The sequence below is a fragment of the Aptenodytes patagonicus genome, chromosome 2, assembly GCF_965638725.1.
Source record: "Aptenodytes patagonicus chromosome 2, bAptPat1.pri.cur, whole genome shotgun sequence".
In the NCBI taxonomy this organism is placed as follows: Eukaryota; Metazoa; Chordata; class Aves; order Sphenisciformes; family Spheniscidae; genus Aptenodytes; species Aptenodytes patagonicus.
The window spans coordinates 93,027,167-93,149,062 of NC_134950.1; the positions used below are offsets into that span (position 1 = coordinate 93,027,167).

Sequence of the window (121,896 nt, forward strand, 5' to 3'; positions counted from 1 at the left end):
GTGTATGTGCTGCCAAGAAGTAAGTACTGTGAATAAAATCCTGGTCTGGAAAAAATTACACATTGACTCAATAACCAGCTCAATTCTAGCAAGAGGTCATTGCTCCTGCAATCAGACGCCCAGCAGTAATGGTGTACTGATAACTTTCCAGGATGTTATCACAAGTATTCTGTCCTAATATTGAGGAAAAACGGTACTGAGGGGCACGTTTGGCCATACCATTATATGAAGCGCACCAAGTCTCTGACGCTGACCAGCGATGCTGATGAGAGCCATTTCTGCCTCCTTGGACTGTTAGGCTAAAAATGTTCAATCAGCCTGAGGAGTCCAAAGACGAACATGCAATAGAGGAAACTGGGAGAACATCATACTGCTTCCCAACACATCAAAGTATCCATTTATCATAGCTGTAATCCATCATTTGTTTTGGGCACTTTGCCAGCATACAAACTTCCAACGACTTCCCTCCAGAGATTTGACTGCCCTTTTTCTTTTGTAATGCTGAAATGACTACGTTATGATCAATATGAAAAATGCGGGGCCAGAAAACTAGCCAGTCTGACCTTAGTTCTGCAAATAATCATTAGTGCAAATCTGGAGAGAAAAAAAAAAGCCAAATCTTGACTGTATAATCCGAATCTTCATCTCCAGATCTAATTGTTGAGGGACTGGCAGCGTCCCAAGGAATTGATAATGAGATATAGAGTCTCCTACTGCCAGTCACCGGCTTGGCCACTGACTGCCGGGGCACAGCTCTGCTCTGAGCTTGGTGGAGTTGCTTGAGATTTACTAATTTAACCGAGGCGGGGAATGGGCTCTGCGCTGGCAGCGAAAAGAAGTTATTACTACAGGGAGCTATTACAGAGGCAATAGCCTTCTCATACCCAAGCGGACGAGCTTCCCTATCTCTTTCACACGTACATGTCATCAAAGTTGGTACAAGTCTGCTACCTTCCCACACTGCGCAGGAAGATGAAGGCTAGCACAGGGATAGTGTAAGAAATACCTGTCCTCCTAGTTACCTCAGGTCGAGGTTGAGGCAAATTGGTAGGCAGAGAGGATGCCTTGTCCTGCCGCTGCCTTCGCTGCTGTCATTCTGTGGGTAGGGAGTATTTCAGCAAGTCTGGCAGCTTTTATGAACGCTAAAACGATCTTTAAAAGTGGATGCAAACCCCCTTTATTATTTGGCTGTTTTTCCAAAGTCTTACACAAACCCTCCAGGAAACTGTACTGTTTACCCTCATAAAAGTAGCTCCGACATTACTCTCAGGATGTTTATTAACTGAAATTGAGCCTTCTAAAGAAATTCAGCTTTCATCCCCGCACCCTTTTTGTTAAATAAAGCAGCGCTTCGTCGCCCCAGCGTTACTTTGGCTCTACCTCAGCAGCCCGTTTTCTCACAGCCCGTGTGGTGCGTTTGGGAATCCTCCCGAAATGCAAAAAAGCCCTGCAGAGGGGAGACGCGGGGCTGCTCTTCCCACAGCCGGGGAGCTGCGTGGGGCCGGGGGGGGGTTCCCCGGGAAGGGGGGCGGGGGAGGGGGCGGCGGAGGAGGGAGCAGCCCCCCGCCACCAACCGCCTCCCGCAGGTCCCCGCGGTAGCGTTAGACCCGCCGCGATATTCACGGGCAGTGGAGCCCGGGGCAGCGGCGGCCACTTCCAGCGGGGGCAGCTCCGGGGAGCGGGGCGGCGGCGGGGCTCCCTCCTCCTCCTCCTCCTCCTCCTCCTCCGCCCGCCGCGCCGCGCCGCGCCCGCGCCCAGCCCGCCGTCGCGCAGCCCCGGCGGCGCTGCCCCCCGCCCGCCTCCCTCCCTCCGCAGCCAGAGCCAGGAGCGAGCGGCAGCGCGGCGCGAAGGCGCCCGGCGCGGCCCCTGCGGAAGGAGCGGCGGGGGGGGCGCGGCGATGTGAGGGGCGCACCCGGCGGAGGAGGGAAGTCCCATCGCCAGGAAGGCAGCCGGGAGCTCCTCCACACAGCAAGGTAACCCGTCCTATCCTTCGGGGACTTTTTCTTCTGCTTTTTTCTTTTTTTCCCCTCCTTTTGCCCCCTTTTTCTTTTCTCTTTTTTCTTTATTTTTGTTTCTTTTGTTTCTTTTTTCTTCCCCCCTTTTCTTTTTTCTTCATTTTTCTTTTTTTCTTTCTTCTTGTCTTTTTCTTCTTTTCTTTCCCCCTTTTTTCTTTTTTTTTATTTGTTCCTTTTTTTTTTTTTTCCCCTTCTTCTTTCCCCGGCCCCCTAGCTGCCCAGCCGCAATCAGAGGGTGAGGAGGAGGCGGTGGGGGACGGAGCAAGCCTACACCGGGTCGCTCAGGAGTTTCCCTGGGACAATCTCCCCCCCCCGCAGGTGCACTGCCGCGGCGGGCAGGGCCGGGCCGGGCCGGGCCGGACCGGGCAGGGCAGGGCGGGGGGTGTCCCGGCGGCGCGGTTCGCCGTCCGGGTCCCGGGAGCAGGTCGGAGAGACGGAGCGGGGGCAGAAGGAGCCGCCCGGGGCACGGAGCGGCTCCCTCCAACTGTCCCGGGGCGGAGGCGGCGGGGAGCCTCCGCGGGGGCTTTCTGCAGAAAGCGGAAAACCTGTAGAAAAAGGTGTGTGTGTGGGAGGGGGGGTGCTGCACAGCAGGAGCTGGAAACTACCCTCGCCCTCTCGCCCCCTCGCCTCTGGCCTCGCCGGGGCTCCCGAGGAAGGAGCGCCCCCACACACACACACACACACGCCGGGGGTCCGGGGGCTCCGGGGCTCGGCGGGGGCTGCGGGAGCGGCGCGGAGGGGGTGCGGGGGGGGGACACAAATGGTAAAAGATACGGAAGGAAGAGACCCAGTGGCTGGGACATAAATCAGGCAGAATATATGGGGAGTTGATGAGAATAGGTCTTTTCACCCTTAAAAAAAAAAATAGCCACTTTGGAAGAGAAAAAGGAGGCTGATTATTGGCATCCAGCTCTGAAACCCAGGCAGCTGATGCTGAGGGGAGCCAAAGGGAGCAGTTCTTCTTGGTTTAAAAACAGCAAGACAGTCTCTGCCAAAGATTGCTGTAAACACTGAATAAAGATTTCATTGTGGCTTGGTGTGACTGGAATAATTAGGCAGTTAATTGTTCATTCTGATCTTAAAGTGCAGTAATCAGTAGTGCACAGGAGGAAAAATACGGGGGAAAGGGATGAAAAATAGCAATAGGAAAATGGTAGGAAAATCTGTCACTTTTTCCTCTTCCACAGGTTTTCCTTTTTTTTTTCCTTTTTTTTTTTTTTTTGGTGAGACTGGGAGCACGTGGGTCCTGGTCCATTTAGATAGAGAACACCTTTGTAAAGCTGGGGTGTAATTGTGCTTTTGCTGCCACTGTGTCAACATCATTTTGGGCTGGACAAAATCAAATTATGAGACTTAAAGAAATCCTATTTTATGGAAATGAAATCTGAAGATGCCTGGAGAATGAACATCTTAACTAGATTGACTAATACCAATTAATGCATTTTACTTATGTGTGCACTTTATTGCCAACTCAGCAGGGATGAAAGCTAATGGTGCCAGCTTTTGTGCTGCTCTAAGACATTTTTCAAGCAGGCACACAAGGTTTTAATGGTAAACTGGTTTGAGTTTTTAACACTGTGATTGTGTCCCCGTTCAACTCGAGCTCCTTGCAGCGGTGACTCTTTCATGGTAATCTAATGAAATGACCTCTTGTTACACTGCGTTAGCTATTCCCTGTGACACAGCAGGAAAATACAACCTGTGTGTATTTGTACTGGAGGTGGCTATAAGTTGTGGAGCAAGATGCACTTACAAGCAATAGAATATGACTTACTGATATTAACTGGAAGATGGCACCATAGGCAAAAAACGTTTTTCTTTCCTATATAGCATGTTTTTCCACATACATACATACATTTGTGATAAAGAAGCATAATAGTGGATTAATTATCGGAAAGGATGGAAGAACATTATGTTTAAAACAAAGAAAACTTACAAAGAAGTCCGTAGTCATTCGAGCAAAGTAAAAGAATTACTCAAAGTCTAATTGTAAAGGAAACAGACTCATCCTTCATATAACTTCCTTGACTTTAGAGTAGTTATATGAAAGATTCATTTGGCTTGGAGACATCCATGTAGCCTGCCCATCCATCATAAATAAATAAATAAATGTGTTGGAATCGGGCAAGGTTTAAAAAGAAATTCAGTTAAGTATAATTTTCTGTCTCTGCACATGCAGAAAGCTAGGAGCTACCCATTACAGAAAAAAAAAAAAAAACAAAAAGGGAGCTTTGATTCAACGCTGAAAAGTAAAGCAATTTGTTATATTTTGTTGAGGTTGAGTTTGTTGAAGGTTTTGACCTGCACTTTGTGAGATTTTTGTGGAAAGACAAGTGGAGAAAACATGAGGCATGTTGTCTGTCTAACAGTATAAAACTAATATAAAACACTGCAGTCTTCGCTCAGGTCACAAAATTTAGAAGAGCGAGGACAGAACGGTGACTCCAGAGTTTTGTCCAAAGTGATGGTAAAAAAAACTCATAGCAACTGAGTATGTAAGGGCCAACGTTAAGATCTACTTTACAAGTATTTTTATTAAGCTGTTGAATGTGCTTTGTCCTACCAGTGATACTCAGTATTGTGTCTATGAAGAGTGTTCCTTATTTAATGGCAAGCTGTATTGAAAGGATGTCTTCAAGGCATTTTACTTACTAGTACAGTCTAGAGAGGGGTGTTGCTAACTTTAATTGCACCTGTCCAGTCCAAGAAACCGAAGGATGTTCTACTCTTCTTACAGAAATCCAAAAAGTGTAGTGATCAAGTGATCGCATAGGAGACGCTGCTCAAGTTTCTGCTTGCAATGTTCTGACAGAGAGTGTTTCTGAAAATCTGCATAGTGTACCCCTTACACAAATACCACGTTAAACTCTAGAATAATTTCAAGACCAGTAACAAGATTTTGAGAGAAGTCTGAAGTGTTTTTTCCACCATTTTCAAATACAAAATTTACCAAGTGGCTCCTAATTTCTATAATAAAATGCATCGAAAACACGCTTTGGCCATCCCAGTAAGTTTGGGAAGAGGTCTTTCTTGCATTGTTACAACACATTTAGCAAAATACGCAGAGGATTGTACACTTTTATTCGAGGAAAACGTTTGCCATCAAATTGTAGTTAAATCCTGAATACTGTCTTATACCTAAAAGTTGTTTGAAATGCACAGTACATCTTCATAATAAAATTGCATTGTCACAGACATAATTGTTATTCATAACAAGTAGTCTCACAAACAGATTCCAGCCCTGTAAGTATTGAGTCTCAGTCAGGCCAATTATGACTAAATTACTGCATGTTCGCTGCTGTATCAACTAATTAAAGGGTAATTAATAAAATGATAATTTCATTCCATGGCAATGTCTACATCTGGTTGTCAAAGCAGAGATTGTTTGACATATGGTTAAATGGTCAGATACTACGTTGTATGAATGTAACATTTGCACAGAACACCTGGCAAGCCAGAGGAATTTTAACCCTTAAGACATGAATTTCAAGAGTCTGTGTCAATGTGCTATTAGACCGGCTTGCTCATTCTCTCCACCTAGTCTTCTTACGCGTTTAAGAAAATTTAGTTCTCCAAGTTAATTTAAGTAACTCTCTTGGGGTGGGGAAAGAGTGGGAAGAGGACTTGGGATACTAGATTGGAAATGAAAGATAAAATAGTACTGACTTGTCATTGTGGGAAATAAAATAGGTGGGTCTAAATTAATTTCTGAGGGGAGACTCTCCATTGGTTCTCGTATTACTGGGAGCTTCCCCTTTAAGGAAAATCAGGCTGGAATTAGCATGAAGACAAAATTATCTTTTTTTCCTAGATATAGTTGTATGCTGGGATTAAGACTGAGGTTGTGGTCACAACAGCATGGAAAAATCTGCATTGCAGCCTTCCCACACTGTACCTGTCATATGTAGATAAAACAAAACTTTGCTCCTCAAGGACAGTAACCATAAAAATCACACATGCTAAAGAAATGAAACAATCTTTTATCGAGTCAACAGATAACACAAATAAACAATTCTACTGTAGATACCTGATGTACAAGATAATGTACGCACATACTCTGAAATATCAGTGGTTGAAATTTTCAGGGCAGCCCATACATACTATTTTATACATAGCTTAAGGGAATATATCTTAAGCCCCAAAATTGCCTTGAAAAATTTCAACCCCTGCTGTTTCAAAGTATGTGAAAGGGCGTATTTATGTCCTTTAAAAGCATAAACTGTAAGTAGTGGTACTTTAACATGGGTTAAATGACAATTTCTTATCTGTACTGGGTCAAGCTGAATCCCTCATAAAACTAAGAACGAGAAATTAAGTAACGGGCATAATGTTTTCCTTCTCTTTAGGGGGAAAAAAAAAGCATAAAAAGGGGAAGATAGCTAGTGCTTTTTCACAAATAGAGCAAAGTAAAAAGGATGCAGTAAACTGCAGGAAGACATGAAAGTCTGTCTTTTCCCATGCAAACGACCCTCAATGAACAGTTCCCCCAGTGAATAGTCAGGGTCGCTCATCACCTCGGCGGTCAGGTGCAGAGCGTGGCCAGTGATGCTTATAAAGCGCTGTTTGTCTGTCTCTCTGAGAGCCTGAGTCCTGCTCCTTGAGAATTTCCAAGCACACGGATCCATCTCATTTTCATTCTACTCATGTAACTCATTAACACCTGGAAAATCTTTTATAGCATTTAACTGCATCAGATGCACTGTCCGGCACATGTTTTCTTAATAGGGCTTTCACTGTGGTATTGTCAAAGAGCCCTTATGTCACAGCTGGGAACATGAATCTGTCATGTCAGTACTGTACCTTGTTTTAGACAGTAATAGTGTATGAGTGTGTTTTATGGAGGAGCCGAACATGCCCATATACTGCATTAGCAGGGAAGAATGTGAAGCTTGTTCTCCTAAATAAAGATTCAGGCTGGTGGTAGTAGAGTACTTTGTACCATTTAAACACTGCTGCCTCTAAGGCATTGCACTTAAGGAAAGGGAAGTTTGAGGCAAGCAAGGCACTTCTTAGTATTTTAGTGGTGTAATGCTGCTAGTTAAGATATGTCATCATTTACATTTCATTGGGAAAAAATTGCCAGAGGTTTCTAATTCAGCAGAAACAACTTAACTAGAAGTTGATATGAAAGGCCTTACCCTGGGAATATTTGTTTTTAAAACAAGTTTGATTTAAATATATTTGGCAATATAAGAAGAAGGGGAAGAGAAGTAAATGTTTCCTAATTCCATATGCTTTTTGTGCCCATTAAATCACTGTAAAACCCAGTTTTAAATAGATTACTTTGTAGCTCTGTAATCAGAATGCCTTGGGTAATTAAAAAAGAATAGAACTGTGAAAACCGACTGCAACACATGTATAAGACCTACTTTTTCACAGGAATTTTTAACATAGTTACATACATTTCATCTGAAAGTTAAACACTTAAAATTCACCAGCTACAACACTAGCAAGCATGTTGTGATGGTATTCCGAAAGATAAAGCCCACCTTTGAAAAGTGTTTGCAGGCTTGAGAAACCGTAACTGTTGTGAAGGAGTTGACTCGGGTCCTCATTTAAAGAATGAATGGATGAAAGGAGCATTTCATGCAGTCACAGGAGGTTCCAATTTTTAAACTACTTGGTTTACTTTGAAAAGCATAAGTATAGTTCATATGCTAAGAAATAAATTAAAGGGATTTCAGATACTCAAGGTGAAGGTACGCTGTCAAATGCATTCTGTATGTTTAAAATGTTTGTTGTTTTTGTAATAGCTCTTCAAAAGCCTGAGCATGCAGGGGTTGATACCCCAAACCGTAACCAGTCCGAGCTTAAGTTGGAATCAGTGAAACACCAAGGTGTTCAGGTTACAGGACAGCCTTCTGAATTTCTCTCTTGATTTTCTCCTTTTTGCTGTTTGTGTTGTCTCCTGGTTTTTCTAACAGTGACAGCATTGACGTGCTCTTGTGGGCCTATGCCGTTAGTTCATGTCCATGTCCTCACCACGGAGGGAAGGAATAGGGTTGGTTCGGGCTGCCATGGGGCCCCTGAGGAGAACATGTGGATTTGTTTCCCAGTAGGGCCTTTCTGTAAATCATTTCACTTTTTTCAGAAGGACTGAAGCCCTTCATGCTTCTGTGTAGATACTCAATGGAGCAAGCACTCACCAAACTGTGTAGGGTTTGCCCTGCTGAACTATGCAGCACCCGACAACGTAGCCCAAGAGGTGCTAACAGTTTTCAAGCTGAGAGCATGCCGGGGCCGAATTCTTCTACATGATTCCTTTTAGCCTACTACAGAAGCAAATCAAAGGTAAAAAATGAGTCTGTTTTTAGTGGCGGGTTGACCCTGGCTGGACACCAGGTGCCCACCAAAGCTGTTCTATCACTCCCCCTCCTCAGCTGGACAGGGGAGAGAAAATATAACGAAAGGCTCGTGGGTCGAGATAAGGACAGGGAGAGATCACTCACCAATTGCCATCACGGGCAAAACAGACTCAACTTGGGGAAAATGTATTTGATTTATTACCAATCAAATCAGAGTAGGATAATGAGAAAATAAAACCAAAATCTTAAAAACACCTTCCCCCCACCCCTCCCTTCTTCCTGGGCTTAACTTGACTCCTGATTTCTCTACCTTCTCCCCGCCAAGTGGCACAGGGGGACAGGGAATGGGGGTTGCGGTCAGTTCATCACATGTTGTCTCTGTCGCTCCTTCCTCCTCAGGGGGAGGACTCCTCACACTCTTCCCCTGCTCCACCGTGGGGTCCCTCCCATGGGAGACAGTCCTCCATGAACTTCTCCAACGTGTGTCCTTCCCATGGGCCGCAGTTCTTCACGAACTGCTCCAGCGTGGGTCCCTTCCACAGGGTGCAGTCCTTCACGAACAGACTGCTCCAGCGTGGGTCCCTCGTGGGGTCACAGGTCCTGCCAGCAAACCTGCTCCAGCGTGGGCTCCTCTCCCCACGGGTCCACAGGTCCTGCCAGGAGCCTGCTCCAGCGCAGGCTTCCCGCAGGGTCACAGCCTCCTTCGGGCATCCACCTGCTCCAGGTGGATATCTGCTCCACCGTGGACCTCCATGGGCTGCAGGGTGACAGCCTGCCTCACCATGGTCTTCACCACGGGCTGCAGGGGAATCTCTGCTGTGGTGCCTGGAGCACCTCCTCCCCCTCCTTCTTCACTGACCTTGGTGTCTGCAGAGTTGTTTCTCTCACATATTCTTACTCCTCTCTCCTGGCTGCTGTTGCGCCATTTTTTTCTCCCTTCTTAAATACGTTATCCCAGAGGCGCTACCACCATCGCTGATGGGCTCGGCCTTGGCCAGCAGCGGGTCCGTCTTGGAGCCATCTGGCACTGGCTCTATCGGCCATAGGGGAAGCTTCTAGCAGCTTCTCACAGAAGCCACCCCTGTAGCCCCCCCGCTACCAAAACCTTGCCACACAAACCCAATACAGTAATTAACCTTTCTACATGCCTAGGTATTGTGAGACACAGTTAAGAGCCCTTGCAATATGTAACTTAGTTACAGCAAAGCAAGTTAAGGATTGAGTGAAAGGCTTAACTATAAATTTCCTTGCTGGTATGAGTTTAATTTAGAATTGCAATCATGATGTAACATAAATTAAAATAGCAGTAGTAGATCACTAGTTGGCAAATGTCTTCAGAATAATATAGGTGCCTTACTAGATTATTATATATGGAGTGCCTTCTGTGTGCTTAGCCCATTGCTGAAATTAGTCTATTTTTTAATTTTAAGATACTTTTGAAAAGGAGAGAAGTGCTTTAACAGGTGAAGTTCTGCTGACTCTCAGTGAGAATTAGGAGACTGACTTCTGGAAAGGGGAGCTTCCTAAATGAAAAGAAGCATTTCCCTGCAAAAAAAATTTGAAGTTTTGCCCCAAGCGTCCTCCAATCCACGCGTAATCTGGAGGGAATTAACCATTCAAGTACATATTATGTATTGCTTGACCTGCAGGTATAATATGTTAAGGCTTCGCAGCAAAAATATGTTTTTAAGGAACAGAGTGAAGAAATAAGAAGGAAATCAGCATGCCTCATGAAGGACGTGTGAAGGGCAGATGAATGCCTCCCCCGAAAGGGAAGTTTGGGAAGAGTGTGTATCAGTGGTGCATGTCCGTTTTAGTTGGACACAGTTCCTTTCAGTGTCAGAGGAGGGCTGCATGCATTAACCAACGACCGTATCTCCTGAGAGGAACCACTGCACTTGCCTGTTTGGTTCGTGCTTCCCATATGGATTTGCTGTAGTCTTGTGTCTCCTTCAGAAGGTGATATGGAGATGGGCAGGCACCATGCAAACAATTAGGGGTGCCTGCTCCTCATGAACATTTCTCTCTAAGGCAAGGGGGAGTGAGCACAGGCTGGTAAATTTATTCTGATAGCAAGTCTAAACATCCTCTTTTCTGGGCACCCCATGGACACCCAAGGGAGATCCTGTCAAATGACGAGTGCACGTCCTTGATAATGACAAGGGGAAGAGCTACCAGGCCTATTGGAAAGGCAGCAGTCAACTATTGACATTGTCAGACTAGTGTCTGTGGCCCACAGCCCTGCACACCTTACATCCCTGTGACCCTCCTCAGGAAGAAGGGCCACGAGGAGCAGACACATTGCCCTGGTAGAACAAGCTCAACGCTAAGCATTTCTAGCGGAGGAGGCGCATAGGCACAGTGCTGTAAGGAAGAGCTGAAATCAGCCTTCAAACAGATGACAAGAGAGGATCTGTCAAACCAGCCTTCAAGAGGACGGAGAGCATGTTGAGAGAAAACGATGATAATAGCAACAAAACCTTGCGGAGACTGAACAGAGGAAGAAGCTGCAGGAGGGCAAGAAAACAGCAGATTTGTACAGTGAGGCAGAGAGAAAGAAATTATAAATGTCTTCATAAAATAACAGAGACAAAAAAGGACAGATCTGCTCAGTGGCAGGTACAGAATTTGGCTCTGGCTTGGAGAGGGACTAATACAAAAAGAAGACAAATACTGTTTCACAGGCTTGTGAATGAGCATGGCAGAAAGCGGAGCAGTTTGTGGTAACAGATAGAGATTGGAATAACAGCATCTGGATCCCACAAGAAGTCTCCGGGGTGAGTACAGGATATTGGAGGGGTTTTGTAAAAAAATCAGATTCCTAGATTTGCATGTGGAGTTTCAGGTTATAGCTCATCAATATCCCAAGAGAAAGGCATCTGTCAGCAATGTGTCGTAGATATTAGGGTTTTATACATAATGGAACCATTATATAGAAATGCTGGACTGAATCATGACTAAACCTTTCTTGTGTAGTATAGACTTTGGAAAGGTTAATCCTCACTAGGGTGAGTTCAGGGGCATTGCTAAGGGCGCTGTGTTAAATAGGCTGTGGTTGAGGATCCACTGTTTTAGGGCTAGTTGTGCTGACTCATGCTCATGGTACATCTCAACATTAAGTCGAGGACTAAGGAACTGGATGTTAGATTCAAATGAGTAGAAGAGAGAACGGGGAAAAAAAGGGGGGGAAAGAAAAAAAGAGCAGCTCGACACTGAGTTGTCAGTCTCTGCCTGTCTGTTTTCCTTGCTTGTTTGACCCATGTAGCTCTTCAAGTGCCCTCTTGCTTGTTGTCATGCTGCTCTGGGGCAATGGAAGGAGCTCCCGTTAAGACTCATTTGTGTTATGATGACTGCTAAATACGCGACTATTAGTGAGGCGATGAATGAACCATGGCTAACAGTAGTGATACCCAGTATAGCTATTAACTGTTCCGTACTAACTATTTGCTATCTCCATCCCATTCATTTGTTTCTCACCTTTGGGAGAAGGTGCTCCATTGCATTACCTCTGTAATCCCTTACTGGGTTGTACAGGTGTTTATGCAGAATAAACATATATAATGATGTGTGGCAGGTAGGTAATTTTACTACAAATTCCTAGCTTCAAAAAGTGCATTTTGATTAAAATCTGTTGCTACTTTAATCCTGTTGCAAATCAACCCTTTGACTACAAGGTCCTTGTTTTGTTGAAACGTCAATAATTATAGTATCAAAAATAACTTGTAGGGTGTTCTATTTGTTTTCTTCTTCATGTGTCAATTTAGTAAAACATCAGTAAAATGCTCATAGGTAACCATTTGAAATAGTTTTTTATGCAATTTGTTCTCTTTCTTTTCTAAGGTATGAGTGCTTCAGTGTTAATACCTTTGCACTGGGCAAAAAGTGATTGTCCCAGCAGAGCATGGCTAAGATTTTTGAAGCTACTGTAGGATCTGGACACTTAAGTTCCCATTATTTTTAATGATCGCTGAGCATCCAAATTCCCCATGGAGTTACAGTTACCTACCAAATTGTCCTCAAAGAGTCGGTGGACCAAAACTGTTTTTATTCTGAGATAAATTACCTTCTTTTCTCCAGGAACTTATCACGTTATTTATTGAAGAAGCAATTACCAAATGTCATAATGTATTTGACTCACTAGCTGTAAATATCCAATCTATCAACCATTACGTACATTTAAAAGTGGTTTTAAATCCATTGGTCTTTCTTCAGCCTCTTTAGGAACTATCAAGAGGGGACTGCGCCACTTAACTTCTGATTTAAAATATCATCCTATGCAGGATGGTTGTTTTATTGGAAGACCCCCTGCATTGCAGGGCTCCAGGAGAGTTAGAAGAAAGTCTGTTTTCTGTGTTAATGATTGGGTCATCTCTGGCTAAAGAGGTATCTTCGATTCTGTATGCTCACGGCCTATTCAGACATGTCTGAAATCATTGCTTTGATGAACTTCTTTCTATGATAATTTACTCATCAGGGTACCATTTCACAATGTCAATCTGTTACTTGAAGAACATTTACATGATGTAGTGAAGTAGAATACAAATTAGAGCAATATTTTATACAGAGATTTTTCTTTTCTGATTTGCTTTACTGCGCAGGTAGAGACCACTCAAAAAGCATCCCCCTGCTGCATAACTCTACTGCCAATAGTAACTTTAGTAACAATCATACAGTTCTCCTTTAATGCTAGCAATCTCCGTAAGGATAAGAAACACAGGCTAATGTAATGCTGCATAATCTGAATGTTCAGCATTAGAAAAATCTCTTATCAATGAAAAAAAGGTAGAAAGTGGGGGGTTTTTTGAAAGCTCAATACTAGATGGAAGTATTTGGAACGGAGAGAATATCAGCGAACTGCAAAGGAGGATATGTTTGAAAGTTCTGGCCATATTGACCAATAAACAATTTATGGAGAGAACACAAACAAACCGTTAGAATATTTTAAGACCGTAGCTTCTGACAAGTATACTTTATTTATGACTTTGCAGCACAATCTTCAGTAATGTTTACAGGAAGTAAAAAAAGAGGGAGCGGGGGAAGAGGCAGCATTCCCAGTGTTTTATCCTCTTGTCCTCTGCCATGCGTGGGGTATTGTCAACAACAGTAAGAAAACCTCAGTGTTCCTGTCTCAAAAAACACTGGAACTAGAAAAATCACAGATGTGACATGTTAAACGTTTAAGGAAAAGGAGAGGAGAGAATGGTGCTGCTTTATCTGAAACTTGTACAATACTGGTGCCAATAAATGAGAGCCGCAGGCATAGCCAAGTGAGGCTGGGTGAAAAAGGAGCCATGGGTTGCAAGCCCTGGGGTCAGGAGGACAGCAGCGCTCTTTGCTTTTGACATCCACCAGTAACGCCATGTGCGCAAAGCACTACGGGGTGCCAGGGTAAACCCTGCTGTAACAGGCGTCCCTTATGACATCTTGGGATGAGGCACCACCCCGTAGCCAAGGAGGGCTCCCTTTCTGGGGAAACCCTCTGCCATCTGAGCATCACTTCCTAGGGCAGCACTGCTTCCAGCCCACTGCTGCAGAAACACTGCTGTGGAAAACCTGGAGTAGAAATAAACATTCCAGGAGGGCCTTAACAGTATCTTTCTGCTTTAAAAGATACTCTGATAGTGTTGGTTAACTAGACAAGCGTGCCTCTAACAAACCTATCAAGCTTGATAAATGTTTCTCTATTAATATCCTAATTTTGCTGGATCTGATGAGCAGCTTTCGGAGTTCAGAGGCAGAAAAAGACTGCTTGAAAGATGGCTCTTACAAAGATGGCTCTTACAAGAAGCTAATTGCATGCCGCGTTTTCAGAAATATTAGGTCAGTTCCTGTTCAAAAGTTGTGTGTCTGTTCTTCTTTAGTGGCAACAAAATTAATTCTTCTGGGCTTGGGGAAAAAAAGGAGTACTTTGATTTTCACCAGTCAATGTACTGTCGAATCTTACTTCAAATAACATTTTTAAGTTTTAAAACATTCCACAAAGGAAGGGATATCATTTCAAGGATGAAGGCTGGTATAAAATAATTCCAGCAAAATTGATTGTGTTATAGGCACTATGTTTATACGACTTTTGTAAAATACTGCTTTTTTAATGCTAATATTTCAGCAGTAGAAAAGAAATACTGCGGTTGAGTTCTCTTCTGGACACATACATAAAAATACCATTTACACCAGTACGGCAATGAAAACAATGTGATTTAAGTGGGGAGAGATCTTCCCCCATAGGCCATATTCTAGTTTTAATTACACCCTGTCTGTCTTAAAGATCCAGGATTTACTATCTCAAGACAGACTGGTGTCTGGGAAAATGACCCATGTCAGTATTTCAAAGAAAGATGTAAAAAATCTTTACAACATGGCATGTCTCTATGTTATTCTGCTCTTTAATACAGTAGTGCAAGCTCACTGGTTTCCCTGGGGTTATGCTGGTGAAATTAGAATGAGTTTTCACTCAAAGAGGGTCTGAGCTTTGTTGATAGTAAGCAACTGATTTTGATTGCTTGATGGTCTCTGATGTTTTTTAATTAATTTGTTGTTGTTGTTGTGTTACAGTGATGACCCCCCTCTTTGTCTTGGTCATTCTGTCCATCATGGTAGACCTTGTACAGATTCCTGATGAGGTCTCTACCTTATTAAGAGTTTTATAAAAAAGTGTTTATTTCCAGTGTGCTTCTTGATTCCCAGGTGTAAAATAATTTTTAAAACCAACGGTACTATGAAAAGAATGATGAAAAGGGTTGCTTATAAATAGTACTTTTAAAACTTGCAGTTGTGAAGAAAGATTAATCTAAAATGCTTTTCAAAGTCCTTCTTTATCTACACATCACATTGAGACTCTAGCTTGATACTAGTGTTCTTACCTGGTACTCTGCCTTGATAGTCCCACTCAAAGGACTCAAAAGGCAAGCTGTAATAAAACAACTAGGTTTGATCACAAAAGTGTCAAATGAAGTATTTTCCTGTTGGAAAAGGAAGTTCATTAAATTTGAAAATATTCATAGGGAAAATAGACCTTTTGGCAAAATGCTCCACAGAGGAAAATCTGGCTGACATATATTTTGTATTTAGGATGAGATTTTGCAGTGGTGTGAAACATCTTGAGAACAGAAGCACCGTGAGACCATCATGCCTGGTGGGGCTCTAAGCCTGATTGGGGGGAAGGATCCGTAGGGTAGATAGAGTCAAGAATATCAGCTCCCAGTTGTGGTCATTTAGGTGGAGTAACGGAGCAATGTCACCACATCCTCCTGCCCCCCAACACTAAACATTTTATTTCTGAAACTTCAGGATGACTCATTTCATAACATAGAAGTTAACATTTTTGCCTTTTTAAACTGATTTTTAAAAACTTTATGGAGAGATAAATTGCATTATTTTGGCTTTTTAGCCTGACTCGGGAGAAATGCCAAATATTATAACTTCTTGCAAGATGGAGATTTTGGTTTTCAATCTGATATAAAAATTGTATGATCATAGTAAATATTCTATCTTAAATCTCTTGTAAAAAGAAAAATAATAGGTAATGTGACATTTCTCTTCAAATGATCCTTAGCTAATCTAGACTTTATGGTTGGAGTGAGGTTGCAGCCGTCACTCTGTGTGTGCAAGACTGGAGAAATCCTGGTCATCTGAACCTATGCTCCAAAGTTTCCTTCATGCAGAAGAACATCTTCAATATTAAATCCCTCCAATATCAGCATCCTATAAAAGTGAACTCTGGGAAATGTGTCAATTACAAAGATAATGGAAGAGAGAATGAGTAACCCCCAAGAGAACCTCCTTCATGAATGCAAAAACTTTTGAGGGTTTGGGAATCAGCCCTTCCCAGTGAGATGAGCCCTTCCAGTGGGGTGAGGAGCAGGAAATTCCAAAAATTCCTCAGCTTCAGAAAAGCAAAAGTGACAGTCTCTTAATGCAGGGTGAGAGGTCCTGCCCTGTCCTCTTTATCCACTGAAGACTCATCTGACTAATGTGTTAGTGCTATTTTTCCTGCTGATCATATAAATTAGATCCTTACACTGCAGTTCTGCCATATATCCACCTTCTTTTCATAGCCTTCTGTTTCCCTGTCTTCCTTGATAATGACCCTAAAGTGGGCTTGCTATGACGTGTGTTTTTAGCCTGAGCTCATCCATGGTATTGAACTGTAGAAGTACTGTTTTGTGCAACCTGTAGAAAGACGAACAAGGCTAGAAAAGTGGCATCTGCCTTCCTTTGTGTACTTCTTTCCTGATCTATAGTCAAGGCATGCAATATGCTTTAAATGTTTACTGAACATCCTTGCATCTCTAACAGCGCATTTGCCCACTTACATGTTTCAGAACTTACATTGATATCCTCTTTTCTATGCTTCCCTAGTGACTGTTTGGAGATAACCTCTAGATGACATGCCATTAATCGGAAAAAAAAAGAAAAAAACCCGATGATCGATAGAGTAGGTTTTACTATGTATTGTCCCAGCACGTAATATACCAAAGCATCGGGCTCTTTAGAAATGTTGTGGTAGGTAGGCATGTGCTCAAAGCAGGACTTGAACCACTTTCACACATGAAAGAGATGCGATTCTAGTGCATTATCATTTCAAGCTCCCTGTGACAGTCTGTGAAATTTGCACCTTTCTAGCAGCCAGCGGGAAGCTGCGCCTTCTAGGAAACCAGGCTGAGACCTTGGCACTAGCTCCCTCAGAAACTAATGACCATCGCAAACCCCACCACCTTCTCCTTCACAAGGAAGGTGCTTCTTTTTTTTTCTTTCTAGCATATGGCAGCGTGTAGATTTAAAACAACAAAAACAAAGCCCTGCCAAAACAAAACACTACACTGCATACCCAGTTCTCCCTTGGGAGTAGGATGAGAGGGAGAATGAACCACACGTGGCAGATGTTGGTTGTTTAATGCTCTACAGGAAGGCACTCAGATGCTACAGTGACGTACGACCCCATGGGGAGCAGAGCAAAACAACTTCCGTGGCCCCCTTCTCAGCAGCGTGAGAAATGGGTTGAAGCAGTCAACCTAAAAGGATGACCAGGAACAAGTGCCAACACTAAGCAGCCTTAGTGTCTCCGCTAGGTAAAATCCTTGCTTTGGAGGATATAAGTGGGACAGAGCCCTGTGCTGGGTTTCTTTTTGGGCATGGGTTCCACTCCTGTGTGCGTGCACACGTATGCATGTGTGCCAGCATCACCCAGACTAACCCAGGCAGCGTACACTGCAAAAGTTCAAAGCTCTTGGATTCCTCTTCATTGCTTCTTTAGGGGCTGCCTCTGATCTTTGCTTTTCATCCCTGGATTTATTTGGAAGCGTTTCTCCCCCCTTTCTTCATGTGGCAGGTTGCATGCAGATTCGTTTTTCTGGTATTCAGTGGCCATCCACATTGCTTTGTACGTAGTTTACACCTTCACAAGCTGTAATGAAACTGAGACTTGAAGGAATAACTGGATAAGCAGGCCTCTCTCTCCAGCTGTCATGTCTAGTTGTGGCAGAAAACTGGTGTCTCATTGTAAAAGATGTTAATTTCAATCTGAGCTGTGGCTGTGTTGAGAGGAGCATAAAAGGAATTCTTGATTATCTATATCAGTACCGTTGTCCCCGGGGACAGGCTCTGAATCTTCAGATCACATATGGCAAGAGTGCTGTGATAAAATATGCATCAATAAAACTTTGCAATTTATGATAATAAAGGAGTGGAAAGTTTTATACACTGTGATAATTATTCCTGACTGGTATTTTTTCCTTCCTTTCGTTCTTCCATATGCCTTTATTTTTAAGCCTTTTCTGCATGTTGTAGTAATGATTGCATCATTGAAACTGCGGGTTCACGAACTGGGGGCTCACCTTGTTTCTGGGTCCCCTGATCTTCTGTAGGCATCGGTCTGCTCCTGAAGCAGCAGCAATTTGCCCTCTTTGGGAAGGCTCCGCAGTACTACGACTCCTCACTCTTCTTCCTCTTCTGTGCATGCACACACACTACATCCGACATGAATTTCAGAGTAGCTTCCAAAAAGGATCAAATTATATTCCTCTGATCTTTCTTTGCATATCTCATTACTATAATCGATGAAAGATGCATACATTTGCATGAAGGTAGCATTTATCCCATATTGCATGTCACCTGCATTGTTTTAAATGTATTTCATCTAAATAGAGTTTTTATTCTTTTGAAGTAGGAAAAATAATGATATGTTTACACTCCCAGGAAGTAAATGGTGGACTATTAAATACAACCAATATATTACCTGTGACCTTATTTTTTTTCCTCAGCTCATTATATCTTCAGTGGCCGTAGTATGAGAGACCCTGTCTTCTGCTTCAGCACACTTGATAGCAATTAATCATATAGCTTGAAACATATGGCCCGACAGTACAAACCGCTTGCATGCTTGGTTTCTGGCTGACTTCAAAGGGACTTCCACATGTTGTGTTTACAGGCAGCTCTCCTTTACTGAACACCCTCACTGACATGTTTGCACAGCGTCTAGCGCAGTGGGATCTCAGGCTTTACTGGGACGTCTAAGCCCTGCTGTAACACAAATAGTCATTAGTACCGTCTGTCTCATGTTTTCCTTTTTTTCTTTTTTCTTTTCTCAGTATTTTAATTCAGTTGGCCTCACAGAAATAGATCAGCCACTTTTATCCTTTTCCAGGCCTATTTCTCCACAATTAAGGACGAGCTGGGAAACAGTTTAGCCATCTAAAGCTATCTCAAGAATGTTTTCTTTACTCATGCTCACTTGACTAAATTGTGTGCCTCTGTGCAACGGTAGCAAAGTACTTCTCTTGAAGCACATGCTTATTTCCTATCGACTTCAATAGTACTTAATCACCTGCCTGAGGTTCAGCACGTGCTGAAGGGCTTTGCATGTTTGGGGACCAAGGCCCCCCTCAGGAAATCCATACCTATTCAGTCCTGCATATTCAGCCTTTCCCCAGGTTTCTGCAGGTGCTTGGATTTCATCAAAGGCAATGAGATTTAGATCATTTGTGTAAGCGCTTAAGTGGACTTTGATGTCTTTAAAAGGTCTGCTGAATCTGGGCCTACCTGATTAAAAGGGACCAAACGTTTAGTAAAAAGAACAGATCGATTTATAATAGGAAGGCTATTTGTACTTTCCTTTTTAATACAGCTGCAGTTGGAAAGACAAAATGTAATACTATTAGTTCCACTTTAAGGAGTGATGAGAGATTTAGGTTACAAAAATAATCATTTCTAATTATACAGATGTAAGGAGGAGTGGACAATAACGCCAGCAGTGAAAAAAAAAGGATCTTGTGTGGTTTTTTCCTACCTCTGCATTTGTGTGAATTAATAGGAAATTACAGACTATTAGAAAGTCTGTAAGTCTGATTGAATTTTGTTTCTTAACTTCGCTGTTTTTCATTAGGGTGATCCTAAAAGCAGGTGGCTTTCAATTAGTTTTGTTGACAGTGCTGGCTAATGTTGTAACGATCCTTGAGAGAGGGAAAGAAAAGAGATTTATTGCAGTAGGGATAAGCTAGGGCAGGCAAAGAGACAGAGTACATAACCACTAATTAACTCATGTAGTCATTAAAAAAAAAAAAAACAAGGAAGAAGAAGAGGAAGGAAAAACAACATGCAACCTGAAAGAGGATTGTAAAGCATTTCTGCACTGCAGATCAGACCCTTGAGCTTTCGTTACACTGTGCATATCATATTAGATGGTATATATGAGCCAACTGCATATAAATCACATTCTCCCAATCTTGCAAGTCCTTGTCACAGAGCATATTTAATTTAACATTGTAATATTTATTTTCTAAAGTTGTAAGTAGGCCAAAACATACCCAGTAAAATGAGCATTCTGCCACAGCAAAGCACCTGACCTACACTCCAGTAGAAAATTAACCCTAATTCATCTTCATAGTGACCCTATGCCAAATAGCTATTTCAGATGCTCCATTCCTGTCCTTCACTGACTTTGTAAAGTGAAGCTGTAGCAATTTTGCCTAATTCAGTTTGGATTTTTAATTACATCTATTCCATTCATTTGTTTCCACTTAAAACCATCGTGTTGCGCTTGGGCGACTTGTAAGCAAGCTTTGCTTGGTCTTAGTATCCTTTAGGGACAGGCTTAAGCCAGAATGCGCGTATGTCTGTTGAAACCACGTCAAATGGGAACAGCTATCTCGGATTCGAACTAGAAGGCTTTGTTTTCTGACACAAAGGGTCAAAGTCTGCCTCGTTATTTCCACGTGTCCCTTCCCTCCCCTTCCCTCACTCCCATCAGGATTATTTTAAATTCACATTATGGATGAGCGTTTGTGTGCATACGCACAATTCACTGGAAAACAGAGGCCCTTTATTGTTCAAAGCTCCTCTAGAAGTGATTTTTCGGGCATTCCTCTCACAACCGTTTGCACATCTCTAAGACCAGCAAGATTTCAGTCAATCTGCTAACGAAGTCTGTTTTCAGACACCATGTAGAGAAACCTGAGAAGCTTCAAGCATTTTTATTGTCTGATTTTTTTTTTATTCTTGAAAGAGTTAAATGCAATTGATTAGTAACGTGTGCTTATTTCGCCTGTTATTTGAGCGATTAATACTATGTTTTGCATTACATCACAATACAGCTGGTTCCTCTGCTCCTCCCAAGATTAACAGAGATTGTATCTGATTTTTGTAATGTTTTCTACATTTGTAGAACTGGGCATATTTGGACTGCAACGAGGATGCGAAGTGAGAAGGCTGCAGAAAGGACTCTGAGATAAGGCAGTCTGTCTTCTCACTGAACTCCTGCCAGGCACAGATGAAAATGTTTCGTGACAAAGTCTATCAAGTTACATTTATCTTGTGAATGCAAATTATTCCTAAGAAGTTACGGTATGGGAGGAAAAGGTGAAATTTATTTAAATTAAAATTATTTAAAAAAAAAAAATGGATTTATCAAAGTCAGGTGACTTCTGGTTTTGACATTACAGGCACAAAAGTAAAGCTTAGCTGTCACTTCTTAGCTCTAGTACGGCTCTGCTTATGAAGAAAAATTGGACCATATGGGAGCATATGGAAAAACCAGAAGGTTAATATTTGCGGGAAAGTACCTCCTACAGGTGGCATTATAATTAACCTTGTGGGTCCCGAGCACACACGTCAGTCAGGCGTGCACACGTGCCACGTCCTGGCGTGGGACAGGAGCCCGGTTCCCATGCCAGGACCACCAGGAGACACCCAGCCACCCCAGGGGCTTGGGGCTGGTCCCGGGTGGGGGGTGAGGCTGCCACGGTGCCCCCGGGCCACCATTCTGCGCCGTGGAGCTGCCAACGGCAGCCTTCCCCCACATCCCCCATGCACCCGCTGATTGAGGTGGAGGGTGGCCGCTCGGGGCAGGGCGTGGGGCTCCCCAAAGCTGAGGCTGTGCTGTCAGGTAGCACTGTGCTCTCCTGCAGACCCTGTTGAAATAGCGGTTGGGAAGCTGCTTGCTCGCACCCTGCAACTTCCTGCTCCCCCTCGCCCTGGCACAATCCCGGTGCCCGGGGTCTCGCCAGCTGGGAGAGGAGGGGGAAGCTGTGCCGCAGTCTGCTCAGCCTCGCTTCTCCTTGTTGCCCAGGCTATTATTAAAGGGCTGGTAGGACCCGGCTTATTACGGGGTTTTGGCACCCTCCTTCCCATATTTGGGGCAGGAGCTGGGTGTCTCTGCATAAGACACAACCCTGTGGCCACCTCTCCTCCAGCCCCATGGGCAGCTGAAACCACAGTGACTGTGCCCTGGACATCTTAGTGTAGGGAAGGCAAATAAAAATGAGGAGTAGCCATATACACAGAGGGACATGTGTCTGGGACATTGGTGTGTCTGTTGGGGGAATAAATGGTGCAAATGCGAGTGGGGCCGTGAGCTGAAGAGGGAAGATAGGGAAAGGCAGGATCATAGAATCATAGAATCATTAAGGTTGGAAAAGACCTCTAAGATCATCGAGTCCAACCATCAACCCAACACCACCATGCCCACTAAACCATGTCCCTAAGTGCCGCATCTACACGTCTTTTAAATACTTCCAGGGATGGGGACTCAACCAGCCTGTTCCAATGTTTAACCACTCTTTCAGTAAAGAAATTTTTCCTCATGTCCAAGCTTGGTCAAACAGCTGGACCCATGGTTTTCCCTGCAGCATGTCCGTGCCAAACACATTTGACCAAGAATTACTGGGGAGGGTGCAGAAATGTGAGTAACTGGATAAGTACATCTTAAATACAAGAACCAGCACAATCAAAATGTACTCACCTTTGAAAAGACTTGAAGCTTTTGCACAGCTTTAATAAATGCAATTTGCAGAAACAGTGCAGTGTTTTAAAATAAATGATGCTCACAGAGTCACAGGCTATGATTTATCTTTAAGCATCCTCACGCAGTGTGGTTTATTAAATTTCAACCTGGGCTCTCAACTGTTCAGTTAATGTAGATAATTACTTTGATTATCATTCAATCAGGCTGTTTTGTGACTGACTGAAACATCCCCATATTTTTGCTACAAATATTTCAGTTAGCTTGTATGAAGAAATCATAAAATTCCTTTTTTTTCCCCTTGCTTGTTTGTTTTATTTTATTTTTGTCCTCACTATCTTTCTTTCTGGCAGTGAGTTGTTCTAAAGTACATAGTGTGGGATTACTAATGCCTGCCCTAATGCTTTAAGGCTTTTTTTTTGAGCACACAGTCTGTATTTGTTCCTAGCTATGCATGCATCTTCTAGTCACATTAGGTGATCTTTTTTTCTTTCCTTTTTCTTCATGCAGAAGATAAAGGAGGAGGAAAAGCGTGGACATCCTGTGTATTACATTGCAGTTCTTAATGACTATACTTGTATTACTTTAAAAAAAAAGTAGTACTAATTGTAAAAAACTGTCTGGCTACAGTATACAGGATGAAAAGTGTTATGCATTAGTACATTAGATTCTACTACACTTCTTGGATGCAAAATTATATACTAAGTACATTAGTTTAGAATTAGAGCAGAAGGTAAGAACCTAAATATAGTAGGAGATGTTCTCACCCTATTTACTTCTTGTGACAAAATAAGTGGAGTTTGTTTTTACTAGCATCCATTAGATGTACTCTGCTGTAAAACTTCCACTGAGTTCTTGAGATGGAGGTAATTTTGTGTGGTGTCATCTCATCAAGCACTGTAGGCAGTCTGCACACCGTGCATTACAGGGGACACCTAGCCCAGCCTCTTACTGGAAGGTGCGTACTGCACCTCTGACTAGCAAAGGGACCTTTGTAAGAAGAGGTAGTAACCATTGTTGGGCCAGATGACAAAGTTGGGCAAGCTTTTGGACCCATAACTTTGGGTTAGCTATATCAGCCTATCTAATGAAGGATATTAACTCTGCTCACAAGACTTGTTGCATGACACCAGTACTACTCTCTCTTACTATACACTGCACTCTTCTGACGAGTTCCTGCAACAACACTGAAATCCCTCTCTGGGGAGCTGGTACAGATATGTCAGGGTTAGGAAGGCAGAGCAGCAAAAAAGTAAAAATAGGGCTTTTTTAAGTGATGTGGTCCTTTTTCCCTTCCAAGTGCCATTGCAGACTTTGAATCTAGGGTATTCAAAATAATTTTTTTCCAGGATAGAAATTCCACCTTGAACTTCTAACAGCTTAGCATGGATTGATGATTTCACTTATGAAAAAGGTCTCTCAAATTGTGTTCAGTCTTGCTTCAAGCCTTCAGGAGTATTTCTTCCCAATTTATGGAGTGCATTGCAGTGGATGCTAGTAAAACAAATTATTTCATGAAAGTGACTAGTAGACTGCAAGGAAAAGCAAGTCCTTTCTCATCTGGCTGAATGAGGGAGGTAGATACCCTAACTTGTTCATTGTACCAGCACAGGTAACCTATTGCAGTTCAGACCAATGGGCAATGTTTGCTGCAGAAGGGTAACAGTGGGAGCCTGTAGCAATTGTGTTTCTTCTTCTCAGTGCCCTTTGCCTCTCCCCTGCTCTGCACTGGAAATGTCTTGAAAAGGTTATGGGGAAGACTGTGATAGTGGAAGTGCAGAGATGTCTCTTCTGACATCAGACTTCAGTCACTGCTGATGCCAGTCTTCAAACATGAAATATTTGCTTATAAAGGTAGAATTGAAAATTATCAAACGTATTTTAAGCATCAGGTGTGAATCCAACTCCACTGAGTTTAATGAGAATTTTAGCACTGAATTCCATTGAAATCTTAGGCTAACTAATGCATATAGGAAAGGGTAGACAATATCAGTAGACCCTGGAGGAAAATGAGCTACCCTACATCGTACACTACTATTATTTATTATTAAGGGCCATCTCCCAAGGAGTGCTGGGTACTGGGATGCCACACTCCACAGAAACATGTAGGAAGACTCAACCCCTGTAGCAGAGAGCTTCAAACTCCAAAGCACCAGGTCTAGATCCATGTGGAAAGCTTTTTCAAAGAATTATGAGCTTTTTTTTCCCCTCCCCTTATATTTGACCTGGCCAACAAATAGTCACAGATCCTGTTGTCAGGTTCTGTACGTCACGGGGTGAACGTCGTTCATTCTTTTTCCTAAAAGCTCTGTATCCCACATATAGAGTAGACAAAGTGTAGTATTTTTTTCTCCACTTTTTTTTACACTATTGACAGTAAATTTTATTTAAGGTGCCATTAAAGTATTGTGCATTATATTATTTTGTTTTTAATAAAGACATAGGAACTGTTCTTAATAAGTACTATGGATCAATTTAAAATAACACTGCTTTTTAATTGCTGCAGAGGGCACAATCTTATTCTTGTATCTTCACTTAGTTTTCCATTGCAGTGCTGTATTATTGTTGTTATTAAATTCAGAAAGCGTTCAGACTGTTGTGGGTGCTGGAGGAATAAACAAAAAAAGCAAGGTTGATGTTCCTGTGACTTGAGAACCTGAGTAGATGCTATGTTCAGACAAGGTATACTGGAAAGAGAAGACTTAAGGCAGCAATAGGTCATGGTAATGGTATTGTAATATTGGTAATGTAGTTCTTCATAACATAATGGCTTTTCTCTTGAAGGTAGGCATCTGAGAATAAATAGATTACAGTTATTTGCCCATTAACCTCAGCATTATTAGATGCCAATGAGCAATTGGAAGTGAGCCTTCAGGAGTTAGCTGACTGTAAACTAGAGGATATCTTAGGAAGGCATTTCTTGTACAGGCCATGGAGACAGCTTTGGGGGACCAGAGCATGTGCAGTCCCAGGCTAGCAGAGAAATAGGAGCAGTGCAGATGCAGAAAATGGGGAGTTATGTAGGAAAGCAGAACAGTTTAGAATCTTTAAAGCAAAAGATGACTCTTGATCCCAACATACCTTGCGTGTTGGTACTTTTGCCTAGTGAAATATGTTGTTAACTGAGACCAAAATGTTTGATTTTGGGGCTGAACTGAACCCCCTACATTACAGGCAGATTTTCAAGAAAAACAGAAGATGTGGCTACTTGTCCTGATAGCTAAAATCAGCCTTTATACGCTCTGCTTGTTACTGCAGAATTAATGGGTATGCACATATCTTGCTAGGCTACTTTGAACTATATTGAAAGACAGATGTTTTATTAATCTAATTCTGGTTAGACGACTTTGAACAAAGTTGTAAAGGAAATACTAAAATATTTTTGCTGAGATTATAATAATTTACTTAAGTAACATTAGTAAAGCAATAGATAATGGTGACAAATTACCATGGAATATTTTAGGCAGTAGAGATCAGGCTTACAAGAATACTGAATGAAGTCACTAGGGACTGCAAAGATAAAATAAATTCCTGACACTTAGATGCTGAGGTCTATCCCATAGTGAGATGTGAGAGCTTATCGGGGTTTTGTTTCATATAATTTCCAAGTGAGAAGTAAGCAGAGAAACAGTCGGTATCATGAAATTTAACAAGTTGCTCCATGAGCAATGCAATTAAAAAAGCCTGGCATCCTATAGATTTGTTTTCTATACCCATAGATGCCTGTCCCTCCTCTGGAGTAGCCTTATTGCCTCTGTTCTGGCTCCTATAGTCTGAGCCACCCCGACAACATCTCAAGTTTGCCTCCCTGTGCCCCATAAGTGTCCGCACAGAACTCCAGACTCTTTCAAGGCCCCAGAGATCTGCTCCATGACAAGGTTCAAGCCATCCATGTGCTAGTTGGCCAGCCACATCCGCAGGCTGCCCAGCAAAGGCCAAGCCCAAAACCACAATTAACTGGGTAGAACTTGCTATAGGCTTTCTCTCCATGGGATATTCGTTTGGGTCTTTCTCCTCTTTGCTGCAATTTTATATAATATGTGTAGGGCCCTAATGATTTCTGGTGCTGTCAGCTCTGAATTAAGCCGGCTGAAGCTGGCTGAAATAACTGAAACTGAAATAAGCCAACAGGTTTCAAACTAATTATGGGCAGCCTGGATGGACAGGCATAGACAGAGAGCCCTGTCTTAAGGAGCGGGCTGTGAGTGCGTGAGCTCCCAGGGCCCCAACTTTGAGAAGACCCTGGAGACCCATCAGTTGGTGCTAGGATTGTGCTTGATAATAGAGATGATCCTGTATTATGCAGTCCTGTATAGATGATCCAATCCCACATCTCAGATGGGAAAACCTTTTGAGGGGACAGGTATTTTCTGTATTTTTGTGGCAACAAGATGCTCAGCACCCCGGGCTGCTGCACGTCCAGAAACTGACTGCTGTTTGCTTGCAGATAAGTCGGACATGGGCTGTAAATCTGATGTACTGGACTGCATCTGCAGGGAAGCTGTACCTCCCGTGGGCAGCATGCCTGCCCAGACCCTGCTCCACAGGCACCAGAGAGTCATTCTCCTCATGTAACACGTGTTTATCCAGAATCGCTGAGATCCCCAGTCCGCGCTGTCCTTCAACATTCATATGGTGGCTCTGCCACAGACAGAGGGATGGCAAAATTGTGTCATTTCTTTATGAGATCGTGCTTGAAATGGTGCAGTCACTGAAAGGGATTATATTGCCAGAAGGACAAGAGAGCAGAGAGACATCAGCAAGGCAGGAAAAACCCTGCCTAAACTGCAGATGAATATTCTTCTTTTTTGTAGTACAATGGAGTGAATTCGGGACTGGCCAGTTTAAAAATGAATGTGATGCAACTCTCTCGTATGCAGTAAAACTGAGACATAAGCCTGACCCTGTTTTTCAGCAGCACCCCATCCTCTGGCACTGTCTCTATTCAGTTAAGGACATGCTTAAGAAAAGATGCACGTTTCTGCCTTGGTGAATTTAATGGTGCTGAAGTCCATCCCACTGCAGGACAGCAGTTAAGTACCTGCTTAACTTTCAGAAAGTCCCTAAGTACCTGCTGTAATCCTGTCCTGAAGCAGATGATCATCTCAAGTACAGAGACATCTGCCTAGAAATGAACGTGCATTGAACTGTTCATTTCATTACAGGTATTTAAGAGGTTTAATTGTTATGCAGTTAACAGAGTAATACACTATTATTTAAAAATTTATTAATAGCTATTGGATAACAACATAACTGATGCTTACCTGCAATTAAAATCTGTGTTGATTAGGATTGTGCTATGCATTGGTGCTGCAGGAAAAGCTTTTGTAATGACATGTGTGCATTGCCAAAACTTGAACAATCCTGTAGTCTGTTATCCCTCTTCCAAAAACTGGCAAAATAGTAAACAGGAAAGCAAAACCTCTCCAATGGGCTCATTCAATTATGAAATACTGTGGAGGAGGCGCGGGAGGAGGAGAAGAAGAAATTCTTTCTAACCCTTGCAGTAATTAGTTGTTTGGCCCAGAGATGAAACCCAAAGTCCCTGACTTGGATTTAATGCTTGTTTAAATAGCAATTGCTTTTGTGTCCTAGAAATGATGCAACCCACATAATGCCCATAATCCAAAACCAACAGAAAAGTTTTCAGACTTCTCAACTTAGCCTGTCCCTTTTAGTGACCATCGCTTTCCTTCTTTTTAGGAACTTGCCTTGCCCCTCAAATGAACAGCCACCTTCTGTCTCCAGAAAACATAGGGCTGAGTCATTAACTTCTTGGAGTCAATGACTGAATGTGCCCTGGCTTCAGTGGGGCGAGGCTCACAGCGAGCTGGCGAACAAAGCTTTTCCATTTATGCACTAAAGTCAAAGAATAGGGTATTCAGCTGATCTAATTACCTGTCCAAACAGGGCAACGCAAGTAGAAAAAGACGACCATGGGTCAGATTTGGATCTGTGTTACACTGCTGAAAACTTCAGGGTAATCAGTAATGCTGCTTCATATTTAAATTCGGCTCTGTGTCCACTTAGCACATTAGTCCGAGTCTCAGAATCTGTAATCAGCAACCTGCAATTAACTCGCTGTGTTTGTACCCTTCTGATTAATCATAACACTCCATATTATTATTAATGCAAACAGTTACCATAAAATATTTCTTCATTAGTTCTGGCTGGTCGACTTTTTGTTTTTTCTCTTTCCTACTGGAAAAAATAATTATCCAGGAATAATACAATTAAGAATGTTTTAAATCAGTTCTATTAACTTGCTTTGTCTAATCAGTCATGTGTTCCTCAGTCTCCTTTAAGTTTTATCAGAGGAGCTTCTTCTGCACCAGTGCTTCTTCAAGGACTAGTGTGTGAGCTGACTGTCCTCCCCTGGTGACTGTGCGACGTACGTATCAGTGGGGGCAGTGCCATGTAAGACCTTGACCTTTAATTGGGATGAGTGAGTTAGCTGGACAGTGCTTGCATTTGAATTGCAGCCAACACTATTAGGCAACCCCAACCTGAGCTACATCCTCCCCTCGTAATGCTTCCATCTGGCATCATCAGGCAATACCGCTTTGCAAAATGCCACAGTGTTCTAAACCCAGCGTGCAATGGGCAGGAGCAGCCAGTTGGAAAGACAAAGGATTGTCCCTCTCCTTCCCCTTCCTTATGGATGGGCTTCCAGGGCAGAGAGATGGATTTCGCTGGAGACGGGTGCAGTTCTGGTACTGGGATGGGCACTGAGCCCTGAGCTAGGGCTTTTCTAGAACAGTATTGTAAATTCACACTAAGATGATAGCATGAAATCATGGTATTGCAGCATCTATATTTGCAGAGTACAGACTCCATCCAGCAAACTTTAATTTGGTTAGTTTTGATTGAATTGCTCCCCTTCCCTCTCCCCTTCTCCTTTTACCTTTTCCCCTTCCCCTTCCCTCCCCTCCCTTTCTCTTATATTTTAATTTTTTTCCCCTATAAGACAAAACCAAGTGTTCAGTACATCTATATGGGTAACTAAATTATTTTAGAGATTGCTAGAAAACATAAAGTCTTTTACCTAATGGCCAGGGGTTCAAACACAGACTACACAAAGGTCAGAAAATTGTGGTAGCCTTTGTGTAATCTGTTTTGTCATTAGTTTTTTCATTAGTGAAGAGTTAACTGGTGAAATCTACTGGCCAAACTACCTTCTCAGTCACTGTGAGGATGAAGAGTGCTGGCAGGACCACGTAGATGAGCACAACCATCTTCTGTAGAGTCATGGAAAACATCAGTCTCTAGGACAGAACCCAAGACCCACTTGCCAGCTTATCAGTGATCCTGGCCAAGTTTGGCTCCTCATCAGTCCAGAAGGAACAGGTCAAAAGGAAAGGCATGGCTTGTTCTCTGTGATTGGGAGTGTGATGTATGAGAGGACAAAAGCAGGAACGGGATTTGCTTGGTGCCTCCTCATGCCACCACTTGGGAAGATTTGCTCTGGAGAGCATTCAGTACTTCTTCAGACCAATTCTGGGGCAGCAGGCATGGACTAGGAAGTATTTTCTTCATATGCAGGCAAAGTCATTTTGTTGTTGCTCTTCTGGGCCCCTAGGATTTAAATAAGACATTGCCTTTGGGTATTATTTGAATACCAACAAAACCAGCATTTGTTTTCCAGGAATTGAAGCTCTATTACTGCTCAGCCAACCTCCTGTCTCTTACCTCTACAATTTCCAAGTAGGGCAAAATCCTAGCTCCGTTAATGTCTGGAAAAACTTTGGGAAGAGTTGTGTTTTGAGCCTACGCAATACCTTGAAAGCTTAGGGGCAAGTTTTGTTCTCATTAAACTGAGCTAAAGCCAGGTTGCTTTACATTCATGGTTGTTACTGGTTTATTTCCTTGTACTTTTGTTCCTTCAGTCCTCTCATTAGTTAAGACAGACCTCTTTTGCTGGGAAAATGGGGGGCCTAAAAGGTCATCCCCAGCTTCCCTTATATCTCCCTAAAACAATATATCAGTTTGATAGAAGACATCAGAGGAGGGAGATCTAAGAATCAATTGTGTGACTGAAATGAAATGGATTAAGGCTTTATTTCTGAGAAAAAAATGCCCAAAAGTATAATCTTTCCCCATCACAGCAGTAGACAGAGACATTATTAGTGCCAATGACGTATTAGGATGAGAACTTTGTAACTGGAGGTTTGCTGCAGCCAAGCTAAAAATGTCGTTACTTAAGCAATTGCCAGTGGAGAGAGAACCAGAAGTAAGCAGTAACATTCTCAGCCAAGGCAAATCAGCCCTTATGGTACCTGAACATGCAAATACCTGCTCTACCTCGGTGCTGTTGTGGTCTGGTGCAGCACGGCAGAGACAGACGCAACAGAGGTAAATCCTTGATTAGGGGTAACATGGGAGATGGCCAAAACCTCTGGGTGTAGTGAGACAACCAGCATTAATGCTTTGGCTTTCCTCTCAAAACACCTTTGCTTTTTAATTCCAGAAAGAGTTCTTAACACTGAGGTGTCTTGCTGGGCCTCATGGTAAACTTTATTGCGGAAGACCAGCTAAGCTGAACAGAGATTAGCCTGCCTCCATGGTCACTTGCCTCTCTTTCATTATATTCTGTGCTTTACTGTTTCCTGCCTTAATTTTTTTCTTCAGTAGCTTTAAGCTCATTCATTTCTGGCTTTCTTTTCCATCTCCTTCTCTTTGACTCTGGCATTTTCTTTTCTCTTTGCTTCAGGCCTGACTAGTTTGTTCTTTTAACATTTTCTGTAACACTTGACTCCTGAAGGCAGGTTTTCCAGACACTCAGGGGTGCAGTGCAGGTTGGGGGTGGTGATTTCACAATGTTTGCCACTCTCTGCTTCCTATCCCTAAGTCCTCCATCACTGCGGCTCCCCATTCCCCACCTCCCCAGACTGTGCCCAGTGTCCTACCATTTTCTTTTGCCATCCTATAGCAGCTGGTCCCAGCTTCCCCGGTGGAAGGGCTCGTAGGCAGTGCCCTCCTGCTGCCTGCCATAGGGGAGGAGACTGGCTTTTCTCTAGGAAGTCTTGGTACTGCACAAAGTTCCCTGAAAGCAACCTCTCCATCCCAGCCATGCTCATTTATCAGCAAAGGCGAAGCTTCCTTATTTGAGGCAGGGGAGCCAGGAGAAGGGATTATGAGACCCATTAACTCCAATGCCTATGAAAAATAACTTCTCCTTTACTTCTTCACTTTATTTTGGTCTTTTCCATTGCAATGTTAATGGTTTGTTTTTCTTCTCACCTCTCCTGCAGAGATAGTCCCCTCTCCCATTTTGTCTCTGTGGGATCTGCTCCTCCTTGCTGTCGCAGCTTTTTCATTTTGGCTTTCAGCCCAGTTTCTCCACAGAAGACACCTGTAAAAGGAGGTATTATTTTTTTATTATTCCTTTAACTTTCTTCAACCTGCTTGGTTTTTCTCTTGTTCCCTCTCTGATTTAGAGCTTTTCTTTTTGCAACCATTCTCTTAGCATGTTTTAACTCTTTTGTCGTCTTTTACACTTGCAGCAACTGGGAAACAGCCTGCAGCTTAGGGTGAGGTGCAACTCCTCTTCTTCCAGACACGGGATTTAGGTAGTTCGGAGACCACCATGCTACATACAGAAGATAGGAGCTTGGGGAAACAGTGCAACTTTGCTAGTTGTAAAGGCTCTGTTAATAATAACCTGAAAATGACACAGAAAAGAAGCAGATTTCAGGCCAAGACTCCCTACTGCTCTGCACTCCTGTATGTATGATATCAGAAATAAAACCAGTTTTGAGTGCTTTCTCTTTACAGTAACGTTGTAGTAATTTAAATGGCTGCCCAAAGCTGATGGGACTGGAAAGGCAGGTGAGAGCCCTTTTAGTACCTCTCTGAGGAGGTGCGCCTGGTTACAGCTCTTCTCCTTACCCTCTGCACTTTCACAGATTTCTCCCCTGAACCTCCAGGGATCTTCAGTGGCTCATCTTTGCCAATCCCTGTGGATGTGCTACCACTGCCCTTGGTATTTGCCATATCCTTCCCTAAATTCTCCTGTCAGAGGAACATAGATGGTATCACTAATTTCCATGCTGCAGTGAGCATCAGAAGGGAAAATCTTCTGTTCTTAGTGCAAAAAGAGTTAGCTTTTTAATTGTGCCTCCAATTTGGGGATAAAGGCTGCCTACTTCTGCTTTTTTCCTACCCTTGCCCCTTTCTTTTTTCCCCCCTTTTAGGAGTGCCCTTTATTATGAGGGTGACTTGTATCAGCAATGTAATTCCTCCAGCAAACTCACCCTGCTAATTTCAAGAGTCTGTTGGTGCTGTTTTATTCTTGTCATGTCAGATGCAGTAATCCAGTTTGCATTCACGATTAGATTAGGAAAGACATGAAATACCTGCATTTGCAAAATTAGCGTGGATATTTACCAGTTGGCAGCTTGTTCTCTTACTTCCTCCCCACCTCACTGCTGGAAGCCCTTAATCCACTGCTCAGATGTATAAGTTGATGCCATGCTGTGAATCAAGAAAATGTCTTTCTGCATTGTTAATTTCTGTGGCATGATCTCACCTCATGTTGTCTTCATAGACACGTGCCATAGCATAACCTGATGAGATGTAATCTGTACTCTAATAGGCAGCGGGGAGTCAGTACGCTGATGATGCCTCCCGGCAGCCTATCTTCCGAGAGCCTTGCAAAAGGGAAAAAAAAGAGAAAAAGGGCAGGTTGGCTCACCTAGCTTCTATGGAAAGGTGCACAAAACCAACACTACCTCCGGTGAGGTATGTGTCATTAAGAGCCTGATGCTCTCTATGGAAAATAATTGTCAGAGACCACTTTCACTTTGTTGTCCTCCTTTAGCGTGTCCCCAGGACCTGCAGATAGAGAAGCACAGGGCAACATCTGAGCCTACAGCCCACCCAGAGCCTGTTTCCAGAGCAGTGAGTGTTAACTGGGTGCTTGAGACAATCAATGATTTGGAGGCTCAGAAGCCCCCTAAAGCCAACACTCAAACTCCACCTGGGTTTAAATTGACTCTTCCCTTTTTCCATAAACAGGGTTCCCTGAATCTTGTTCCCTGTGTGTCAACCCTCTGCTGAAACCAACCCACAAGTTGGCCATTTTCATTATTAAAATGCAGATATATTTTTACTTTCCAGCACTTTTGCAGGAACTTCCACAATAGAAATGAGCGTGCCTAGCCATGAAACTCCACTTTATACCAGGAGCTAATTCCTGCAGTTTAATTTCTTGCTCCCATTTTCCCCACACATGACCTCTCCTTCCTCCAACCCCTAAAACTCTCTTAGCTCAAATTCAGATCTTCTCCCTGGCTAGACAAGAGTCCAAAAGCAAGAGCAATAAATAAAGGCACGCCTCACATCCAGACCTCAGTTTTGTTTGCAGTCGGCAAAGGATGAATAGATGGGCCACACAGCATTAACCAAGGGCTGCGGAGGTGTTTGTTCTTCAGCACCAGCCAGGGACATGTATTTCTAAGGCAGTAAGTCCCTTGTGAGAAAACACTGCTGGTAAGTCTTTTATGTTTAATCTGCTGGGATGCTGGTCTGAGCCCCATAATGTATTATGACAATATCATCCCAGAGTTACAAACCTGTATGCTGTTCTGCCAAGGAAATGTTTTTCCAAATATGCTGAAAGCTGCCGACTAGCTGTTTGTGCAGCTTAGTAAATTCTAGGTAATTTTCTTCTTAGAAAAGTGGAAAGAAGGTATGGGAAAACGATAAAGAAAAATAATCTATAATTCCCCAGAAATTACCTAGAATCATCCCTTAGGAAGAGCATCAGGGGATGCTCTTTCCTCTCCTGCCTGCAAAGCTGTTCACATGCCGCCGCTGTCCCGTGGCATTTTCACCCTTTGCCCCCACCTCTGCAAACTCCCTGCCTGCTCACTCGCTCCCTTTGTCCTTCAGTCATGTCTCTCCTCACATGCAGGCTGCACTTTCCCAAGGAGTGAGCTGCTCCTCTCTGACTGCCAGAAGCTGCCCCTCCTACGTCTTGTCCCTGCTGCCACCCCTGGATCGGCTGCCCAGAGAGATGCGCTTCCAGCCTGCCAGTGGCTGGACGGGCGCAGGAGCGGGCAGGCAGCCTGCCACATCATTTCATGGGCAGCATGAGGAAAGGAGAGCAGCCTTTCCTGGGGGCAGGCTCTTCCCAGCCAAGGATTCATCCAGCCAGATCAGGGCAGTTGGCTGGTATTTCCCAGGGCGAAAGCCTTGGTGCCTCAAGCAGCCAGGAGGCTAGACATTAAAATGTCAGCGGCTGTGTCGCCTCCCTGGCACACGCTGGCACGGAGGAAAAAAAAGGGTTTTTTCCTCCCCGCGGTGGCCTTGCCAGGAGATGAGAGCTGGGTGGGAGACGGTGTAAGGTATGGAGGCAAGGGCTGCAGCACTCAGGCCCCCACGAGTCACCTGCTGTCTTAAAGGGTGTGGGATTCACCCTGATTTGGGTGAGGCAGGGTGCTGACGAGGTGAGCCTGGACACTCGGCGCTGTCCCTTGCTCGGCTGCGGCTGCCTTTGGTACGGGCGGTGAACGTGTCCTCTCCCCAAATACATGCCTCTGCTGGGAGACACCGCTTGCCTCTGAGTTTCCAGAAGCAGTCAGGGTCCCCCCCTGAGGGCATCCTCATGCAAGGTGCCACCCCGCTATTGCCAGGTCATCCGGAACGGAAAGATTTGGAGATGGAGGAGTCCGGCCCGAGCTGTGACTGAGCAGAGAGGGTGAGGGAGTGATGAAGTTTAAGCAAAACCAAAAATAAAAGCCTCTCTCAATTTTCATATGACTGTGTTGACATACGAAAGCTTAGTGACAGTTTATTTAAAGCGACTCTGTTACCTATTAAATTGCAAAAGACTGAGTCCTTTGGTATTCATGAAGAAGAATTCATGAATTCCCTAACAGTTAACTTTAAAAATGCAGCAATATGCTGAATGCTGATTACTGAGCTGTGTAAAAGGCGGGGGGGGGGGGGGGAAATCAGAGCAATATTTTATTCTGTTATTTTCATTCCAAGTTGATTTCATTACTTTATCAGGCGCAGTGCTAACAGCTGTAACCCTATACTGCTCTCATGAACTGCATTTCTCTGGCTCCGAAGCCCCCTTCTCTCTCTGCTGTTTGCCCACAACATGGCAAAAGAGCACACTTGGTTGCCGAGAAGGGCTTGCAAGAGCTAACGATAGGAAAATGGCAAGGTGGGACGGGGAGTGCCAGGCACAAAGTTAAGAGTTAGAAGTATGTGTTTGTAATGTATTGGTGGTGTGCCAGATTATTCACGCTTCTGCTCCACAACTTGAAATTGAGGGTGGTGAAAACAAGATGTTCAAAACCGATCTAGATGATTTCTCAGGGGGTGCTGTATAAATGCAATAACCATCACCACTGAGAATAAAGCAAACAGCAGGAAAAAAAGTTAGCAGCCTGGTCTTTGGTGAATTCACTCTGAGTCTTATGTGTCAGGAACCATTGTACTTATCATCTGAAATCCAACTCCCAGCCTTATCCCGGCTCTCCATCAGCCCTTGGACTGCAGTGAGCAAACTTCTTCTGAAGGATTGTCGCTTTGTAGCCAGCGCAGGCAACGCGTCTCTGTCAGGAACAGTAATGCATGTCGACAAGTGCACATTAATTTTAGATTATTCATCCTGACAAGGCTGTTGATTTGGACGTTTGCTGCAACTGTTGGTTTAAACAGGCACAGAAGGAAGCTGGAGGCATGAACAAAACCCAAAAGGGGACTTCTGGGAGGGGAGCTAATATCCTGATGAAAAGTCTTCCTAAATTTGTCTAGAGCTCAGCTTTGAGCTTGGAAAGCTGAAGTGAAATAGAGATGTATTTCAAGGTCTAGCAGCACAGGAGAGGTAACCATGGCAATTTAACCTATTCAGGCTGAGATAGGAAGAAGCAGGAATGAGTTCCTTTGGTCCTTTTATACAGAAAATGCTTCATGTACGATAAAGGATGAAGGAAAGGTTGTCAGTGAATGAATAAAGGAAATTAAATAGAATCCATGCGGCAGGGGGCTGTCCTGTGCTCCAGAGCTGCTGGGGAGGTGTCCGACTCAGCCAGTCCTCACAGCTAGGGCTGCCAAAAATGCTGCGTTAGATTTTACCCCCAATACAGTTAATGATAAAATACCCCCAGACTTGAAAGAAGTAAGGATTTTGCTTTACATCACCAAGATGAGCTCTGTGAGGGACTTCTCTCACAGAAGCCTATGGAGAGATACAGCTCACCAGCGTGTGGTTCAGAAGGGCCTTTGTCTCAGAAGGAAACACCAGAGTACGCTGGAGGAGTTTTCTCCAGCACATGCAAAGCATCCACATCTGTTATCTGCTGTGCAAAACAGGCGTAACTGTCTCACCACACACCGGACTCCCTGTACACCTGTGCACCCAGGGCGGTGGAGCACTTCGGTGAGTTGCTATCATGTCAAGTGATGCAAATGCATTCATCAGACTTTGGGAACAACTTCACAGATCATCCATTTTCATGGATCACGGGTCATTTAAACAAAAAAGACTAACAAGCAGTTGATAAAATTACTGAGCTCCTATTCACACTCCTTAATATGTATCTCTCTGAGTTGTTACCCTGAAACCAATAAAACTGAGTGAGTGAACTCCAGTCAGCGTGTTCAAGGGACTTGCAACATGTCACAGAGTAAAACTGTCTGCCATCCTCACAAGCAAGAGGAGAATCTATATAAGAAAAGGAGTGGGAGATACTGTGTATTCAGGTTCCATTATTTGTTTTTTAAAAGATGCAGGCAAATATCAAAAGTACAGGTGGGTGTGATAGCATCGGTGTGCCTTGCTCTTACAGTGAGGAATTCCTGTGGGGCAGGAGGCTGATTCTGTACCTCCTACCATCAAGCATCACTGTTTGCTTTTCCCTTAAGACTACATTTTTAATGCACGTTGCACAACTACAGGCAGCACTTCTTTAATATTATCTTTTGATAACCACAGCTTACTGGTCTTCAAATTCACATAGTCAGACAATAGTTCGTCATGCATAAACTTTTCTATTATTAAATAAAATTCTGGTAAAAAATAACTTCTTTGAGATTTCCACAAAGGGAATACAAAGAGCTAAAGCTGCCATCCTCTTTGAAGCTTCAATAGCAAGCAGACTCCATTCCACAGGTCTAAGTGTTTGACGTTCTCCTTGAGGAACGATTTAGCCCATGGACTGTTAGTATTTGCAATAATGGTTATTTTGGTGAATTTGGACCTGAGCATTCCAAATGTTCAAGGCTTCAGCCCCAGGTTTCATTCATTCTTATGAAAGTGCCACCTTCGTGTACTGGGGGTGGCAGGGAGAGATGTTGAGGTGGTGTATGGGCTTTGCTACTGAGGTTAGTAAATGTCAGCACTGTGAAGTCTAGCAGAAATGCCAACCCGGTCTCGAGAGACTGATCCTTCTGTAATTTTGGTTGTGAGTACCAAAACTCAAAACAGTGATAGTTTAGTGCTATCGGCTAATGATTACAGAATGTTTTCCCAGAGGCTGCGTCACTGCCTGTTTAGCGTACTCCTCACCTGGAGCAACCGTGCTATTTAAGCTCTGCTTTCCTCTGCAGCAGGAACAGTGCCGGGTAGTGATGTGGAGAAAAGGATAATTTCACAGTTAAAATGGTTAAGCAGTAGTCATCTCCCTCTGGCTGTGGAATTAATATTGGAGGCAGAAAGTAAACTGGTTGAAGAACTTTGACATAGAGCCAGCTTGTTGGAAGGGTCGTGAAGAAAGGCTTAGGCTTCAGGTGTGTATAGGTTGCTGCTAGGAACCATTGGTGGCTCGCAGTCACATGCAGCTGAATGCTCTGCGAGGGCAAGGAGTGTTTCCAGCCACGTGGACTTTCAGAACAAGACACAGAGCAAGGTGGGTGCAGCTTTCCCAACAGAGGATGAGCAGCCCAAGTGAGTAATTGGCTAAATAGCATGAAATCTGGCAATACTCAGTCATCTGAATTCAGGTGAAAAATGTAAGCTGAGTTACTGAACCTGCTGGTGCTCCCAGCAGCAGCACTAAGCTGAGAGGCCATAACGCGCTTTCCCTGATGCCAAGCTTACCATCCATTTGCAGCTGGATGGGTCCAAGGCAGAGACCCCTAATCTAGCCTGACTTCTTAATCTTAGGAAATTGCTTATGGCAGCATGTGATTTCTTTGCCTGAGCACATTTGCCCCACTGCCTGAACTTTATTTTCCTTTTACATGCTGAATTGTGTACCCTACTGTTGCTTCCCTTTCCTTCCCATCCTGTCTGCCCCAGCGTGCATCCTGCATCCAAGGCAAGGCGTGACCAAGACCATGCTATGACCTGCAGTTTATTTTCTACTTGGAAAGGGGGTGGAAAGGGCAGGCAATTCCCCCTCAGACTGCAGCAGACTGTGGAGAGGGTTATGTGGCGTGTTTGAATATATGACAAAAACCTTGTTTTAAGACCCAATCAATTACAGGTATCTCATTTCAGAAGATCATGGCTTGTGAGTGCAGTGGCATTGTGGGGAAGGAAAGGGGCAGAAAGACACAAGACAATATGTGTGGGGTGCAAGAGCGAGGTTTGTGGGCCCTTCCTTCGCTCCCAAGGAAAGCTAAAGGGAAAAAAACAGACTAGAGCTGCGAGCGGAAGAGGATTTTGTAGGCTGGCCCATGAAATCAGATAAACACTGAGTAAAATCTGAGTAAGAAACTCTTCACCCATCACCATTCTGTGCTTTCAAATGCCTTACGAACTCTTTTACATACCGATGCTTACAGGATTTTTCTTTTTCCTTTAGCCATAGCTGTTTCACTAAGATTAAATAACAAACTCCAGGATTTTCTAATATTTGAGTGTGTTGTAATTTTAGTGGTCATCCTTAATCTTTTTTCCCTAGCACAGCTCTTTCTCTCATCAGCTTAATATTTAAACTGGATTCATTTTTAATGCCTTAATATGCAAACATATTTATGTCAAAATTGATTCAATATTTAAACTTGTTCAGTTTCAAACATATTTTATGCTTCAGCTGCTTCAACTTGTAGATTATTTCAAACGTGGAATTGATTCCAAAATTAAGCAGGTTTAAATGTTCAGTCAATTTATTTTAAACTATGTGTGTGGTTTAGAGACCTGTATTGAGAAATGATAATTTTTTTTTACTGGTGCTTTTGCAGTTCACAGTGTGTCAGCAGTTTGAAAGTAAGTCTCTGTGCATACGGCTATTCATAACTTGCCTAAAGTTTAACCAAGTCTACTACATGACTTAAAAAATGGCAAATGGTTACCCTGTGCTGAGTATGGTATGTAGGCCAGCTAACCTCAGAAACGTATTTTTGTCTGTCTTCAAAAATGTTTGTTGAAAACCAGGATGAAAACCTATCTGTCTGCCTGTCTATATATTTAAATATATAAAATAATGCCCTCCTTTCCAAAACATGCCATTTCCAAACGTAACTGTGAATCTAGACTGTATTTTTGGAACAGCTTGGACAGACAGAAATGAGATGTTGAGATGTGGCGGTGTGTTAGCTAAAAGGGAAGGGGGTCTGCAGTCACCACTGATGTCCAGTGAGAGAATCCCCACAATCTCAGTCAATTCTCTGCTCCGTGTGAAAGCCTGCATACTCTGAACCCTGAAAAAGGGTACTGGGTATTTCAGGAAGCAGCATCTTTGCTCTGCATCCTAGCACTGTTGCTCCACTGTGTAGAATAGACAAATATTATTTGGAGTGGAGATTGTAAGCAGGTTTCCAGACTCTCAGGTGGGTATCCTAACCACAGAGCTATAAAGTCCCTCTCATTTATCTTTTGTACTCATGGATGCTTAATTATTTATGCAAAGTGGCATGAAATAAACATGACAGATTAAAGGCAACGCGTAACCAAATTTCTTATGACCCTATGGCTTTGGAAGTCCAATCTTTCCTTGTTTCAAAGCTGAGATTTGAAGCCTGTTTTCCCACTTCTGCAAGTGCACATAGAATGCTCCTAAGTGTATTATGAGAGCTTTAATTTTTATTGATGGCTTTTTTTTCCCCAAAAAAATGCTTAAGTGGCACTGAAATCTCTTTTCAGTGAAAGTGAAGAGAACGGGAGGAGGAAGAGTGAAGTGGGATGTTATGATTGATCTTTGTCCATTCCAGTGGTGAGGAGCAGAAAAATAAACGTGGCTTGAAGTAGTTCTCTTTTTGTTTTGGTTTGGCTGTTGAGAAAAACCCTCTTAGGAAGACTTAATGTTTTGTAGCTGTTTTTTTGTATAAAAGTAGAAGAACAAAATCTCCAGTTTTTCAGCTGGCATGACTTTCTTTGTAATCTTATAAGAGAGAAAAAGTATTGAATGGTTGCAATTTGATGCACAGGTGATGCATTTTTATGGTAGATGGGGAAAGACATTTCTTTCGTTGTCTGGTTTGTATAAATGACCAGAGGTGCTCTGCTTCTGTTGTTTTTGACCTGGTATTTTTAATGAGTATTAAAAGAAAAAAGGTTAGGTCATTGTCAGACAACTGCTTGCAACATTGTTGATGCTTTTTAGTAAGACCTCTCCTCGCAGCGGTTATTTCCTGTCCTTCAGAGAGTGCTAATTTTGCACCTAATGTTAATACATTGCAATCCAAAGCAAAAAAACCTCAGGTAAATTACTTGTCAGGTTGGTTATAACGTGTGAAAGTAGAAATTACTTAGAGTTTTGGCTATTTTTCAAGACTCCTATAATTTAAAAATAGTTTTGTTCTTCAAAATGAAATGTTGTGTAGCAGTTAATGATGTAGATGAGCTCTTTTTTTTTGTTGTCTTGAAATTAAAATTTCTGAGTTGTGAACATCTGAATGTTGGCTAAAGCACACGTATTAGCTGCTTTCATTTCAGAACCATTTAATACACACAGAAGTATTATCACCACAATGGGTTCATGTTAAGAACTGATAGGTTACATATGCCTGCCAACATCATCTGTAAAAACAAGAAGTAGGTTTCACATTTGCATAACTTTCTAGATTTTCATAAACTCAGGTTTACAATATTAGACACATTTTATTTAAAGTTATACTTTAATAAAACCATAGGTAGATTGCATGGGTTTATGAAGAGCTTAGGGGGTTTCAGAAGACACTACGCACAGACACACACATGCTCCTACTGAATGAGTAAGTTACTATGTCATATTTGCATATTTCTTTCTATCAGTTTGTAATTTATGGTCAGTTCAGGTACTGATGAGTGGTTCTTTTCTATGAGGGACAGCAACAGTAAGCCGATGAAAATATTCAGGTGCTCAGCAGTTGCAGAATCTGGGAGGAGGGTGAGAAATACAGCCAGTCAGGATTTGGGCAGATGATAAAAGCAACCTGAGGCTACATCTATCCTAGTTAATTAAACATGCCTAGGACTGCTCTCTGGCACTGAGACCAGTATGCACAAAACAGCCCGTGAGACTGGAGACTATTCTGACAATCTTGAAAGACAGACAACCACCGTCCACTGCCCAGGCATCGTTATTTAATTTATTAAGGTACAGATAGCCTAACAGTTCATATCCAGAGCTAACTTTCTCAGGGCATACATGTAGCACATGCTGCTGTGCAGAGTTACCTGCTTATTTCCAGAAGCAATATAAAGGCTCTTGGATTAGTAGCTGCCATTTCCCTGCAGCTCCCTTCCCAGTGGATGTGGCAGCGCATCCCCTGGTTGCAGCTGAACTGTGCCCAGAGCCCCTGCCCTGCACCATACTCACCCCAGCTCTCCTGGGCGTCATGCACAGGAGCAGCTCAGCTTATCCAGGGTGCAGGCATGGCCTTATTTTTGAGTTTCAGTTCCCCATGTTGGAGGCTGATGGGAAGCCAGCTCTACAGTATCAAAGGCAGCTTCCCAGGTGTAGCCAGGAAAAGGAGGAGCAGAGCATGGTCCAGGAATGAGTGGATGGGCTAGACTTCTAAAGACGGGACCTCTGTCCCTCTGGCAGAACAGGCAGCCATTGGAAGCTCTTCCTGGGACCTGGTGAGGAGAAGTAGCCTTAGTGTCATGTCCAAAGTCTGCTTTGCTGGCAGTCCACTGGTGGGAAAACGTAATTAAGATGCAAGCTGAGGGGAGATCGGGAAAGTTATCTGGGTGTGAGCACTGTGAGAAATTAGGAAATGGAAAATTTTCTAACAAATCACTGTCTGATTTTATGAAAAATACCCTCTGTGCCTCCTGGGACACAGCCTGGCATGAAGGGAAGAACAGCCTGGCACGAAGGGAAGAACAACTGAATTCTGGTTTCGATGGGTTAACAGGTCTAGAGGCTCAATGGTGTTAACACGACCTTGTCACTGCAGAACATTAGACAATTAAATACATTCATGGTTTTGACAGAGCAATCTCAGTCTGCTTAATACCATGGTAAACAACTAGCTTAAAAATCTATCATCCTTTATTAAAGATGCAGAATAAGAAAAGAAAAAGATTAATGCATCTGACATATAAACAGTGAAGTAACTTCTTTGTAGCAATATACCACATTTCCTTAGACTTTAGATGTAGAGAGACCATTTGGCAACCATTTGGCTGATATTAGAGATGATAGTAATTGTTCTTGTTAAAGAAAAGACAAAATGTCATCTGAGCTGGGTTGGAGCTGTTTTGTCACATCTTGGTTCCCTGAAGACAAGAAAAAAAGAACAAAATGTGCACCAAAGAAGGAGCAAAAAGCATCAAGGACAGAAAAAAATTGGCTTTGGTCTCTCAACTGGCTCTTACTTGCAATGGTGCTTCTAGAGAATGGCAAGCACCATGCACACTCTTCGCGGCTCTTTCAAGAGACGGTGTCTTTGGACTGGCATTGGGCTGACTTACTGGTAGGTCCTTTTTTGATGGTATGCTCAATATAGCAACAAAAGCTGCCATCTTAGCCAAGCACATCAGATTCACACAAAAAGACACAGGCACATCAAAAAGTGCACAAATGTATGTAAGAACATCCAAATCACACATAAAGCAAGAAAAGAGTATGGGAAAAGAATAAATAGGGATGGAGATGGAAAAGGGCATAAAAAGAAGAGAGAGAACTAGGAATTCATTCATTTCACAATAGATCTTCGCCAGAAGTTGTCCTGAGGCAAAAGAGCTGTCGATGTCCTCTAGATCCCTCTGATGCTTCTTTGGTTCAATCTCATCATTTTCCATAATCAGGGAAAGGTCCTACAGTGTTAGGGTGCATCCTGTGATCAGAGGAGGTGTCCCCATCACACACACTACTATCTGCTTGCTTGTATTATACTAATTATACTTCCTTCCAATCAGCTTTCCAAATATAGCCCTCCTAAAGGAAACGGTCGGTGGAGTAGCATGTCCAATCTTTATTTTGTTAGCTTATTTTCCAGCACACTGTTTTTACACCATTGATTTCTGGTCTTATTTTCTTGTGCCTGTTGCTCAGATTTCAGCAGAGTTGCCGGTATTACCAGTTGGACACCTCATTGTTCTCCATGACTTTTGCCAACTCTTATGGTCAATTTCATGCAACAGGCTGAATTGGATTCATGTTACTTTAGAAAAAGTAGTTTCTTACTCACAGCCACTCAATTACTGTATAAAAGACCATAAAGTGAAGAAAAACAGCCCTACTAGATCTGAATATTCACAAGTTGCAATCCAACATGCACACAGTCATAATGGGTCTATAGAGGTTTAGAAGGAGCAGCCAGTGGTACATGAATCTGTTCTAAACTGTAGTTTGATACATGAATTATCAAGTAAGTAAAACGTATACTTGTATACTTCCAGTACTCAAGGGTTGGGAGCTCTGAGTCCATGTACTCTCTTTATGGGTTATCTGCATTGATGTAATATCCAAAAGGAAGATCAGCTGCAACACTATATCCATATTTCTCAAAGAAAGCTACTGTGACCCAGAAGATCTCAAAGAATTAGATTAAGATGAGCACGGGAAATGTTAAAAGCCGTCTGTCCTAACTTGCAATATATATTTATGAAATGCACAATGTATTGGGTGATACGGGCTGCTATTTCATTAACTACACGTTTTGAAAAGAGATTTTTCTTTGTCTTTTAAATAGCTCTTGTAAGAATAAAGAATATCATTACATCAAAGGAGATATTCATATAACCCAAAAGATCTGACATAAGCCCTCAAATGCCAGGCAACCCGAGATGATATTAGAATTCTGTGTCTACCTCTAGCCATAATGCAAATCAGTAAAAAGTTCCAACAAAATGTCATCTTTTATGCTATAATTCTGTGACAAAAGGACCTGAAGGCAGACAAAGTGAGTATGCCCAGCTGATCACTTTTCACAACGGTAACATTGTCATTGAAATATTTTTTAAATGCTATGATTTGTTACCTCATAAGGCAGGGTTTGATACCTCTTGCAGACACATCCATGCCCTAAGAAATCTTGAGATTCACTTTCCCCCCCGAAGATGGCCTTGGGATGTTCTGCCCTGTGGGAAACTTCCTCACCTCCTTGACATTATCAAACCCTCCTGCCACTATTACTTCTGCTGATGGGGGCAGTTTTGTCCTTCTTACGTTGCCAGTCAGCTCCTCTAGCAAGGGTATGGAGGTGGCGTTGAGTTTGGGATGCAGTCACGTCTTCTCAGCCTCTGTCTGGCTGTGTTAGGAGTTAAGACTGTACTTATGCTAGCAATTTGCTTTGGAGCAGAAGTGCAGCATTGAAGCAAATGTGCAAATTATCACCATGCACCACATACTGGTTGAAAAATCTACACAGTTCTTAAAAAGACAGAGCAAGGACAAGAAATACAAGGCTCCTATTCATATATAGTGGACAAGCAGAACAGCATACAGTACTTTGGATGCTATTCCTTATTTCTTTATGTTTATTTAGATTAACTTTTAATTCTATGAGAGAAAAGAATAATCTTGAATTCAGTTTTTTGCTCTTCTTTTAAAATGGAAGAACACATACCACCTGTAATAGAAATTCTAATGTTATCAGGATTTTTTCTAACCATCAGATTTTATGGGCTTGAGAGTTAAGTAATGAAGAAGGATCAATATAGACAAAGAAATCAATATGCCTTGCATGCACTGTTTCCTAAGTTCAGAACAAACTCTCGGAACTGTCTGTAATTCCTCCACCGTAGCCATATATTTTGAAAGCTGTGGAAAATCAACCATGCAAAAAATGTTCTAAAAACAAACATGAACATAAAAGTCTTCCTCCCCCCCCAAAAAAAAAAAACCACCCATGCATTTGCTTCCCTTGCTTCAGTCAGAAAAACAGATATTTGCATATGCAAATAGTCCAGCAGAGAGGATTCAGGGACCAGTGTCGACAATTACTACAGACACTAAAAGACTTCATATGAAGAGACAGTGAAAATCTTGAATCTAAATCTTTAGTCTGGAGATTAAACAAATAACATGGAGCATGACAGAGGTATGTCAAGTAACTAATACTATAGAGAAGGCAACTTGGGAACTCCTAATTACCTTTTCTGTATAACATATAACTAACTGCTAAGATGAGATGTATTTTACCCAAAAGCACAGTTAAATGTGACATTCATTGCCACTAACTATCACTGAGGCCAAGAGTCTAGTAAAAAATGTTAAAAGGTTAGAAATGTATACGTACATTGAGACTGTCTATTGTTACCCTGGGTCAGCTTAAAAATATAGCAGATCACAAAGCCATATTCTTCCAAGAGGAAGCCAAACGCTAACATGTTTTTGACATCCAGTTTGTTCCACTATTGTGTGTTACAGCGTTTTTGCACGTCCTCTGAAACCTCTATTACCAGCCACTGGCAGAGGCGGGAGCCTGGGAGAGGGGTGCCAGTGCTCTGCGCTGGCTTAGCAGCGTTTGTACACCTCTATTATGGAAATAAAGCAGGGCTGCAGGGTCAAGAGGCCACCCCTGCCCGAACACAGGATCAATTATACCTCCAGTTTAGCCTGGTTTTAAAGATGTTTGGGAATAGAGGTACAAGAGCCTCCCCGTGCAACCTGTCACAATGCTTGATGCGCCTTGTCCTTGCAAGGTCTCCCTCACGTCTGACCTGATTCTTCCTCGCTGGCAGAGAGGCCTCCTACGTCAGCTGTCCACCGTGGGCGCCGAGAGTGGATTCTTCACAACATGCTTTTATGTGTTTGATGACTGTTACGATGCTGCCTCCTTAGTTCTTTCTTCTTCAGGCTGATTAACTGCAGGCTTTCCTCTGAAGTCACGTTTTCCAGCCCTCTAATCTGCCTCGGTGCTTGCCTCTGCCCTCTCTCCAGCTGAGCCACACACTGGTTGAAGCGTAGTGCCCAAAACTGGATGCAACCCCACATGAAGCCTTCTCAGTGCTTGGTGTAATGAGAAGAGCTGTTTCAGATGTCTTGCTTTTTCCCTGCTCATACATCCCACTACGGCATTTTCTTTTCTTGTACTTGCAGGACATTTTTGAGTCTTGTTCAGTGTATGATCCATTACAACCTCTGAGCTTTTTCCCTAGAACTGCAAGTTGCAAATTATTTCCCCCTGGACATGTACATCTGATTAACCCAAAGAAAGTATATACCTTACTTTTCCCTCTCAAATTATGTCCAGTGTAAAATAAGAAATGGGGTACCCATTTTGTATGACTAAATTTTGTAATATACCACATGAACAGGATAATATAAAGAGGATAATGGGTCACTTAAAGAGCTCTTGTTCATTTGTTTGCTAAGTGTAATTTAGCTTTCATTATTTATCACAATAGCAAATTATCTACTTGCAACATCCCATGCCAAAGTCTGATTCTCCGTGACTGAGAATCTCATTACAACATTTAGCAGTATTGAAAAATTTGGTCATGTGTGGATTTGCAAAATAGAAACCTTTTGCAGTTTTCACAGAAGTCAGCAATAGTCTTACGGAAATAAGTTAACTTCCCTTGATGATTATTGATCTGCTAGGAAAGATAAACTACAGAAATGTATCAAATCATTAAGTGAGTGTTTTGACCCAAATATGAGCAAAGATTTTGTCATTGATATTACAGTGATGTACAGAACAATAAATGGAAATTGTCAGATATGTTAATCTCATGAGAGATGCTGAGATTAAAAAACAAATATTCAAAACATAATGAAAAGACGACGAAGAGAATAATTTGGTAATTATTAGTTTAACATCTTGAACTAAAATTTTCAGAAGTTGCACCATTCATTTGTTTTTTTACAATTTCCAAATTTGATTCTTTTTGCTAATTCTATAGAGAAAAGTTTTCAAATATCTGTAAAGAAGAGATGCCTAAATTGCACCTTTGCTTTCCAAATGACACAATTGTGTAAGCCGTGAAGAGTGTGAGACTTTCTCGGGTAGATACGCTGGCAAAATTTCTGGTATAGCCACTGCTGTATTCACATTAAACTGCCTACGTAAGTAACTCTTGTTTTCCTTTTTATGCGGAAGCTTTTATACTGACGTGCCGGCAGAAGGACAGGGGTTCATACAGCCTTTTCTAGCCTGTAAGGGTTAAAGCTCTCCAACCCCAATGAGGAGACAAGCCTAAAGATAACCCACGTGCTCACTGACTTTCAGTGCTAATCAGCCTCATAATTAGCTCCCAGGACCCCTTCAAAACTCCCAGCTGCACATCTTGCCTCCACGCCTTTGCTTCTTGGTCAGCTCCCATCATTTTCTGGCTCCAGCCTGGGAGGAAGAGCAGGAGCTTCTGCCTCCCACCTCCTGCTTCCCGCCTCATTCACTCGCTCATCTGCTCTTAGATCAGCACAGGAAACATGCCCTTCCTCAGTGTAGGCAGATGGCTACGCTTCCATTTAGGTTTTAAATTTGGGGAATTTTTTTATCTAGTCTTAAAATTTGAGCCCATACTTGGCAGGGTATGTTGCTGCTACCATTCATAACTAGGGATTATGCTCAGCAGTGGAGGTGTGACTAGACAGAGATGTTCTTCTCTTTTTCTGCTTTATTCTCAGTTTCCGCTAATCTAGTGGCATTGATCTGCTGCTATTAATAAAAGCAATTGTTTACCTTGCTCATCTGCGGTCTCCTAATATCCTTGCGAACACAACAGTGCTGTTTGCTTTATTTTCTATGAAAGCGTTTTCTTTCTTTTTATGAAGGCTATTAACATACCGCAGCTATCTGATCACAAATCAGGACCTTGCAACTTGATTTTGGATCTTTAAGCACAGGAAAGTGTGATTATTTATTCAAAGTGAGTCAAGTCTCTTGTTTTGAACATAAAGGTTCTTTCTAATTCTGCAATTCCTTCTTTGTTTATTTAAAGTTCAAAAGAAGAAAAACAAAACAAAACTAACATTTACTTTCCTTTGCATTTAAAGCAATACAACTTGCAAAACAGAAATCCCTGCAAAACCAGTCCTGGCATATTATTTAGTCAGACGTTAGGCTTCCATTTAAAGAAAATATCTGTGATTCTCTGGGTTAGACAGGCCTTCAGAAGTAATACATCCTGGCTGTTAAAGAGTCAGATGACCCTCTAGGCAGAAAAAGATTGGCATGTGCCAGCACTGAAATATCAACTCCGGGTAAATAGCACAGAGGTCTGTGGTCTCCACCTCTCTGGTCTCCTGTTATCCAAACCGTTGACAATCCTTGGGTGCATTTACGTTCACAGCCTCCTTAGGAATATTGACGATGCCCTTACCCACATTTTCTGCCTTCATATAAGGAAGGTAGGAAATGTTAGCCATAAGCAACTTGAAGAGAAGGCGTGTTATTTTCCAAAGGTCTCCATGACCATGTTTTGTTTTTATCTTCAGGCTGTGTATGATCCTCTGAATGCAAGGGAATGGAAGGGAATGGACACCAATTGCTCACAAAGCGCTTTCCTTGGTTACTCCCAGAAGCTATCATGGGAAGAACCGGGCAATGCATTTTAATCTGCAGTTCCCTTAAAATCCTTCCTGGCCTTGTGTGTGAAAAAAGGGCTCATGAACGCTTGGAGTGAAGATCCCGAATTATCATTCCAAGAGGCTGACAGTCCTCTGTCAGGGATTCCTCTTACACTGGGAGAAAAGCATCTAATAAGGCATTCAGGAGCCCAAAGGCAGGGGAGGAGAGGGATTTTTTTCCATCTGTATGTAACTTTACTCTGAAAAATTACCACATAAAAAGAGCATCTTCTTGCTCAGGGGGTCTAACAAAACTCTGAGTTTCTTCTGCTGCTTTTCCCTTTATTTTGCCCTGCAGACTCGATGCAGATAGGCAGACAGAAGCTGAGGTTTCTATTCTATCATATGCATCATCCTCAGAAGTGTACACAGAGAGCTAATGAGTCACAACTTGCCTAATTGCAGTGAGGCCAATAGAACTGCACGAGATTCAACAGTGGCACAGTTTGGCTAATTAGCCATACATGTTTGGTAGCTGTGTAAAAGACATTGCCGGTCCAGATCTACAGACGGTTTGCAAGGTCTGCAGTCAGGAAACTAATATGCACTTTACTCTTAAGCTGAATGTATTCTATGCAGAAAATCAACACAAAATAATAAACGTAGACACCCACAGTGTGATTTTTGCTATAGCAGAACTTCCTAGAATAACACTGCATTTTAACACTCCCGATTATGCTGTGGGACATAGAGATCTTGGAGGTCTTCACATGTAGATGCCTTTTTACTCTTTTTTTCCTGAATTTAATCATGGAATTATATCTACCATAGTATATGTAGACTTAACGTTTAATTCATTAGGTCCCCAAGGAAATCTGCAGGTTCTACACAAAGCCATGAACATCTGCCTTTTCCATGCAGACACCCTATTGTCAGGCTCACCTCAACACCTCTCCACAGCTAACATCTCTTGCTTAGAGGAGAACAATATTAGGCCTCAGCTGTGATGTGACTGTTGAGCTGTTTAAAGCTCCTCACTTCAGCAATTCAGCGTAATATTAAAATGTGCAATCCCTGGTAATTGAGACCAGAATTAAGGGCAGACCTGTAAAGCAAAGGCAACTTGGGCAGGGCAATAATAATTATGAGTCCCCCTGCTTCCCCAAAACATAAACTACTGAATGTCCAGCAGTGGCACAGGCACTGCAGGTTCCAGAAGAGGGAGGGAAAAGAGAGCATTTAGGCAAAAGCAAATTAAATCTATTTCAATCAGAGAGCTGCCACTTCAGGCCAAAGCTGAGGAGCAGAAATAGCACTTGGCATCCCTTGTCTTCACGGCAGGATGCATGCCAGAACGGTCCCTGGCACCTGCCCATTTTACCTGCACTTCAGGGCTCAGTTCAGCCCTGATGGACATGGCTGTGCCTGCACCTTCACCCCGCTCTGGGCATTCAGCTGGGTCCTGGAGGGGTCATGGAGCACCCTAGGTACCTGGAGGGCTCTATGCCACTGACCTTGTACACCTGGGCTGTGACAAACACAGCCCCCCCGGCACCTCACCAGGATGCTGGGGAAAAAAGGAGGCTGCTAAAAAGACCCTGACCAACAGAGAGGCAGACAGTGAGGAGAAAGAGGAACCGTGGACAAAACAGACTGGGAGAAGAGGAGAAATAAAGACAAAGGAACTAGTCACAGGTGGCTACCCCAGACCTGTTTCTCATTTTGCCAGTGCCTCCTTGCATCTGCAGTCTACTGAAACTCATTTGCAGCTCTGTCCCTTCCCAGATACACCATAGCTAAACCTCTTTAAGGCTGAACCACTCTGTAAGACTTCAGAAAAAAATGAATGAGTAGAGTGTTCCCCATCAGTACTTTGCTTAAAAAAACCACCTACAATGACTTCAGTCTTGTGACAGTCATTCCTTCCTCAGCTGGCTCCTTTGAGTTCTTTTCTCACCCATTTCTGTTCCCCTTTCTGCTTCTTTTATGTGATATTTTTGGTAGAGAGTCCATGAAAAGGAAAGGCAGTAAATACAGTGTGTTCAGCCATTGCCAAAAGCTGGAATCACTTCACAGAGACAGAGGGATCTAGGGTTTACTGTGTAATCACGAACATGTGAAAACTGAAACAGGTCATTGTGGGGCTCAGATGACAAGATGCATTGCTATAGGCTGTTTGGGTTTTCTGTCCTGTCAGTCAAAAAAAATCTTTATTATGTTATTCTTAATTAAAAAAAAAAAAAAAAAAAAACGGAATGTCATATCTTAATAATCTAGTGTGCTGGATTGGAAGCAAATTCATTTCATTGCCCAGGACCAATTCATGATAGTCTTAAATAAGTTTTCTTTAACAGGTGTTGCTGCTGTAAATTGCATGCCTCAGTTTACTTGCTAAGGAATACAATTAAGCCAACACAAAGCTGGTTGTGACTCACATATAATGAAATGAAAACAGTATCATCATCAATAAGCAGCAAATAAAGCTATGGATTCTTTGCATTATGCTGTCAGGTTTAATTCAATTGCATTTTTTTCTCCTTTCAGTCCTTAATTACACAGTTCATGCTGAATCCTCATTTTAACGCACAGAATGGAGCAATGCCTTACCTTCTTACCTTAGCATCTAAAACACAAGCCTACTGAGCCCCAATGTATCTTTGTTGGACTTAATTAAAGGCAAATGTTCACAGCTTCTGATAAAGGCAGGTATTTCAGTCCTGAGACTGTTTGGGGGTGGTGAGACCATGGACTGGCTTTGTGCACAATGTTGGCGCTGTTAGGCTGTGGCTGGCTCTTTCTGGCCATCCCCAGCTGAATGCACCAACAGCACCTTCCATTTAGCTTGCAAAGATAAACCAGGCTGCTAACAAATGGCCTATAGAGCTGGAGCAAAGGAGAGGAGGGCAGAAAAATTCTGCAGCAGTCAAAATGTGAAAGAAAAATCCTGAACGACTTTGTGATCTGCTCAAAGGGGCAGTGGGGAGCAGGGCATGAAGGATAGAGAGGTGGGTGAGGGAGAGGGGCAGCTCCTCCGAGTCCTTTGTATCAACAGAGCATTGAAAGGGAGTACATGGACACTGGGAACCCTTCATTATAGCATGTGCTGTGCCCCAGACGTACTGTTGGTGTGGGTTGGGCTGCTGGTTGCTTACAAAGGCAGGGACATATTGTACCATTTCTGGCGAACAGAGCAATCTGAATAGTGGGAAGAGAGGGGGGAGTTTTTGTTGATTTTTTTTAAACAACAACCATACAGACCAGCTGAATAGCATATTCACTGGATATTGTTCAAGCAGCACTTTTCGCTGCTTGTGGCCGGTTTGCAATACATGTATTCATGCTGAGGGCTACCTTATTCTGTGAGCTATTCATTAAGTACTTTCTTAATATGCATCAATGGCAAATTTGGTCCTGGTTGAATAGCTGTGTTAGTAACGGCCTAGACTGGTGCTTTTTTTCCACTTCTGACTTTCTGATTAATATGGCCCATGACTTATAGACCAATTCTGCTCCCTTGCCTCAGACCTTCCGAAGTGATCTCCCTTGGCCTCAGCTATCGCAACACAGACTTCCACGGGACTGCTCGTTGACTTCACTCCCGCTCGCTGCAAGCCAGGGAGTCAGAGCGCGCAGAAGGCAGCAAGTACTAATTATTTTAGAGGTGACATGTCTGAGTGATGTCTCTCTTCTGCCCAGATTCACAGGGATTTCCAAGACAGTTATGGGAGTATGTGAGTCCCCTTCACAAAAACTGGTGAATCATTTTTTCTGCTCCTCCAGATGACCATATCATAAAAGGAGGAGAATAGAATAAATCCTCTGGCATAAATTCAAGCAAACCGTACCTGCCAACATCTTAATTAAAGACAGAAGTTATCAGATCAAGTGAATTTGTGAAAATATTGACTGTGGGCAAAAAACATCAGGAAAGAACCTCGTGGTGTTCATTTCCTTATGAGGTCCTAGACTCTGTGCTTCTCACGTTCTCTGCAACAGCTGCTTAGACCTTGGAAAAAAGCAACCTTCCCTCCTTCTACCCCACCTGTTTGTTTCTTACAAGAATGAGCCAATTGAAATATTAGGAAAGTTGATGTTGAAGTACTGTTCTCACTTGGGGTGGTTTTTAAGAGAGTATTTCAACTCTCAGGAAAGCTATGATTGTCTGATTGCTACTGAGGTTTATTTTTTGGGGTGCCCTACACCACTTTATGTAAGGACCCTCAAGGCAGTGGAACCATCTCCGCCTGCAACAGAGCTTAGAGAACTTGTCTGATAATACGTAGCCATGAACAAACTGCAGAGAAAAATTTAGGGTTGATTGAGACTCCTTCAGTCTTATGAGGATGCCACCTCTGAATCTCACAAAACAGAGTTTCAGCCTCAGAATGATCTGAGGTTAGTTTTCCCTGAAAAGATGAATATTGATATTTGTTATCAGTTGTCATCACCGCTCTTTTAAGCTTCACTGACAGGCTAAAAGAACCTGGCATAAAATGCTTCTAAATTCCATTTCATATCCTGTACAGGTCTGTGTGGGCATTGTGGAGCCTGCTTCCATTCTCTAAACATATTTTTTATTCTGTCTATCATGCTGAAAATGCAAAACAGAAAAGAAATGCTGATTTGGAATCTGTCTTTTGAATGGAGGAGGTTTAGATCTATGTAGGCTTAACTTTCCTGCAGGATGATAATAATGCAGAGAGTTTGATGAAATTAATACAAGTGGGTCCATCACCTCAGTGATTTCCTGCAAAAGCACACAGATATAATTAAGCTCATATACCTCTCCTACACAGGCTGGATATTTCTTACTCTGTAGATATTTCCTTGAACATCTGTGAGAAAAAAGAAAACAGCTGTAACAAAAAAAAACCCTAATGTTTCAAACTGCTTTGTAGCTTTAAGGTCTCTCCTTTTGCTTTACACAGTCTCCTTTTCCCCAATTTTCATCTCCTCCCTCCTCCCCCATTTTGTTTTTCTGTTGCAGTATGCTATATGCTGAATTAAACAAAAGCCATTATTTGCAAACTTATAGATGCAGGTGATAAAGCCAGCAACACCAAATGGGAATTTCCCTAAGTAGGTTTGTTTGCAGCTTGTTTACTGCTGTTACAGCTGTTTCAGGTGATCTTTTCCCATCATCTGCCTGGGAAAAGTTGCAGTGGAGTGAGATGGTCCTGTGAGCAGTGGAGCACCCCGAATTCCCTGCTCTATCGGAGGAACCCGCACCCACCATGGCTGCAGAGGGTGCTCAGCTGCTTGTGAGGCAGACCCTCCAGGCAATAGCACTGGAAGCAGCAAATTGTTTTGGGTTGGGTTTTTTTTTCCTGTCTGATTCTCCAACTCAGTGAATCATTAATATGGTTTAGAATGGAAATGAAAATGCCACAAAAGAGCATCTCATTGCAGGATGTCTGTAAAGATATATAAAAGGATCTTTTCATGGGTAATTATTCAAGCCACTTCATATAACTGTCACCATTAAAAGGTCACTAACTTTTACCACACAGGGAATGCTGAAGATGCAGTGTTGGCACCATCTTCTAAAACTAGAGGAAGTACTCTAGTGTCACTCATGGTCATCTGTGATACTGTCTGGTTTTACCTTCCCTTAACTTAACTCAACTCAACTCAACTCATCTTTATTATGTTAGTAGAGAGGATCAAGGTGACCGCTGTGCCTGGCAGTGTGCAACCTCATAACAAATAGCAGTTTTTTCCCTGAAGAACTTTCACTCACAAAATGATAGGCACACCATATCTCAAGCATGTCATCTTTTTACTGGTAATAATTGCAATTGCAACCTACAATGTTCTTGCTATATTTCATTTCAGATCTTAATTGCATACTATCATTCTCATTCCAAATTAAGATCCCAGTGCATATTTTAAACTGTCTGTAAATACACATTAAAAAGATGACATCCATTACACAACCATGCAAGCAGCATATATGTGGCACACTAAAGAAGCAGATATACTTGAAGAGCTTGCTCTCAACCCAAATGCATGCATATACAAAGTTTCTGTGAAAAATAAGTCCTTCGGGTATATCACACATAATCCTCTTCCTTATACACTATAACATCTTCTCTGTCAAATAGGGTTGAAATTGGCTGAACGGATTCCAATTTTATTAGATGAGGACTGACAGGCAGAAAGAAACTACTGTACACCCATTTCTTTGGAAAATCCAGCTAAAAATCCTTTATTCTCAAGGTTGATGATACATGGTATTACTCCCAGCAATGTGATATGCAGCTGTATTTTGAGGCTGCAAAAAATGGCAGGTTACACAGACGCTGTCTATCAGAGGCTGCTCTCCTGCTGACTGAGTAAGTCCTGAGCATCCCTAAGCCCTTTGAACATCTGCAGAGCCTAGGGAGGTTGTATATGGGCACAACGGATGCCAGCAAACATTGCATGCCATCCTTATAATCAGACACCAGTTTCCCCGTTGCACTGTAAGTCAAGTGAACTCTGAGACTCACAAAAGGCAAAAGAAGGAACATTTATGTCTGCATTATCATAGAATCATAGAATCATTAAGGTTGGAAAAGACCTCTAAGATCATCGAGTCCAACCGTCAACCCAACACCACCATGCCCACTAAACCATGTCCCTAAGCGCCTCATCTACACGTCCTTTAAATACTTCCAAGGATGGTGACTCAACCACTTCCTTGGGCAGCCTGGTCCAATGCTTAACCACGCTTTCAGTAAAGAAATTTTTCCTCATGTCCAATCTAAACCTCCCCTGGGGCAACTTGAGGCCATTTCCTCTTGTCCTATCACTAGTTACTTGGGAGAAGAGACCGACACCCACCTCGCTACAACCTCCTTTCAGGTAGTTGTAGAGAGCGATGAGGTCTCCCCTCAGCCTCCTTCTCTCCAGGCTAAACAACCCCAGTTCCCTCAGCCGCTCCTCATAAGACTTGTTCTCCAGACCCTTCACCAGCTTCGTTGCCCTTCTCTGGACTCGCTCCAGCACCTCGACGTCCTTCTTGTAGTGAGGGGCCCAAAACTGAACACAGTATTCGAGGTGCGGCCTCACCAGTGACAAGTACAGGGGCACGATCACTTCCCTACTCCTGCTGGCCACACCATTTCTGATACAGGCCAGGATGCCATTGGCCTTCTTGGCCACCTGGACACACTGCCAGCTCATGTTCAGCCGGCTGTCGACCAACACCCCCAGGTCCTTTTCCGCCAGGCAGCTTTCCAGCCACTCTTCCCCAAGCCTGTAGCGCTGCATGGGGTTGTTGTGGCCGAAGTGCAGGACCCGGCACTTGGCCTTATTGAACCTCATACAGTTGGCCTCAGCCCATTGATCCAGCCTGTCCAGGTCCCTCTGCAGAGCCTTCCTACCCTCGAGCAGATCAACACTCCCGCCCAACTCGGTGTTGTCTGCAAACTTACTGAGGGTGCACTCAATCCCCTCATCCAGATCATTGATAAAGATATTGAACAAGACCGGCCCCAAAACTGAGCCCTGGGGAACACCGCTCGTGACCGGCCGCCAACTGGATGTAACTCCATTCACCACAACTCTCTGGGCCCGGCCGTCCAGCCAGTTTTTGACCCAGCGTAGAGTACACCTGTCTAAGCCGTGAGCCGCCAGCTTCTCTAGGAGAATGCTGTGGGAGACAGTGTCAAAGGCCTTACTGAAGTCCAGGTAGACCACATCCACAGCCTTTCCCTCATCCACTAGGCGGGTCACCTGGTCATAGAAGGAGATCAGGTTGGTCAAGCAGGACCTGCCTCTCATGAACCCGTGCTGGCTGGGCCTGATCCCCTGGTTGTCCCGCACCACATGCCTTGTGAGCGCCCTCAAGATGAACCGCTCCATAATCTTCCCCGGCACCGAGGTCAGGCTGACAGGCCTGTAGTTCCCCGGATCCTCCTTCCGGCCCTTCTTGCAGATGGGCGTCACATTGGCAAGCCTCCAGTCGTCCGGGACCTCCCCCACTAACCGTTAACCAGGACTGCTGATAAATGATGGAGAGTGGCTTGGCAAGCTCCTCTGCCAGCTCCCTCAGCACTCTCACATTGAAGAGGTGCTGAAGGTTTGGGAGTCCAGAGGAAGGTGCAAAAAGGCTGCATAAAAAACTTGTCTTGTTTGGAGTGAGAATTAAAGGGAGATGCAAGAGTCCACCTTAGTGAGATGGTAGGCATGGTGGAAGTGGCGCCAGAGGGTGGAAGATTAGCAAAGAGCTTCCTTCTTTCCTTGGTCAAAGAGAGAAATTTTCCATATGGCTAGCTCTTCAGAACAGCAACTTTGTGCTTGCACAGACCAGAGTAGGCTGTGTTTAGTGTTTGCAAGACAGCCTGAGAAACCTGCTATTCTTTAGCCTTTCATTATTCTTTCCCTCTGTTTATCCTGCCTACCTCCCCAATAGCCAACAGTAAAGGGGGGGGGGGGAGACAAAAAAAAAAAAGAAAGAAAAAAAATGCTTGAAGATTTCATTTATAATGGGAAGCCTGGAGGAAAGTGTTTGTTTCAACTGAAAATTGCTCCCGCAAATACATGTTATACTATGGGAAAATTATGTTTTCCAATCACATTAACTGGAGAGTGAAATGCCCTAAGATGAATGCTAACTTTTTTGACAACCAAGTTGTCTGCTAGTGTTCCGCCTTAAGCATGTCACAGCCTGAAACGTGGTCAGTGAATGTGTTTCTGGATGCTTCATTAGGGAGCTGCCAGTGCTGAAGGCCCTTAAATAAGTGCACAATTATTAATCCAAACATCTAATTACAAGCAGTTTTTTGCTATGTTATTCTAGTGCTTGTGCTCAGGTTTCAGTAGCATTAGAGACAGTTTTTTTGGTACTGTAGCCAATGTTTCAATAGATAATGTAGAAATTAGTGCAGTGTTCATTATTAGTGATTATTCCTTACTGGGAATGCTTGTTGAATGAGCCTTGCTCCTGCACCAGTAACACGTGGATGATTGGTGGTGATTTAATGATGTATAGCATCTTATCTCCTGATGAGACTGGAGCTCACAAGAAGTGCCAGGGACATGCCTTTTGAGAAGCTGACATGGGTTGCATATTTCATGTACTACTGGAGAGTGCAGGCAGGCTGTGTAGTAATCAAACCCCAGAAGATGTACATATCTACAATTTTCCTGTGTAACAAAAATCCTGTCATCTGTTGACGTAAAAGACATGAGATAACAGCTCTGCGACCCTGCATAGTTCTTCAGTCTGGACAAATGAGACAAATCTAAATAATTGAGCATGAGCTCCTCTGATTTTCTTCATGTTAATGCAGTGCCACATCCAAAACATAAAACGGTTTTGAATTTACTGCACTCATCTCCCGCTTGCAGTGATCATTGTGTTTTCCAGTCACCGTTAATAAAAAGGCCAGCAAGGTAAATGTTGGATTTATACAGGGTGCTATAGGTAAGGCTTCCCCGCTGGCCGGCAGCAGCTTCCTGCTCTGCCTTTTCTGCCACACGTGTGTTTGGGAAACTGCCGCTTCCTCTTTGATACAAAGAAGTTAGGGTAGCAAAATACATATACCCATGTACATCTAGGTACACGAGCATACACATGCATACACACACACACATTTCCATCTAGCAATAGGATCGCATCCAACACCCTTTCTCACCTCACTGCTCACAGACTGTAGTCCATCGTTTCACTTCAACCTTGAGTTTTGTCAGGCTTGCGAGGAAAGAAAATTCCAGCTTTAATACCCCTCTGTTGAGTGGAAAGCTCCTAGCTGCCTCCCGTTTGAAACTGGGAACAGGCAGTCGTTTAGTCTGTTGTGATTACCACTGCAAAAGATTCCGTTTTACAACTTAATCTTATTTCCTTTTAATGGCGTCTGTTGGTAGAATTTAGAAAAAGTGAAACAACAGCGGAGCGCTCACCAACACATTCATAACAACCTAATGCCAATGCTTTTTTATTGCTGTCTCTATTCAAAATGACTGCAGTTTGTATTGAATTTACCTGAGATTCACAACATCATTTCCGACTTACTATCTGATTTTGAGTACTTTTTTTCTTTAAAGCTTTATTCGTTAATGCATTTTACTATAATTATACCATGATCACTCCTAAGTGCACAGTTTACATTGAACAGAGACATTAAGTGGTGCTGCTGGTAGTTGATTGTTTCACACAGTTGTGCAGAGATCTTTGTATTTAGACCCAAAACAGCCTTATAGGGCAAGAATATATTTAGCTGCAGGAATTTCCAGTCACTATTTTTGTTGACGTCAGTAGTTAATCAGGCTGGACAGCCTACAGGGTAATTGTGAAGCCGGTGTTAAGCCGTTCTGTGCTCAGTAGAGATCTCAGTATCCTTGCTGTGCATATGGTGATGTGCTTTAGTGGTTGGCTTTGAATTGTGCTCTATCTGATGCAAAGACTTCATGGTGCACTATAAACTATCAACAATGCATATTTTTGAACTCTTTGTTGCTTCCTTCTCTAAACTCATCCTTAGGTGAGGAAGGGATTTTATATTCACAAAATCTGATCTTCATCCTACCTCTTTGGTGAAATTCGAGTGCCAAATTTATATGAAAAACTACAGCTCTTTAACATGTTTATGGCTCAGTGGGGTACACTATAATTTGAGGAAAACATTAGTATGTGCAATACTACTAGTGATGAATAATTAACATACAGTTATAACACCTTTCATCTTTATGGATTTTATGTGTGCAAGAATCATTTCATTTTTCCCCAGATCACATCTGGAATAAAACAGAGCAGCAGTGAAAGAGGATGTATGCTCTCAAATTGTCCAGGGTAGGAACTGAAGATGACTGCTACACACAGATGAAACAACAGAGGGAATTTAGTTAGGCAGAAAGTATTAGCAGGAATCAAGCATCTAGCGATGGAGCTTTGCACAGTGCCTTACACAGGTAATTAACTGAATTGGAATTTGGACAGGACACAGACGACTTCACCACTGCCCTTGTTGAAATGACTGCTGCATCTTTTAATAGCCTCATGTAAGCAAGAGCTTATTTTAATGTCCTGTTCAGAAGAAAGAACATACCATCTGCAGAATTAGCAAGAATATCTGTGGCAAGTGGGCGTTCCTCAGGGATTTCCCACTCACGACATTTTCCAGCCCTTCCCTAGCTTTTAAAAGCTCCGGGAATCATAATGCAGAGTGACATGAGTGCTTAAAAGCTACTGCAGGATGCATCTAGGAAGAGGTCTATTTCTATTTGGGCACTGTAGGTTTGCTGAATCAGGAAAAAAATTGTTATGAGTGTATGAAGAGAAAACCTGAGCAGCTGCAATGGCCTAAGGAGAGCTCGGTACTCTGAGCATGAGGTTAGGAGCCACAAAGGCTGTGGAGATCAACCGGGTGTCATTTCTGCCTCAGTACATCAAACAGCAAAACAGGCGGTCCTCAACAGACGGGAGAGGGGATTAGGTTGTCCTATCAAGGGAAAGCGAAGCCTCTTTGGCCTGATGTTCAAAAATAATTAATTGAGAGCTGCAAAGGGGAAGGAGATTTTGGATTCATTTGCTACTGAGGCCAGCCCAAAGTGCTGATAAATTAAGTAGTTGCATGGAGCAGCTGACTGAGACAAGCAGCACAGTCACAGGAGCAGGAGAGCTCCCACCCTCAGGCATTCTTGGACTGAAGGTTGGGGGTCTCCATCCAATTAGGATCCCCTGCTCCAATCCAAATGGAGGCTCCTTTACCTATGCATTTGCCATTGCCTCCAGTTTTTGAAGGGATAGACTGTGCAAGAAATGATCTGGGCCATCAGTAATGAGGGGAAGGGGGAAAGGGGTGAGCCAGGCACTGACTCCTCTCCCCCTCATCTCCTCTGGCTTGGCTGGTGATGCTGCCTCGTTGCAGGGGCACTCCACACCTCCTCCCAGAACTGCCGGGGTGGAGGAAAGCCCCTGGCCAGGGAGCCCTCCTGTAGGACTGTCTACCTCCAAGGATGGGGAGCAGCAGGGCAGCCACCACCCCACCAGCACAAATCTGCTTTTGGCTACTGCTGCACTCACTATTAACGCAGCAAGGCTTTTTAAGCCTTTAACGACAGCCACAGTGAGACGATAAAGGACAAACAGAAGTCAGTTCTGCCGTGACTGGTTTGGGAAAGTTTTGTTCTCTGCCCAGCCACGTGGCCGGTTGGCAAGGCACCCCGCACCATCTGAAGCAGTCGGTTTTGTTCCTGTTTAAAGTAGCAGGCCAGGCAGATTCAGTGCCACAACAAGCAAAGTCAGTCCTCTCTTCCCGAGGCTCTGAAGAGAGGTCACCACTGGGCAGGCAGATGGGTGCTAATTCCTCCCGTGAGCGCTGCCTCTCCTTCGCTTTGTGTTGGCAATTGCTTCAGAGGTCATCTGTAACTTCATCCTGACATATAATTACTCTTCTATCTTTATGTTTCTGCAAAAGTTTATTTTCTGTTTTCACATTTGTCTATTTATAAAAAGAAAGGACAATTTTATTCCATATTCAGGTTTCTCCAGCATGGCACTAATTAAGGCCAATGACAATCTAGCCCATTTTACAGACATGGAATCCCCTTTACTGACTCCTCCTAAGGAAGGTTTCTAGACTATAAATAATGACTGAAATTGATTGTATTTTCTTTGCAGGAATGTAGGTTTTATTGACTTTGCTGTGTTTTCAAGTCGGAAACAGAGAAGCTGAGTTCTGTCTGGGCTCTAAAAATACCCCTTTCGAATGTGAGCATTTGTCCATTGGATGGTGATTAGCCCATATCTGCCCCCATCAAAAAGAATAGCTAGTAATGAGAATGTATGGGACTAAAATACTGCAGAGTCTCTGAAGTGCATGCTTCTGAAAAAGTTGAATTCACAGGTTTATGACTATAAAAAAGTAAATTCAGAATGGATTTGCCATTCTAGTTTTGCTGACTGTTCACAATTTTTAGAACTGAAGATCAAACTCTAAAACTTGCACTTTGTTAATTTTTTTCTTGAGTACCTAATGGAAAATGAACCTATTATGAATTTTGCATAGCTTCCTCCAGAGACATTTAAAAATGATCTAGAATTATACCATCTCTTTAGGTAATTAGTTTAGTTACGGGCTGTTTAAGAAACACAGTTGCTTATTTAAGATTCACAAGTTACAGAAGTTATTAAGCTCAAAGGGCACCCTCAGGATTGACAGTACAAATTGAAAATGTGACTTTGCATTTTACTTTTTTTCAATCCATCTGTTTTTTCCCCAATGTCTTCACCTCTTTTACTATGTTTTTGCTTTTTGTATGTGATGTTAAAATGAACTCATCTGTATAAAAGACAAAAGCAAGATCCTAGTACTTTATTGTGGTAGGCTAACATTTGTCCCAAGTTCTACACCAAATAGTCTACACCTCGACATTGGTGTGGCCTCACCTCCAGTGCAGTGTGCAGTTTTGGCCTCCACAATATAAGGATATAAAAATATTAGAATATGTCCAAAAGAGGGCAACAAAGATGGTGAAAGGACTAGAGGGCATGACTTATGAGAAGCGTCTGTGCATACTAAGTTTGTTCAGCTTAGAGAAGAGGAGACTGAGGGGTGACCTCATTGCTGTCTACAACTTCCTCATGAGGGGGAGCGGAGAGGGAGGTGGTGATCTCTTCTCTCCGGTGTCCCGTGATAGGATGCGAGGGTGACCTTACTGATGGATGTTGCATCCAGTTCCAGTAACCTGAAGTCACATCCTCTGGTCTTCATTAATAACTGTATCACAACTTCCTTCTTGGTTTTCTGACATGGAGCAGGAACACGAGAGCTTGAGAGAAAAAGAGAAGGAAAGCTGACAGCACTAAGTACTGCTGGACTTTTTTCCACTATTACTTTCTCACTGACTGTGGGGCTGGAAGAACCTGACTGAGGCAGAGTGGTAGTTGAGAAGATAGTTTACAGTGAATGATGGCTTTTTAGAGCTTGACTGACAACAGTATGTTGAAAGGTGTTTGACATATTCTCGTTTGATAGCAGTAATCATGTTGGTCAAGAGAAGATCCTAATATTTCTCATTGGCATTCAGCAGCCCCAAGAATTAAGGGTCCCTTTCAAATCTGATGGTTCACATTTCTGTCTGTCAGACACTGTCAAAGAATTCATTTCTTTTGCGTGGTTTCGAGTCTCTTTGCCTGGAGAAAGCACTTTGAACTCACTTTATCTCAACTGCAAAGGAAGATGACAGCTCTTTGCTATAGAAAATTTGTGTCTGATAACTATATTATCTCTTAATACACTCTTTTCAGCCCCCGACTGCCAAATACTCACCCCAGAGACAGGGCAGAACTCTCCCAATTGCTCTGTCAAGGGTTAAGACTGTACTTCGTGATGCTTGCCCATAGACTAAGGCACAAGGTGTACATGGTGGGGGACGAGGAGGGGGAAGAAACTGTGTATGTGGGGGGAAAATCTGAAATTAATTGTACACTTACTTTCTATTTTTCAAAATATGCCACGTCTGTCCTTTTGACACACTGCAGTCCAGTCCGCTTTTCTGGGCTGCCCAGTCCACTCCAGTATGATCAGAAATACTCCTTTATTCGTCTGCACCTGTGACAATGGTGACTAGATGGACTACTCTTAACCTCCCAACTCATTTTTTATTCTTTGTCAGATCAGAAGGATCAGATGAGTCCATGTAGCACATCACCTCGCTCCTCAAAGCGGTGTCCTGCCACTGCTGTCTACAACATGACTTCACGCAAGCTGTATCCAATCTATTTCTATGTTGCATTGTCACCAGTTAAAATTGGTCTTGTTCCTCCATTTTCAAGCTGAAAAGAGAGGAACAGATAAGCCCCAGTTTAATTCATTCTGGCAATTATTGGAAATCTCCCACAGAGAGAGGAGCCCTTGCCTATCGGTGCGGAATGACATACAGCCATACGGGTCCAGACAAAAGGAGACCCCACTTTTCTGCAAGTCTATTCAGGCATGTATAGACATATTGGCTGAGGTACCAACCCATTCGCATCTTAATGGGGAAAAAAGAGAGACGAGGACCTAAAAAAAAAAAAGAAAAGAATAAAAATTATCAAGTGAGAACTGGCATTGAAGGCTTGAAAACAAACCGTGCACTGGTGAAGAGAGGAGGAGGAAACTCTTTCGACTATCTAGTCCAGTAGATAACTACACTGCTGCTATATGTGTTTTAGAAGTATCAGAATAATTCTGTTATTACACGTAAAGGTTACTGTAAGATTGACTTAGAAATGTGAATTGAAGATGTGTGTTTTGGAGCTGGGGTACAAGCTAAGCTTCTTTTTTTTTCCTCTTTCTCTCCCTCTCTTCCTCTCCCTCTATTTCTGCAAATCAGGATTCAACATTAATTCAACCCAAATGAAACTGTTAGGATAAAACACCTCTGAGAAGCATTTTAAAATATAATTTCCTGCAAAGTGAGTGTGTAAGTTTATTAAAAAAACCAAAGTGCTAGTCAAAAGGTGAAAGAAATATATTACATGATTATGGAGGAAGAAAGAGGTTATTTAAGAAATAGCTGAAATGGCAGTTCTTTTTAAATTGTCATGTGGATGCTTTTAAAATGCAATGACAATGGCAGCTATTCTTTAAGGCTTTTTCCTGACACTCTACTCCTGAGCGAAGGGAAAAAATGTTTGTGGAGCAAATCACTTTAAATTCCAGGTAGATTTTTTCCCCTGCCTCTGGATTAATTTTCTCAATTTATCCCTTTGACAACACTTAATAATAATTCTTATGGCTACCTAACTTGTTTACATTGAAAACAGCTGACAGGAATAAATGTCAAAGTTTGGTCGTTGACATCCCAGAAATTATTTCTCATTATGTTAATGACACATTACAGAAGAAGAGTCGTAATGTAAACTTAGAAAACAACAGACTCCCCCCCCCCTTGTTTTTAAAGGAACTGTCGGGACTGATCCAAAGCTCATTACATTAATTGAAAATGCTTTTGCTAGCTTTGCTGAATTTGGAGCTGATGCATTGTTTGTAGGGATTATAACCTCTGCTGTTGTTGTCTGCAACAAAAATTTAATAATTTACAAAGCTAACAAAAATCAGCTTTCTTTTTGTTAATGGTGATTTCTGTGCGGGATGATTAGAGAATAGTTTTTCTGACTGACCAATGCTCTAGTTAGACAAGTTAAAAACTAAAGTTTAAAAACAAAAAATATGCTGCCAGATAGTTAGAAAATGCATGTGTAATTCCAGGGAAATTAGTTCTTATTGCAATTAGTGGCCACTGTGTTTGAGCATTAATAGCCTGAGGCAAACATAATAAACGAGTTCTAACTGTTGGTCATGACAGATTTCTCAGGGATTATTACTTAATTAACAATAATTTGAAAGGGTGGTTCAGCTGAGATGAAGCATTCGTTTATATGCCATATCTAAACAATAACAGATCAAAAGAACACGTAGCCTGCTAATATTTCTCTTGGTCCTTCGGCTTCATTTGTGTATGTCTGCCTGCCTGCCTGCCTGCCTACATAAAATATTATTTTTGCATCCGAGCTGCTTTTTTTGTGGGTCCATGTAACGGTAACTGGTTCCCCCTTGGATATTTGCACATTGTTTTCTCGTCATACGGTGTCTTCTGGGTCTGTGCAGACGAGGATATTAATTAGAAATGCTAACTTGATCAGGAGAGTACCTCCCACACCCACTTTTCCACCCCCTCCACACCAGAATGGGGCAACTGTTTCCCCAGCACATGCATTATTCATTCCCAGCCACCTCAACATGAAATGTTTGCTATTGTTCCCACCGTCCACCCATGTAGCTTATGTTCTCCCGGCATCCTTTCTAGTGAATGGCGTCTGTATACCTCACCTCATGGATTACTGGACCCATTCACATACTGGTGCATCGGTTGAGAAAGAGGCTAGATCATCAGACAAAGAGTGTTCTGATCAGTTTGGGATGACGTCTTTTTTTTTTTTCCTGAAATTTGCCACATGCTATAATACAAACGAAACTATTTCTTTAGAGCGGGTTGTGTTAAAAAGAGGACGGAGCTGGTGAAGCACCTGTTGCACATACTACCCAGAAGCTTACAAGAGAAAGGCAGTATATAAACTGAGCTGCTGTAGCAAATGACAGGATAACAGAGAAGTGCAAATATAGTGAAAGGTATGTTGTAACGCTACTATTTTTTTCTCAGTGGTATAAAGTATATTTTCTATATTGCTTCTTGCTGAATACAGTGGATTGCTCGAAAACAGGAAAGATTTAGAAAGCATTGTATTTTTGTGTTGGTAAGAAACAAATGAATATGCTGTGTTCTCTAAGATGTGGACAATCTGTCTGAAACAGTGCTTCAGAAACAGGTAGCTGTCTGTTGCAGTCATTGGTATCCATATAAAAGGCTCAGGAATAATTCCATTATTTGCTCCCCAAGGTCTGTTCAAGGAGGCTGTAAGTTTAAACCCATGCATTACTTGAGAGTGACAGTGACATGGACGTGTTATTCTTAAACAAGTTGTAAAACTCTTCTAATCGAAAAGTTGATATGCAAAATAGGCATTAGGCACATACATTTCTATTTGTGCTTTCAGAAAATTCCTGTTCAAAGAGCTAATCCGCATGTCTTGGCTGTCTAGTTGGCAGCTGGTACCTGGAAGTAGATCAGAATGGCACTTGTGCAGAGCCCGGACTTCTACAATGATCAAGATTGATTAAAGTGACACAGAATTTCACTTTTATTTCAGTAGAGTTTTAAGATTTCTTTAGTTCGCACAACATCAAAGGTGTCCTTCTAAATAAATATCTGTGCAGTGCTCTATCTTAGGGCATATCTTATTATGTACAATATAATCAGATTGATATGGTATTGCATCAGAAACAGCACATGTTGTTTTGAAATGTGCCTTGTGGGAAAACAAAATGGGGGATATATAACGATATATGTGTTTCTTTGAAGAGAAAGAAGAGTTACAGTGAAAGAAGCTCATGCTAATTAATAACATTGGACAGACACTACAGCTTTTCTTGAAATAGTGAATTAATGTTAAACCAGAAATCGAAAGTTTTATTGTCCTTGACATATTTCTTTCCAATTCACTGTTCACATTTTTCTAGTTTATTCAATTCTTCATAGCAAAATGACTAGGAACTACTGCTACAGAGACCACCCTCTGAAATTAATGGTGTGGGGGGATTATCATTAAAGAAAAAACTCCTGCATTTTTTAACGGGAGCTGTAGAGACAGGTGAATGCCTGTTAAAACCCTTCTCAAGCAGAGCAGTCTGGCTCCTGTGCACAGGGAAATGCTCACTCTCCTCCTTCTGCCTCTGACACGGCACAAGGAGCAGTGATTATTTTGCCGCTCTGTCGGGGCCGTCCCTCCAGTTTCCCAGCCAGCTACATTGCCCACGTGGTGGGGTGGCACTATCATGGGGGGGCTGTGAGACCTCCCTGGGCCAGAGTGGGTAGGGACCTGCAGCCCTTGGGGCAGCTCCTGGAGTGGAAGGCTTTCCTCTGCCTGAATTTTAAGTGTACAAACGCCTCAGGGTGCCCAGCTTCTGCCCAGGGGAGCCACAAGAGGGTCTTTCATCTCCGTTTCCAAATGGCTGGAGAAGGGAGTAACCCAGGCACCCCCTCATTGCCCATGGCCATTTGTAGGCGCCTCTCAAAGCTGGGGTCCCAGGCACTGTCTCTGCCAACTGGGGCAGGTAGGAGATGCAGGTGGGCAGAGCGAGTGTAGTGGACAAACTGCAGGACAAGAGGAAGACCTTGTTCCAGCTTTGGCCGATGGTGCTTGAGGCTGCCTCTGTGCAGAACCAGGACAGCCCAGCCCTCCACATCTCCGCGTCACTCCGACAGCCTGCAATGCTCTCCCTATATGAGTTTTGCAAGATGCCACTTCCCTATTTAAATCCTCCTGAAAAATGCAACTGTTTGCTGGGTCTTCCCAAGTCAGTCACATTCACTGGTTTATTACTCTGTCTTCAATATTTAACTAGAAATTAGCAGCAACTGACTTTAATCAAATCTGATCATTTCTTCAGTGCATCTCAAACTGTGCACTTAACGGTGGCTCGTACTCCCCCTGCCTTAGAGCTGTCCAAGTACGCATGGACGTGAGCTGCATGTGTGTTGGGTTTGACCTTCCTGGTATTATCAAATGATGCATATTCATGAGCATGTCATATCTTCGAGGGAAAATTAACACCATGCTTTCCATATGTGTCATATTATATTGCATTATATTATATCACTTTATAGTATATTATATTACATTATATTATACTATTTTATTTTAGGTCAGTGAAATATTGATTAAGAAACCCAGTCCCCTTATGTTATGCAAGTGGAGATCATTTTGACATTAAAAAGTAGAAAATTTCATTTAAGCTGTATTTTGCTTATTATCATGTGATTGGCAGGAAAAATATTTCTTGAAGGAAAGCTATTCTAGCATCTGGAGAAGAGGTGATAGATTTTTGACAGGTAATACTATGAATTTATATTGCACTTCCATCCCAAGGAATGTCACAGTAATATAAATAGTATCCAAATAAAATTTTAGTTTCTTCAGACATATTTTGTGCCTGCAGTTATTCATTGTTGCTAATGAGACAATTAGTAGGCTAATGGGCATAAATGATATAATATAGGCATTTAACTCTGCCATATGAATGCCTAAGCTACATTTGTACCTACAAAGTATATAGTTAGGTGTTGTAATTCTTTTATGTCTTTTATGTGCCTCTGCAGAAACGCAGATATCATATCTTCATGGCTCTGTTCACCTGAATATTCTTACTGAAGTCAACTGCAAGGTGCAAATGAGCAAAGCAAGCAAGATTTGCCTTGTGCAAAACCTGTACAAATCTAGAGACTAGGCCAGAAGCTTTTTTGGGAAAATTTGGTCTTACGCACATTGAAACAGGGAACTGGGACTGTTTAGTCTGTAGAAGAGGAGGCCAAGGGGAGACCTTATCACGCTCTACAACTACCTGAAAGGAGGTTGTAGCAAGGTGGGTGTCGGTCTCTTCTCCCAAGTAACAAGCGATAGGACGAGAGGAAATGGCCTCAAGTTGCGCCAGGGGAGGTTTAGATTGGACATGAGGAAAAATTTCTTTACTGAAAGCATGGTTAAGCATTGGAACAGGCTGCCCAGGGAAGTGGTTGAGTCCCCATCCCTGGAGGTATTTAAAAGACCTGTAGATGAGGCACTTAGGGACGTGGTTTAGTGGGCATGGTGGTGTTGGGTTGATGGTTGGACTCGATGATCTTAGAGGTCTTTTCCAACCTTAGTGATTCTATGATTCTATGAAACACTTAACTTCACATGGAAGCATGGCAAATCCAAGATCAAATGCAATAATGTGGAGCATTGCTGTAAGACTGCATAGGTCAAAAGTGAGAGAATCAATGCCAGCTTTAAGTGGATTTAGATAAATAGAAAAGGGAGTTTACAGGACATGAAAAAGAACACTTCTACTCTTACAGTAAGTGTTGATCAATTTTTAAAAGGCAGAAATAGCTAGGGTCTCTTTTGTATCTTAACAGACTAATGCAAAGAGGAGTGTCTTACTGTGCCCCATGACGTTGTAGAGCAAGCTATGATGGAGTCACAGGGGTTCAAACTTTGTTTTATTGAAAATATGTTGTACTTAATAGGAAGGGTCAGTTAATTATTTTTGCTTGGATACATAGACTGTGAACCTATACTCTGAGGCAGGAATCCATGAGAAAAGTGAGTAGGTAGTCCTTGTCTTCTCATATAGGGATTTGAAAGGTAATGGGGAATAATGGTCTTTTACAAAGCTGCAGGGAGCTTGGCCTAGTTGGCACTTTTGTATGGTAACTTAGACTTTAATAAAGTATCAATTAGCACATGCAGAAACAGAAGCCCCTTCTGAATCAATAGAACATTTTCTGATGGTCATTTTATGAAGTAAAATGATCCCTTCCGCTCAGGGACATGGTTTAGTGGGCATGGTGGTGTTGGGTTGATGGTTGGACTCGATGATCTTAGAGGTCTTTTCCAACCTTAATGATTCTATGATTCTAAGTAAGGTGACAGTTCGGTGTGGTTAGGGAGATTACAGAGTAGTTTGCACTACGAAAGTCCTTATGCTGGGATCAAGGGTACAGCCTCCTGCTTGAAGGGATAATCTAAAAGAACACCATTTAAGCATACAAGGCTCTGGATCTGATTTACCTGTCATGAAATTATTGCTGTTATAAAAGTAGGGACCCACGAGGGCAATCAAAGTGCAGCTGGAGTGAATGCTTTATTCCCAGTTAGCCCCACAGTATGGCACTCACAGCCAAGCACCTTCTGATCATCTCTTTCCTGGAAAGACCAATTTCTTATGATGATCAAGAAAAGCATGAGGTTTTTCCTTCATGTTTTTTCCTAATTATCATGAGAAGCACTGATCATTCTAGGGTTCATCTGGTATGTTCACATAAGCTTAAGAATATTATCCATGCCTGATAAGGTTTCTCTCTACCACTTAGTAAAACTGACTGGTTTATTTGAGTACTTACACAGTAGAGGCAATTCCCAGCACGTGTGGATTCAGCCTAACAGAGGAGGAGGGGAAGAGGTGAGAAGACCCAAAGAAATGATAGAGGAAGACTAGACATAATGAGCACTCAAACCTTTTGATTTACATTATAAGAAGTGATTTTATATGCATTTCAGGGTTATAGAAATGTAGGACTTCTCTAAATTCCTTCTGTCTTTTGCTTCAGATACAAGATCAGAGGTCACCTAAACAACTTGCAATAGACTACTCTCTAGCCTTTTCTTAAAAGCTGAAAAAATTGAGATTTCACAGTTTCTATCAGTCATCTGTTCCAATACTTCAACCACCTTATCCTTAGAGGTTCAATTTGCTTGTAATCTAAATCCCACTTGCTTCAAATTAGGTTTATTGCACCTTCACCTGTCCCTGGAAGCTAAGAAAAGTAGATCACCACTCTTCCTATTATACCTGCTAGTATATATTACACTTTTTTAAAGTCTGCTTTTATGCCCTTCCCCAAATCTCATTTTTCCAGACTCAGAAAATACAATTTTTTTAACCTTTTCACAAGTCCTCTTTTTCCAGACCTCTGCTCAAATTTCTTGCTGTCTTTCTGACAGCAGTTTGGGAGTCTGTCCTTATCTCCTTTAAGCTGTGATGCGCTGCCTTTCTGTGCTGCGGATGCCAGTAAAAGTGCTTCACATATGTGACATGAGCAACTTGCCCAACATCCTGTTGACACAGCACAGAGTGGCATTTTTCTCCTTTGCAACAACCCATGCATCAAAGTGTAGGCTCCTATTCAGTTTGTGGTCAGCTCGTTTCCTGCAATGCTGATTCCTAGGCCATTATTCACCTCTCTATGCCTGGGCATTTGATTTTGCCATTCCAAGGCTTGTGCTTTCCACTTGTCCTTATTGAATTTTCTGGTATTGATTTCCTACCATTTCTCCAATTTATCAAGCCCATTTTGAATTCTAACTCCACCTTCCCAAGTGCTTACAATGTCTCCCAGCCTGATGTCATCCTCACATTTTGTAACTGTACTGCATCATCCAAACTGTTAGCGCAAACATTGAATAGTACTGGTCATGAAGCAAAATACTGCTAGATTTTTTAAAGAGACAAAATGATTCTTCAGTCAAAAGGAAGAAATCAAAACTCATGCTTCAGTGCATAAACCGATCACAAGGGTCAGCAAGGAATTCTTCTCACCGTTTCCAGCATCTCACAACAGTACGGTCTTATTTTTTATAATTAACTAAAGATTACGTATCAAGCAGTATCACATTATTGACCTCAACATTGAGCACTGGTGCTTATTCCCACTGTTCTTTATTTTCCACTTCTCCTTCCCCTCTCTGAAACTTTAAATATAAAATATTTAATTAATCAAATTTCTCCCACAAAGAGAAAGAAACAAAATTACATCAAGGCTGGATTTTTCAGCTTCACCTGGAAGCAAAGTTTCCTTGAGCAACCGTCTTTCAGGCAAATAATTTGTTTGCATGCACGTCTTCCAAGTCTCATACATTTTCCCAGCAACCCATAGCTCAATATCTCAGAAAAATACCACTTTTTTTCCTTTTCTTACACTTTCTCTGGTTAGGTTTTCACTTCTGTCAGACTAGAAGCCCACTCCATTTCCACTTGGGAAGTACTATCTTTCCAGCTTCTTGGTATAATCCTCTTTGCTGCTATTAATCACAGCTATTCCAATGTCAAGTTCCTTTTGTTGGAATTTTCTTCATTTCTGAACTATGACCTCCAAAGCATACTGAGAGAGAGTTTAACTATTTGGAAGTACCAGTTATTGGCAATTTCCAAAGGAAAAAATCTCAACATTAGAGCAGACATCTGGTTTGGCAGGGCAATCCTGATATCTCAAAAAGGTACGGTGCAGAACTTGCTAATAAAAATGTAGATCCACAAGTAAGAAAGAATAGAATTAGCAGGTACGTAAGAAAAATCTTTTTGATGCAATGCACACACAGATGGGCTAACAGCAAAGCTGCAATCTCATTTGAGAAGTTCTTCTGCAATGTATTTTAATTTGCTTTCCTCTAACCCCTCCTGCATTTTCTGCATTTCCTTGCTCTCTTTTGATTGCATATTTGCAATCAAAGTTGAGTTCTTAAGAATTAAGAAAGGATCTTCAAACTGTTTGAGGGATTACATGAAGTGACTACCGACAGTTGGAGAAATGGGCCTTGATGTCCCATGCAGTTGCCGTCAGTAGGGTCTTCCCGTGTTTATGTGCTGTGGTCAGGGTCATTAATTCTTCATACACTGGCTAATGTCTCCCTACCTAAAGAGAAGGTATGCTTAGATATTAAAGAGGCCCCAAATGACCTGCTGGTGACTTCCAGCGAGGAACGGTGAATGGAAGCCATACCTTACTCTTAGGTACTCAGCGTTTGCACTGGTGTGTACCACTGGATCGCTAAGAAGGCTTTCAGCAGTGGGGTGGTCCCTGGGATTTATATATGGATAAAATTTTCCTATAAGGCTACTGACAAACAAGCGAAGAGGAGCAGAACTACAAAGCCTGGTTTATTATCGTTATGTCTTTTCCCCATAACTCTTCCTTCATGCACACAATAATTCCAACTCCTTCCATCTCCCTTAGCATACCAGCTAAAACACCTCAGTTACTACTCTGGAACCGCATGCAAGGTGATCACTTGGCCAAAGAGATTGTATAACTGCCCATCCTTTCCTCAGTGGGGACATTAATCTGGGTCTCTCTTCCCTACTGTACCTGCTAATTCCCAGGGAGCAGATAGAAATACAGTAATCCTTGGGATCTCTATCTTTCTTTCACAATATTAATGGAATATCAGTGCAATTATATCACTGCATAAACTCATTTCCTTGGGAAATCAGACTCAAAACAGCTGCAAAAGATCCTCCCCTGTGAAGACGGACAGCAACCAGATGGCTCACAGCAGATAATGGAAGGATGGGAATTTTGGCCAAGAATACCTCAGCTCTTACAAAAGCTGCTACTACATCACCATTACATGTTGAATACTAAGACAGATGGAACACTGGCTTTTGGAGTCTCCTCTGAAAGAGTCACCTGTAACAAATTGCCAAGCCAAGAGTTTGCCAGCAAGACGAAGCCTAAGAAATCTTTTATATTCTAGTAAATGCTAGTTCTTCGTAGCCATTAAGTAATACAGGCAGAGGAACTGCTTCATCTAGAATACTCACCTTCTGAAATGGGAGGGGGCTGGGAAAGCTGAGAACATGTCCCAGCAGTGGATTATGAAGAAGATGGAGAATAGATAATGGAGTCCTCATCATGAGGGGTATTGTTAGTGTGTGTCACGTTAATAGAGGACAATTAGATAATACCTCACATACACTCCCTGTGGAGACTGCAACAATTGAGTTTGAAGACCAAAACCTGGAGGCTGGCATGCAAAGCATCTGAGGTTGTTTTTCAGGCTTTACGAACCTTATTCTTGCTGTATTAGAACCGTTCTGGGACAAATGAGGTCAGCACATCCTTATTCCTTCTTACTTTATTCTTTCAGCTTAAAAGCATCCTGAGAAGGCCAGGCGCTCATATTCTGTATTTCTAGAAACACCTTTGAAGCTAGGTGATAAGAACAAGGTATAGACTCTAACAGTTCAGACAGAGAAGAAGGCTGTAAGACTTCTGTTTCTTTTGCTGGTTTCATTTCATAGACAGCAGCTTGAAGTTGTCTTGAAAATGTTCATCCTGTTGTTAGTAGCATGTCTTCATGCTCAGACAAGGCAATCAGTGAGGTCAAGACAAGGTACAGGATGCCAGTGTTGTACAGCTGAATCAATGTCAGACTCAAGAAATATTAATTAGAGGAAAGATTTTCACCTCTTAGAGCACCCATAGCTATTTTGTAGGTTAAAGACAACTCCTTCTCTATGAATACAGACACAATTTTAATAAAAAAAAACCAAACAAACAAGCAAAACCACTATGTGCCAGTGGGTGCATACAATTATTATGAGACATGGCCAAATAACGTTTTCTGGTTGGAAAAAGAAATTACCCATTCACTTCTCTGTCTTCAACAGTTGCTTTTGGAAGTGGGTTGTTTTGGGTCCGTTTCTAATATGTCAAAACACTGTATGAAAGGCCAAGTTAATCAGGAACACAGTGATAATGAAACTACAAAGTTGTGTTCACCAGTGACAGCACGTAGACCCTCACCTATCATTATTTTTGATCTTCATGCATGGGAAGAAATATTACCTCTATCTGCTCCAGGCAGACAGCTGCTTCTCATATCCGTCTCCAGATAGGAGATAACACTTTTTCCATCTTTGGTATTTAGGGGGTATCAGAGACCCTTGTCGTCTATCCAGCAGCCATGGGATAAGAAAGAGTCCAGTTTTCACTGCTACGTGAAAATATGTCATATTCTGGGGACTAGCAAAGCCGAAATGCAATGTTTAGTAGCTAAAGAACATGATTTGCTACCATAGCCACCATGCAGCACAGATAGGAACACCTCAGGTTCAAAATGCATTTCAGGTGTGCAACAGGAGTGGGTTTTATCCCATTGCAGGGGAATGGCAGATCAGGCAAGGCATCTGCTCAGGATCTGGAAGAGGGGAGGGATACGGGCAGAAGGAAGCAAATGAAAAATAGAGGGAAGACATTAGTACATTTTTCTCAAAGAGGATTGTAACAGTTGTGAGTAGTTCTTCTTCAGGGCATAAGTACTCCACAGCCTAGCACAGCAGGCTGCATCCCTGAGCTTTATCCCTGCTGGCCTCTCAGCTTGCAGAGCTTAGGTGGTCACAGCAGTATTCAGCATCTCATCTTCTCATTGCCTTTGCAGAAACCCTGGTTCTCTGACAGGCACCAGCACTTCACCCCACACTTGACCCATCCTTCTCCTTCTTCCTTTTTTATAGCATAGGAAGTTTCACCCTTCCCACCCAGCCCTCTCATTCTTGGCAGGAAACTACAGACTTTGCCTATGCTGCTTAGAAGTCTTGAGACAGGTCTGAGTAAAGGCTCCTGGTAGAGCCACAAAGCACACAAGAAAGGTCACGCTGTGGGGGAGTGGAGGGAGTTTACGTTTTAAAAAAAAAGATACGTGCCTGAGAGGGTTATCACAGTTTACGTGAACATCAAGTCACAATTTAGAGTCACTTTTACAGTTTTTTTTTCCTGACAGGGTTGCAAAAGTAGTCAGAAGACTGTGAGAACTAAAAGGACTTTTTCCTTAATAACAAAAGCTTAGTTAGTATGATTTTCATATGTATTACATATTTTTGCACATCCTTGATTGGATAGGGGTTGTTTTATCTGGCATTTATTTGGATTTTCCAATGTATTTGCAATGCCTTGCTTAGTTCCTATTGAGGCTGACTTCAGCAGAGTTAGTTAGTCCAGCATGGAGAATTTGAAACCCTTTTGTCCTTCTCTCCTGCTCTCTTACAGTAGTACTTACAGTACCTCACACTGCATAAAAGCTGGGGATCAAATCCTCCCCTGATGTAAGTTATCATCATCATTTTCTTTGGAAATGTTTACTTTGTGATTGTGTTTCATTCTTTTTGATCTTTTTATGCATCTATAACCATAGGGCTGGGATTCATACGATGGGATTCCCTCTGTCATTCTGTGGGATTTTTTGCTCTGCAGGTACTCTGTAGCTTTGAAGGACTTCAGATCTTGAGTAAAATGAGTTCACTGATGTGTCCCAGGAGAAATTGTTGACTGGTCTGTAGATGTAATTTTATGACAATGGATTGTATTCTGAGTTAAAGTTTATGCACCATATGGTATGTTGTCAAGTTTCATTGTATTTATGAAGATCTCAATAAAATGAAGTAAAAATAAAAACACATGTTCAGGTCCAGTCTATTTTCAAGAACAGTAACAAGTGCCTCTAGATTTTTCCTTTTAATTTAAACCTGCCCAGTAAGTAAAACAGTAGGTAATAATAACAGTAGGACTGGCCTGGGCCAGAGATAAAACATATGAAGTTCTGGAAGTAGTACAAAAACATTTAGGACTATAATCAGACAGCCTGTTTAGAGGTACCTAACTTAGGTACTGCAAGCATTAGGATTTCTAAAACAATTGCATAAGTTGCTTAAGAGATTTTAGATCCTGGCGCGGTGGAGCCTCCATCCCTGGAGGCTGGTGTTAAGCACCTATTGTGGGTGGTCTGCCTCATGCAGAATACAGCCTGCACTTTCTTACAGGACTGGTGCTCCTGTGGGGTTATTGCAAAGGCAATTTATGACAAAGCTGTGAGCAACTAAGGGTACGGGAAACCTAAGAAGTAATCTGTGAAAACATAAAAGAATAATCCATTTAATGGGGGGTAAAAAACTGCGCAATACTCACACTCCCACCTTGGGTTTAAAATATCACAAGAAATTTAAAGAACAAAGTAAACAGCTCACTTGGAGAATTCTTTTCACTCAAATTTAATTTCTTCCTACTATGTTCATTACTGAGTTGTTTGGTTTCTTTTGGCAAAATAGTGAGGGAAAACTCTTTCAATGTGTCATTAAACACAGAAATAATTTTCCATTAACATATTCCTAGTGCAGTGTATGTGCTGCTAAGAAGCATTTACATATATTAGAAATATCACATGTATTTGTGTATTTATGTACAGAGAAAATGGAGGAGGGAATTTAAAAGTGATTGCCTCTTCTTCCCCACTTTCTCAGTGTAATATGTCTCCTGCAAATGAATTGCCTCTGCTCAGGCGATGTGCCTGCATGGGATCCACTAAGGTCTGTAGTATTCTACATGAGTGCTGGGTGCACACAGCAAAAATCCATTGGAAGGACCAGGCATAAAAGATGTAAGCATGTAATTAATTTTATGGATGCAAATAGTCCACTGACTTTCTGGGAGACCAGCTACTCAACATGACAAATACACTAAGCATGTGTATAAACCTTTTCAAGTCTGAGCTTTTTGACTACAAAATCCTTGGCGTTTATTTAAATATGTATTGAGCACAATACGTTTCAATCCCAGTGGAACTCTCTGGATGTCCATATGGTCATCCAAACTATTAATATTTTTATCCTTTCTTTGGAAGTGTTGTTCTCTTCAGAATTAACAAGATAAATGGGTCATTTGCGAGAAATGCTAGAATTTGGTTCTGGCAGATTTTTCTTTTTCCTTTTCATCTTTGCCCAGAACCAGATATTCAGTTAAGAATAGTTTAATTACAGTTCAAATATGTGTTCGGGGGGGTGTCTTTAAAACTGGAGCATGAAGAGTAGCTCACACTTGGAATACGCTGACTTTAATTCATAATATGGGCTAAAAGAGAAATTTGTATTTGCAATGGTGGAAAGTGAATTATTGTGACTTTTGTGTATAACAATTACATAGTTCCTTTGTACCATGCATAGACCACCAGTTGCACAGAGTTCAATCAGATCTTCACGGGTCTTTATGAAGCCAAAAGCCATATTTGTAACTGTTGAGTGACAAGAAAAAGGATTTTCAGCAATGTCTGCAAGGCAAGAACAGGGAAAGTAACCTAAACAACAGAGCTGGTAATCAAATATTCATCACAAAAGCAGGGGCAAGAAAGGCATTCACTTTGGGTCGGGGATCTAAACTGCACAGATGCAGCTAAGCCTATTACAATGGGGTACTCAACTGTGGATAACAAACTGTGTTCTGAAACATTTAAATTGTTCTTGAAAAATGAAATTACCTCTGCAGCAATCCCACAGGTTTTTGTCATGCAGCCTTCCTGGGCTCAATAATTTTTTTGTGTGAGCAAAGAAAACAAGATTTCCCTCCCTTTACTGCCTTCAAATCCTTTGCACATCCCCATGCTGAGCCATGAAACATGTTTCTATAATGTATTTCATATGACAACTAAAGGCTTATCAATTCCATCTTTGCAGACGTCCTTAAGAAACCATTTTGGAGGGCTCCAAGAAATGACTTGCATTAAGAGAAGGTTAAAGGTTCAGTTCTTCCTCACTCAGTCATGCCAACAAGTGCCTTCCTGTATGACTGATCCCCCTGATCTCCCTGCAAGGAACTACCCAGCCTGAAGCAGAAGAACAGACTCTGCCTCAAAGCCCGTGTAATCCATCTGCAGCAAAAACCACTAAGGTCCACTTGAGGCTAGAGATCCCACCAAGCTAGCACAGTCAAAGCATATGGCTATCATCCTAACCAACTGTCATGTCTACAGTCTAAGTGACCCCGTACTCATCCATCACACTCAGCTGGTGAAGGAGCCATCTGCATGAATCCTGTGAAAGACTCAGTCATCCATGACCTTAACTGTAGCTCAGACGTCACTTGTGCTACCACACAATTCAAGCCCTAAATGTACATAAGCGCCTTCTATACTGCTGAGAAATATCTTGCTTGACTAGTAGGCCTCGCAGATCCAGAGGCCAATAGTACACACCTGGGGTTGGTGAAGCTGCAGGAAAAGAGCCCCAGAGAGACCAGCAGCACCGCAGGCCAGAAGTTAACAAAGGTGGTTTTCGTTCTTTTAATACCAGCTGAGGACCTGAGACAGAAAAAAAAGATTTCATTCTCCTTCAGCCTCAGAGGCAGAGGAACCATTCTTGATTAAACACTGTTATTAATAGTAGTAATCTTCCTTTAGGCAAGAAGCAAAATGTGACAAGTTTGAGCCTGCTTGCTCACAGTTTTCGAAAGGCATGAGACACCAGAAACCCTGGTATTAACATAAAAGAATTGTGTGCCACCTCACTGCTAGTGCTTCCTTCCATTCTTAAAAAAATATATGTCTGTGTTACTGTGGGCTGGCAGCAAGTGGAGAAATTACTGGTACTCAGGGAAGGAACATCCTTTTACGAGACTTTACATTACTTAATGGCAAGTTTCCTGATAGTTGCTATACCCCAAAACGAGATTGCATTGGGAATAGGAAATGGTCTTAGGGATGTCGCTCCTGGGGGCCACTGAGTTGCCCACTATTTTCAAGAAAGGTTCCTTATGGAACTGCACCGCGATGCAGAGTGACATTCAAATGACAAAAGCTGTTATCACAGAAAGCCTGAAGCATGTATGTCCCTACTCTTGACCTTTCTTTCACTGCTTCTACTTACTTTGCTTTCTGCTGATATAATGCACATGTGCAGAAAAAGCATCCTGATGACCAGATTTCTTTTGCTATTGCCTCATTACAGGTATACTGGTAACTCTGCAAGTTTATTTAACCATATCGTATTACTACCTTGCCTGAGCGTTGTTGATCCTTGTTGGCTGAACTTAATTGCAGGAGTCATCTGGTACCATTAGTTTTGAATTTGTGGTTTGGGAGTTCACCTACAAACACAATTCTTGTTGCCACAGGAATTGGTCCATCATGTTGTATCACCTCTTTTGTCACGTGGACAAAAACGTAACTGACTTATACAGTAGATGGAATTTCTTAAAGTAAAAACTCCAGGCAGGACCTTAGCAGCTGCCTGCCTCTGCTTTCCCTTCCTGTTGCATAGCAGAGGCAGTGCTGGGTTCCCTCAAATCATGTTGAGGGGTGGTAGGAGGCCCTTCCCCACATTTACTTGCCAGCAAAACACAGGTTGTCAATAATGTCCCCCTGACTTCGCTGAGAAAAACTTGCTGTTGACAACATAGAATCATAGAATCATGGAATCATAGAATCATAGAATAGTTTTGGTTGGAAGGGACCGCTAAAGGTCATCTAGTCCAACCCCCCTGCTGTGGGCAGGGACATCTTCAACTAGATCAGGTTGCTCAGAGCCCCGGCCAACATGACCTTGAATGTTTCCAGGGATGGGGCATCTACCACCTCTCTGGGCAACCTGTGCCAGTGTTTCACCACCCTCAGCATAAAAAATTTCTTCCTTATATCTAGTCTAAATCTACCCTCTTTTAGTTTAAAACCATTACGCCTTGTCCTAGGCCATTAGCATGGCCTAAACAGGCCCTGCTAAAAAGTTTGTCCCCGTCTTTCTTATAAGCCCCCTTTAAGTACTGAAAGGCCGCAATAATATCTCCCCGAAGCCTTCTCTTCTCCACAATGAACAACCCCAACTCTCTCAGCCTTTCTTCGTAGGAGAGGTGTTCCATCCCCCTGATCATTTTTGTGACCCTCCTCTAGACCGCTCCAACAGGTCCATGTCTTTCTTATGCTGAGGGCTCCAGAGCTGGACGCAGTACTGCAGGTGGGGTCTCACCAGAGCGGAGTAGAGGGGCAGAATCACCTCCCTCGACCTGCTGGCCATGCTCCTTTTGATGCAGCCCAGGATACGGTTGGCCTTCCGGGCTGTGAACCCGCATTGCTGGCTCATGTCCAGAGCAATGTGGATGCACCTTGTGTGAAGAGGACTTCAGTCTCTTTTCCCCAGTGTAAATGTATATTGGCTCGTGGGCACTAAGGACTCACAGGACAGAGAGAGGCAAGCACTGCACACACAGCTCTTGGACTCCTTTGACTGTGGGTATCCAGCAAGCTGACCCTTGTCCCTGCCTCTCACAACAGCTATCAGCTTCTTCATGAAGTGACAGACACACAGAGATTACTGTGGTCCTTCTGGGCTTATACCACTTAGATAAATCCCCATTCTTTGGCTTTGCAGACAATAAGCCCTAGCACATTACGTAGCCAATGTCTAAACAACCAGCAGTTCTGTACATTGCTCTGTTTAGAAGAGATCTAACGTGCTTACAGTTTGTCCTTTCTTTGTTGTATCTATTGAGCCTTAGGTTGTAAACTTTTCAAGGTAAAGGACCTGTTAGTTGTTTGTTATACTTCACAACTGTATAGACTAGCAGCACTGTGTAGTCATATTCCTTTTGGGCTTTATACTTGGAAACAGTATTTTGTGTAGAAACTAGTCTAAGATAGATAGTTATTTTGTCTTTACTTCCCCTGTGGACATCCAGGCTTAAGCTCCCTTTTTCAGATTTCAGCCAACTTTTGGAGTAAATTCTGAATTTCTGTTTCAGTAGATTTCTAAGTGTACCCAGTCCTCCAATTGTACCAGCTTGGATGCTGGGGAATCTTCAAACACTCTTCTTCTCTGTTGAAAACATTGCGTTGTCTCAGTCTTCACTTCAAAATATTATCATGCAACTCTTTAAAATATTTTTTATGATTTTGAAATCTTTCAAGAATTTCAATTAGAAATATTTGACAGACATCTCCTGCTACATTTTATTTCCACAGGATAAAACAATTAATTAAGCCTAAAGACTTCAGTAGAGAACAGCAGTAAAATAAAGTGTGAACTACTTGCTTAAGCCTCAGAGCCTCAGACTCATTTCCTAATGAGTCTGACCTGAAAAGAGAAAGAAGAGTTCTTAAAAAGAACAGCAAAAATACTAGGCCCACAGAAAATGTATGGAGTGTTTTGACAGAGTAACTTGAGTGCAGCACCACATCATTAAACTCAGCAAAATGGTGAAGGAAAGGTTTGCTACAATCCATAGCCTGGAGTGAGGTCACCAACTAAACTGACTTCATGACAACAAAAGATCCTAGACTGATGAGAAAGTGTCCTCTGATAGAGGTCAGCATTCCTCTGCCTAAACGGGTCTTTCAGGCTTGTGGAGGAAAAAATGCGTTAGCTTGACTTGCTTGGACATATCACACAATAGCATGTGACCATCAGCACTGTGAAACCTTTTGTGGGTTATAAAATGATTAACTGACCATTCAAATTCTAGAAATGTTGCATTTGTAGCAGCAATCAGCTCCTCAGAGAGCAGGCAGAAGGGTGTGAAACTTGAATTCAAGAAACAGGGAGGTTGAAAGAATAATTAAAATTAGAAATAACTTGGAGCTGCTAGAAATTATATTCAAGGTTTGCAATATAGCAATAATATCTGTATTTATGTAGACATGTGTGCGTGTGCATGTGTGTGTAATGACAATAACATAGTTTCCAAACAGAAAGGCGGTTGCCAAAAAGTGTTCACCAGCTATTATAATTTTCCAGAGAGAACTGTTTTTAAATATTCTCCAAGGACTTCTGGTCATAAATATTTCTAAAGAGTATGCACTTAACTCATGCCAATCAATACCATAAAGCAACACTACAGCTAATTTAGCAAAGTAGAGAACTCTTACTTACTGACTAAACCCTGACGACTCTTGTATCTAAGGCTCCAGTTCTGCAGCTTATATAGTAATAGCATTCCTAGTTTCAGAAGGTGTGCATCCTGATATTATATTTTTATATAGAAGATTAAATATTTTATAGCATATTTGCCTATTGAGGAAACTCTTTTATCTTGGGGAAAAAAAACATCCTCCTATGAATTTCCTTTAACTTTACAGGAGACTGCCATTCTCAGAACTAGGAGCTCTCTTGGACATTTCAAAGGACTACACACAGGACCTAATTTCTTCTCAAGGGACCTAAGATACTGTGTTTTGACTTTTAAGTCAGCCCTAGTACACGGATGTGGACTTCAGGTAGAATGAGCAATGCAAAGAACTTGCTTGGACTTGGCGTCTCCTTGTATTTTTGGGGGCTGATGGACCTTACTACAACTGTGCTGTCAGGAAGTGCCAGGCCCCTCACTGAAGGGCAAGAAGACAACCTGTCAGACAAGCTGCATCAGCGTATGAAGCGGAGCTGGGTGTGGAACCAGTTCTTCGTTCTGGAGGAGTACACGGGAACTGACCCTCTTTACGTCGGGAAGGTAAGACCCGCAGCAGGAGGATATCTGGCAGAGTGTATACATCTGTGTATCTGTGGACCGTGGTGAAACACGGGAAGTTTCCCTAAGTGCCTTTACCTTCTTTCTGGCAGTGAATTTATCCACATTAATTTCACTTCTGCTCCCAAGAGCTTTTGACCAGTGTCACTTTTGTTTGGGAAGAATTTCTGTTTCAAGGGGTTGTCAATATATTTGCCTATTTCAAAGAGATCTGCTGCACCAATCATCATCTGTAACTGAGGTAGTGTTAGAAAATCTGTAGTGATCTTCCCAGGGACTCCTACAATGTCAAGGCAAAACAAGGTTATATTGACATACGAGGATTAGGAAAGGAAGGAAAAGTTTGTGATCATGCTTCTGTCTGTGATCAAGTCAGCTGGAAGCTGAAATTCAGAGTCAAATTAAATAGCCAGTTTCTCTTGAAAACTGACATTTCAATTTTTGTTTTCTGCAAATCTCTAAGATCAGAGTATCTTCTTGCTTACCACAGCTTGACCACAGGTTAATTCTGTGGGTTACAGAAAAGTTGCTCCAGATCTAGAAGGGTAGAGGGACAGCTCATTAAATCCAACCATGGATGGTCCTATTTCTGGACCCCTTATACTCCAAGAACCTACACATGAGTACAGATAAGTGTAAAATGGATCCCTAAGCTCACCCCATCTATTTGGTAGTATTTTGCATCCACTTTTCTGTAGCCCCTTGAGGAACAAGCTGATGGAAATCAGACCAGTGATGTCTGCCGTCACAATCTGCCTCACTATAATCATCCTCCTTTTTCTGTTTTCTGACTGTTTTTAAAGACTCTGAATTGTTTAAAGTATTGACCCTGTTATTCAAAGGGTTATAGTCAGCACCAAGTTTGCTTGTAGTCTACACCAAGGTGACAAGTCTGGAAAAAGTGGGGAGGGAGAGAGGTGATGTGCTTAAGTGTTTGAACAATACAATTAAGATTTTACATGCCTAGAATATCAGATACTGCTATGATGACTGCAGACTACATATAGGTGGATATGAAAAATTAAGAACTAAGGAAGGATGTCAGAAAACAAGTCCTTCAGATTTCATTGCTTATTTTTACATGAGCAAGGTTCCTTCTTTCCTTCCAAGCTATCCATCTGCAGAAAGAAAAAAAAAAAAAAAGAATCACATATCCAGAGGCCCATTTTGGACTTGTATTTATCATTCTACAACCCCATAGAGCTAAACTGTGCCCTCAGTCACACCAGTATAAATCAAAATAAATGCACGGGCTTCAAAAGACCTCCTCCTGATTTATCCCTGTGTGACTGACAGCAAGATGTGCTCTCCTTCCTCCCACAGCAATGGCATTATTAGTGATTGCCGCCAAATGAGACCTCATTAGTCTTCATTCATCTCTGCACCTAGCTTTTCAGCTCGATATCTCTATTGATTAAAGAAATTAATATTTGGTTTCACGCAATTCCCAGCTTTGGAACAAGGGCCAGACGTATTATTTCATATACTCAGTTTCATCTGAAGCAACTCCAGACTTGCACTGTGAGCTGAATTTCAGCTAAAACAAGCACTGGAAGAAAGCAACTCAACTTTGTTTTAGACTTGATTGTGTCATTAGGAGCACAAAAACTTGGCGCGGTCGGCAGTGCTCTTGAGCTTGCTGCCGCTCAGCTCCGCTGAACAGGGGAAAGCAGAGATGGCTCTTCATGGTCTGTGTCCACCACACAAAGGCCCAAGCTGCCATGAATAAGCTCTCTCCAGGACTGCCTACGCCACGGCTGTGTTAGCATAGGGGTGCGCAAGGGCTAATTAGCTCCCACTGTTAACAGGGCCAATTAGCCCCATGTACTGCTGAGCTGACATGGCTGGATCACTCTGAAGGCCTCCTAGCTCTGCACTGCTCTGTGTAGACCAGACACCAGGGAACTCTGCTGCCAAAATGGGCCTCTGTGGGTCAAACACTTCATCTCCCATCCCTGAACTGGGTGCAAAGCAGCCAGCCAAGCAGTGGGATGAATGCAGTGGGGGCTGCCACGAGGGAAAGGCTTCCCCTCAGCTCATACAGCTAAAGGCACAGGCTCTCAGAAGAAGCTGCAGCCCACCACGATTCATCGCCCTGCCTGTGTTCGTGCTGCCTGTGTCTTAGGGATCCTTAGGAAAGGGGTCAGCAGGGAATAGACTGTGGGCTGAATGAATTGTTCTGGCAGGCCAGAAATTTTTCAGCCTGAGTCACCCCAGACTGACTCAAAAATAGCTTTGGAAGGGCTTGCACAGATCAGGGCAGAGGTGCAGAAGGACTCCCAGCCTACTGCCCGCTGCTAGCACCAGCCCTCCAAACAGGCCTGGGTCCCACACCTGGCCAGGCAGAGCCTCCTCTAACTGATACCACCCATGACACCCTGAAACATCATGCTAGCCAGGCCTTGCTTTTATCCATATGCTCTTGCCAAGCCTGTGTCAGAAGGAGAAAGAGCGCACAGCATAGATCCAGTTGTATTTACTTTAAAGGCTTCCCATAAGAGAGGGGCTTTTCTGATGTTCTTGTACAGCTGTTTCTGGCTAGCTATGTATGACTGGAGCAACCCAAAAAGCACCTTGACTTGAACCATGGGTCCAGGCTTGCCTAATATGATTTTCAAGGCTGCTATGAAAAATGTACTTTCCTACGTAACTGTAAGGCAAGGGGCAAAATATCTTCTGGACAGGGAAATGAAAAGAAACTTCCTGAGGTGAAGTCAGTACAATTTTTGCTTTTCTCCAGCGCTCATGATCCTAATTTAAAGTATTTTAGCTTCAGAGGGTTCCTGGTCCTGTCACAGATAAAAATGAGGCTTCAACTTTCCTAGAGGTACCCATTATTGGCTAATAGGATGAACTAGGGAAACCAAAGCCCCCACGTTTGCTGCAGCAGGTATCTTCCACATTCATCCAGCAGCCTGAACTGGGGACAGACTTCACCACTCTGCCGTGTTGGAGACTCCCTAACCCTGTTTCGAAGGAAAGAGGCATTTGAACCACAGCAGCTGAATGAGTGAATAAAATGCATCCTTTCTACAGACTATCACTGCAGATCAACCCAACTCACTCACACATCCTCACAAAAATCCCCTGCAGGTGCTACCTCCCTGGAGGTAGAGAAAGGAGAGCATGTTGAGGATGGAGTCACAGCCCGGTTAGCAGAGCTGCACAAGTCCTTCCCTGAGATGGCCCCAACAGCACCACTCTCTTCCACGTGCCCTTTGCCAGAAATGTGTCATTCAGACGCAGATATAGCCTCCTTAATCTTTTCTACTATCCTCATCAAAAGAAGCAACCCAGATTGACACAGTTAAGAATTTCTCAGGAGTTACCAGCTTCATTCCTCCCATAGTCCATTCTTTAACATAGAGGAGAAAGTACAAATTAATTCCTTCTGCTTCAGTGTGAGCCACGTGGCAGCACAATTTATTGCACCACCCATAAAAGAGAGACAACTGAAATCTGGATCACCTTTCCAACACAGTGTCTTCTACATACACCCCAAACTGCAGCATCCTGATATTGGGTTTGTCATTGCAATGGTATGAGCTTCAGTCCCTTCAGACACCAAATTCTTTCAGATTTATTGCGGTCTAGAAATATTAAGTCTTTTATGCTCTTTTTTTGCTTTGTCTAGAATGAGCAGGTTACACAAGAAGCGGCAAAAGTGCTGCTAGCATTTCTTACTGCCTAGTCTTGGTTGAGACCCAATGCTTTTAACAGATCACAGTTAGACAGAGATCCTCTTGTACTCCCAAATTCTTATTAGCGTGCCATGTTCATTCCTTGTTTGCTCCCTACTCAGCTACGTTCATCCCAAATAGGGCTTTGGACAGAAGGTGTAATTTAACTTCTGAGTTTGATTCAGTATCTTCTTCTAAGTCTTTTGAACTTTCCAGAACACCTTCTGCTATTTTAAAAGAGGCTTTCTTTTTTCTTTTTCTTCTTTTTCTTTTTCTTTCTCTTTCTCTTTCTCTTTCTCTTTTTCTTTCTCTTTCTCTTTTTCTTTTTCTTTTTTCTTTCTCTTTCTCTTTTTCTTTTTCTTTTTCTTTTTCTTTTTCTTTTTCTTTTTCTTTCTCTTTTTCTTTTTCTTTTTTCTTTTTCTTTCTCTTTCTCTTTTTCTTTTTTCTTTTTCTTTTTTCTTTTTCTTTTTTTTTTCTTTTTTCTTTTTCTTTTCCTTTTCCTTTTTCTTTTCCTTTTTCTTTTTTCATTTTGCTTTTTCCTTTTCTTTTTCATTTTCAATTTTCTTTGCCTCTACCTCTTTCTTTTATATTTTTTTTTCCTTTGCCTTTTCTTTGACTTTGAATTTGACTTTGATGACTTCTTTCCTTTTCTTTCCCTTTTCCTATTTAATGAGGACTTGTTGATGTTCCAAAACACATTTTCTTCCATCAGGCCTAGCTCTAATTCCCCAAACAGGTCTAACATCTGTATCTGCCTCAGCAGCTGCATTCTCTCACTGATGCACTGACGCACTAAAACAAATGCCCAAGATGTAACTTAGTGGTTCTGAATGAACTCGAAAAGCTATAGTAGTGTCCTCCTTCTGGAAGCATCCTGTTTACTAGCTCCTACAGTGATAATCTCTGAGTTATGGGTGTTTAGGGTAAATAATGATAACCACTGTCTTTTTTTAAATTAATCACAAGATGGTGTTTCCTGAGGATACGCCAGTTTGCAGTCCTGGCACCTGCATGTGAATTTATACACATGGCAGTCATCTAAATGTAATTGTTTGCCACTGCCAAATTTTTCTGGGCTTGTTCTTCCTCCATTTAGCTGATACATCACCTGAGAGCTGCCAGCATTCCTCCGAAGGACTGATGTCTCTCAGATGCAGCAGCCACTGCAGAGACCAGTGGCAAAGCGATGAAATGAAATATCAATGACCTGACACGGCGGTTGTCACAATCTGCACCTTTAGCTCTTCCAGCCACTTTACAGTGCTGCTGCGGCAGACGGATACCTGCCATTAACACTCGTTGTCCCAGCAGTCATTAAGAGTCGATGGGCCACCTACATACAGACCTGTCTGCGGGGTGGGATGTGCCATAGAAAACCATATAGATCCCACCTCAGCTGAAATCACTCTTACCCTAAAATCAGGAGTAGGCCCAAATTTTGTGTAGGTCATGTGCTGCTCTCTGAGAGGCTAGTAAGGAAAACAACCTCCAGAGAATGAGCATCTTCCAACCAGACCCTTCCCTGAGGGAAATGGTCTTTCAGCTCCCAAATCGAAGGGACCGTGTGCCCTAAAACAGCTGAAGAGCTGGTCCACTGGCATTAGAAATGTTTAGGTCAGATAAGCCAATCTGTCCACATCCCTATAAAACTTTTTCCTAGTGATAAGTTATTGTATAGTTTCAGTGTGTTTTTAAACAGCTCAGAGATGAGATTTCTTCTTTGTTTCTTGAGAGAATAGCCTGTAATCAAATGCATCAAGTTTGACTTCTGCTTTTCCACACAAATTACCCATTTCTATTTTGATTCTTTCTTCAAATCCTACCAATCCTGTGTTCATATATTCAGTTTATTATTCCAAGATTTTTCTCTCCAGTACAAATATTTACCTATGTTCGGCCCCATCCTCTGCAATTATTCCCGTATGTCCTTTGAGCTCACCAAAGCATTAAACACAACTTAATTCTGACCATATTTCTTGAGATAATTAGCTCATACCTACATTTTAAAATGTGCTTAACTGAATCCAGCCCACTTTGATCACGCTTTTTTATTATTATTTATCTATTCTTTATTCATCTCTCAAAATGATAATCACACTGGAAAATGATATTCACACCTGAGCCATTCTTGAAAATCCCATTTTGATTATTGCACCTCAAGTCTATTGTCTTCCTGTCTTTTGGGGCTGAACCAGTACCATCTCTGGGCATTGGTCTTTATGCTCTATTCCTCAAAAGCACGGAAGTATGAGCATACTGTTAAGCATCTTCATAGTGTGAGTGAAATTAAGTGATTTGTTTGTCTTTTGATAGTCATTCCAGTATTTCATGGGAACCAGGTGTTTAACAGAATGGTAGTCCCCAGGATGATTTGTGTCTCTGTTTTAGATGATAATTAGCACTGCATTTACTTTTCTTCTGTTCTGTTGCATTCACAGCTATCTGTGGCTGCTCAGAACTAATTAGCAGTCATGCAATAAATCTGTTTGCTAATTCCCTAGAAAATCTGGGATGCTTCTCATCTCTGTAGCCTGCCATGGACACAATCAAATGTTCCTCACTGCTTACCTTTCCTACTGCTCAACAATAATTCTTTCCTGAAGATGTAAGGATCCAGCCTAATTTTTATTGCTAAAATTTTTCATGAAAAAAAAAAAAAAAGATTTCTGAATCACGACAGTTACTGAGTAGCTCTCCCACCCTGCTTTCCCCTTGAGCCCAAACAGATTTGCCTTATCCGTCCCAACATTATGCTACCCCTAGAATATCTGACTCCTCTTAAGCCGTGTGAGCAAGCACAGTCTGTGGCTTTGCTGACCTCACCTTATCCCAAGCCTGGCAGTGAGTCCTTCTCAACAGCCGTTGCAACCAGGCAAAAGATAGCTATTGTGTTGAGTGAGATTTCAAAAAGGCACAGAGGCTGTTCCTGTTTGGGTGTCTCTGCCTTTTCTTCTGGCACAGCTGTGGGTGCAGAAATGGGAAGACAGGAGAGGGGTTTTAATTGCAACTCTGTGATACAGACTGTACTGAGTATTTGTCTCTTTCAGCAAAACAAGTTCATTAAAACCAGCTTGTGAGTCCCAACAGTGAGACCAAAATGCTCAGGATGCTCACATGCTTAGTGTTTCTCAGCAACTGCTTGCCCAGCTCGTGGTCTAATTGAATCCTGTTCCCTTCCGCAGCTCCACTCTGACATGGACAGGGGCGATGGTTCGATCAAATACATCCTCTCGGGAGAGGGAGCTGGCATTGTGTTTACAATTGATGATACCACAGGGGACATTCATGCCATTCAGCGACTGGACCGGGAAGAAAGGTCGCAGTACACCCTGAGGGCGCAGGCTCTGGACAGGCAAACGGGCCGGCCGATGGAACCGGAGTCAGAGTTCATCATCAAAATCCAAGACATCAATGACAATGAACCCAAGTTCCTGGATGGACCATACGTAGCCTCTGTTCCAGAAATGTCACCTGTGGGTAAGGCAGATTTTGTGAAGTCTCTTCCCCCTATAAGCAAATTGGGGATGGTCACTAAAACATAAATTCCCTGACTCCTTGGACTCAGCTTTTGCCTCTTGCACAGGAGCTGCAGGGCAGGAGAGCTTCCCCCGGGGTGCCTGACTGCCGCAGAAGAGGGATAGCAGGCTTTACACCACCATCAGCTGGGCCCTCTGAAAGAAAACATGCCAAGGGAAGCAGGAGAGCTGAAAAAAGTTGTAATTTGAACATGCCATCCTCAGACAATTTGCAGTAACGTACTGCCCCTTCTCCCCTGCCATCAGATTGTAGCAACAGTAATGACCATTAGACATCCGTTACCATCCAGAAAATAACACAATTTTAGCAACCTATTCCAGTTCTTACTGAGAGCTGAAATGCTGTCCAGGAGCCCTTGAAATCATGGAGACATGACAACAATTATTAGCAGCTTTGCTCCTTCTAATCCGTGTAAGCCTGCGCTAAACACAGTTCAGTGGATCCCAAAGTTCTGGTACCGTTTGCTCTCCACTTCTAGAGAGTGGGATCGTGTCAAAGACAGTCCTGTTCTTGCAATGCAGCCAGAAGACAAACAGCAGCCTTCCTATCTACACAAGTCAGGAGAAACCATTTCCATATAACAAATGCAATAATCATATAAAATACTGTTTTTCTGAACTTTTTTCTTTCTTTTGGAGATGCTTATTTCTTTTTGGCTCTGTGACGTCATTACAGAGACAATACCATATAAATCACATGTCCTGAAGTTACAGATATGCTTCAACTTCTCATTCTTCAATATTATGTTGACATAAAGCTAGAGATAAGCATCAAATACAAAAGTGCCATTCAGAAATAATGTTTCTTAATGGTAACGGCTAGCTTGAATTCGGATTTATTTTCCAGTGCATATCTAGTAACAATGGATTTGTTTCTAACACAAAACATTATGTAGAAGGCTAGATACATTCATAAACACATTGTCTGACATTTTAAGGAGTCAAAACTCACATATATTTCAAACAGTTATGCCTTACCTTCTCCTTGTTCTTGATAAATTACCTCCCCTGCAAGCCATTATTAGCTTCAGAGGAAGCAGACCTTGAAAACCAATTGAAGAAAAGAAATATATATGCAACTGTGCGGGTTCCAAAAGGCACTTCAGCAGGGTATAATCTCTAGGCCATGCAATGTAAACTGCAATCCCACAGAGAGATTATCTCAGAGATACATGCCCTCACGCTCACTATTTGTGTACAATTTCCATCCCTTAGTCAACTTACAGCATCCATGGGCCCACTGCAGCAGTTTGTGATTTATGTCAGAATACCTATGGATCTTATTTGAGCTGCCTTTAAATAACATTGAAAATCAAGAAAAGGGGAAAAGAAGCAAGCAATATATAACTACCAGCTCTCTGCAAACCATAACGAAGTACTGTTAGATCAGCAATTCTGTAACTGTGGTCCATAGAGCACTTGCTCTTTTATATCTTCTTATAGACGTATGATGAATTTATGCCTATTAATTCCTTTAGTGCTAATGAGATACAAGTATGAGCCATAAGTACAAGCACTATGAGCATGAAATGAAGAAGTTCGGTGTGGGAAAGGTCTTGTTAGGCATTTCAATTTATTTTGAACTGTGTACTTTTCATGCCAGCTCTTTATCCCACAAGGTCTTACCTGATGGTTTTTTTTGTCAGGCACCTCTGTTATCCAGGTGACAGCGACAGATGCTGATGACCCAACCTATGGGAACAGCGCAAGAGTAGTGTACAGTATTCTCCAAGGACAACCATATTTCTCTGTGGACTCTCGGACAGGTATGTTATTTCATCGGGGAATGAGGCAGCGTGAAAACCAAAAGAAAAAGTTTCAAGCAGAAAGAAAAGGCAGTGCATCATGACTGCGGTCAGAGAAACATATTTCTATGGCTTGGAGCCAAGATAGAGCAGCACTGTGCGAGGGTTAAAGCAAGGCTGTGGTAATGAGCTCCAGAAGAAGGACCTGCTTTCTGCAGTGACATTTTCATCTGAATGACCATATTCGGCAGCACAGGAGCTGGGTGGGTTCGGTGCTGTTAAATATTCTTGTTGGCTTCTATCATTGCAACAATGCCTTCTGCAGATCTAGTTGGTAACAAGGCTTAGTGGGAAAAAAGCAATCTATGAACCAGCCAGGACTGGAAAGTGCAGGCTAAAGGATGCAGTTATCTGGAGTAGTTTTACCTAAGGGTGTTCCTGTTAATAACCTTAAATTTATCTATAGGACACCCTCTCTGTTTTGCTTGCTTTCTCTCTCTCTTTTTCTGTGTATATCCAAGGTTTATATCCAAAAGAGGAATCTGACAGGTTTTGACAGTTTCTAAAGGGCATCTGTAGGGCTAAGGTCAGAAACTCATGAGACGATAGTCACTGCTGAGCCCTAGGGGACAAAATAGAAAAAAACACTGCATAATCCGCTTCTGAAAGTTAGCAGTTTAGGGAGTGGGTGCTCTAGCCAAAGACAAACTTGTATGTGACATGTTATTTTCTCAGCTCTTTACAATATAAATAAAACAGTAACGTTCATTTTGTAATCAGGTTATCAACCACAGACAAATAAGGGCATAATCATAGATTTGCTAGCTACTGAATGTTTTCTAAGAAAGCAAAGCAGCAATATTCAGGGTCAGATCCAGTACAAATGTAACCGCTAGAGTGCAACTTAGACAGAAGATAGGCCCTTAAGTCCAAAACCATGTACTTGATAGGTATTTAACCCAGAAAAGGTCTTTTTCTCCACTTACTAATTTCCCAGTCACTTAGATCTGCATCTCTGGGCATGTCCAGAGCTGGCTCAGCCTTTACAAGTGGGCAACAGGGCACCCATTTAAGCTAATCACAGTTGTGAGCCAGAAACTGTTTCCCCATCACAGTCACAGGACTCTAACTGGCTTCGCCGGTGCAAACCCACCCACAGGATTTGGTAACCCACAAAATGCGATTGCAGCTCTCACATTCTTCTGAAACAGAGCTAGAGCAAAAACGATCACTAGCTTCTTTATATTGATGGGTAGTGACTAAAGCACCCAGTAGTGGTGCTTTAATTTCAGTACACTCCTCTGCTAGAAGCATTTGGGGTCCTTATCGTTCACCTCCTGACACAACCTCTTGGTTCCAGAAGCATGCTGCGGTTCCTGTTCTGTCACTGGCCTCACAGGTGTTGAACGAATGTATATGTGAAGGTACAACTTCAAAGGAAACCTGAGAGCCTCCTCCTCCTCCCTTTTTCCAGAATACTTTTACAGCCTGTCCATGATCATATTCCCCTAGAAGGTAAAAAATGTGGATTTAAGTCCCCTCAGGTAGAGTAGGCAAATGCCCCTGAGTCTCCCACTTCCCAAGAAACCATCTGGCTGTTATAGAAATGAAAGGACATTACCTCTGCCCTTTACTACTTTTTTTAAGACAGTGAACCTCACTCAGTTTGGTGGAAGAAATGGTACCAGCACTTTTATTTTGGAAGATCTGAGGATCGGAGCCTTTCCCATAGCCCTAAGGAACGGTTTAAGATTCATCACCATCCTCAGCACTTCCTTGCTGACCAGTTGTGTGCAGCAGCATCAGAGGCTCCCTGCTCAGCATGGGTGCTCCTCTGGGTCCCTTTTGGAGGAGCATGAACCCCGACCTGGCTCGAAGTCCTGGTGTCCTGGACTGGCCCTCCTCTAGAGACCAGAGGCCCCAAACATAGGCATGGCAGAGCCTGGCTTTTAGGCACTGATGTCTTTTTTTTACATCTAGCTTGTTCTGTAGCAAGGACAAGTCAAGAGTGGAAATTCCCTGCAAAGTATTTGTATATAGAGAAAATACTTCCCAAAATGCTAAGCATTTTCATCTCTTATTTATATCCATGAGCGTTGAGGAGCTACAGCACTTCACGGGAGTCACTCAGCTTTGCAGGACGAGACTCTTAAGGACTCCATGTAGCAAGATTAAAATAGCGCACTGTGAATTGCTCAGTACCAGTCACTATTTCTTCCCTTCTACATACAGTGATAATTGCCAATGCAGTATCTTTTTACTGCTTTTTTATTAAACCCATACATTGTCTTTCTGCTAAAAATAAAGACTAAATGCAGATCACTCAAGTTAATAGTGTCCTGCTGTGCAAGTACTGCATGTTGAGCCATGCGACTGCGATAGTGCCTGGGGCTGACACACATTTGCCCCGCACAGGAGGGCACCCCAAATGTGCCACAGCCCATGTCTAGCAAGGGCCGTTAGCGCCCTAGAAAGTGTCCCCTGTCAGTACATCCCCTGGGCTGCATCACCAGCCACTGCTCCTCTCCTGCTCGGGGACCCCGGTGCGGCCGAGCAGCCTGTTGAGCAGTCGTGCCAGGCAGGCGCGTTGCAAAGGAGCAAGCTGCCGGCACGCTGTGGGCAAGGAGGTGCCGAAGGCGTGAGGAATGGGTCACGCTGGGAGGACCGGAGGTTTGACAGCTCTGAAACGTAGGCCTACGCGCCTCCGTCCTGGCAGACGGACATGGGGAAGGGCAGGATTGAGTGGGGGCAGCCGGGTGAAAAGGAAAGGAGCGCGTTCACGGGCAGACCCGACGCCCAAGGAAAAAGAAAGAGGAGCACCCAAACCCTGAGGCAGACACCCGCCAAGCTCGGGTGAGGCGAGGCCAGTGCCGCAGGCAGGAGGCCGGGGGCTGCGGGAGCCGGCAGGAGCGCCCAGCAGCGCGGCAGCCCCGGCGGCGAGAGGCCCTTCCCCGGCCGGCATCGGCAGCGCTGCCCGGGCCGGCTGCTCGCAGCCTCCATAAGAGAAGCGTTGCTGCCACCTCACGTCCTCTCGCAGTAGTGTCACCCCGAAGGAGAGGGAGGGCTCTGCAGCGTGGGGGGAGCAGGGTGACCGTCCCCCGCCTCCCGCCGCCCCTCCCCGGTGCGGGAGCAACCTGCCCGAACCCGAGGTTGTCTCCCCAAATTCTGCTCTCGTCGCCCCCAGCGTAGTTCCGAAGAGCTTAGGTCAGGTTGCCTCCAGGACTGTGTGCGTAGGGACACTCTGGAAAACTCGTCTTGATGTACCTTTTAACTAATCACGTCACTTCCACCTTTTGTGCAGACATGGTTATCCTGATCAGGGCCTTAATTCAGCGTAGCACAGTCTGTTCCCAAAATATTTTTCCAGCTCCCTTGGAAGGCAACACTTTAATTTTGAACAGACAGCCTGCCCCACGGCAGATGCATTTTAACCGGGCTTCTTTAAAATTCACACCTTCTGTTAACCTAGATTTAATTTGGGTGAGTTTTACTCTGACAGGAAAGGTGAGACTGAATGCAGAGTCTGGTCTCATTCTTGACATAGGGAGTACGATGCAGGAGGAAGAGCACCCCGCCTTGTTTGTGTACTCTTTAACTGCCATTTCTTTTGTTCCCAAAACCCCTTTCCCCCCTCAATTTCAGGCTTAATTAGAACAGCTCTAATGAACATGGACCGAGAAGCAAAAGAATATTACGAAGTGATTATCCAGGCCAAGGATATGGGTGGACAGCTGGGAGGATTAGCTGGAACAACCACAGTCAACATCACCCTCTCTGATGTCAATGACAATCCACCCAGATTTCCGCAGAGTGAGTACCCGCTGCGTCAGGATGGGAAAAAAAAGGGTGGCTGAGTTACACGGCTGCTGGTTGCTCTCATTACAGCCATTTTCAAACTCAGGACAGTGACAATTAGAAATCGGCAGAGTTTCGGATCGAAGAAGGTACTTTCCTTCAGAAAATGTCAAAATGGAGCGTTCACCAGCTTGTCTTTCAGAAGAGGTTTCTGGCCTCCAAAATCATCAAAACCAACACTTGTTTTAAAGGGTGGGAAATTAATTTACAGAAAACAGAAAGAAGGAGATCTTTCGTGTTCCTAGACTGCTCACGGCCATTGCCTTTGGCTGCTAATTGCTGCCCTGATTCTCTTTTCATCCTATCTCCAGAAGGATGTCTGTCAAATCAGGGACGTGTGGCGGTGCTGGAAGTTGAAAGATAATTCATTCAACACTCTAGCCAGGCCACTGCAGGGGAGCGTCTGGTAGCTGTGCTGCCAGTGTAGACTGCGTTGTCATACAGGCTGCTTTCCCGTAAAGGTTCATCTAAACCTTGGCAATATACAGTTAAACCCTAAGATATGTAACAACCACAGTTAATGCAATGCAAAAATAGGCAACTCCACTCTTATCAGAAACGTTATCTTGCATTTACAGAAGTGACTCTCAAAGCAAGATTTGCAATATTTTGCTCCTTCTTTTTAAAATTCTTTTAGATCGAATTTACCTACGTAATTCTATATTACTGTTAAAAATTTGAAAGAAGCGTTTCAGGTTTGATTGAACTAAATCTTTCAAGGAATCTGCTTTTTTTTTCTTTTTTTAAAGAAAGCTGATTCTTTTGGTGGTGTAGATCAGTCTCAAGCCATTTTGGTTTTGCCATTTTTCTCATCTAGCTGAGAAATGAAAACTCCTGCAATTCTTTTTGTTGCTATTCTTCTTCTCCATCTCTTTCTGCATGTTGAACTGCTAAATCAAAGCATTCCACTAAGATCAGCAAGAAGCGTCAACTTCCACTTTTCTTCTTCTGTCAGAGCAACTTGTTGAACGCACCATTGCCAATCCTGTTTTGAAAGTGGCATGAACTGTAACTGTTTGATATCAAACTCTTGACTAAGAAAAATGAGAATAGATCAAACCCCATCCTTGGTGTTATTCTGCCCTGTAAGGTTCAATAATTGGTGGACTTAACAGAGAGAGTGCAGCAAGGAAGGTTTGAACATAAAGTATGATGGCAGAGAAGTATTTTAGATACAACATTTATATTTTTAAAACACGTTTTTAAAATAGCTGCTAAGCAAATTAGTGATGCACCAAACGTGCTCAAGGCAGGGTTTGTAGGGAGAGGTACTATATTTTGATAGAGTAACTGGTAAATTTGGAAGAAACAGGCGAGCTTCTGAGCTCTCAAAGCCTTGTTCTGGGTGGAAAAGAAGTTTATATGGACTTGAGAAAAGATTTGTGGTGCTCAAAACCTGTGTGTTTATTCCCGCTGTACAAGCTGATCTAATAAAAGAGGCTTGTCCTATTAAATCTCTTTCATATCCTGCTTTATATCATGGCTGCAACAGCACTGGTGCTAATTGCCCTATTTTTCTAGTTGGAGTTCCCCTTTTTCAGGTATATTTCTGTTTTGAAAAGAACCTGTTGAACAAACCTGTTGATATGATAGACACCTAACTAAAACTTTCCCAAGCAATTCAGTCTGGCTGTGGCTTTTTAAAGGAAATCACACTGCTGTTGCAGCTTTGGGAGAGGTACTAGAGACTCCCCGCAGGCCATGCAGTATTGTGGCCTGCCCCCATCTACTCTTTGCATCGCTGTGTGGTTTTCAGTTCGGTTTCACAGCTTGTTTTTTGCTCCCCTCCCTCTCTGCTGCTTGTGCCAGAGCATTATCAGATGAGTGTGCTGGAGTCCGCTCCCATCAGCTCCACTGTGGGCCGCGTGGTTGCTAAAGACCTGGACGAAGGCATTAATGCGGAGATGAAATACAGCCTTGTGGATGGAGATGGACTGGATGTCTTTGATATTAACACTGATCCTAATTACCAAGTTGGCATCATAACTGTGAGAAAGGTAGTAAAGTATCCTTTTTTATAGTAATTTATATGGCTAACAGTCCTGGTTACATTTTATGTGTGCAATATTCCCTTCTGCTTGCAGTAACTTAGTTCCCATTACATGACAGTAGCCCCTTTCCTGCTATAAAACACAATTTCTTTAACATTCATTGCTAAAATACGAAAGCAGACTGTGCTCCTAGGAGCAACCTTTAAAAAGTGGGGACAGCATTAGCATAAACATGTCTTTTCCCAGCGAAGGACTGTTCTGATTCACTATTTATCTATTTAAATATTCTCTGTAGCTTAATTATCCTACAATGCAAGAAATTAGATCAATATTTGCATTTGAACTGTACACATTTTTCACTCCAGTGTCCCACAAACGATAATAAAGCATGCCTTAGAATTATTTATAAACCAATAAAACCCAGGCATTTTTTTTTTTTAATTGCTGCTTGAAGATCCATAAATGCTAATTAGGCTAGAAGAAGCTGTCTCTAAAATGGCAGCTGTGAAACTGCTAGTACTCTGTACCGCAGGCTATGCAGAAAGGAATAGAGGATTTTGCTTGGACTCCCTGCTATAGGATATTTATTCTACAATCTTACATAAATGCTAGAAGTTCAACTCTTGTTTCTAGGTTATGAAATTGTAACCATATTTCTGCCTAAGCTTATCCAGCGTGCTAATAAGGAAGTATAGTCTCCATTTAAGTAGCCTGGGATTAAATTGTGCACTAAAATGGAACAACACATGTGAGAGATTTGACCCTGCAAGCCTCTGTGCCCTACAGCAAAACATTTAAGCATGTATTTATGGTCACCTTTCTCCAGCTCTTGTTTAGGCACACTTGTCCCTAGAGTTAAGCATGTGCTTAAGTGCTTTGCTGGAATGAAATCGATGTTGAATGCAAACTCTTAATGTAATTTTTCACTCATTTATTGAGGAAAGAAAATAGTTTCTTTGGAGTAAGTGTGTCAATAAGCTTGACTGTTGTTATTATGAATACGGTTTTACTAGATGTTCATGTATGTCAGAAGGAGGAGTTATAAAAATTTATGGCATCAATCGTACCAGATATGTACTGGCATCAGGTACACACTGCTCAAATCATCTACTGTACATAAACATTTGTAAAATTCTATAGAGGGCTGCAGCTTTTTGTAATGTTATGATTATCAATAGTCAAACATTAGGAAAGTTGTCCTTTGGATCCACTCAACAAAACAAAAAAAAATCAACTGGTGTTGATAGAAAAGGATATAAAAATGGGGGAAGGAGAGAGAGACAGAGAGAATTTCTAAACCCAGAGAGAAAGCAAAACTTTCCTTTTCATTTTTCTAGACAGATTTCCCAAGCAAAATAACTAGCACTTCTATCATGGGCATCAAAAAGTCAGAATTTACAGTTACAGACAAGACCACTGCTTGCGGTCTTGTGGCCACTTATCTCAGCCCACTAATCCCACAAAATGTTGAGTGCCTCCTGACAAATCACAGCTCCTTCAAAGCTCCCTGCCTGTGAGGCTGATACTCACCCCAGTGACAGCCTCTCCCTTCTCCCTGCCTTCGCCTTTGCGCTGCCCGTAGGAGGCAGGGTCGGGGGTTACCCAGCCAGCACGAAGCCCAGCACCCGGGGAGCCCCGCGCTGCCCTCCTCCCCAGCCGCTGCCTGGTCAACCACTTTCTCACAGCAGCTCCTGCTAAATCCAGCCTGCGTGGCACACCTCTCGGTGCCTGTCTCAGCACTCCTCTCGGCTGCGTTTTGCAGCATGCTCGGTTTGCAGGAGAAGGCAACCTGCTTGCCCTCCCCATGGGACCAGTGTTGGAAAGAGGTTTGAACGCACCCGTGGAAGACGAATCTGATGAGGGGGGCAGTGGTGTTGAGACATTGGCACGTGAGAGGATCAGGAGGGAAAGCCACGGTTGACAATGAAGAATTCCAAGGCAAACTAAGGGGGGCTGAACCCAGGAGCATCAAAAATGTGATGGCCTAGCACACTTGTTTGATTTTTCTCATTTTTCTACCTTGATCATTCTAGGTGATTATGTCTTTTCCTAATGTAGTTGGGTTTTATAGCTATTAAGTGTTTCTGTGATTTAACTGCTCCTTTTATAACTTAGCTTTTTAGTGTACATGCAATGTTTCTCATGCAGTTTTCTTCACATGAGAAATCATGAAATATAATGGTCTCTTTCTTAGTATATGTTTAGGCAGATTTGCATTGCACATTCCTTGCCAGATGGACAATAAGTGTTGCTTGGTCATGTGAATATATGTTATTGCTATTTTTACAATGCATAAATATGCAACTGGTACGCCATAATGACTCTGCAGTAATGGGTAATATGTTTGTAGACCTAGGTAAATCCTTGCTGACAAGTGCTATGCCTGCAGTAGTCACTGATTCACCAGGTGGAACTAAGGGCAGCAGGAGCAAGTTTGAGATCATCTGTACCTGCTGCTACAGGTTGCACAGTTCTTACTCTATCGCTGGACAGCACCTCCAGTAATACTGGACCATCATCTCCCCCAGCACAAAAAAAACCAGTTCCCATTCCAGTCTTGATTCCTTAACCCCATACACTAAATGCTGAGCGAGTCCTAGTTTTCATAATTTCAAGAACTCCAGTCTTTTGCCAGGCATTCCTATGCAGGACCTCCACACTGGTAATTTTGCTGTGAAAGCCTGAGCTTTTGTATGTCGCTGCAATATTTCCACTTCTGAAGAAAGAAGCTGTTGTGGCACTAAACAAGTACTGAAGCCTCCACTGAATTCAGGGGGTGTTTTGAGGCCTATAATATATGTTCCTGCCATGCCTGAGCATGTGAAACTTCTGCTGATATTGCTTAAACTAATACATATCTCATGGCTGCAGAATCTCCCAGCTGCACTAATGAGCAGGGCAGAAAAGAGATGGGTTATGACTGGCCAAGGAGGACTTACTGATACAGTAATGATCTCTCTACCTTTGTCTTCCGGTTGCTTTGGCATCCTCCTCCTTCCCTGTGTTCCCGCCCATCTCCATGCCCCCAGCCTGGTGGTAGGTCTTCAAAAGGAAAGAGCTGAATAGGAAAAACAAAGGTGTTGAACGGGAACAGCGGTGATCTTACTGGAGTCTGAATGAACCGAGGCTGTGCATGGTAGTTCCACACAAGACACTCAAACCCCGATGTACAAATAAAGCCACACATTTTGAAAGCCATTCATGTAACAGAAAGGAGTATGTCCCACTGGGCGACCCTGAGAATTGAGGGACATTTCTTTCCTGGTTTGTCTTGCTAGGGTCTGTGCCAGCTAAGGGGATCCTTATGGATGCTGCTGGTTTTGCAGCATTAAAACTCCCCAGATGATACAAGTAAAGAGTTGTGACCATTTAACCACAGTGGGATTGGTCGTAACTTCTAACTGCAACTTGGGAAGTACGACTGTGTCCTCTGTAAGGTGTACTTCATCTGGTGAAAATTTTTTGTATGTTTTGGAATGATCCTTCCATGCTGTCATTGTCAGATGCTTTTAGTCGTCTCTTATCGAGACTGGTAAATGGCATGTTAAATATGGAATTCTCCATTTAGGTCTAAGCAGGTTTTGGAGAGGCCCTATTTTCTTCAGGGATCTGTGAAAAGAAGAGGGAAGGTAGATGAAAAATTTATTTATTGAAAAGTTCAGCGCTACAATCAATTATTTCTATATCTATGTTCATCAAATAAGTAGTTTTATCTAGAAAGGAAATCAAATTCATGAAACTAACAGAGGAAGCTGCCCCGCCCTCCTTTATCCATTATCCCAGGAAAGAAAAGAAAAAAAAAGAGCCATTCCCACTCCTTGTTTCGAATAATACTTGGGTATTTCATACAAAGTGGAAGGGCTCCCACAGGAAGAGGTCAGGGGTAGCTCATAGTGCTTTGAAATGAAACTATTCTCTAGGCAGGGAGGAGATTCAAATCTTAGCATCCAGCACACCTGGATTGTGAACCTGTGATTAGGACACTTACTGAGAAGGCAAAAAACCCCACTTCTAGAAAGAATGGATTACTGATACAAACTGGAGCAGGATCCCACAAGAGAGGCTGACCGTGTCCCCTGCTCCCACTGGAGCCCTTTAGCAGCTTGGCAGACAGGTGCTCTGGAGACAAGAGTCTGATCTCACCGGGGAGAAAAGAGGATCCTAACTGGGACCTCCACCTCATGTGTGAGCATCCTTGTCCTTGCCACCAGGACCCATTTTTGAGGAACCGACTCTTTGTATCTTTACCTTATTTTCAGGTGCTCCCATACTGTCTGTTTCTGCCCTTTTTTTTTCCAGAGTGGAATGAAACACACTGTGTGAATCACAACGCAGTGGTGGTGTGTCCACTTTTATTTTCATTTCAGCAAGAAGAATGAAAGAATATGTATTCTGAAGTGATCTGCAAATATCTGTCCTGGCTTTTTCAGTTCAACTGTCAAATTAAAAAAAAAAAAAAACTTGTAGATGGTGTCATTCCTAATACTAGTGTCACTCAATGCTTTGTCTCCATCTGCAAATATTTATCTTTGTTACTCTTATGATTAAAAATCATGGTAAAAATTTATTTTAGAAAAAGAAGCATCAGTTTATATTAGAGGGCAACTTTTACTTCTGAAAATTAAAATTATATGGCCTAAATCATACGTATCAGTGTGCCTAACGCTAGATATATTTTTTCTCCTCAGCCTTTAAGTTTTGAGAGCAAGAAAAGCTACACCTTGAAAGTAGAGGGTGCCAACCCCCACCTGGAAATGCGGTTCCTGAACCTGGGTCCCTTCCGTGACACCACCACCGTCCACATCAGTGTGGAGGATGTGGACGAACCTCCTGTGTTCGAGCCCAGCTTCTACTTTGTGGAAGTGCCTGAGGACGTGGAGATTGGAACCACCATACAGATCATTTCTGCCAAGGACCCGGATGTGACCAACAACTCGATCAGGTCTGTCCTCTCTTTGCGTGTTCCCCCAGGAGCACTGCCTGGTACTTTTGGTTGGTGGGCCAGTGATGGGGCTGGAACAGGAAAAACTCTCTTTTTAGCCCGTGGTAGTCATCATTGGGTTTAGTCAAACCAGATCTCACACACTGAGGGGCTCTGCTACAACTGCCAAAGCAATGCAGGAGCTCACCCTTGCCTTTGCTTTGGTATGGAGAACGTCTGCATCTAGCATTGCAATGAACTGGTCAGGCATGTCCTGATAGCGTATGTTAAAAACAAACCCCAGACTCTCGTGCCTTTGCTGGCACAAACCCTGACAGCATTGCTGAGAATCTGCTGCCATACCAAGGGGAAGGTAATCGACTCACTTCTCCTCTCTCTCCCTTCTGTTTCAAAGCCCACCTTTGTCAACAGCTCAAATGCACAGCTGCTTTTGGAGTAGATTGAATGCATACTAATAAATATTCATGAACCACTAAATTATATAGTGTCTGGTCAAAATTGCAGAGCTAGATATTCCCATAAGGAGTTAAGAAAGGTAAAGTTGTATTTACAGCCATGGGAGCTTCATAGCTGCAACTCAGCAAGGAGCCAAAGGAGCAGATTTGTGTGATCACAGTGCTCTTTTCCACAGTGGCTGCCAAGTCAGCCCATTTTATCAGAGAAGACTCTTTTTCTCTGAGGCCAGCCCACATACTAATTTTCACAACCTGCAGAAGCTCCAGGTGACCGCAAGTTAATGATCCCAGCAGGTCGGCTCTTTCTCTCATCTGAGAAATGCTTTGGGTGTTGAGCTGCTGTTTGCCTAACCTTGCATGAGTCCAGCTTCTGAATGGTCTGCATTCAGGAACAGTCCTGGGAAATACAGGAGAGAGTCGAAACGTCGAGTATTTGGAGTTTTTGAAGAAAGTTAAATCTGTATGAGCAACTCTGTGGGCTTCAGCTAGGAGATCTGAGCAGACACAAAGCCTGTTCTTAATGATATTGCTTTCTGTCTTGTTACTCTAATTATTTTTTTCATCTCTGCTACCTTAATATATCTGTCTTTTCTACCTACATTATAAGGTTGTCATACTTTTCGTGACGTTGTCTCAAATTCTTCAATAAAACTAAGTGTTATACTGTCTGCATCACAATTTCATTACCTTAAACTTTTTTCCACTCGCATCCTATTTTGCTGATTACTGTCTAGCATTATCCAAACACTGCAGTGCAAACAGCTTTGTGCTAATCTGCTTAAAATAGTATAAGAATAATTCTGCGGACTATCAGAGGGTAGAAGTGTTCATTGTTACTTTTAATGAGGTTTTTCTTAGTTTTCTTCAGAGCTTTCTGGTGACTACCCTTGACGAAATAGCACTCTACAAAGCACAGAATGCATCACCTAAGATCTATTAAAAAAAAAAAAGTTGCAAATATGCATAGACTCCTTTGTAACTCTGTTCCTTCCCAACTTCCTTCCTTTTTTTCTTCCCATCTTCCTCCCTTCCCATTTTCCTTTCTTTCCTCCCTCCTTCTCTCCTTCCTCCCCCACACCTTGTACATGCAAAAGTAAATGATTGGAGTAGAGGAAACAGGAAAAAAAAGAATAAATACCATTTGTAATGCTATCTAAAATGCAAATGTTAAGAACTGGTTCTCCTTGCCTCATATGTGGTCTCATCCACCCATGCCAGCTCTGTGCAGTATCAGTCTGGCAATGCTTTAGGCTTGCTCTGCATTCACTTTGCACACGGCAAGGCAAGATAAGAAAAACAAAATCCCAAATACATATTTTGTTACACAAGGTGAAATCCAACTGAAATTAAAACTGTGATCTGACGCCTCCTTTTGCCATTTTTTCAAGTATGGAAAAGCCAGGACACATTTCAGAAAGGCTCACTAAACATGGGGGAACTCTCAAATCCTCATTTTCCCAGCATCAGGTATCTGGACTCCCACACTGGGAAATTCTGATTGCTGGAAAATGCCATGATTGTTGTTAAGCAATTCAGGAAGATTACCTAGAGAGTACAGTGGAAACGACTGTGAAGGAGCAGGTATTATTAACAGGAGAACTTATGTGAAGAATCCAGACAAAGACTCCACCTGGGCCTCTTGACACTGGTGATTAATACCACACCACTAATCATAAGGCCATATTCAATTTCAGATACCTGTTGTCCTTAAACTGTCAGAAATTCTTTTTATAGCCCTCATACAAGAATAATTATTATAGCAAAATATAGCAACACTCGTACTTATTTCCTAAATAAATCAAATGCCTCAGAAATCTCTTTATTTAAGAAGAGATGGGAAGGACTGGGAAGGAAAGGGAAGCAAACTTGCCATCCCACCCTCTTCGATTTTTCTGAAAAAAAGTGTAAAAGAATTTCCCAACAACATAGCTCAATAGTATTTTATACCCCAGTTTAATAAGTGCCTATATAAAGATCAGGCTGGCATGCTTGTTCCAGTGAACGCATTCGTGCTGAAAGGAGAAAATTCGGAAGAATTCAGCATCCGTTATGACTAATGCTTTCAATTCCCATCAACTTTGAAGAAAGACCGAACAAAAATGAGAATAAGTCTGGGCTCTGTTCTAGGCTGTGGCATTTACATAGGCGCATGTGCGGCTTTTGCTGAAGGATCTCTTACCATGCTAACATAGCTAGCTAGGAAGGCAACTCGTACAAGCTGCTGTTAAGAGCAAGGTGATGCATACGAAGGGTATTGAGTATTTTCCACACCCTGTGAAACGGTCCCTCTGACCGAGTACAGCAGTGGCAGCTGTCAATCAACTGCCTCCCTGCCCGAGTTTTCTGGCCTGCAGGTACCACCACACTCCCTTGCTCACGGGTGTGAGAAGTTTGTTCCCAGCATTAAACTGACATATTGGCCAGGCAGGTTCAGTAATTATGATCAATCAGCCTCACTGAGGGAGCTGCTTTTCTGGCTGGATGATATGGGAAAGCCAGTCATCATCCCCCTTGCATTGACATGGCTCAATCAGTAGGATGGTCCAGGATGCAGGTGGAGTTTATTCCCCTGAAGGAGGACAGAGTACAAAAGCACAAGGAAGGCAACGGTTCCTCCTTGTCATCCTAAATGCCCAGAGAACGAGCTGACGTATAGTCATTTTCATCCTGTCTGAATTGTGTCCAAGGAAAAGGCATAATTATTTTTCTTAGAAAAAGAAATAATACTCTTCACTGCCAGATTTTCTCTGTAAAGCAGATGTTCCTGCGCTGAGCTGTGCCTTGCTTTGAGGCTTCTTCCTCTAAACCATCCTGTCTTCCATCTCCATCCAAGTAGTACTCACCATGAAATGCTGTTAGCCACATGAACTCCTAGTTTTTCAAGCATCTCACTCTGTACCTATACAAGTCAATGGAGCACATAACTAGGTTGTGGAAGAATGTGGATCTGCTGTGTATGACAGTATTCCCATTGCCGGGGTACTTCATTGGCTATAACACACAGTTTTCACACGGGTTGCATAATATTTTTAGTATGTACTCTTGCAGATACTCGATTGACAGGAGCAGTGATCCGGGGCGGTTCTTTTATGTCGACATTACATCAGGAGCACTGATGACTGCAAGACCTCTTGACCGGGAGGACGTTTCTTGGCACAACATCACTGTACTGGCCGTGGAGCTGAGTAAGGAGCATGCAGATTGTACATAGATTAAAGAGATACAATAGACAAAGCAGGCTGCGAGATCTGAATTCAGCGATTCACATGTTCTTATGCACTGAGTGGGAAGCCATATTAACTGAATTACTCTTCTGACATCAACAAGCGAATACTGCATTTTATTTATTTTTTATGCTCCTTTTCACAGGGTGGTGGGAGAAGTAGAGGCTGGCAATTAAATGCAGAGTGCTGCTTTTTCAATTCATTAGTATTCCAGGAATTTATTTAAAACTCTTCCTGATGTGTTTCTGCAAGAGTTCTATCTCTTCAGAAGGGCTAGGCAGCTAAAGCAGTCACCGCAAAGGCTGCACAGCTGCCAGAGCTGCCAGTCCTACCTGGGAGGATTGAGTGATGCAGAGACTGGTAGGCAGCAATGATCCTACACTGCTAGGTCACTAGCCAAAATCTGCTCTGGTTCAGCAGCAAGTAAATGTCATCACCATCTGCTTGCTGCATGAATAATTTGGGCCAGAATGCTTTGGGATCTTCTAGTATGCTGAACTCGTTATGCTTTTGGGTTTTACAATGAGCTAAAACTCAGCTCAGGATCCATCCGTGCCAGGTATTTATTGAGGCTATGAGAACAAGGAGATGCTGATCATTTCATAGTGTCAGTATGAAAAATTTAGCTGAGTTTGAAATGCTAACAGATGTGAGCTTCCTAAAGGAACTTGGGATATATAAGCAAATAAAATGAAAGGTTCACCCAATCTTCACCTGAAATCTCTTTGGTCCACACAGCTTTTGCTCAGGATCTCAGTTCATCTGCTGAGGGGCAGCAGCTTTTCAGAAGCTTGCTGCCAATAGCTGAGTCATTCCTCATGTCAGAGAGAGCTCCCTGCACATCCAGGCTGTACCAGAGAGATGGGGCAGTTTGAGAGGAAAAAGGTTTCAAGAAGCTTGCCCAAAATGCGATCAGCCAACTTGAAGTTAGCAGAGGGAATATTTCACAAGAGTCGGGGTGACTCTGCCACTTACTTGCAGGCTGTTCCAGCACATGATGCCTTTCTGTCCCTTTTTTAGTAGTGAGAGGGGTTGGTGACTTGATAGGGTCTCACCCCCATCTATTTTGATGCTAGTTTTATTTTCAGCCACCAATGGCCATTGCAATTCCACGTAAATCCACATACACACACGAGTCTGTAAAAGCCGCCCCTGTAGCAGCACTCGAGGGTGAGAGCAATATGAAGGCATGTCTTCCCTTGACTCATCCTCCGTCAATCCTCTGTCAGTTTTGCTCTGTACATGTGCAGCAAAATGTTTTAATTTAGTGAATAGTTTCAAAAATGTCATAGTTGTGCACTCCTGAATAAAGCTCCTAGTTTTAAAAGTTAGATCAATATTACTAAGAGTGTAAATGCAGACATTCATCTGCCACAATGACAGATGTGTTATAGCAAGATATGTATGGACATGTGGGAAGCTAAAGGATTAAATTATAAATTAGGGACAAACAATATAGTTTAAGAGTATTATCTCAATGATACAATGTGACACGTTATGGATACAGTACATTGAACATTTAAGAAAATTCCAGACTGTAAGAAAATTGTCTGTTGTTTATACGAACATATCATTTCTTGCTATAAAGGAACATATATCTGGAATTAAATGCACGAAGTGGTATGGCTAAAAAGAAGATGAGAATACTAATTTTTATGAATTTTCTGGATCTTTGCACCTTTTCTGACTTCTTAATAATGATTTTTTTTTTTTTCTTTCTGCTTAGAGTTTCATTTTATCATTAAATAAGGGAAAAAAGATGGTTTGGGGCAGAAGAACACAGTAAGAAAAAAATTATTCTGTGGCCACTTAGTTTGGAAATTGTGAAGATATGTGAAATGATGTATGGATTTACTGGCAAAGAAAGCTAATGAACCAGTGGGACAGAAATATCACAAATGATGTCATGCAGAATGTAAAATTTTCATTGCAATTTTAAGCTTCAGTGAAAGCTTTTCTGTACAATTTCATGTGTTATTACATTTTAACCCCCCCTGTACAAAGTATCAAAGACTTGACACTATTTTTGAGTTCAAGGAACACAAATTCTGAGCAAAAATATATCTGAACTGCAGAATTACCACTTTCAACAAGCTCTAAATAACAAGCCTATCCTTAAAAGAGTCCCTTCCTAATTCGTGCCACCAGTACCACCAGAGGCTCAACAAACAGTATTGCCCCGTCAAAGGGCAATAAAAAAAATACAGGGCATTGACTAAAACTTTTGTTATAGAAATAGTCCCATTGGACTGAACCAGGTTGAAGTCTTTCATGGCATTTGTTTGAAAAAGGTGTGATTTGATGGGAAGCCAGGATAGACAGAAAGCAGCGTTTGCAACTTCACTCCAAGTCACATGACCCACAAGCGACCGCAGTTCCCGAAGGGAAAATGTCATTTAATGCGAGTCAGTAGCGAAAAAGCTGCTTTACCTCTTGGGCAGAGTGAGGAGCAGCCCCTTCCCCTTCCCCTTTCCATATATTGCCTTTCTTTACATTGTGCCTCCTCCTTCCAGACAACCCCTCGCAGGTGGGCAGCGTCTCCGTGACGGTGAAAGTCCTGGACGTGAATGACAACGCGCCAGAGTTTGCAAGGTTTTATGAAGCTTTTGTTTGTGAAAACACCAAAGCGGGGCAGGTGAGAAATGCTAGTAACACCAGGAGTTGGGGAGGGGATGCTGTCCTACAGGGAGATAGCGTGCCAGAAAGGGTGAGTGTTGGAAAGAGGGTTCAGCTAACCACACGTTTCTTCTGAACTCTCGTCAGCAGCTGTCTGTGCTGCTTTCCAAAGGCAAGCACTGGGACTGGCATCGTATATAGCACCTCTTTCTTCTCACGCAGTAGTTTCCAGGCTCACTGCACAATACACTTCATGGCTGAAATAAACCCTTCCCTTGGGCAGGTGCCAGCAGGCAAACACCCAGTTTGTCCTGTGGCAGCAACAAAGTGTTACGAGAGGTGCCACGGAGTCAGCCCGGCCCACGTGTGACAGACAAGGCTTACTGTTAAAAGACAGCTTGCCTTAAGCACCCCTGGCCCATGGGAGCTGGACATAACATACTACATCAGCTTCAAAGGGGTGCCAAACTGAATCTGTTCTGCTGTGAACTGGAGATGACGGAGAGTCATAGACAACACAGGACTTCCCGCTCTGCACACTGTAAACCAGCACCTCCAAGCAAGCAGTGAAGCGTCTTTGCTCCTCTCCCTTTCAAAACCCCATCAAAGCCCTTGAACAAGGTCTGTCTGTGTCACAGATGGACATGAGCTCTCCCTCGCTGGAGCTGGTGCAAGCGCTACTGCTGATCGCTTGTGGGGAGGTGACCTGGTGCTTCACCACCCAGGGTCCACGGTGGGGACTTGTGTCTCCTAATGCAAAGGTGACTAGCATAGTTTAAACACATAGATGCACCACTCATGATTTGTGAAGGAAAAATTATGCTAGTAATATCACTGTGTGTTCGCTGAAGCTTCTCCCAGCTTGCTGTGAAGCAGAATGAAATAGCCACTCACTGCTGGGACAACTGTCCTCACAACTACCACATACAGGATAATTTCACCTCACTAATTTACAGAGGCCCTTAATAATATAGGGAATAGAATTCATTGCCTAGCTTTTTTTCCTGGTTTTGAAGGGCAAGTGTCCTAAATAATAAGCTTTCCGAGAAATGCACGCTAATTTGGACTACTTCCTTCAGTGGAGAAAGCCAAATTCTGTTGCCACATTTTGAAAAGTTCTGAAATCATTTTTAAGGTGGTGAATAAGACTTTATGGGTCTGTCATTTGCCTTTGAATCCAAAAATAACTTTTGAATGCAAAAATCCAGGTGAAGATTTGTTCCTTGTCTCAAAAGATGTCAGAATGTTTATTCAGACAGAGCTATAGCTCACTGTGCTTCAAGCTGTTTGACCTACTTTACTAAGCCTCTATAGGTGAGGTGACAAATCTCTTTCTGGATTTAGCATTGTCTTAGTTTCTTTCCATGGTGTTATTTATTGCATACGCGGAGTGTCTGCATGGTTGCCTTTTCTCTCTTTCTTTTCCACTGACATCTTGGGAAGAATTTAATTGATTTAAAATTAAAAGAGTGATAAAATAATCAACCTGAAGTCTTTTTCTACCTGCAAAATGAAGCTGAAAATAAGTATGGGCTTTCTTACAAGCTTTCTAATGCACAGTGAATCTTCTGAACAACCTGGGCCCTCAAAAGAAAAAAGGAACGTGCAACAGAAGATAGGGATGCATGAGAGAAAAGTGTCTGTTATTTGAATCAAACTATCTCCTTCTTTGTTTAAAAGTAATTTGTACGATCATAGTAAAACAAACGAAGCCTGCAAGGTTTTGAGTCTCTTCTTGATTTACCTATTGTACCTCTGCAAGACATATTTATTCAAATGCTCCGGTTGCTTATATTTATATATATATAAATGTTACCTGTTTGTTTACTTATATTATATATATTTTGCTTCTCACCTGTTTCTGCTTTGTTCTCATATTCTGTAGCTGATCCAGACAGTGAGCGCCATCGACAGGGATGACCCACAGGAGGGTCAGCACTTCTACTACAGCCTGGCTCCGGAGGCAGCCAACAACCCCAACTTTACCCTAAGGGACAATCAAGGTAATCAGAGTGGACACAGACAGTTAGCTACTCTAATTTCTAATGCCTGAGTTGGACTTGAGAGGCTGTGACTTACAGTGTGTGATAAGACTGCCATTTCAAATAATACCAAGTGACACCTGCTCCTTAAAGGCAGTGATAAAATGACATATTACTTAATACACTTGAAGGTTATATGATATTTTCTTCTCTATAAATATTCTCTAGCAATAGGCCCCTTTTTCTTCTTTGAGGAAATGTGCCAGTGTTTTGTGCAAATTCAGGTCTTGTGGTCAGGCTGCAGGCATCTCGGATTACCGGAATGCAAATTGCATTCATTCAAAAGGAGATGCTTAAAGGTAGGATAGCAACTGGAACTAGGAGACAAATTTGAAGGGAATTACATTGCTCTTTTTTTGTACTCTTCATGTTTTCTCCCAGGCACAGAAAGGGAAGGTTCTTGTACTGTTCCAGTCTTTTCCCCCAAGCACTTTTTTTCTTCCTCTTTGCACATCCTTGTTTCCCTAGGAAAGGGAAGGAGGTTGGGAGGAGATGCAGAGCCTTAGGGGGGTAACTTGGCATACAGCTAAAAGTCCGCATAAGATGCACTAAGTAGAAACTGAAACACCAGTGGGAAGACTCATGGCAAAGCGCTGGCATTTGAGTATCCTAATCAGTGGCATTTGCTTCTTTTGGGGAAGCTTTGGTGGTTTTGGAGCCCGCAGGAAAGCCTGCCGCAGCAGGCCTTCGCATGACTGCTGCTGATGGAGGATCTCCATGGGCAGACAACGGTGCTGAGGTCAGGTCCACACCAGCCTTCATCAGGAAAGAGGGATGACCTTGAGTGGCCTGGCGCAGAGCTTTGAAAGTCAATATGAAGGGGCTGGATTTCAATAGGAGTTCAGTGTGTAAAGTACCACAAATCAGCAAGCGATTCCAGAATAAATGGGGAGAAAGACTGGCCGCCTGCAGCATCATTGGCCAGTCTCCGAGCAGAGTGCCTGCCCCTGCTCCCACATATGCCTACTTGTCACACTTACTTCCATAAGCCCCTATCTGTGCCTCTGCAGGCACATGAAAGAGCAACATAGAGGCTAATAAAGAAGCCCCTGCCTTCACTAACCAAACATGTCTTAAAACATGCTACTTGCAGAGTCTGGAGCCCTCCTCCACAGCCTGCTAATGCTTTTTCACCACAAAAGCAATTTTTTTCTGTAGTGTCCCTGAAGCCTCCACACACAATTTCTTGCATTTTTATCCCCTTCTCTCCCCCGTTGTCTCCCATTTTTTTAGTTTTGAATATATATTGCCAAAATAAGTGAACAAATAAAACACAACTCTTGCTAAAACATTTGGCAAACTAGGCTCATTTCATCCTCAAGGCATTGTTCTAAAAAAAGAAACTCACAAAATTCCCAGCATCAGATGCACTTTTTCTGTCTAAGGCCATACTTGCGATAATTTATAGTGACAGCAGTGACTGAATGGCTGTGCCTCCCGCTCTCTGTAAAACACCAGTTTTCCAGAGATATATATCACAAGAAGCTTAGGGTACTATTGGTTACAAATTTGAAATAAAAATGTTAAGTATCAAACCACTGACTATTTGAAATATACACATTAAGGAATAATTTACTGCCTCAGCAATTTGGAGTGCAGTAGTCATTTCAGTAACAATAATTTATATTTATATTTTCATCTAGGGACCACTAAGGACTATATAAATTATATGACAGTCACAGAGGGGGTAGCTATACTGTATGTCACAGAGTGGCAAGACAAGAAACAGAACCCACCTTGCTAGTCACAGCCTGTGCATGTAAACACGAGACAGCAACGCTTCCCAGGCTGTGGGAAGGTGCTATTGAAATTAGCAATTGTGCTGATTACTTGGTTGTCCAATATAGCGGTAAGAGAAACTGCAAGACACACAGCCTTCCTGGCAACAATTAAAACCTTTATTTATACTGAGCAACAGAAGATCACAGTTTGCATCCTGATGAGCTGTTTTACATATTTCTTTGGCCCTTGTCATTTTAGTCTCTGAGAACTTCTTCAGTCTATTCATTCTCCACATATCTCTGGCAGACAGAGAAATCCTATTGTTCTCCACTTTATAGACAGGGATCCGGGGCAAGAAGAAATTAAGCTACTTACATGCCTGGTTCCCTTTGAGTTCAGTAAAATCAATGGGAGATAGACATGTAAGTGTCTGCAAAGATCTGGGCCTAAATGACTTTGCAAGGCCGTATAGGATATACGTGATGAAGCAGGGAATTGAGCTGGGGTCTCCCATCTCTTCGGTTACTGATGTAGGGCATTGGCAAGCCATCTTCCCCCGCTTCTAAATCCAGGTGAGATGAACCTGGGAAAAAGCTGGCAAAAGAGCCTTGCTGTAAGAATGGGATGTTCAACGAAATAAACTTACTGCATTTCCAGATTAAACTCTGAGCTGATCTTCTGTTGACCCTTAACTGCTGCCCTCCATCTTTGGGTACCAGGAATTGATGAAGAGAGTAGCCATTTTAATGGGTGCAGGCATCAGTGTCATACCACCATCAGGCCTGTCATTAGAAGCCTCTGGCAGTCTTCCCCATTGCATTTAAATTTGTCCTAGGAAAATTTTTAGCTATTTCTTCCTTCCCTAAAACTGTGGTCTACCTCACACTTTGGCAGAGCGCAAAAGCAGTGAGCTGAAAATCCCCGAGAAAAAATGTGACCCCTTCCTCAAGCCGGTGGTGTCTGTAATGCCTGCTTCCTTGTGCTCTTTCTCCCACTCCTGGTGAAATATTTCTTTATATCATTCCTAGCTATTCATAATTATTACAATTAGTTTTTAAAAACTAACAGAAGTTCTGGGCTAATCATCCCCAGTTCTTGTACAGATGCACGCAGAAAGAGAACAAGCCTTTCTTGTGAGAAGAGCGGTGGTTAGCTCTGATCTCAGGGTTTGGACCTACACAGTGGTTAATTACCTTGACCACTCCAGGGAGGTACATCACTTCCAGTGGGGCAGAAAACTGCACGAAGGAGATGCTCCATGGCTTGCTCGCACAACCACATGAAGACACCACCCTGCATGCCCGCAGGAAGTACAGCTTTCACCTCCTGCTGATCACACAGGCGCGAGACCTGCCATGCTGCAATCTTCAGTATCTCTGCTCAGCACTGCAGCTAAGTGCTACCAGCCAGCCCTCTGAAAGCCAAAGACGCTGTGTTGGAAGCTGTGATGCAAAAGTATTGTGCATTTTTATCATGCTTGCTTTTTTTTTTTAATATAATGGGGCTTTCATGTCCTCACAAGCCCTCTTCTCTTGATGGCTGGGGCTTAGCAGGTATCAAATTTGGAAGAAAATTGTGTATTCCAGTTTCTGCCACGCTGCATCACATTCCAGCATGTCCTTCGCACTGCAGTAGCACGTCAAATTGCATTGGCTTTTGATGAGTCACAGAACAAGCTTTGGCACCAACATATTGCAGTTGCAGAGTAACAGGTAGAGCGATTCTTTAGGGATGATTTGGATGCCTGCCTAGCACAAAGCAAAGCAAAACAAAACAGAAGGGCCGAAATGTAATGCCAAGAGTCACCAAGAGAATTTTATCACAAAGAACATTTAAGACCTGGGTGACATGGTCAGCACATAACAGCAAAAATATATATATACATATATATCTTTCAATATTTGATTACAGAAACTTGGCTTCTGAAAAAAGAATTATGGTTAAAAACACCTGAGATCTTTCACTAGCTGATTTTGCACAGCTTCAGTCAGGTTCACTGCCTATGACTTCTTTTACAGGCAAAGTATGACCAGCTCAGAATAGTGAAGTCTTTTTCCCTCACAAAGAGCAATTTTACATAAAATGGAGGTTTGCTGTCACATGAATAGAATTTGTGACTTATATTGTAAGTCAGTTTCAAGAGAGTGAGTCTTTCACCCAGGAAAGAGAAATGCAAGCAAATTACTACACTGTTAAGATGACTCAGACATTTCCATTGACACAGCATAAACCCAGGCACTTTGCCATTTTCTGCTCTTTAGGCTGCTTTTTCTCATGCTAAAACAGGCCCAGTGATGAAAAGATGTGGTATTAATAGCTGGGGAGCGCATACTAGAGGGCACATAAACAGCCCAAGGGAGAGCAAGCACTTGTGTGTGCCCCAGGAGAGAGGAGGGGGAGGTTTGCAGGAGGCGAGGGCTCCTATCTGCAGCACACCCCTTGCCCAGGAGCCGTGGTAGCCGCAGGGGGCTGCTCTCTGCTGGGTTTTGGGACACATTCCTGAAAATCATCTATGTCTGTCCACACTCGCTGCACATATTCAGGCTGCATGGCATATCAAAGGGTGGTGAAATCAGTAAACGCTGACACATAATCAGTTTTAAGCAACTTTGGGGATTTCATCTTGTACCTGGTGGTTTTTCCTCAAAGCTCCAGCTCTTGGGATCACATGATTTAACAAGACACTACAGTTTCACTATATATTCATATATAGACACGCACGCACACTTCAGAATTTTACGCTTTCAGAATAAAAACTTGAAATGTCATTGACGTGCAAGAAATAAAAGACCCTAAGATTCCTTTTAAAAACGTGTCACAAATTCAAACTGACCTCATGAACTGTGAAGCCCGAAGTCTCAACGCTTACATGCGCCAGTATTGTCTGATGCCATAAGATTTGCAGCACAAAGTATGGAACTTGGAGCATAATTTAAGTCTAGTGGGCAAGTCTAGCTTGAGTTTTGATATATTCCATAGCTGGCTGTATATAACTCTCCTGATTTCACTCCTAAAAGCCACCAAATCATTTCTGATGTTCAGACTACAGCAGATAATACAGCTGATTTACCTGCATGCAACCTGAGTCTCTGCACTGAAGAAAATCACCCAAGATTTAAATTTTAGCAGTGAATTGACAGGGAATTAATAAGGAAATGGAACAATCCCTTGTTGATATTTTGGGTTTTTTCACAGTCTACTTGTGATCAGAAGGTTTCTTGCCATTTCCAGGAAGCAGCTCCATTGTGCCAATCCACCTGGGAACGGCTGATTGGCATCCTGCATTTCCAAGCGTGGCAAATGTACATTGGTAACAACCTGGAGATGCAGATGGCCAGACTCTGACCTCTTTTGAACCAAGGGAACAGGAAACAAAACTAAGTCGTAAAAGAAACTGCATGAAGCTCAGCTCCCAAAAATCCCACAGCATCACTGCACAGGGTGAGGGCTTGTAGGTCTGCCAAAGAGAAAAAGTACCCATGTTCCCCATTTATCTTAGCTGGCCCAAGATTTGCAGACATGTTTGTAAGAAGGGCTAATTTTCCTGCAGGTTCCTTTAGACTCCCTGGTGGCCCAGATCACATTGGAGACATTCAGTCTTGCACTTTCCAAAAGTCTCTGAGGCCAAAAATCTTGAAAGTCAGCACTGACAAAATCATCACTGATCTCCAAAGATTTTGCCTTGGCATTTCTGAGATGAGAATTGAGAGGAACGAATTCCTGAATCCAATTTCTTTCTGATTAGGAAACTTGGTGCACAGTCTGAGGAATTTGAGGGAGGGGGTAGACAAGAATTCAAAGGCCACTGGGAAATTCTGACATTTTAAAAAACATGCTGAATATGGAGGAAAAAGCCCCAAAGGTAGGAATTTCCCTTGAAATGACCAACAGCAACTGGCTGTTAGGTCACTCTCTTACTATTTTGTTTCAGCAGCAGCAGCATTTTGATTCATTTTGATTCAAGTTCTTATAAAAAACAGGCAGTCACACTAAATGAAGCAGAATGGTCAAATCAAAGTAGAATAATTCTGACAATGATGACATGAAGCATTCTGACTTTTTTCAATGGCAAAAGTGCCAATGAAATTGCATGTATTTCACTGAAAAATGTTTAGTTGCAAATTTTCAACTTGCTGCTGTTCTAGGACAGCAAGCTGGTTTTTTCCTTTGTCTCCTTGTTGCCTCAAGCAGATGGCCATGCCATGTATCAAAAAACATAAAGAGAACCTTAACATGTCCACAAAGGTTATACACTAGCATCTCCAAAATGGTGGCAGCGCTTAAGAGTGAGGTCTAGAAAAGCTGCTGAGCATGAACAAACAGAGACTACAAGTTGCCTTCAACTGTTTGTTTCTGTCTTGCCTTCTGAAAGCTCTTTTAGCTAAATCTGAAGGCTGTGAGTTTGCTCGGGGCACTTTATGTCATAAGGGGTAAAGGCAACTCATAAGGTGTGTATGCCTTGCAGGTTTGGAGCTATGACCTGAGAAGATACTGGAACAGGGGAGGCAGAGGCAAAATGCTGATTAATGACAAACTGATTAAAAAAACCAAAGAAAAAAAGAGAGAAAACAAATGGATGTGGGTCCAGGGCTGACTTTTTTAACCTTCCTTCTCTGCTGAATGTACTTGCTCTGCATATAAGCTCTTCTCTCCATTCATTTTCTACCCCTAGACAATACAGCGTGGATTTTGACAAGGCGCTCTGGCTTCAGACAACACGAGCAGAACACCTTTTACCTTCCCATCCTGATTAGCGACAACGGCCGCCCCGTGCTGAGCAGCACGGGTACGCTGACCGTGCACGTGTGCAGCTGCGATGATGATGGCATGGTGATGTCCTGCAATGCGGAGGCCTATGTCCTCCCTGTCAGCCTGAGCAGAGGGGCACTCATTGCAATCCTCGCCTGCGTCTTTGTCCTGCTAGGTAAACCCTTGGCTTCTTCTTGGGAGGGGACAAACTCTTCGGTTCTGGCCAGGGGTTTGCTGATCCACTGAAGGTGAAGGACATAAACACACACGCACACATCTATGTATTTGTATATATTATATGTAGACACACATACTTAAAGGGCCAAATCAAGGACCAGATAGTGTAGTCAGCTGCATATGGCTTCAGACCCTGGGGTGTAGGAATGGGGGAAAAATATGGCCTGCAAATATTTCTGCCAGATCCCCAAAGTCCTAGGGTGTCTGGTAAGGCCCTGCTTTCCTGGAAGGAGTATGCCAGGAGGAAGTACTGAGAGCTGTGGCTGGGGACAAGTTACTTTCTCATCCTCAGCAGTTTTTGATCATACACTCTCACAGGAAACAGGAGTGGTGAGTTCAGTTCTACCTCTTGTCTTTTGGCAGGAGATATCCCCACCTCCATCCTTTTTCCTCGAGACACTGCATTTAAATGGTGCCTTGCTGCTATAAAGGGGCTGAGCATCTTGCATGCGTTCTGTCTCCACAAATAAATTCCATCCTTTCCTCGCCCAGGCCTTCTATGTCCCGTGTTAGCTGTTGGTATTAAAAGAACTTCAGTTCCCTCATTCACTCTCTTGAGTCATAAGATTTTAGTTCAAAACACACATTCCCTGAAATTTCAGAGGACCTAGTTTGAGGAGTGGAGTAGAACACAGGAAAAAATCTTTAAAAGTGCCTCAATTCTGGCCCTGCAAAGGAGCCTAGATACCTCAGTCCAAAATTGCAACATTCAAAACCTTTGCTGAATTCTAGCCCTGGAAATACAGTCACCAGGTGACAGCACATTTTCAATAGTAAAGGCCTCTGGTGCCTGTATGACCATTTCTCCCCATGCTAAGAAGCATCTGCATCTCATTAGCGCAGAGCAACTGACAGGAGTTCTACCCAGCCCAAGGCAGCGCCTTGCAGATAAACACAAAAATGCTTTGGAGCAGACTAAGGGGCTAGCTCTGCATTTTGCCATGTAGGCAGACATATCACCACGGTGCCTCGGCACCATCCATCTATGTCACGTGCAGCACCCAGCCCAAGAGGCATCCCCAAAGCAGTCTGCAAAACCCAGCTACACAGCAGGAGAAAATTATCTCCATGGAGCTGTGTGCCACTGCAGATAAACCGTTATTGATATCTGATCTGGCTAGCTTAAAAGTAGCTCAAGTGTCGCTACAGTGCATTGGCAAGCACCGCTGCATAGACATGTCCTAAGTGTCACCAAGAGTTAAGAATTAAGGTGAGAAAAGGGACAGATTAGCAGGACCTCAAGCTACTAATTTTGACTGGGGGAGGGGATTTCTGCACCCTTCCACCCGCAAACACCACAGCTCTTTAAATCCAAGGGGCTGGCTGTGCTCACCAAGGGGAAAACAGGGCAGCAGAGAGTCTGAAGCCCTTGCAAGATCTGGCTCCTTGCTGACAGCCCCATGTCTCGGTTGCCTTCCGCAGTGCTGGTGCTCCTCATCCTCTCCATGCGGCGCCAGCGGAAGCAGCCGTACATCATTGACGAGGAGGAGAACATCCATGAGAACATCGTCAGGTACGACGACGAGGGCGGCGGGGAGGAGGACACGGAGGCCTTCGATATTGCCGCCATGTGGAACCCGCGGGAGGCCCAGCTGGTTGTGAAAAACCGGCAGGACATGCTCCCTGAAATAGAGAGCCTCTCCCGATACGTGCCTCAGGCATGCGTCATGGACAACAACGTCCACAACTACGTGCTCGCCAAGCTGTACGAAGCTGACATGGACCTGTGGGCACCTCCCTTTGACTCCCTCCAGACGTACATGTTTGAAGGGAACGGCTCGGTGGCGGAGTCACTCAGCTCCCTACAGTCGGTGACGACAGACTCAGACCAGAGCTATGACTACCTGACGGACTGGGGGCCACGCTTCAAAAAGCTGGCCGAGATGTACGGTGCCACGGACAGCAGCGGGGCTCTGTGGTAACGGACGAGGAATGGCAGAGGGGTTTCCATGCGAAACAGTGTCCGGTTAGGTCCATTCTCATCAGATGCTTCCATGGACATGGGTGAGGCCTCCTAAAAAATAGCAATACGGTGCTTGGATGAGAATGGGAAGAAGGGTGCGAATGAAGGTCTCTCTAGATCAGCTTTACTCAGTTAAATTAAGTCACATTTTTGAAACAGTGAGAAGCAGAAGGAAGGAAGTTTTTTCCTGTTTTTTACAGCAAAATTGGAAAGCTCCACGACTGGAATATAATGACATTACTCGCTTTCTCTCTCTCCCTTGTACACGGCAGCTTACTGAGCTCTATACGTCTGGGTTCAAAGATCTGTAAACTCCAAATGTAATCTCTGACTCACTGAGAAATTGCCAGCATAGAAAAGTGGTTTCCCACTGGTTATTTTTCCCCCCATTAAAAAGGAAAAAAAAATTGCTTGCTAACCAGAGGAAAAAAAAATCCCACAAAGCAGAAAATTGAAACTGGAATCTCAGAGGGCTCTTTGTAAACTAAACCTCCTCTCTGTTGCTAACAGAGTCCCTTTTTTAATCCTTTAGAAACAAGGTTGAGGGTTTTTTTCCACCTGGCCGAGCGGGCTGGGGAAGAGGCTTTGAATTTCTGCTCTAGTTTAATGGCTGATCTATGAGCGTTAACACTAATCCATCTCCTATCAAGTTTGTGTAAATTTATTCTCGGCTCTTTAAAACCATGACTCCGCTAACTGCTCAGAACAAAACCAGAAAATCTGCCTCTTTTGCACTGTAGATGTCTCTTCCATGTGCCAAATGTGAAGATTAGATTCTACCAATGAAAGCCAAATAAATTTAAAAAAAAGAAAAAGCTATATTTGGTAACTACATGGGTTAGATGGGCTTTCCTAATCTGTGTGAGGTCAATCCAAGGGATGTTTACATACTGTAGATAACCTACTTGAACAAATGCAGTATTATAGACCAAGAAATGGATGTAAGAAAATTACATGTATAAGTTTTGTATATTTGTTAATTTTGGTAATAAATATGATGTACTGCATACAGTACAGTACCTTAGCACCTCTTTTAATAAAAGTTAAACAGAAGGGAAAGTCTGATGGCAATTTATTTACTACTTTGCACACAGCAGTTAGTGCTTATCTGTGGCTTTGCATGCCTTGAGCATCAAGAAAAAATGGTTCATCAGCATCGTGTCAAGGAGACAAGCCTTCAGTTTGCAGGTTTGAGCAGATTGTCTGCTTCTTTTATCAGTGTTCACTTGGACATTGTCCTTAGAAGTGCATCAGCCCACGTGCAGCCCACCAGACTAGTTACTTTTCTATTCCAACCATGCTGAAGTCAAAAGAAAGTCTTGGCTGATTTTTTTTGAAACGTTATGCCTGGGGCATTGAGAAGCTTGGAAACCAGTTACACAGCCCCGACAGAATCTCATGCCTTCAGAGACATGACAGACTGTAACACGCAATAACCATTTATGGTCATTCTTACTCTGCAATTGAAGTTTTGAGTGTGGATCTTATCTTGTTTGCATGTGCAAGGGCCAGGGAAATTACACTAACACAAATCTCATGGAAGGTGGCAAAAGGCTTCTGAAAGCAGAACAGTCTGCAATGACATTTGCAGGTTTCTTTCTAGCTAAGGACTCTCTCCATCTCAAATTGCCCAGAAAATAGATGTGCAGACATAACCACCCAGTTACCACGC

At 42.7% G+C, this 121,896-nt stretch overlaps 1 protein-coding gene across 1 annotated transcript; it reads left to right on the forward strand.

Annotated features, from left to right (window-relative positions):
- The first annotated feature begins 1,858 nt into the window (after positions 1 to 1,858).
- Positions 1,859 to 121,252, forward strand: CDH20 (cadherin 20). Its single transcript, XM_076330399.1, has 12 exons — positions 1,859 to 1,973; positions 83,082 to 83,449; positions 90,330 to 90,624; positions 92,330 to 92,449; positions 96,071 to 96,238; positions 98,093 to 98,280; positions 102,963 to 103,216; positions 106,720 to 106,856; positions 109,409 to 109,530; positions 111,397 to 111,514; positions 117,948 to 118,199; positions 119,684 to 121,252. The coding sequence occupies exons 2-12, from the start codon at positions 83,207 to 83,209 to the stop codon at positions 120,181 to 120,183; spliced, it is 2,397 nt and encodes a 798-aa protein (XP_076186514.1). The 5' UTR covers positions 1,859 to 1,973; positions 83,082 to 83,206; the 3' UTR covers positions 120,184 to 121,252.
- Positions 121,253 to 121,896: the final 644 nt, after the last annotated feature.

Excerpts from the sequence above, each read along its gene's own strand:
- CDH20 (XM_076330399.1), top strand. The coding sequence starts at position 83,207 with ATGTGGACTTCAGGTAGAATGAGCAATGCAAAGAACTTGCTTGGACTT. Across the intron at positions 90,625-92,329 it reads TCCAGAAATGTCACCTGTGG|GCACCTCTGTTATCCAGGTG; the intron begins GTAAGGCAGATT and ends TTTTTTTGTCAG. Across the intron at positions 92,450-96,070 it reads CTCTGTGGACTCTCGGACAG|GCTTAATTAGAACAGCTCTA; the intron begins GTATGTTATTTC and ends CCTCAATTTCAG.